Source organism: Chenopodium album, chromosome 16 (genome assembly GCF_948465745.1).
Source record: "Chenopodium album chromosome 16, dcCheAlbu1.1, whole genome shotgun sequence".
NCBI lineage: Eukaryota > Viridiplantae > Streptophyta > Magnoliopsida > Caryophyllales > Amaranthaceae > Chenopodium > Chenopodium album.
Window position 1 is genome coordinate 45,745,359 of NC_137849.1, and position 140,924 is coordinate 45,886,282.

Consider the following 140,924-nt stretch of genomic DNA (forward strand, 5'->3'; position numbering starts at 1 on the left):
CAACATGAGTACTTTGATAATGAAGCCTAGCATCTTTTTCAATATTAATAAAGCTCTCATTATTAGGATACTTATTTAACTTCTCTTGACATTTGAAAGCTCAAAACCAACTTATATGACCCTAGGGGGCACCCCAAACATTCATTTCAATTTTGAAAAATTTTCCGAAATTGGCCCAAAAACGTGGATTATAACCTTGAAATTTTGGCCAAGTTTGGACATTTTTGGGCCCAGAAAGGAAAGAGGTCGGGATATTTTCCATGGACCCAACGACACTTAGAAAGGTCATTTGGGTGGATAAAATTGTCCAACTTGCCTATAAACAGTCAATTTAGCCGATTCGATTACGTACAAGCATCCCTTTAAATACTTAAGGCCATCACGAGACTTTATGAGACTGACTAGTTGTCGTATATGGTTCAAAACAACATTATTTAATCCTGTGATGCATCCCCAACCATATTGTATGTTTACGACACGAAATCTCCGAAGATGGTACATTGCCATATAAGCACAATTTTTTTGTTCTCAGACCAGAAAATAACTCTCTAATTAACCCCTTTATACATTTTGAGCTTAGGAACAACAATAAACATGGCAGTTCGAGAGGACCTTTTGTCTACATAATATAAAAGTTAAATTGCCATCTCCCTACTATGCAAGTATTTAAGATGTTAGCCTAATCTTGAGCAAAAGAAATAACCAGCAACTACTGGGTTCTTGACAGTCTAGGACTCTAGGAGTTAGTAGAAGGCAAAGACATGATTCATAGCTCTTGAAGGACTTATGGTTAATTAGCGTTGATGAGGGTCGTGTAATTTGTTTGTGGTGGCTGAGGAACAAGAATGTTTTTTCAATGATAAAAAGTCTTTTAATGACTTGAACTTCAAATACTCAAGTATAAATATACAAAAAGCACACCCATTGACTAGATTTGATGCACCTTAATTTGGACCCTTCTTTCTCTCAAGCAAATTGTGAAATAAGCTATGCTTTCGAATTTAAGAAGATCACCTTAGCAACATGAGTACTTTGATAATGAAGCCTAGCATCTTTTTCAATATTAATAAAGCTCTAATTATTAGGATACTTATTCAACTTCTCTTGACATTTGAAAGCTCCAAACCAACTTATATGACCCTAGGGGGCACCCCAAACATTCATTTCAATTTTGGAAAATTTTCCGAAATTGGACTAAAAACGTGGATTATAACCTTCAAATTTTGGCCAAGTTTGGACATTTTTGGGCCCAGAAAGGAAAGAGGTCGGGATATTTTCCATGGACCCCACGACACCTAGAAAGGTCATTTGGGTGGATAGAATTGTCCAACTTGCCTATAAACAGTCAATTTAGCCGATTCGATTACTTACACGCATCCCTTTAAATACTTAAGGCCATCACGAGACTTTATGAGACTGACTAGTTGTCGTATATGGTTCCAAACAACATTATATAATCCTGTGATGCATCCCCAACCATATTGTGTGTTTACGACACGAAATTTCCGAAGATGGTACATTGCCATATAAGCTCAATTTTTTTGTTCTCAGACCAGAAAGTAACTCTCTAATTAACCCCTTTATACATTTTGAGCTTAGGAACCACAATAAACATGGCAGTTCGTGAGGACCTTTAGTCTACATAATATAAAAGCTAAATTGCCTTCTCCCTACTATGCAAGTATTTAAGATGTTAGCCTAATCTTGAGCCAAAGAAATAACCAATAGCTACTGGGTTCTTGACAGTCTAGGACTCTAGGAGTTAGTAGAAGGCAAAACCATGATTCATAGCTCTCGAAGGACTTATGGTTAATTAGCGTTGATGAGGGTTGTGTAATTTGTTTGTGGTGGCTGAGGAACAAGAAAGTTTTTTCGATGATAAAAAGTCTTTTAATGACTTGAACTTCAAATACTCAAGTATAAATATACAAAAAGCACACCCATTGACTAGATTTGATGCACCTTAATTTGGACCCTTCTTTCTCTCAAGCAAATTGTGAAATAAGCTATGCTTTCGAATTTAAGAAGCTCACCTTAGCAACATGAGTACTTTGTTAATGAAGCCTAGCATCTTTTCAATATTAATAAAGCTCTCATTATTAGGATACTTATTCAACTTCTCTTGACATTTGGTCCAAACCAACTTATATGACCCTAGGGGGCACCCCAAACATTCATTTCAATTTTGAAAAATTTTCCGAAATTGGCCCAAAAACATGGATACAACCTTCAAATTTTGGCCAAGTTTGGACAATTTTGGGCCCGGAAAGGAAAGAGGTCGGGATATTTTCCATGGACCCCACGACACCTAGAAAGGTCATTTGGGTGGATAGAATTGTCCAACTTGCCTATAAACAGTCAATTTAGCCGATTACGTACACGCATCCCTTTAAATACTTAAGGCCATCACGAGACTTTATGAGACTGACTAGTTGTCGTATATGGTTCCAAACAACATTATATAATCCTGTGATGCATCCCCAACCATATTGTGTGTTTACGACACGAAATCTCCGAAGATGGTACATTGCCATATAAGTACAATTTTTTTGTTCTCAGGCAGAAAATAACTCTCTAATTAACCCCTTTATACATTTTGAGCTTAAGAACCACAAAAAACATGGCAGTTCGTGAGGACCTTTTGTCTACATAATATAAAAGCTAAATTGCCTTCTCCCTACTATGCAAGTATTTAAGATGTTAGCCTAATCTTGAGCCAAAGAAATAACCAGTAGCTACTGGGTTCTTGACAGTCTAGGATTCTAGGAGTTAGTAGAAGGCAAAGCCATGATTCATAGCTCTCGAAGGACTTATGGTTAATTAGCGTTGATCAGGGTGAGGAACAAGAAAGTTTTTTTGATGATAAAAAGTCTTTTAATGACTTGAACTTCAAATACTCAAGTATAAATATACAAAAAGCACACCCATTGACTAGATTTGATGCACCTTAATTTGGACCCTTCTTTCTCTCAAGCAAATTGTGGAATAAGCTATGCTTTCGAATTTAAGATGCTAACCTTAGCAGCATGAGTACTTTGATAATGAAGCCTAGCATCTTTTTCAATATTAATAAAGCTCTCATTATTAGGATACTTATTCAACTTCTCTTGACATTTGACAGCTCCAAACCAACTTATATGACCCTAGGGGGCACCCCAAACATTCATTTCAATTTTGGAAAATTTTCCGAAATTGGCCTAAAAACGTGGATTATCAATCAATCAATCAAAGCCTTAATCCCAAAAGTGGGGTCGGCTAACATGAACCAAATTTGATTATTCCGTGTAGTCATCAACATAAATCTTTCTCCTCCATCCCTTACGATCCAAAACTTCATCCTCACGTAAATCCATGCACTTCATATCCTTCCTCACTCCTTCCAACCAAGTCATCTTTGGTCTCCCTCTTCCTCGTTTAATCCCTCCATGGTCCCACTCTTCCACTCTTCGCACCGGTGCACCCTCGGGTCTCCGTCTTACATGTCCAAACCAACGCAGACGATTTTCCCTTAATTTATCTACAATGCCCGCCACACCTACTTTCTTGCGAATAACCTCATTTCTGATTCTATCTCTTAAAGTGTTTCCACACATCCACCTTAACATGCGCATTTCCGTAACCTCCATCTTTTTAATATGCTCTTTCTTAGAAGCCCAACATTCTGTACCATAGAGCAACACTGGTCTTATGGCAGTCCTGTAGAATTTTCCCTTCAACTTTAAGGGAATGCTGCGGTCGCATAACACTCCCGTGGCAGCTCTCCATTTAAGCCACCCTGACTTAATCCTGTGGGTCACGTCTTGATCAATGTCACCATTCTTCTGGATGATCGACCCTAGGTACTTAAAACATTCACTCATGGTCAAATCCTTTCCATCCAAACTCACCACTTCATTGCTTGTCCCCCTCTGAGTGCCAAAACGACATACCAAATATTCAGTCTTACTCCGACTTAGCTTAAACCCTCTAGATTCCAACCTTTGCCTCCATTGCTCCAACTTGACATTAACCCCATCCTTAGTCTCATCCACCAAAACGATATCATCTGCGAACAACATACACCATGGAACCTCATCTTGAATTGGTCTAGTTACTTCATCTAGAACCGTTGCAAAAAGAAAAGGGCTTAATGCAGACCCTTGATGCAATCCGATTGTAATAGGGAAATCTTTTGTCAACCCTCCGCATGTCCTCACATTTGTTGACACATCCCGATACATATCCTTAACTAGGTCTACATACCTTCGTGGGATACCTTTCTTCAACATTGCCCACCAAAGTATCTCTCTTGGCACCTTGTCATATGCCTTCTCTAAATCAATAAAGACCATATGAAGATCTTTCTTCTTTACCCTATAAAACTCCATCATTTGTCTTATCAAATGGATTGCCTCCATAGTAGATCTCCCAGGCATAAAACCAAATTGGTTATCTGAAATGCTTGTGCATGCCCTCAACCTTTGTTCAATCACCCTTTCCCACAACTTCATAGTATGGCTCATAAGCTTAATTCCTCGATAGTTAGAACAATCTTGAGCGTCTCCTTTGTTTTTATAAACCGGGACCAAGGTGCTCTTCCTCCAATCTTGTGGGATCCTTGTAGCCGTCCATATCTTGTTGAAAAGGTTTGTTAACCAATCAATACCAATCTTACCCAAACACCTCCACACCTCTATCGGTACCCCATCAGGGCCAACCGCCTTCTTAGGTTTCATCTTCCTCAGTGCAATCTCCACCTCTACTCTCCTAATCCTTCGCACATACTCCATGTTGATTTCTTCATCACTCATAGAGGTATCTCCTATCACAACTCCATTACTTCCATTAAATAATTCATCGAAGTACCCCTTCCACCTGTCCTTGATGCCCTCCTCTTGCACTAGGACCATTTGGTTCTTATCTTTGACACACTTCACCATGCCAATATCCTTCCTTGCCTCTTGTCTTCTCTTTGCCATCTTATAAATGATCCTTTCTCCCTCCTTGGAATCAAGCTTTTCATAAACCTCCTGATATGCCTTTTCTTTTGCTTGGCGAACAACTGCCTTTGCCTTACTCTTAGCCTCCTTATACGCTGCAAAGGTTTCATCACTCCTACATTTTCCTAAAAACGTGGATTATAACCTTCAAATTTTGGCCAAGTTTGGACTTTTTTGGGCCCAGAAAGAAAAGAGGTCGGGATATTTTCCATGGACCCCACGACACCTAGAAAGGTCATTTGGGTGGATAGAACTGTCCAACTTGCCTATAAACAGTCAATTTAGCCGATTACGTACACGCATCCCTTCATAAACTTAAGGCCATCACGAGACTTTATGTGACTGACTAGTTGCAGTATATGGTTCCAAACAACATTATATAATCCCGTGATGCATCCCCAACCATCTTGTTTGTTTACGACAAGAAATCTCCGAAGATGGTACATTGCCATATAAGCACAAATTTTTGTTTTTCGACCAGAAAATAACTCTCTAATTAACCCCTTAAGCATTTTGAGCTTAGGAACCACAATAAACATGGCAGTTCATGAGGACCTTTTGTCCACATAAAATAACAGCTAAATTGCCTTCTTCCTACGATGCAAGTATTAAAGATGTTAGGCTAGTCTCCGAGCCAATGATCTAACTAGTAGCTACTGGGTTCTTGAGATTCTAAGACTCTAGGGGGTTAGCAGAAGGCAAAGCCATAATTCATGGCTCTTGAGGGCCTTATGGTTATTAAGGTTAATTTCTGAAACAAATAAATACTGTATTCTTGTGATTTGAAAATTTATAGATCTAAACTCTTGCACCTTCCAAGCTTCCAGCACACAAGCAAAAGTCTCTAACACAAGGGCTTCAGGGTGTCTAGGCTTGGTGGTAATTCGTTCTTTACCTTATATCGCATTATCTAAATATCAATCTGCAGGATCCTAGGCTTTATGAAGTCGAACTATTGAAGCCTGATCAAAGCTTGGACGAGGTTTAATTTCTTATCCCCCCGCTACTCAAAGACTTAATCCAACAGGACATATTCAAAACATTTTTTTTTATTTTTTTTATTTTGAGAGAGTGCTGCATCTCATATTCAATAATATAGATCAATACTCCAAAGGAATTTTACTTTTGTAGAACAGAAATTTTAACCACGACCCAGCTGGCTAGCTGTGCTTGAAGATGAATGATATTAGGATCCAAGACTAAAGGATTTAGAAAGTACCCGAGCAAATAACACAGAAAAAACAAGACTGACTCTAATATCTAAGGGTCCATTAATGTCAAAGCTTCCAAGCACATCTTTCATCCATTCTCACAGGTCACAACCTAATGGGCTAATGGGGCATCAAAATTAACATCAACAATTCAACAGACTTTCTCCTAGACGAGATTTTTTATAATCAGCACTTCTTAAGTACACATTCAGAACTAAAATCTCATCCAATTAGTCCTTGCTCAGGAATTTGGTCACACCCACAAGACAAAATTCCGTGCATTAGATAGTAACTAAGTCTCAAAATCTTCCAAATTTATGGTTATCTAACTGAATTTAGGCATTAAATAGTCCAAACATGGAAACAAAAACATTAAACAGATGATTATGTGTACCCAAAACTAGTCTATGTGAAACATCAAAAATTACAATCAGGAAAGAGATTCTGTGACATCATAACAATGCTAGTAATCCAACACCACCAATACAACAACAATAACAATGACAACAACAAAGCCTTATTCCCTAAATGGTTCGAGGTCGGCTAACATGAATCGTCAAGGAAAGTAAAGTATTAAGAGTCTTACCAGGAAACAAATTATGTTGAAAGCCATAAATAATGGCAATTGGAAATACCCACATCAAAATCGATGCAATAAAGAACTTATTCACTACTTGAGCTGATGTCGCCATACCCTGCAAATAATTAAAAGCGGAGGAACTTCAACAACTATAATCACACTTGAAATTTGAAAAAGTTAGGATCTTTACAAGAAATTGAGTGATTTACCTAAGAATAGAATTCAATTTTCTGGAAAATTTGATCTCTTAATCTTCAAAATCGATGGAATTGAAAAAGATGGAAGAGCGTTGATCTGGGTTGTGTAATTTGTTTGTGGTGGCTGAGGAACAAGAAAGTTTTTTCGATGATAAACTTAATTACCCAACTAAACTTGACTGAGCTAGTTTAATCTTTTCCTCTTCAACTTTTACTACTCTTGCTACCCCAAGCTAATTTTCACACTTTAGGATTTTATGTTTCATGTTTGTATATGAGAGCAAAACAAAAGTTAAATTGTGATCGATGTCCTAATGTACGATGAAACATTTGAGAGCAATTAAATTGAGACGGATGAAACATTTGTTATGGGTAATACAATAGTAGTGATTTTTAATTTTTAAAATATACATTTCCTCTGTCATTATTTGTTTGCCTCATATTTCATATTTTGGAGGTCTTTTAAACATTGTTCCATTTCCTTACTAGATAACATGTCTCCATCGTCAACCTAACTTGCACACACTCATAAAACTATAAAACACAAGAATATCCCCAACCCACTTGCAAACTTTGGTTCAATTCTTGATAAATCACATTTTACTAATTTACTTATGGAGCAAACAAATAGGGAGCGAGGGAGTATTTCGTTTAATTATTAATTTAAAGGTGAGATAAAAGGCTAGAGTAGTTGGCTAGATATTCGACTTTCACATGTGAGAGTCGAATCTTACCAAGCACATTTTAAGATAGATTTCCCATACATCCCTTCTAGGATGGGCCTTATTCTTTCCATTAAAAACATACTAGTATTAGTTTAAAGGCAAAATATTGTTTTCAAACTCTATTATAGTTGACAATTTGACATTGTAATGTCAAAAACTTTGAAACAATCTTTAACCATATATACATTGACCAGTTTTATTTCTCTGAGAAGCACCGTGATTCACAACTACTCTGTATAATGGCCATGTCCTCCCCTTGTAAATTTAGCATACTTCAATGATTTTTACTATAAAATAATTTTAACTAATAAAATCCCTTATTAAAGCGTATTTTGACACATCAATATACGCCGTATAAAAATGCAAGTGTACTAGAGTGCATTAGAGCTTGATTTCATGGAGTAAGGTGTGCGCACCCACCAGAACATTGCATAATAAACACTTATTTCACCATTTATTTTGCTCTTTTTACCTTAAAACTCATTCTGAAATTATTAGATTTATATGAACTGTGTCAAATTCACTAGAGCATGCCAACTCTTTAGATCCAAAAAATCAATTCATTTTAACTCAGATAACAAACTGACCTGAAACTGAGACAGCAATTAAAAAATCAAAAGAATCACAAAATTTCAGCCAAGGAACTTCATATCTTTGTGGTACATTTGGATTGCAATTGACAGTAAGTTCCCATTGCAGCTCCAAGATGTATCAGCTACTAAACACCAATACAGTCAACTACAAAAAAGAGGGGGAAAAAAAAGAAAAAACAAGAAGAAAAACAGAGCTCTACAAGTCTACAATTCTATAAATATGCACTTTGGAGGAAAATTTTGAGCATCTCCTTAAACCTAATTGGCTATGGACTAAACACTACAAGAAAAGTTTGGGAATATACAGATGGGTCTTGGACATGCCAATGCAACAGGAAAAAACCCATAAAAATGTCACTGTAGCTGCTTAATGGCTTATCAGATGTAAACTGGCTTCACATCATTTGGGCCAAAGCTTGCAGCACACACAGGGCACTTGCGATGGCGCGATTCAATTACTTTCTGAACACATGGACTGCATAATAGATGGTAGCACTTTGTGATTACAACCTGAAAAAGTTTACCAAAAACAGAGTATTAATAGCAGAAAGAAGTCATTTAATTATCAAAAGAGTCTTGACTCTCTGACAAAGTTTTAAGTTCCATAATTTTGAAAGATCAGGTAACAGGAGTAGATACCTCCTTTGGTCTATCGAGGCAAACACCACACTTGAGTATTTCCTTGTATTCTTGAAGCTCCTGCTGAAGCTTTTCCGCAACAGAACCCTCTTTTTGCAGTTTAAGATATTCAGCTTTCCTCTTTACTGCTTCCAATTCCTCCTCTACCCTTTTCTTCTCAAACCTGGCGAAAAAAAGTCAGCAACCCTCTTTTGCTTTATATTGCCAAATGAAAGGCGAAATTTTTGTTTAAGGTATGTGAGAAAATATATAATAATATACCTTTCTTTCTCTAACTCTATCTGCAAGTTAGAAAGATTTGCTCGACCATCTTTGACTCTACTTTGTAGTCCATCCAAAGTTTCTTTAGCCTGCTGAGAAGACTTTCTTGATTCTAACAGCTTCCTTTGGATATTTTCCAGTGAAATTGAGTTTTGACACCTATCTTCTGCGTGTCTATTGATCTGGTCGGAGCACAATTTCACCTGCTTATCATGTACAGCCTGTCATGTAATTATATTCATAGTAAGATGAGATGACACATATAAAAGTCTTAACCTACCTGATCCTCAATTCTTGCAGCTTTCATTTCAAAAAAGTCTTGTGAAACACTGCCCTGCTGTATTTTCTTCTGCAGATTTTGCTTCTCCGCAAGTAGAAGATCATGTGTCTGTTTACTGCGCTGGCCTTCCAGTACAAGCTAAATCACATGAGGCCCAACCAAAATTAAAATTTTGAATAAAATTGAACACATATTTCTAAGTAGGGCTGGCAAAAGCTGACCCAACCCGACAACCCGACTCGAACCCAACCCGAAATAAATGGGTTTTGAGTGAGATTTTCAACCCGTTTAAGTAATTGGGTCAACCCGAACCCGACCTGAAAATAAACGGGTTAGGTTCAGGTTGAAAATCCCAACCCGATAATAACCCGCCTTAACCCGTTTAACTAATTGGGTCAGTTTCAGGTCGGGTCAACCTGTACCCAACCCGTTTAACCCAATTAGTTTAAATGATATTTGGCCTTTTATTTGCAATTATGGGCCAAAGCCCAACCTATCCAAAGTCTAAAACAAAGTATGAAAGTAAAACCTAACTACTGCATTTTCTTTGTCACGCCGCTTCCACCCATTCTCTCTCCTCTCTTTGTTTTCAATATTTATCATCAAGATTTTCAGATTCAAGGAAATTCACTTTTTTTTTTTTTTTAAAAGGGAATTCACTTGTTAAAAGGTCAATTATCCTCGCATTATATGTCATTTTGTTCAATCTATGCTCGTTAATCTTCCATCGTTCTTTCGTCAAGGTAATATACCCATCAATTTTATTCCTTTTATAGTTATGCAATTTAATTTTGTTATGAAATGTTGAAAATGTTGATTGTTTATTTGAACTCGTGATTTCTCTACATTTTGCTTGCTGAAATTAGTACTTCCTTGCTTTTGAAAATCTGGTTGATTGTCATTCTTCGGGTATATTTTTGAATTCTTATTATGCATTTTTTTTCTATGCACAGGTGACTAGCCTGAGAAGTCAAATGATGAACGAATGAAGTTTATGAATATAGATCTGGTTGAGATAATTTAAAGAAGAAAGTCTACTTAGACTTGAGCCATACTTGTAATATCACCAAGTTTATACTATTATTTTGGTTGGAAATGTAATTGTCTAATTATTTGTGTTAATTATTGATTGAATAAATTATACAAAAGGTTTCTGGAATTACCAGGTTGAACATTCTAAGTTTTAAACAGGTCAAATCAGGTCGGGTTCAGGTCGACCCGTATAAAATCCGAACCCGAACCCGAACCCAACCCGACCTGTTTGCCAGCCCTATTTCTAAGACGCCAATGTACTACAATTTTCAAAAAGCCACCATTTTGTTCGCAGATCATAAAGCAAACTAAGAACACTACAATTATTGTATAGCACAGGTATATGATATAAGATAGTATTCCACGTCTAATTTCAAAAATTAAGTAGAGCATTTACCAAGGTCCCAGCCTCTCCTCCGGAAAAGAAATGGCCACACATAGATGATTGGAAACATAATATTTTTGAAGAAATTAATCCAGACCAACCTTTAACCAAAATGTTTCACCGACCTACCAACTCACTCCTAGAGATTAATAAATATCACGATTTTAAAGGAGCTTTAAAGTTAATGTGTACTGATATTCACAACTGTTTGCATGTAAATGACCAGACAAATGTGTAAAACCTGAAGAGCTGCAAAGGGTGTGTCAGCTTCTCCACAAAGAAGCATTAAACCTATGATGAAAAAAATATATTCAAGTGACAATATAGATTCGAGGGGAAAAAAAGTAATTTACCCTTCAAAATGACATTTCTTGACCATTAAACATATAGTCAATTTTTAAGGCTCCAAGTACCTCTCTGATATGCTCAAGAGCTTACCAAGTCAGGTCACCATCACAAACAGGTAGTACCGTAGTAGATATTGAGTGATGCATAAAATTCATCCAAAGAAATTTCCCACATAAATGTGTAGCCAAGAAGCATTAAAAGGATAGAGTAATGAGTGCAAAATTCCAATCACCTTGATGTTATAGTCGTCTCTCTCAGTAATTTGCTGCAACAAGTGCTGGTTTTGGTTTTGCATGTCATCATAGGCCTGTCCAATAGTCTGAAATGGCATACCAGACTGAGCAGATAAGTACTGAGCAGCTGAATAGATGTTAAAAACGAAATGAAACATGAATTAACCTCGATCTCAGATAAGTAGGCTTCATTCTCTTCATGCTTAGACTTCAATGCATTTGAAAGCTTTGACTTGTCCCTGAAATAAAAGAATATAGGGAAATAAATAAGAACTCCCAGATCACAAGATATAGAAGTGCTACAAAGCAATATAAAGTATTATACATGTAGCATTAACAACAATAATTTTAATGTGATTATTGTCATAGTTTCTAAACTAGATCCATTACAGGACAAATGTTTTTGATGCTTACACTTAACCCTCGCGCGGGTGAATCAAAACTTTTTTTTTTTTTTAATATTACAGGAACGGGCAGGGGGCCTCTTCCAAAAATGAAATTATACATGTCTATTTTAAAACAGCATGCTTAACTATCCTAATAAATTCACGAACGCACATTGAACCACTTAACTGTTCCAATTCTGAGTTTCTCACAATACTAACACACAAATGGTTAAATCACACTCATAATCGCAGTACACTCCAAAGGAAGATAAAATCTCATTTATAAATTCAATATCGGTAAAAAAAATCCCAGAGATCCCTCTTTTATTTGTCATCAGACTCATCACATTATTAAAAACATTACATAGTGTGTCGAAACACCTGCAATGACTACCTCACCATGCACGAATCCAAGACTGGCTTGATCCTAGTCCCTTAAAAGTAGATCAGCCAGGAGAAACCCTGTGAAAACCCTAGGTACCCATCGAAACTACTTTCAACCCAAAAAAAAAAAAAAAAAAAAAAAGAAAAAAAACTCAATTTTTCTCCACTATTTTAGGCCTCCCTATCCTTAACCAGTTAGAAACAAGAAAAACAGGAATAAAGGATAAAAGAAGCACTTGATTAAGATGAAAGCCTATACAGGAAAAGGCAGCTAAACTTCTACTTGAGAAAGTGAGGGGGCAGTTATAAACTATAGGTAGAGGATGATAGATGTTAAAGAAACCACCAAGCAGCAATAGCTCAGACTTGAATAAGATATGCAAACAAAACTAATTACTACCTTTGTTTCCTTTTGTTTGCCTCATTGGGGTTTTGTTACTTTTTATTTCTGGCCGGGTAGAGTTAATCAAAGACAAAATTGGTAGGACCAAATGTAATGAATGTGAGAGTAAGGTGGTAGGTCCTTCATGGTTGTTTATCGTATGAGGAAAACTCAAACGAACAACCCAAAGTAGAAAAAAAGGCATCACAGTCACAGAGGGAGTAAATCATAACCATTCACGATTCTTCCTTTCAGAAGATAAAAAACTAAAATACTTTTATTTGCATCAGCTCATACACATTGCAACAGCAAGTAATTCTGCACATTCACACAATACCTAACCTTTCAGAAGATTCACACTTCTCCCTTAAGTCTGCAATTTCAGCTTCTGCAGCAGCTAGGCGTTGTTGGGATTGGGCTTCTGCTTCAATAGCTGTTTTCACACGTGTTTCCATATTGTGTTCATCAAGAGACGACTTCAGGTTATGCACATGAGCCCATGCCTGGTACTCCCTATCCCTTGCCCCTAAAACATTTCTGCAGGCATGTAAACCAGTTGAATAAATTATCAAAAAATTATAGCAAATATATATGACATGTCTGAAGACAATTATACAAAGCTTGAAACAATTTTAAGACCTAACTGCTTCCCACTCCTCACTTTTAGGTTTACACCAAAATTTAATGAACAACAATGTCAAACTTTGAACTAAATTCTACACCACTAGCTCATTAGAGTCACTACCTCCCATGCAGCTCCTACAGAAGGTTGGCCCTACACGATCTATCCACAATTATAGCAGGTAACTTCTTTAAATTTCCTTGAATCAAGAACGCTAACAAAATGCTACCTCATAAAAACTAAGTACAAAAAATTAAGGTTTGACGTATCAATTACTTACGCCTAAGAAAACAGTTTTCCATAGATTATTTATATAAAGAACAAAGAAGTAATACAAGCAATCTCAAACAAGAAACATTATGTTTGGCATGCTGATAATTTTTACTTACACTCTTTAATGAACAGAGATCCATAAAATTGGATTTAGTTTCTTTCACAAAAAAAAAAAAAAAAAAAAAAAAAAAAAAAAAAAAAAAATTAGATTTAGTGATATCAGCAGACTGAAAGACAAATGAAACCATCAATTTCACAGGAATCACATTACAATATATTTATCAAGATGACTAAGAAAATATGACTCTTAATATTGTCCAACCTTGTTAAGGCCGATTCACGTCTGTACATCTCCACAATAAGTTGTAGTTCCGTATCACTCTCTTTTAGATCTTTCACCTGCAAGATTTTTCAATAAAGGCAGCTCAGAGTTTTATCTCAATGATAATCACCGAGGAAGCATAATAGGAGCATATTTGGAGCAGTAAAGGGTCAAAATATCATGCACATAGGATGAGGATCCTCTATGATACTGAAAGCTCCACAATCTCACAATTTCCAAGATTAACAAGATCTTGAACTGTTGGACATTTGGAAACCATCTTATGAGATTGCTGCCACATTACAGACTAGCAGGATTAGGGATATATTTGCAAACGAAAAGGAACCGATTTACACAAATATACAAAAAAGCAGCAATAAGAAACATGGAACCAATAGTATCCTTAAAATATGGACAGTTTTGCAATGGCTACAATAAAATCGTAGCCATTATAAAAACAAAATCTACACCGTTAATTTTATTTCAACTAAATTATGTAAAATAGGACCTTTGATTAAGTTGACCAAAAAACTACCTTTTATTTTTAATAACTTGTTTTCCAGAATTTATCCTTATTCCTCTACCAAATTAACTGCTGCGAAAGTTTCATTGATAATGTCTATGCAAAGTTTGAATAACTAAACAATCCACTTAACATAAAATCCATCAAATAGTGCAACAATGATCAGGATGAGTTACGGAGAATAATATGGAGTAATTAAGACTATGAACTGTATAACTTAAAGTTGGAACAATTTTATTTAGGTTATATTTTAATCTTATCCATGTATGAAAATATCTAATGTATAAAATCATACTTTTGTTTTCAGATATAGGATAGTATTTCATTGATTGTTTGGTTATATTATAATTCTATCAATGTTAATTGTTCCTCGTTACCTATTTAATGGAAATTTAAACTTAAGTTGAAAGATGGATACTTCTACAACAATGGCATTTATGGCAACGACAACCACTTTTATTTTATTTTCAAAATAGAGTAGTTTTTAAACTTTTTTTTTTAATGATTATAAGTCAAATGTAATGTATGAATGGACGTACAAGATTAATCTTTTATATATAAACGGTTGAGATTGAAAACAGTTATAATGGCTACATTTTTTTAGCCATTGAAAAGTCTTTCTTAAATAACGTAGATATTAACATTTTGTAAAGTCCAAGTGTCATCAAAACACAAAATGACAGCTAAAATACACACTTAAACACTCCCATGAAAAAGGGTGTACTGAAGTAAGAGAGAGGGGGAGGGGGGGGGGGGGGGGGGGGGGGGGGGGGGGTAAGAATAACTCTAAAAAGCTCTAATTACACAATGTCAGATTTATTGCCAGAAAAAGGAATACACTTAGTTCCTTTCCGCTCCTGATCTTCTCTACTCTGTTTTTTCTCACTTCATAAAATTAATTGGACTTCCATAATCTAACAATTCTATGAAATGCCCACATTATTACAATAACATCATATTAGCAGATCCAGACTCCCATAATCTGGTCAAGCATCTCTTTTAAGAAAATTAAAATTAAATTAAATTATATTAAAAAAAAAATTAAAAAAAAAAAAAAGGCAAAACTAAGGTGTCATCACGCTATGCATTTAGAAGAATACAGCATTGATGTCTTAAAATTCACAGCAAGACATACCACAGCCTGTAGTCTCTGTATTTCGGCATCTTGATCAGCTGATCTACTAGATAATGTCTCCAAATCTTTGGCCTGCCAATAAAATTCATGTCAGCCTACAGGAACTATCACATATATATAAGCAAGCAAGAAATAGTGATGGGAGATTCACCTTCCTGGCAAGAACATTGGAGAGGGATTGTACTTCCGCACGCAGAGCATGGACATCAGCAGCTGTTTCCTTGTACTTGTGTAGTTTACTTTGCATGGAACTCATATCCTCAGGGAATGAAGAAACAAATTCCTTAAAGTTTGAAATTATTTCTTTCCTTCCTGAACAAACAGAATGTTTCAAGACCATATGCAACTAATGCCAAATCTTTCCTACTAATTTAAAACCTCAACTACCTGGTTCTCTAGAAGCTTCTTCCAACTTGGCTTCTATTCGCTTTCTTTCGTCATTTTGTCTTTGAATCTCAGATTCAAGCTCATCAATTCTAGAGCTAGCAGTGGTCAAAGTCCTTCGAAAAACATCGCCCAGATCATTTCTCACCGCCACTTCTCTTTCTTTCCAAGCAACCTTATCTTTCTCGACCTGGAATGTCCGATATGAATCAAAAGTCAGCAACATAATAAATTTATTCCTAAAAGTAAGCAGACGCATGCACATGTAAAATTACCGACCAGTAACAACCTGAAGTTTTTCAAATAAGGCTTGATACTGGATAACATCAGCTTTAGACTTCTCAAGTTCTTCTTTCACTAGCTTAAAAGCACTAGCACAGGATATTAACTTCACATTTTTCAATGTACCCTGTCATAAAAACTATGGAATCAGTAATTTGCTATTTCTGGATTCTGGAACATAAGTCACTACAAAAAATTCAAGAAACAATTAAGGGAAAGCATTAATGACGGCATGACGCCACCTAACCTGCAAATTGGAAAGCTTCTTCAAAATTTCTATCCTTTCCTCATGCAAATTCTTGAGTTCTTGTAGTCGGGAAGATGACTGAGCCTGCCAAAATAGCTACAAGTTTATAAACTGAGCTCAGTCTAATCCAGCAAACACTAAAAATCCAGTACTCTACCAATGACTCCTTCAATGCTGATTCCAAATTTTGCAGATCTTCATTTTGTTTGTCTTCCGTCCTGTCATTTGAGGTATGCTTATTTCCCATGTTCAAAACTGGGAAAAATGCCCCCTTTGTTGCATCTTTCTCTGCTTTTATAGCTGCCAACTTATGGTTACTTTCTTCCAGCTCTTTGATGACACTCTCCAACTCCTCTGCACAAGGTCATATACATTACCAAACCAGCACATACTAAACATCCCCCCCCCCCCCCCACCCCCAACAAAAAAAAAAAAAAAAAAAAAAAAAAAAAAAAAAAAATTCAAGAAGAATTCACAACTGTAAAACTTGAAAACATTGACAGAGATTGGACTTAAGAGACAATTGCCCTGTAACTTGTTGCTATTAACAGAAGTGAAAGAACATAGAGGATATTTATCAAGATTCCATGTGGGTTAATTCACTCCCAAGAGCCAAACAAAACTATAACAACAGGATAGTAGTTGGTATTCGATTCTTAGAACCAACAATCCATGTTCCAATTCTTAAACAGGCCAAAAGCTGAGAGCAAACTCCCATCTAACTTGCTGTGCTTCTTTGGTGAGAATTGGTACACTCCACAGGTCTTTAATCATGAAAGAAAAATGCCGCAAACTGTCATGCAATAATACTGATATTTGGGTGCAGTGTGTGGTATTTTGGTTGAGATAGTAAGTGTTTAAGTTGGAGGGGAGTTAGAAGGAGGATGGTGTGAAGGCTTAAAATGGGTGGTACTGTGATTTAGAAGGTAGATAAATGGGGTTTATAATAATGGGTTGAAGTCTTGGGACTTAATGGTGGGGCAACCCAGTTTGAATCTACAGCTTTCATTACTATCATTAGGGTATATTCATTAGCTGTGTCACTCACTAGGAAATTTCACAACTACCCCTAACAAGATCTTCTAGAATTGCCTTATTCTACGAGGCAATAGAGAATATGTTAGAACTCTGGTTTTCCTTCTCTGCTCCATCTGATGGTCTCTGTAGGAAGCTGCCTTCCCAGACTTTCCACCAGGCTCCTCCGACATTCAAATCTCCCATAACATCACCCAGACCACCGCAGAACATCATTTTGCGAAGAGGCCTGAACAACATCCAAAACCGCCAGTCCACCCTCAACTTTACTACCAATAAAACAACCTCCGCCAGTGTGAAAAACACAAAACTTTCGAAATCTCTTCCCACATACTTATCTTCAGATCTATACTCTCTAACTCTTCATCTTCTTTTTCTGCAATCATCGGATTAGTTTGGTTGTCTTCCTCCTCAAGATCCTTTTAAATTTGCCTCAACTCCTGCTTGATTGTAGAGAGAGCTCCAACAATTATTTTCTCCAAGGTTTTATGAAGGTTCTTGTAATCCCTTCTTATTATTGCTACCATCGTTTCAAAGAGTTTCTTTGCTACCTCCTATCCAGCGAACTCCATCATTGCAATTTTATTTTATTTTTTTGGGGAAAAAACAGAAATCTATTGAAGCAATTAATTCTTCCAGAACATACTCCTTCCTATAATGAACTAGCATTACTAGACTAGAAATTAGCGGGAGAAGAAGGTGAATTAGATAAATGAAGCTGAAATTATAAAAAATTTGAGAGATTTGACACTCTCCCAAACTAAGTAAAACCAAAAAAAATAAACTTCTCAACTCTTCTCGTAATGCCTACTCTTCGTATCCTCCTCTGTTTATATAGATTTCTTGATTCCCTTTACTTAAAATTATATCCTGCCTTTATCAAGTTTCCTAACTCCCAAACTAAGTAAAACCAAAAAAATAAACTTCTCAACTCTTCTCGTAATGCCTACTCTTCGTATCCTCCTCTATTTATATAGATTTCTTGATTCCCTTTACTTGAAATTATATCCTGCCTTTATCAAGTTTCCTAACTAATTTATTGTGTAAATCCAATTATAAACCCTCCAATGGCTTGTTTTTACACAATTATGTATATATATATATATAAAAAAATAAAAAATATATATTCCACCCTATCACAGGAATTTGGGGGGGGGGGGGGGGGGGTGCAGAAGCAAACCCCCATCAATTGGAGGGGAAATGGAAGGACTAACCATCCCTCCATCTCCTCATTCCTCTATTACACAATTATATGGGAACTACATGATGGCTGATAACATTCTAGTGGCTCAAAGAAGCTGATATCTGATTAAAAGTAATGGAAACTTGAGTGAACTGAAATAGCTTACTGCTTGGACAACAAAAGGGTAAGATCATGTCTTAATGAGAACCAAAGATTGTCAAGACGCTGCTGAAAGTCAGTAATGCAGCATCAAATTAAAATCCAACCACACATTCTTCAAACCTACAGTACCCTAACTCATCAAAGTTGTTAAACTATTAAGAACTACAAAAACTTTGTTATTCGGAAGTTCAATTCAAATTTCACCTTAAGTACCCACTTCTCATCCTCCAGTCCAACTTGGTAAAAAAACACTAGACAGAATTTGACACTCCATTTTGGCCCCCAAATATCAATATAAATACATTTACTCTTTTGTTAGCCAAGGCTGACACTTGTCATATTCTCGTGACCTTGTTCAGCACAAATACACACCTCTGAATGACACATATTTAACGTACCCGACATAGATAGTTCACCTACCATCTTTCAAAGACCATAGCATCCATAACCATTTTAGGTGTAACTTATGTGGCAACATAGGTATGGCTAGTCAATTCCAAAAGTCAAAATAACTACACTCCAATGTGAGCATGGGACAACCACGATAAACAGTAAATGCATCGCGTAAAATCAAGTAAACATCACTAGGATGTCTGATAGAGATTACTTGGCTTATAGGAATACCTACTGCAGACAATATACTTTCTCCGTTTCTATTTAGATGACCAACATTCCTAAAAAGGAATAGTCATATTAGATGACCCATACTATAAATGGAAGGATTTTAACTACTAACTTACTTACCCCTACTTATCCTAAGGTTAATAAACCCCAAATCCTTAACTATAAACTCTCAACCCCACGTTCTTTACTTCTCCATTAAAGCAAGCCACCACCTTCTCCATTAAAGCCACCGTCTTCTCCAGTAAAGCCACCACCTCTCACCGGAAATCACAACCCACCAAAATCCAGCACCCTCAACGAAAATCACCAATTCACCACTGTTCACATCAATTCGCCACCCTAAACTCGGTTAAATTAAATCACCGCCCTTTACACCAATTTGCCACCCCTAACCCGTCGAAATCTTCCATCCTCACCAATAATAACACCCCTTTGCACAACTCTGCCGTCCTTAGGACCCTAACTCACCAAAATCCCATACCCACTAAAAAGCGCCGCCTTCTAATCTGAAAACCACCACCATAAATGAAAACCCTAACGGCCTAACTATAATTTCTCTCTCCTCCTATCTAACCACTAGATCTATGACCCAGAATTAATCCCACCACTCAACCACCACCTTTGTTGTCTTGAAGAGAGAAAGAAAGCTTGAGGGAGAAAAACATATGATTAAAGAGTTTCGATCTAGTCTACTTTCCAGAGTAGTAAGAGAGAAATTGAAAGATATATGGTGTTGAAGATGAAGATATCCGGCAACGGGCCAGCGACGGACGGAGAATTGAGGAGGTTGGTGTTGATGGGAGAATTGGTGTTTATGGTGGTGGTAATTAGTACCGGTTTGATATGGATGGTGGTGGTGGGATGAAGTCATTCAGGAGAGAGAAAGGGGGAATGGGTTGGTAGTTTAATTAATGAGTTGATTAATTTAAAAGGGAGCGTTAAAAAAACTCATTAGTCATTCTCTCTCCTTTATCTTAAAAACTGCACCAAGAGCTATGGGTCATCTATTTAGAAACGGAGGAAGTAAATGATATGGTAACATAATTGAGTACAATATTGTTAGAGACTAAAATTAAAGAGTAAACATGCATTAATTTATAATACAAATATTATACATTAATACATTTCCACTCTAACAAATACTACAATTGGAGAGGTCACCTATTCAAAAAAGATGATAAATATTAGCAGTGGTAAAAGTTACCTCGCAAATAAACCAGTTCGGCTTTATTCTTCCAATCACCATCCTGATGCTTACGCAATTCATTTGCAAGTGATTTGTGTTTCAAATGAAGATCACTAAGAGCGGATCGCAAATTCCTAACTTCTGCTAACATATCATTGGATGGTTTCTGCCTGCATGAACCTTAAACACCCAAAACAAATGGAGTGTGAATAGAAATTAAGAATGAAAATATACTCAGTAAGGGGAATACCCAACAACACACATACATTCAAGCAAAAAAAACCGCACTTACCATCCTCTGGAAGTGCTGTCAATATAGCAGCATATAATCCATCTTTCATATGACACAAGTCATCAACAGCAGTCCCTATATTACGCACAATATTTCTGGATTTTTCACAAGCTTTATCCCCATCTTCTATCATCTGATCAAGGGAATTAGTAGCTAAGCATGGTTCGGGTGAGCCTGTTTTAAGTCGCTTTAAAAATACATCATCAGCAGAGGAGGAAGAACCATCTGATCGACCAGTCAATGGAAATAAAATTAGCCACAACAATATTTACTTGACCTCAGTGCAAGACCACAAGGCACAAATACTCTGTTCCTCTACATTATAAAACCCCTATCTACATGGAACAATAAATGATAATCTTGATTGACTCTCCATATATAATTAAAATGCTTTGTAAGTTAATGAACAGTACAAAGTTCCCCAAACCAATCACATGGACCTTATTGAGTGGAAAAGCAAGGGTAACATCACATCCTCCAGAATGACAGAGCTAAAATGTTTTATGCCCCACATTCTTTTAAAATCAGGTCATATATATAGGCTTTCAAAGCAGCATAAAGTATACAATGAATAAGCACAACAAGCCACTAAAAGCATAGTAGCCTATATAAGCAATTAAACTTCTCACCATAATTACAAGGTGCCAGTGAGATTATAACCTTTGGTGTCTTCCTAGTTCCTAATCATTGATCTTAGTAAGTCAGGCTAGCAACAGAAGGTAGGGCTACCAGATAACAAGGAAAAACTAAGGCCTTATACAAGGTTAATTTTGCAGAAAATAACAGCAATACAGCTACCAGGGGGGGTGCACGGTTAAGGTACAATGACCAATCCAAGAGTATGGAAAGCATACTCATAGTTCCTACATGCCACCTATGATGCCCATTTAATGTATAAAAAGGCTCAAGGAGCAAAGAGGCGATGAAGGTCAAGGTCCTGCTGCGAGCCTCTTTGAAGTGAGGCGCACAATATAAAACAATTAAAGAAATTTGCCTCAAGTGCGCCTTAGATGCATAGGTGCGCTCTTTGAATGCACCTTGCCTAGAGCAACAAAGGCGCTCTATCGCCTAGTGCCTAAACACCTAGGCGTGCCTATTTATACACTGTGCACATTTAAAGCATAGGTCAGAAAAAACAAAAGTCCAATCCTACCTACAAAATTGAACATGACAGGTTACTAATTTAACAACAATCACAGGATGAGACCTCAATAAATTTTGAAGCATTCAAATGAACACCTTGCCAGTTTCTTTATTTTACCTGGTAAATTAGACAAGGCTGAAGGATTCCTGAAGTTAACAGAATCCCAAAATGAGAAACATAAAGTGTTGCTTACCTTCTGTAACTCCTGAAAGAAGAAAATTTCCCCCACTTTTGACCATGCCTTTGATGTGAACAGATCGGGCTTCCACATCATCAAGAAGCTACCCAAAAAAAAATTACATAAAATTAGAAATTCGAAATGAAGTCAGGGGCTAAATCTAAAGACATAATAACAGTGGGCATGATACCTAATAAGCATGAAGCCTAAGCATGATAGCTAGAAAGATGTCGATAAAATAAAAATAATGATGAAAGCATGACCTAAATTTACCTTATTCCAGCTATTATTAACTACTGCCAACAATTTTTCAAATGACTCTTGTTTCTCTTTCCGCTGAGCCAATTTTTTCTCAAGGGATGTTATTTCCATCTTCTGAACCTCGAGCTTCTGAGCCAGCTTCTGATTTTGAAACTGAAGTACAGCAGTGTCAATCTACAACACAGAAGGAGAATATATCAATCAACATGAGCAATATATTCATGACATATAAAAGAAAATATATAGCAAATAGACTATTCCTTCAGCCTCAACATTTTTGTGTAGCTTCTCTACAAGTAAAACCCAACCAACAGGCATATCCCCTCAGTAAAAGAGAGTAGAAGAATGATTAACAAAGGCTCAATCCAACAAACCACTTAAATCGACAACTCATGCCAAAGATGCAACCATGCAGTATTCAAATACGCTTTATCAGCCAAATCATGCACATTATTGCAATCCAGACAAAAACAAAACATGCAGTAAGGTTCATAATCTTGTAAGGAATGGAAAATTTATATTGATGGGAAAATAAGAGGGTAATCGATAATGAAGAAATGGTAGATCTTATATTTTTTATACATAAAAAAAGCCTCAAAAACCATTTTATCATTCATGCGTCTATTTAAAACTATGTCCAAGTATTATCCAAATCTAATTTGGTTTCATTTGTAAAAGAGAACAATCAATGATGGAACCATCACATGGAAATACATCTGAAAGTTCCCTCGTTGTTGTCCAAAACTATGCCCAACTTATCTAGTTTCGAGATAAAGAGGGGGAGGACCATAGGACCTATTACTGATAGTCTAATTTACTGTAAACAACAACAACAACAACAACAACAACAACAACAACAACAACAACAACATAGCCTTAATCCCAAAATGATTTGGGGTCAGCCAACATAAATTGTCATAAGGAACCGTCTGACAAAGAAAAAAAGGACATAACGAGATAAACAGTTGAAAAGTTTGCAAAAAAGGTGTGTAAAGTAAAAAAAAAAAAAAAAAAAAAAAAAAAGGTAGCATCCAAGTAAAATTTAAAAGATTTTTAGAAGAATATTTATTCTTTAAAAAAAAAACACATTCCAAACAAAATTGCTACAGTCAATTCCACCATTAGCAAGGTCTATGAGGTTTAAGCACACATGACAAGAATTAATTGAATCAAAATGATTATGTACAATTCAAAGGGACAACATAAACTAACTGAACAGCACCACAGACCACCAAGATTGACCCTGCGGCTTGCAAAGTTATATAAAGTACTATCAAGAAAATTGAAGAGAGGTAACAAAGCAGATAGAATTTTGAATACTTTTCCTGCAACCTAGATCCCAAAATGACAAAACAGATTGTCTTGTTAACCACTTATAATTAACTATACACCTACCAATCCAATCAAAATAAGCACATCGCAGAAAGATTACACATAAAATAAACAGGCACATGAGGGAAGCTAAATCAATTAAGTAGGTACTATTAACAGCCACATTCAAATCACATCACAATCTTGACCTACCTATGACCAGGGATCTGAAAAGGGAGATGTTAAAATGCTTGCATATAAAACCCTAATCGCCGCCAAGCCAATCTATCATCCAAGTTATGCACCAAAACACCTACCAATTGCCATGAGCCTTGTTGGGTGTTTAATGGAAATGTACAATTAATGCAAAATTTAATGACGGTTTATGTCTCATTTCCATATTAAAAAAAAAAAAAAAAAACAAAAACAAAAACAAAACAAAAAATCATTTTTAGGGTCATACATATTCATTACCAACAATAAGTCTTATTGTCAACCAGCTTGGTTAAATAAAGCCTTGGGGTGATAACCATGAGGCCATGAAATCCCATCTTATATCCGTGCTTATAAGGTTCCCTATGGTCCTAAAACAGATTAGCAAACATTTTTATACCTTCATATATTTTCACTATTTAACATATCTCAAAATTGAAATCAAACTAAGGGAACGGAATCCATTTCACTAAAATGACATTCTTGGTAGGTATTAATGGGTAAGTCTCCGAATTCAACTAGTAACGTTTCCCTACCAATTTCGCCAAAAACTATCCTTATACGAAAACGTGTCATAAGTGCAAACGAATAAGGTAAACTTCAAAGAAAACCCGCGAAAATCATAAACTCAATCAACATGTATAACCGCGAAGAATACCAAGATTGATAAGATTACATTAACATCAATTTAACCAAATCAAACACAAAAACTAGAATATATAGCACAAATAACATCAGGGCAGAAAAACCAATCCAAATTTCTATCAACAAAATGCAAGCAATCATGGAAAAAGGGAATTTGCAATAACAAAAACCTTCTTGTCCTCAGAAATAGGCGTGAAAGGCGGCTTCTTGGCCATGGCAGCAGTTGCAGTAGGAGAAATAGAGCTCAAATGACGTCGTTTACGGTCTGTCTCCCCTGTACTCGCCATTGATGAATACCTCAAATTGCAAAACCTCCCAATAACTATTGAGGGGCTAAGATTCTCATAAAAGGGCACCAAAAAACGAAATTTTCAATCCAAACACCCAGAAATCTATACAATCAGGACTCATAATTCATCAAAAACCAATTAAATGGAAAATCATGAAAAACCCTAATTTGAAACCCTATAAAAAGCTGCGAAACCCTAGTTTTTCAGCGAAAATAAAATTGGGGGAAAGGGGGGTAAAATTAAATGTTAATAAACGAAATTTCTCCCTCTACAATTCAATCAGAGTGCTTCAGAGTGAATTGTGAATGATCAATCACTCTTTCTCTCTCCTCAGCAGTGTGCTTGAATTGTGAATAATATCAAAGGAAAAAAATACAGGCTTTTTCAACAAACAAGAGAATTTTTTTTTTTTTTTTTTTTTTGCTGTCAAAAAATGAAAATATGAGCACGCAAAATTAATAATAAGACGTTTTTTTTATTGACAGGTGAGGATATTCCGTTTTCCAGAAACTATTTGGACTAATAGGACAGATTTGCCCCTGAGTTCTCTCCGGCTAAGAAATGTCTGTGTATGAATTTCTGCTCTGTATTTACGATAAACTATTGCGGTGATTGTTTTAGTTGAACAAACAAAATTTTTACTTCTTAACTTACATTGATACTTTTGTGTGGTGAGGATAGATACTATTTAGATGATCATGGAAAATACAAGTATGTTCTCAGTTCTCATCTGTTAAAAAAAGTTCTGAATTCATACTTTGTATTTATGATAAACTATTGTCGTGATTGTTTTTTTCTAAACAAGCATATACTATGTAGTAAAAATACAACTTTACCTTTCTTTATTTACCTTAATACTCAAGACAGGTATGCCCTTGGGTTCTTTCGGCTTAATTGTCTTCAGAATTCCTGCTCTGTATTTATGATAAACTATTATCATGATCATCTAGTTGAACAAACATAAAATCTAGTTGAAATGCAGTTGTAACTGTTAATTTTACCTTTAAATTAATGTGTGGCTGATAATGATCTTTCTTTTGTTAATCATTTTGAGTCTATCCTCCTACGTTCAGTCCATTTAACCTTTTATCTTTCAATAATTGTAACAACGAACACTGTTTTTTGGTAAAAATTACATACGATAAGAAATCATACCAATTTATGTTAGCACCTCCTCAAACTTTGTACCTATACATGTATTACTTCTAAGCGTATCTACCATGATGTCAGTGGTAACAGAAAGCAAAGACAAATAGACTATTTATGGTGTTAGTGAAATAAGAAGTAAGTAGGTGAAAAGAGGTTATGAGGAGGGTGGATGTACAAGGGAAGTTTATGAGTGACGTTAGATTAAAGTGATGAAAATTAGAAAGTTTAAATATGTTTTATAGTTAGATATTTAGTGGAACCTCAAAGTTATCTTGGTAGTTTATTGTATATTACACTTAATTGACGGAAATTACAGAGAGTATACGTTGATGAATGTTAGAAATTAGGAATCAAATTTGCCAAACATGGTTATTCAAATTAATGCGTGTATTTCTTTACACATAAAATCATATAGTACACCTTTTTTTTTTCTTTAAATGTAAATTAAGGAATCAAATTTGACATGCATGGTAACTTTAGATAGATTCTCAAAAATTGACATATAACTCTATACAATATAGTTATATAGTAATAGCTAATATGAGCTAGTTAACAAATTGTCAAGTTATATTTACACGTTATATTTAACCTAATTCGGGTCATTCAACCCATTCATTAATAATCAAATGCACATTAATATATAAAGCATCAATTTAACCTTGTAAATTTATCATCCCACTACCTTTGTACTTAAATAAAGAAAAAAATATATAAAAATATTCCATACCAGAATAATATTGTCGATGATAGCATAACAAATTAATGGGTTGTCATGATACAAGCTCATGTTTGATAGCTCAACCTTAATTCAACCCATCTAATAAGCAAAGTGTGTATATATGGTACAATGGTTACCTCTTATTAATATTTTGCCAAAATGTGAAATCAGGTCATATAGTCTAATCGTGTCTAAAATTTAGTCTGATATCAACTTTGTTTACAAAACAAGTATATAATGAAGAGTAAAAGAAAGCAAAATTAAATAAATATCAACTATGTTTTTAAAAATGACATTAAAACCTCATATATTGAAACTCGTTAGCATCAGTACTATTTGTAGCTCTTTCTGCATTAAATAAAAATAAATAAATCGAATCGGGCCAAAATTTTAAACCTTTTTTTTTTGGGCAACTGAACAATATTAATTTTAGTTAAAATTTCTTAATTTGATTCAAAAAGTACAACGTACATATAAATTGCCCATTGTCACGCGTTTCAATTGGTAGAAGAAAAAACAACAGCATACACAAAACAGTATCAAACACCTTAAACAGTTAAACACCTTGGGTTAAAGGTTCTTCTACTAATTCCTTTTCTAATTCAAGTGGTGTATATACATACAGGGGGTAGGATTACATAATGCACTCTCCTGGGACTAAAACGTGGGAGGTGAGAGGCAAGGGTCAATCTCAGGCCGATGCCAAAAACCGTGAGGGTGTCATCACTAGGCTATCTTCAGTGCCTCGTAAAGTATAATTCATTAGTAGAACGCGGTGTATCAAGCGTATCCTTTACATTTTTACAAAGGGCAGAAAGACCAATCCTATCATCATTCCTCTTTCAAACCAAGTTCCTGACTCCTCCGTTGCCCGACTTCACAGAGCAGCTGTATGAGAGCCTCGCACATTTGTGAAGCATTAGCTTCAGTTGGATCATCATTCGATGATGAATACACCATCCATGCATGGTCCAACTTTCTTTTTGGGTGAACTACCACCGAGCCAGGGACTTCAGCGTCACGACAAGTCACAAGGCCGTCACTCTTCTCCCCATACCTGACCTGAAGAAGCTGGGCACATGCAGCCATTGCAGCTCCAAGCGGCATCATCACAGGAAGTTTAGCAGCCTGACCTAGTTCTGCATGTGCCACATGAGATAATGTCGCCAGTACAGCAGGGGAGATTTTAGCTTCTGTATGAAATGATACAACAGGCAGTTCCTTGGGTAACGGATATTTCTTCAAAAATTCCCGTCTTTTTTCATATGTCAAGTCTTCTAAAGCTTGCAGATCACCCTTCAAAACAGACAGACAATATTCAGAAGACTTAAAATTTGCAAATCACCAACAATAGATTTGCATAACGATCAAGAATATAAAAGAAGTCAGCAGGAAGACAGAGCTCACTGACTCACTCTTGTATCATGTAGCCAATCCACAAAAAAATACTTAAATAGCTGGATTCCAGCTAAAATTTAAATAATACAGGGAAGAAATCTCATATTTTACACTCAAAGGAAAACTCAAAATTTCTTACCAAATCCCACATCCTCCTAAAACATGCTTTTAGTCCAGTCATTGCATGTCTACTTACGCTTTTCCATTTCCATTTGACATTAAGCAGCATTTTACTACTAAATGAATATTTCAGAAGGCATCTACTGGGATTATGTTAATGTTGAATTTGTTAATGTACTCATGCAGAAATAACAATAAAATTTCATCATATCATTGCAATGGAGAAAGGACGAAAGAAAATAAATCCACATAAGAAAGCACGAATTCACCAGCTCACTGTCAGAATTCTCAGAAAGGGATGAAAGAGAACATTATATGAAGAATACCTTAATTACTTTGCAGATCAGAATTTCCATGAGTTTACGTGCATTGACATAATCACCAAGTTGCCCTGGCCTTAGAATATCTGAAGCTATTGGGCTACCACCGTATGGACTCTGTGCTATTACCAAGCCAGCAACCTTATCCTTCAGATCTGGCCAATACATAGACAAAGCAGCAGCTGCATCTACTCCTCCTTTGCTATGACCCAGCAGCAAGACACGCTTCTTAGAACCCCAATATATCTCCTCAATGTATTCTTTAAGTACTCTAGCATTTTTTTCAATTGAAGCCTATCATACACTATATAATTAGCAAAGGTGATGTATAATTCAATGCAATAACTTCAATGGAGCAAAATCTACCTCACTATGAATCTTGGCAATATGACATGCTAAACCCATCTTTGAGAAGCAGGTTTTTGTGCTGGTAAAATAGAGTGGTCCATGGTTGCTGAAAAGGCCTGCAAACATTAATTGTACTGGTAAGGAGCAGAAAAAACCCAAAAATACTAGCCATAAATAACAGACCCCTACCCCGAAGCCACAAAAAAGAAACAAAAATAAAAAAGAACATTCACTGGTTACCAGTGAGAAGAAGTTAAGAACTGCAGTAAATATTCTCTCGGCCTTTTTGCTATACTGATATACTCAATCAGTAAAATGTGCAGCTTTACAGATCGCATATGAAATATACAGTGATTAGGGGAAGGAGTAGCTAAAGTTTAACCTAAAAGCTAACAAAAAACAAGTGAAAGGAGACTCTCATACGATAAATTAAGCTATATGGGTGATTAATTGTAAAGGGGTGTGTATGAGAATATTAGAATAATGCAAAAATTCAAGGGTGGTGGTTTCATATTCCAAAAGATTAATTAGTCTTGGAAAATGAATTTTTGGCATAATGAAGCAAAAAATTAGAATTTTCTCCTGATGCTCATGGGATAGAGTCATAGGGAGCATAAAGTTCAGTCATGGACTCAAATGTGATATGACCATCCTATATAGCCTTCATTAAGGACGATTAGACCAAATCCAAAGGAGACAGGACAGAGGTAAAGTATTTCCAACCACAGAATAACAAATGAAGTAACAAGCAACAACCCACCAATTTACACACATCAATGGTCCCATTCTAGTAGCCTCCACAAGTCTAAATAAATGGTACCAGGAGATAAAGTAACCTCAGCCACGAGTCCCACCCAAAACAAGCAAAGTATTCTTTAAAAATGAAAAAAAATGTTCAGTACCTGGAACTAACAAATAAATCATTGACTTTGGTAGCCTGTGCACACCATGACTGAGAATAAGGGAAAAAAATCAGAATATGAATTAGTTAAAAAGAACAAGGAACGTCAAAGGCAAATAGATTTAAGACCTGATGCTGTCAAGAATTTCCATAAATCTCTCAGTTCCATTTTCCACTGGTGGCAAAGTTGGATCACGTTGAAGCCAACCAATATCATCTGCTGATCCACGAACAGTCCTTCGTGCACGCTCAACTAGCCTATAACATCACATTGGCACAAAATTGAACATGAGAGAAGCATAACAGAAGCCAAAATAACACTACAGAGATGAATTGTGAATTAAAAAAAAAATAATTAAAAAAAACTAAAAAAAAATAATTAAAAAAAATCAAGATGAAAGTTTATCCATGAAGGCTCTCCGACTATAAAGTCAAATGTTCCATTGCTCACCTGGTTAGCATATTCATAAAAGTAACAACAAAATTATAACAATTATTAGGGAACACAAAGTAAGAGAAAACACTAGAAGGCCACAGAGGGCATTAAAGCTAAAATATGTTTTCAATAGCGGTATTTATGAAAGCCTTTTGGTTTGGCTACAAACATGCATAGGCTTAACATGGCCCATGAGAAGCAAACTAAAGAGATCTAATCTTAAGGAATCATATGCTGTAGATATGATATGAGAACAGTGTCACCACTATATGAAACTAATCTGCAGGAATCATATGCTGGTCCAACTTCGACGAATAACATTCTTTAAATTATTCTTTTTCTCCTGTGAGTACCAAACCAAACTAATAAAATGTCTAGATTTTATGATTGACGAGGGCCTTGGAGACCACAGGATTTAGAATATATCTTTCATATAAGATCAATAAATAGCAGCTAAATAATATGGTGAGCTACAGGAACTAAATATCTGCTAGTCACTCCAAGAGAATTCAGGATATTATAGGTCTTAATTTCTTCTATGTGCAATAAATCAAAAGTTATCTGCATTTCTGCCACGATCACTTTCTGTTCCCAGTAAAAAAAACTCACCCTTGAAAGAGGGAAATTCCAGATTGACTGGTACTCGTAGAAGCTGATTGCACTGAAGCACCAAAATTTTCTGATGATATATTTGCTGCATCTCTTTGAACATCTTCACTTGATTGCAGAGCCACAGATAAATTAGCTGAAGCAGAAAGTCCAGAGTTGCTTCCATTACTTTCATTCATATACAGGTGACCTGGAGAAAGTGATTCAGTTGTTTGCATAGAGATCAATGGTGCTGTTTCTCTCTCATCTCTAACACCATCTGCCCTTGTGCTTTGGTCTGCAACAGCATGGAGATACTGTGAGCTAAAATGAAACTGCTTATAAAATCATAATGGTTGAAGAATTATGTCAAGAAAGCCACAATCATATAGTTTACTATGTTTGGAAAATAAATTGAATAACAAAGCAAAAATCATGAAAAAATTGCTTCTTGCCACTTTTTGGCAGAGCATTGAGCCGTTTATTCCTGATATCTGTTTACAGTACAATGATGCACTTACTAATATAATATGTGTACTACCTCCATCCAGAATTGATCACCAATTTGTCCTTACCCCTCGTATTTGAGTTTTTACCATAATTTACAAAATACCCAATATAATAGCAGTTTCATTCTCATCCTTTACCCACCATACAAATTTATTTTCAAAAAATACTGGCACAGATTGGAAGTGGCAAATTGTAACTTGTATGCTTCTAATATTTCTGGAAAAAGGGAGTAGCAAATTGGCTAACAAAACTATAAAAGTACAATGGCCAACGATGCGGTTAAACTTTGGGAAGAATATTACTGCTTTACTGGTGCTTGTTAAAGTTTAGTTCAAAATTTGAGTATAAGTGAAAGCTAATTAAAAGAAGGTGGCCAAGAGAGTAGAGGATTAACACTGAATTTCCATTTTGGGAATCCTGTGAACTCAGAAAAAAATACAAAATGAAGCTCCAGCCAAGGCCTCTATCACTTAATTGACAAATGATTAGCCTACAATAGCAATCTAGGCTTCAAAGCTTTCCCATGAATCATCCTCATTCAACACCATTTGGCCCCAAGCTCTGAATGAGAAACATACCTACAGGCATAATATTATGCTAAATGCACCAACAACAATGACCATATAAAGAAGTATTGACCCTTGTGTCAAAAAAAAAAAAAAAGTATTGACCCTCCAGAATAGAAACTCACCTGAAAAATCTGGGAAACAACTAGTTATGTATGAAGTTGTTTCAGCGATATAAGAAGCAGCATCATTGAGAACTGGCACAGATGTAAAAAGCTGTGGGATGAGACTTCCATTCCCAACATTGTTATTTCGTGCCTATGAAACCAGTAACCAGTTCAGGAATTCAAGAAGTTTGTAAAAGAAAAAAAAATAAAATTTAAATTACGAAGTAAATAAAAAAAATAAAATAGTAAGACTTCTCTTCCACGGGGAAACGAAGGTTACAGAACATTGAGAACAATACTAAGAGACTTGAATACGATAATACTAAAATTCTTGACATAATATTTTGTTTCTTTAAAATGCTTGGACTAGAGTCACTAGACCCATCTTCTTACATTGTTAACACATTCTATCCAGATAAAAGGCCAAAACACTTGTGAGAGAAGCTATAACAAATGGAAGAAACAACAGTAGCCCCCAAAAAAGTAACGATAGAGTTAAGTCAGCTAACAATACTTCAATCATGAACACACCCATACAGCACCCTACTTAAAACTAAGGGGAAAATGCAATAATATAATCTTTCATATAAACGAATAAATGATCATATAGAATGAAATTTTCAAATTACCATTACAGCTGAGCTTGATTCACCAAATCTGGAAGTCCCGGTGTCCATAAATCAAGCAATAAATCCTAACAAGTATATACAAGAATACCGAGTGTCACAAAAACTGAACTAAAATAACTCAGCACAATTGGTGCATAAAAAAATTGCCAAAGTTGAACACAAAAATAAGAAATAAATGAAAACAGTACTTGTAAGTTTTAACTTGCTCAACCAACAGCAAGACCTATCATAAAATATACAATGGTGTTGTTTTCATGCTTTTGTTATCAACCAATAACTAATTCAATATTAAGAACCCTTAGATCTCACTTCCCAAATTGTATTTAAGAGCCATGATCAACGAAATCGGTCGGTCCATGACAAATTGCAGTGGATAGTTCAGTATAAGGCTGTAAATAAAGGAACCCTTAATGAGCTATTGAGTAATTTTTACTACAATCCATACCTATACCTCCAAATGGTAATAAGCAGTGACGAAAAGTCGAAAACATATGAAGAAATAACAATTTTGATAGCTCATATACATCACCATTGAAATTAACACACAACATTCAATGTAAAATAGCACAAAAACACCAATTAATATTTCCTTAATTCACATTTACTCAAAATTCCACAAATCAAACAAAAACTCGGAAACATTTGGTAATCTTCAACATCACAATTCTAAAGACAGCTAAAAATCATATTATTAGCTAAAATAATCACACAAATACAAATCATAGCAATTTTAATCACTAATTTCATCAACAATTACAAATATTCAATCCAATCAAATAATAACAAAACAGTTTCCAAATTGCAACACCAAAAAAGCAATTAATAGAAAAATCAAGATATAATGAACTTACGGAAACGTTGATCAAATTGGGGAAAAAAAAATCGCGGTTCAAATAATAAACCTAGATTTCAGGATAATATATTTTAATTAAAAAAAAATTGCACCGCTTACCTCAAAAATATCGGGAAATTGAATTATGAGAAATTGAAAAAATCGCAAGTCAAAATAAAAGAAAAGAATCTGGAAAAATCTGGAGGTATTTTGGTGGGAAAATTGCAACTGCCAGTGACACGCAACGTTACCAATGATACGGTACCGTTCGTTGAGCCAATCCCCGTTGCTTTTTCTTATGGTGGTCGGTCCATGATTTTAAAGGCTATTTACTACGTATGTTGTTTAATACTTTGTAGGAATTATCAATTCGGATCCACGGGTCGGATTCGGCTAAATCAGATCGAAAGTAATAAAATTAAAGAACATCATACCATATTGAAATGCTATTGTAGTATCACTTGTATAATTTTTGAAAATTAATGCACGTTATGTATGCTATTGTAGTATCACTTGTATAATTTTTGAAAATTAATTCACGTTATGTGTGCATATACATCTAATACTTTAAATAGCTAGTATTTCGAAATATGGAGAATTTTCGCATAAAATAAAAAGAACTTATACTACAACTAATAAACTAAATTAAAATCGAGCAACTTTAAAAGTTTAATAATATGGCTTAATTATAATTCATGAATAAGTATCTTTTAAAAAAAAAAAAAAATCATCAATAAGTATCATACAAACCCTAAAATAACATAAGATCATATACTTTAATGATACGAATATAATTACCCTAACCTAAATAATATTATTATTCTCGTAATTTCAATATGAAAACTATATCATATAACTATTTTTTCCGATATTGATTATTCTCCGTTAACGATGGATCCACCCAAGCCCTAATGATGACCTAATGATGATGATGGTGATGATGATGGTGATGATGATGTCCATGGTGGTGGTGATGATGATGATGTCCATGGTGATGGTGATGATGGGGATGGTGGCCGGTATCTTGTTGCTGATGATGATGGTGGTGATGGTGGTTGCTGTCGTCGTCGTAGACGACGTTCGGGATGCCCCACAGGAAAAAGTTACTCCGACGTGCAGGCCGTGCAGCTGAACCTTGGTTTGTCTCTGCATGGGAAGCTTCATTCTTCTTTTTGCTAGTGACTGATTTCTTTTGTTTAGGTGCAAACCCTAATGCTGCCATAATACCATGAATAACATCTTTACAACTAGCCATTGCTTGCTAATTTTGGAGCACCAAAGACAAAGCACAAAGGATTATTGTATGTAACGCAATTATAATGGTAAACTCTAGCCAAGGACCCCTATATATATATAAATCGAAGGACCCAATTATTTACCTAATTTGCGGTCAAAAAAAAATATTTACCTAATTAGACTTGAACTAGAACGTGTGAATATGATAAGAGTAATATTTTAACAATATTGATATTATCATATTTACCAGAGCTATTTTCAGAAATAAAAATAATTATTTGGTAAATATATTTTAATTTATTATGACGGATTTCCAAATACAGTTAGAACTATCCGTATACAATAGCCCTAGTTAGTACTAATTCCAAACGCAAGGAGAACAAATCTATTAATTTTGATTAATGGGAATAGTATTTATCTATGAAATTAAAGACCTTTCCTAAATTAAATTGAACCTAGTAGTTTCTGCTTGAACTACATTCCGAAGCAACAATCACCAAAAAAAAAAAAAAGGAAGTAAAGAAGATAATAATTCCCCCCAACATTTATTTTGTAGTAACACATAAAAATGTGTAGTTATTTCAAAGGCTACGAAGGAGAATGCCTTCAAAAGTAATCCCAGGTCCGAATGCTAAGGCAAGTCCCCATTCTTCTCCACCATTTTCTTTGTTCTTCAACTCATCCCTCATGTACTCCATCACGTAGAATATAGTGTTGCTACTAACATTTCCGTAATCCATTAATGCTCTTCTACTACAGTTCAGCTTATCTCCAGTTAGTTTGAGAGTATTTTCGACTCTATTAAGAATCGCCGGACCACCAGGATGGACTGCCCAAAACAACTCGTTATAATCTTTCAATCCTTCCTTGCTCATAAGCTTCTTGCAAAACTCTTCGATGTTGTCCTCGATTTTGTGGGGTAAGTCCCTACCTAGCTTGAAGTTGATGCCTTCTTCAGTAAGGCAGCCATCGATCACGTTATGGGTCCCAGGCAAGAACTGTTGGACCGCGTAGTTGAGCTCCATAAATGGGCTTTCCCGGCTCAAATCTGGGTTTGACCCGATTACTACAGCTGCTGCTCCGTCTCCAAAAAGGGCAGCCCCAACAAGGTCGTAGGGGCGGTCCTTGTTTGGGGGACGGAAGCCCAGAATGGTGGTTTCGGAGGTGGTCAAGAGTACTCTGCTACCTGGGTTGTTCTCTGCTATGTCCTTGGCCACTCGCAAACCCGTCACCCCACCATAACAGCCCAAGAAGTAAAGCATCACCCGGCCCACATCAGGCCTAAGCCCAAGCTCGGCAGAAAGGTACAAGTCACCCCCAGGTAATCTTATCTCACTGGAGGAGACATAAACAATATGGGTTATGTCTTGGGCTGGCCTGCCCCACTCCTTAATGCAAGCGATGCTGGCTTCAAGAGCCATTTCTACCACTGCCGGGTTTGCTATCTCTAACTTTTGCCTGATTGTTGGTGTTCCCTCAGTTGCAAGTTCTGGATGGCTGTCAAGAATTTCTTTGGACATCACCGTGTATCTTGTCTTCACTGTTGTTGTCTTGCCTAATCAAACCCAAAACAAATGGAAATTAATAAAACAAAATCAGCATACATTCAACTAGTGCAGAAAAACACTGGATAACAATTTACTCGTAAGAGTGATTATTTCTAGACATTTGCTTAATTTTACTTACATAATCGCTCTAATTTCTCCTTCACGACCAAATCGTGGCAATTGGTATCGCGGATGTAACCTTCAACCAGGTGTTCCTGGGGAATGAGTTGCTTGGGGAAAGCCTTACCGATCGCAAGCACAGTTGCCTTGCCTAGAGTGGCAGTACGATCGCTTGAAGCACCATTACCATTGGTTTTCAACATCATTACAATTTACAAGTCCTTTTCCAGATGGATCTTGTAAATTTGGTGCTTTGTGGGATATATTTTGAAGTTTTGACTAGGGCGCTTATAAATGGGGAGATCAGCTTTAGTCTTGGAAGAAAGTAGGTGAACAGGAAGTGCATGAAAAGAAAAATAATGCATTATTTAAGTCACCTTCTGTTTGGTTCACAACAATTAGCATCTTGGGACAAAATGGTGTGAAAAGATTTTCTATAAGAGAAACAATCTTTTTCATTTCCTTATCTCTGCTGGTAAGGGGCAAAGATGTAACCTGATTCTAACTTAAAATTTTCTTCTAATCCTGCCTTCTGTTTTAGCACAAAAGGTTGCTATTTTGAAACTATGTAAAATTCATAGTAGTCATATTTCCAACAAACCCCACACATCCGATACTTCATCTTTTCCCAACAAACACAGAATTTAGGAAAACGTTATAAAAGAAAATTATGTATATATACCACAAAATTGCTCACAGTAACTAAAATACAAATAAGTTCTTAATAATACCAGGCTTACTCAGGATAGAAAGGATGGAGATACTTTTAAACATAGTTCTGATACATACACTCCAACCTTTCCAAGACAGACAAAACAATTGACCATCTGATCATGGCACCCTGTTCGCAAGCAGCAAATTAAGAATACAAACTGTAATATTTACTGTAAATGAAAGGTCTTAAAGCACAATCATCACCTCTACTTCATTCTAAGAGGAAATGCAAAAGTTTTTTTTTTTTTTTTTTTTTTGGGGGGGGGGGGGGGGGGGGGGGGGGGGGGTTCATGGGTTATGGTAGCTGACTGTCTTGCACATAAAGTTAGTAAACAACAGATGGATAAGAATAAAGAACTAAGAAGTACCAAATGAAAGCTTGGACTACTTTTTACTCATTTCTTCTTCAGCACCAAAATGATTGACATGTAACAGTTCATTATCTTGAAGGCTTCCTGTAATAATACCTGTACAGAGAAGCCAGAGGGAAAAGGAATTCATAATTCAAGTTCAGGTAAAAGTACAACTCGCTACAGGGAATATATGTGTGTGTATATATATATATATACTACCTTCGATTTTTTTTAGTTGCAACTTTGGGGTATTATTTGAGAGATAAAATATTCCAAAGTTGCAATTAAAAAACAACGGAGGTAGTATATATATATATATATATATATGTATATATATATATATGTATATATATATATATATATATGTATATATATATATATGTATATATATATATATATGTATATATATATATATATATGTATGAGAATAAACGGAGACTTACACATAAATCTTGATGCCATATATGGAGGAATATTTTCGCAGAAGACGCTCAGTAGAGTACCAAATTGCTCGATCTGATCCATCTTGATACCCAACACGTGGCATGTGGATAGAGGCTGCTCACGTAATTTACGTAAGAAAATGTAGTCAGCCACAGATTATTGCAGAAAATAATCAGGACTTCAAGTGGACTCGGAACCAAAGGCTGGTCTTTGCCATTCCTCAAAAAAAAAAAAAAAAAAAAAGGGTCTTTGCCAGGGCTCATCATGAAAATAAATATAAATGAAAAAAAAGTTCCTGCAAGGAGAATGATCAGATTGAAATGACAAGCACTATGAATCTGAACAACGAAAGGCAATCAGTTACAAATGTGAGCAGAATCGATAAACCAGTGGCTTACTAGTCAAGAGCCAGTTAGTTCTAGGACTTAACGGAAATAAGAAGGTAACAACATATTCAACACAATCTTCAGCTAGTTTTAAGACAATGAAATCAGTAAATAATATTCGGCAGCAGCAACTGAAGCAGCAGGGTCATGATGTCATACAAGTGGTGGTGATATTAGGAAGACTGTAAAAAAGCAAGGTAGATTATGACTACAGTTTCTATAGGACAATGATCTACACTGTTGACAGTACACGTGATAATAATGCACTAAGAAAAGTATTCAACCATTCAAATTTTTAACTTCAAGATAAGATCATTGTCATCATATTATTACTGATAATAACATCAATGATAAATGCAGTTTCAAGTTTTGATCAACACAGCACCACTGATCCAAGAACCCCTAACAACTCCAACAAGTTAGAATATATATTACCAGATTTTTGGGCAGCAGCAAATGATGCTTTGGATAAGCAAAGTTCCAAATCACTTGTAGAGATACTGCTGCGTGGAATTTTACGCCTGGGATTGTACGACTGAACCACAGCTAAGGCAACCCACCAAGGCATCCCACCATCTTTGAGCCGCTCGCTTTCAGCGTCTGCATGCCACATTGCCACCAAGATGTTACATCACTAACATAGCAATACAGTAGTCATTGATCATTGTAAACCACCAAACGATGTGCCAAAAACCCACAAGGTCTTCGAAGCCATATACAGTGATGAAACACTCAGATTCCTATAGCTCACATAGAAGGCAAATCAACTAAAGTTGCTATATAACAAGCACTCAGATCTCAGATGAAAGTGCTGATTGTACCAGAAAGAGACCAAAAACAGATAAGTTCTCCAACCTATAGTGACCCAGCAGTCAGCAAAGATAAGTTTAGTAGGATTGAAATTATGAAACTTAATAGAATGTTCACAACAGTTCTATAACCACCCAAAAAAAAAAAAAAAAAAAAAAAGGGAAAGAAGAAGAAGAAAAGAAAATGGTGGCTGTCTGCAATACTTTGATTCATAAGCTAAAAATGACTACCATAAAAATAAACAAATAGTGTCAATAAATTTATCATTAACTAATAACTTTCACACATTAAAAAAAAAAAAAAAAAAAAATTCCAATTGAGAATTCAAGTACACTTTTGCAAGTCAATAAATTAAAAAAGACGAAGAAAGATAAGTGAATCGATGTTGGTCAATGCACCTTTTGTTCAAACTTTAATTCACAGTAAAACTATTTGTTTTCGAGTTTCTTGTGCATTACAACTTTGAGAAAGGAACTAAAAGCAAAAGGAGTGACTTTTTAGGATACCATCAGAAAGAATTTGAGTATTGGACCATTTAAGAGCCAACGATAAAAAAAAATTCAAAGTTAAACGCATACGAAACTGAACATGAAAACTTACCATCTACTTCTATTAGATGAAGATCTCCAAGATGAAGGTCTCCACATTCAGATGCATGCTCATATGCCTCTGGAATTTTACTGGAGAGTCTGGCCAATGCATTAAACATGCCACCACGGCCCCAAGTTCCAGAGTTATCAACACAGCTGATAGACAAACAAATTTATTTCCGATAGAAATCATCATACTGATACCAAAAATTGCAGTACAGAATTCAATAAACAGTCGAACAAAGCATACATAAATTTTGCAATATGCCCATTCTCAGTATCCCTTTTTTCTTTGTGTGTGTGTGTTTTTTTTTTCTTTTTTCTTTTTTTTTTTTTTTTTGGGGGGGGGGGGGGGGGGGGAGGGGGGGTCATGTCGCACCTAAACTAATATAAAGTATGAGACTACTGTGTGAAGTTGGCTACCATTATAGCAAATCATACTGACTCTAGGTAGGCATTCAAGAGCTTATATAACTTGAGGAAGGCACAGGAAAAAAAAGAGTATAACAAGAGGCCACAGAGGATATAGCCAGAGGACAAACGGGTGTGCTTATTTCTTATATGCATCCTCTGCTTAGCTTAGGATTTAAAGTGTCAATGTTATTGGTATTTAATGGCTAAACCCAAGCCACAGCCTGTTTTCCAATATATTGCCAGAGAATAGAGTTAAGGTCAGGATTGAACCCTTCAATTTCTCGCACATAAACCTTGATCTTTCAATAAGGGCATTCTTTGTCCAACATATTATGTCATACTCTCAACCTCAAAACTCAAAGCAACCCCAGGGAAAAAAAAAAATTAACAAAAAAGACAGAGAAATAAAAAGAGAATCTGAAAAAATGTAACAATACAGAAGAGATAAGAATAAATTCAGACTTTCAGCTTAAACATGGACAATTGTGCATATCAGACTTTTATCCTTAACACTTTGTTTAGCAAGATAGAAAGGAAATGAAGGGGAGGGATACAGTGAGAAGGGAAAAGAGGAGCTCCATATATCCTCCAAATCACTCCAATTCTGGAGGGATAGTGTTTATTATCGGCAAATACAAGTTAATCTGCCAGATTAACGAAATTTGTTAATCTGGTGGCATATTATGTAAATATGTGCAAAAGCTTGGCCAATAGTTTTGTACTTTTTACAGCTGTCCGATGACTTTATGCAACTTGCCTTTGATACTGTTAGTTGGCCATCCAAAAGACTATGTAGCAAATTACGCATGTGTCCTTCACTTGGTAGATGAAAAGACGATTATACCCCCAAGATAAACAAATTTCGTTGATCTGGCAGATCAACTGGGCACGGCTCGTTTATTATAGCCTCTCCCTCCCGTTCTTCTGCAAGCTAATATCCAAACAAGGGAACTTGTTCCCTTTCCTTTCTCTCCATTTTCTCATGTCCAAACAAAGGGTAAAAGACATAAACTAATCCCCCATATCATGTCAAAACATGACAGCAAACCCAGTAAAATCCCAGAGGATAAAAGTGTTTTGTGACCAGATACCCCCCCCCCCCAAACCCAGTTGCCAATGCATGGCACAAACTTCAGCTTGATCCCTACTGAAACTTCATACACGGTATCAGCAAATTAAAGGAAATAACTAAACAAATAAGAAAGAAAGGCCACTCATTACTCTTATGGTCTTGCCCAAATGTCTCGACTCTACAAAATACAACTGAACACATATCAAAAACAACAGCTTTACCTGAAGATAACAGCCGGCTCAGACGGACAAACATCAGCTGGATTTGTACAATCTCCAAAGACAAAATTAACAGAACCTTGGTCTGACATCAAATCAGAATCTACTGGCAGGATTGGATCAGGAGTAGAAAGTGATTGGTATCCAAGCGTTTGCCACTTGGCCAACTTCTTTTCCTCTGCTTTCTTTCTTGCAGCCTCGAGCCTTTGAAGTTTTTCCTCGGATGTCACTCTCCTACTCTCCAGTTCCACGGGAGTGCTATCAACCGATTCTGATACCTCCTTAAATTTTTCTACCCAAGAACGATATGAAGCTTCATCAAGACCAGGGTCAACATTTATAGTAACATCAGCCCTCTCCATCCCAAAATCATTTCCACTTAGACTAATTGGAGTCAATGCAAACTTCCCAGTTTCCTCGTCAAATTTCTTCTCATTGCGCTTGGCAAGCACTCCAGCAGCCAATGCATCTAATTCTGACAGCGTTGGCTCACTGAAATTTTCTTTACTACTCTCTTCAGGATCAAATAAACGCAACCCATATATCATAGATTTAAGGTCGCCAGGCCCTGCCCCAGAGAGTTCTTTCCCCATGTGCTCTGAAGCTTCATCATCAATGACATTATGACTAAGTTGTAATTTCTTTCTTGCTCGCTGCATAATGACCTAATCAGTGAAGAAAACACTTGTTAGTCACCTTTGTTAATGCAGTGACTCCCGCACCTTAACTAACCACTTAATCTCACCTCTTCAATAGAACGCCCTGTAACAAGGTTTATTGACAGCACATGGTTCATCTGACCAATCCGATGTGCGCGCTGCAATGCTTGTTTATCAACTTGAGGATTCCAATCTTGCTCATAAAATACAACCTGCAATTTTACTTGATAAAATCACTAAATTTATATCATATACCATGGGTACGAATAAAAAAAATTCTTAACTGCAACCCGCCAACCCTGCAATTGATGGCAAAGAAGACAGTAATCTTAAAGAATTGTACAACGCGGGCTACAGACAAAGTTATTACATGGCATGTGAATAAATGGAATCTAGAAACTTCCTCAATCAGAAAGTTTTTCATATCAGATTCAACTTAAAACCAAAAAAAAAACAAAAACAAAAAACAAAAAAAACAAAAACAATTACACTAATAACTACTGAAGTAGCACTTTATTAGACATTGAATACAAATTTGTTATGTAACACTGCAAGGTGTTCACAAAAAAGTACACTCCAACACCCTCTCTCCACCCCCACCCCATAGGAAGGAATAAAAAAAGGGAGAGACAAGAAAAATCATAATTCTTTAAAGTAAAACCAAACTATCGACTTTGGTTACAGATTCACAAAATACCTATTTTCTTAGGAATATTCCAAGCATACTAACATCTATGAAAAAAGAGCTTGCAAGAATGAAAAAGTTTCCAAACAAAAGTTCAACTTTCAACGAAGTGACACCATCTTTTACATCTTGGGCATGTGCATAGGACCTCTGGAGAGTCCAATAAAATATTGCGATGGACAGAAATATGCACAAACGGCACAATGTTATTGTGATGGACAGAAATATGCACAAACGGCACAATGTTAAATGCGATATTTAAACATCCCCAGAGAAAACTAGGAAATACTGAAAGAATTTCTATACACACTACCGAATGAAGTAGGACATACAGTGTCAGCAGCCATGAGATTCAAACCTACACCACCAGCTCTTGTAGATATCAAAAAGACAAAAGCACCAAGTTCACTGGATACTGAGTTTGCATTCCCAGAGGTTGATAGATGGCTAAAGTTTCTTATTGCAGCAAAACGCTCTTCGGCTCGAACTGACCCATCAAGGCGCTCATAAGAGTAACGACGTAACTCCAAATAATCCTAAACATCCAGGGAAAGTATTCTCAATTTATAAACCAATCTACATAAACATAATTATGCTTTCTCACAGTCCTCAAGTGAAAAATAAAGGAAGATACCTGTAAAATATCAAGGGTCTGGGTCATCTGAGCAAACAATAGAACACGGTGTCCAGATTCGTGCAGCTTTTGAAGAAGTTGATCCAAAATCATAAGTTTACCACTAGCCTGAAACAGAGTAAAACCAAATATGTTCTTATCAATATGTTTGTAACATACAATAATGGAAAAATAGCATTTACATACATTATCCTATGCAAACCAAAGAAAAGCCAATTAAAACCGAGGCAAAACAAAGATACCACCATGAACACCAAAAAAACTTGTCCAGTGTAGAATCCTCTGTTGCACCAAAATTCTTCTTCCCCAACCCACCCCCCCCCCCCCCCCCAAACCAAAAGAAAAAAAATCCATGCAAGCGCAGTGTCGTGCAAAAAAAATCACCTGAACAAGGTGTTCACCCTCTTCATACGGTTCAGGTTCAATACCAGGGAAGAGATAAGGGTGACTACATGCCTTTCGTAGCTGGACTACCTGAACAAACACAACATATACAAATATTAAATCTCAATAACAAAAGATAGTCGATATTAAAACAGTAGCTGCCCAAGTCCAAAAGTACTCCTAAACAATGTCAATTAACAGAAAAAGTTTAGTTATGTCAATCATGTTAAATTATAGAGAATTTTCTAGCAAAATCTATTTTCAATTTGAGGAAATTGAACCATAATAAAATTAAAAAGTGTCTCATTTTAGCGTGATCAGATAGATATCTGTTGGGATGGATAAGGATTCCAAGCAAGACTAATAACAAATCCCAATGCAAAAGGATACAAAGATCATGATACACAAACTCTTGGATTGAGGGTTATTGTTTTCTCTTTTCAGTTCTTATTATAAGCTGCAAGTATATTTCCTCAGAAAGGATAGCATAATGACTCGGAGATTGTCTTTGTTTTTATTAAAGACCGCATAAAGGACACCTATCCAGAATTCGGGACATAATGTAGCAACATATTTTACCACTAACAAGGCGATCAACTGTCAAAACTATATGATCAGTACTTCAGTCTCAAGAGTATAATCGCGGAGATGACTTACAACATTCTGCAATGATGGGACATTCGATGTTGCAGAAGACAAAGCAAGAAGTCTAGGGAGCTCTTTCCTTAAAATTGATGTATAAACACTCTTCTGCAAGGCTACTAGTGGTACCATCCTGTAGAATTGCAAAATAGAATATTCTTTTATGTCATACAATTTATTTTAGCTACCTAAGGTTAATTCTTACAAAATTTGCAGATGAATAACAAACATGAATTAATAAATAAATAACTAACGCAGTAAGTGGTAATAGAAGACCAACACTGTAATCTCAGTAAGAGGAGGCAACACAAGAGTTCCACATTCAACAAGCTTAGATTTTGTCCTGCGTAGCATAAACGCTCCCAGCAAGCACTTCAAAGTGCTAAGCTGCTCCTTAACTGCGGCACCATCATGGCCTGATGAGGAAATTTCAAGTAAAAAAAAAAAAACAAAGAAAGCGCTCAGTCAAATAAGCTGTTCACTGTAAAATTTTTAAACTGTTCTTAAATTATAAGCAAATAGACTTAACTCGTTTAAATGGTTCTTAAAAGGTATTCATAAATACTTATATAGACAAATGCAAGTCAGCAGATATGTGCTCAAAGCAATTAGCAATTCATTCAACCAAGAAAAGTAAAGGATGATAAAATTGTGTTTTCTTCCAATTTTATTCACCAGGAACCCCTTTCTCCTTTTTCGAGGTCAAGTACGCAATAAAAGAAAAAATGAAAGTGCTGTACAAAGTGCATCAGAGCTCAGAACTAGGAACAGGACATCATGTACACTAAATTTCTGCTCATAGTTTGACACAGCTAGACAATAACCAACTTTCATTCAAAACTGCTAACAAAAAATACAAAATCGAACAAAAGAGGAGACTCATTTTCTGGGAACATCTAGTAAATAGAAATTTTAAGCCATCATTTCCTTGCTTCATAGACTATTTTGGTACACTCCTTGCCAAGATGCACAAGCATAGACGTAACAAGAGTAAATGAGACGTAAGAACTGCAGCCTACATGCCAATAATATGCCATGTCCATTTGCAAACAGTAGGAAGCAAATTGAAAATAGAGGCTGAGTGAACAACCCCATTTATTAGTCAATGGCATGTAAATCAATCCCAGGGTCATTCAGCCATATGAGCACACTGATTAAAAGTTTGAAACCTCTACCTCTAAGATACACTCTTGACTTATGTTTTGAGACACACCACATTTCATAGACAAACATCCATTAGTAACTATCAATCTCTTGCCAATTCTAATAATAATAATAATAAATAAATAAATAACAAAAAAAATATATACATATATAACAAAGGCACTAAAGCCTAAGACCATGTTGTCGTCGCTTTTAAGGATAAGTTGATAAGTTGCTCAATCATTTGCTTTGCTAACAGCTAACTTGTATCTAGCTGCTCATACATTATAATGACGAAGATACAATACTCTCCAAGGTTTCCTTCAATACAAATTTCTGCCTACCTTCTTTTCTTTCTACCCTCCCTCTACTTATACTAAGGTTACAAACTACTAACCTAATAATACTAGATTTACCAAATTTCCCAAACTACAATTGATAATTACTAACATACTAAACTACCCATAATACCCTCCCTTAAGTCATTCATTACATAAGATGGTTAGAATAGCTAGAAAAGTTTACTGAAAAAACTTGAAAACAATTTTATAACCTCAAATAGAGGTAGCAGCCAACTGACTAAGCAATGTGAGATTGTGAAGAAAGAATACCAGCAGAAGCATCTCCTACAGCCTTAAATGTGTGAAGAAACTGCTCCAATGTTCCAAAAACAGATGGCATACAAAAATGCATCAATGCCCAAAGTTCAGTAAGGTTGTTTTGGATGGGTGTGCCTGTCATCAGCAAACGTCGTGGCATTACATAACACTCTTTGAGCACGCCATACAGAACCTGTGGGTGAGGCACTTTAAAATTTCATAAAATGCAAAATAGCTTAGTATTCGGTATTGAATATACTTTATTTACATTCCTATTGGAGGCATTTGCCAAGAAAGGGATAATCTTTTAGCTTGCATTGGGGATATTATAGAATCCACATTCATCACAAAAATAGGGAGGAGGTTTGAGAGTTTTAGTTTTACTTTTTACAGCATTCCAAGTACTTCCTCGGTTTTTATTCTATTTCTACCTAATTCATTTTAGGATGTTTTGAATTAATTCCATCATTTCCTTTTTTAGAATGCTGAAATTCTTCAAATGACAACACTTCTTATCCCAAATTTCACATAAATTGTTTCTTTTAAAAGTAAGATTCAGTCTCTCTCCTACAATATGGCACCCAAAGAAGGAATTGGAAGACAACATGTTCCACAAAGTGAGGACAAACCATTATATATTTGAAAGTTCCAAGTTCCAACATACACAGCATAAGTTATTTATTTTCAACAATTAGGAAAGAGCATGAGGTGTCCAACTTACACTTGAAGAATTTTTAAGCCTTTGAGCTTCGTCAATCACAGTGTAATGCCATTGAAATTGTGAAAGGAAGTCTTGATCAATCAGCGCAATGTCATATGTCGTCAAAAGGACATCGAAATGTAATGAAGGCGTCTGCAATCCATTCAGAATCCAAATTCAACTACCATAGCATATATAAGTGTATGTTGCATTTTTATTTTTATTTAAAAAAAAAATGGAGCAGCAATTCACATGTAATCAAAAGCCATATCATAATCAAAACATACATCAGTAGATGAAGATTGTGCTTGAACATATTCATACATTGTCCTCCTCAGCATACGCCTGTGCTCTTTATCACCAACATAACTGAGAACCCTCAACTTAGGAGCAAATTTCTCTATTTCTGACACCCAACCATCTATCACACTTAAGGGGCACAAGACCACTGCATAAATTAGAAAGACATTTGAATCAGCTAAGGAATCAACAAAGATGAGTAATGATGTATGATCCAAAAGATCAAAAGATGTTGACTCACAGAATGGCCCGGGCAATCCTTTACAGAACTTCAGGTAGCCCAGAAAAGTGATGGCTTGCAAAGTTTTACCCAATCCCATCTGCCAATATTTCAGACCAGAAAATAAAAACAGAACCAAGGACAAAATCAAATATATTAATATTCTTCAAGATGCTTTACATCATGATGACGCCTATGTTCTACTTTCATCATCATTACACTTATAAAATAAACATGTTGCAATATGAAATTTGAGTATTTGACACATAGCTGCAGGGTTCCTGAAGGTATCATACCTCATCTCCTGCAAATACACGAGCATATAAATGTAAGTAAAGAGAAAAAAGTAATGATCCAAACCCCTTTGTTGTCAGGCATTGTAACACAAAGCAACAGTTACTATAAACTGCTATCAATCTGGAAGAACAAATAATTCAAACTTAGGAATATTTAGTACATAAATAATGATCATATACTTCAAATTTTTCAAAAGTTATAAACATCATATAATTTCAAAATCTATAAAGTTCAAATATAACAGACATATTAATCCTTTTATGAAATCAGCAATGAAACTCATTAACATATGCTTCGAAAACAATGAACATATCCGATATTTGTTCATTATAGTAGAACAATTTGTTCATTCAAAACCGGGATACACCATCCAGACTCCGAGTGCAGGTAATATCTGGTACGAAGTATGCATTAAGGCATTAGAGTACCTATTACTCTATTAGTTTGAATATACTAGTCCAAAAAAAAGGTTATTAGAAAACCCGATAAATATCACTTATTCGAAACCTCTTATATCAAAAGTATGTCGAACAACTACCTATTAGTACAAATTTTGCTAGCAATAACACCTCCATCAATCTAAGCAATAATCTAATTCAACATTCAATTAATCATCATAGAGCTCTAAACTAACTACTAAGCATAATGATCATCCTCATTTCACCACAAAATGCAATAAAATTAGGGTTCTATACTCAAATTAATCTCATTTTAGCTTAAACAAAGTACACAACTTATAATCAAACAAAAAAACCAACCTAGGTTTTCAAAAAAAAAATTCCTCATAAATAATTTAACATCAATTAATACGCATAAAAATCATAAAAATTCAATGAAAAAAAAGGAGAGAGAATTGTCGAACGAACCGAGAATAACGTTGACGCCGGTAAGATAACGGCGAATAAGCCATGAAACGCCGTCAATTTGGTGAGGTTTAAGGGTGGCCGTAACTCCGATTTCATCACAGTTGAACGGCGCCGGAGAATCATCGGCGGCCGTTATAGTCTTCGCCGCCGCTTTCAGGCGTTGTTCGTACGACATAGCCATTTTCTCTCTCCTCTGAAGTTAACCGTCAATGGTAGTGAAGATTGAAGGAGGAGGGTTTGGCGGGAGAGTTGTATTTTTTCAGAATAAAGGAAGACTTGTTGAAACTTGAAAGATGGTCATAAAAGCTAGTGTTTGTGTTTGCCACGTTGTTTGCTGTTGTGGCAGGTTTTTAAGTTGCTGATTCACTGATTTTAGTTGTTACTCCCACATGCCGGAACCACCATAGGCTTGTTTGTTATCGTTTTTGGTTATGGTGGTTGAGAATTTTTTTCCGATCACTAATCAAACATTCATTTATTAGGTTATCCGTTCTCAACTACTTTTGCTTGAACGGTAACCTATAAGCATCCTAGATGGCTTGTCTTTTTTTATTTATTTAATTTTTTTGAGGAAAAAGCTTTAAGTACCATTAATCAAGATTTGGACAAATTCTCCATTAGTACATAAGGAGCAACATTGGGAGGACAATGATTTTTCCATATTTGCTCAAAACCAAAAGGTTCTATCCTAGCTAGGTAATGGGCTACAGAATTCTCATCCCTATAAAGTTCCCTCAAAACCAAATTGTCCATTAATCAAGATGGCTTGTCAAACACTTATATTCGAAAAAAATAGTTCAAAACATCAAACCAAGAATTATAATTGAATTATTGATCATGCCATACAAAAGCATATCTTTTTTTCATCTAGATCATATAGTAATAATATCGTCAATTTTATTTGAGTGCCTAGACAAATAATAGACAACCATCATTACAATTGGGTACAAAAAATACTAATATTCCAAATATGGAGTAAACCAATGCATCCATTAGGAAGCACAACAACAAAGTCAAACCATACAAAGAGGTTGTGCACTAGCACTAATACTTGATTGAACCAAATTTGCTATTTAGCTTCAATTAAATCTATGATGATGATGCCAAATGAACGATTAGTAATATAAGTTTTATTTTATAAATATGATCCTTTTCTTGTCATTGCTAGGGACCAAGCCAACATCAACAAGCATTAATACTAATATGATCAAGCATATAATCATTGAGAATCATATTACTTCCATTGTGTTATTATTGTTAAATACAGTTGTTTAATGATGATCAATTCTTGTCGTGGTGACATTTGAGTTACTTGGAGAAGTAATTAAATTAACTTAGGATGTTGCTAGATTTGCAGGGCATCAAATTTTCTTCGGGATTGAATATTCATCCTGACATAAAAATAAAATTAAAAAAAAAAATCAAATTTATAATAAGAAATACGATTATCATTTATGAAACTCTTTCTAACATTTTATTAATCCATTTGCATTTTTACGTGTTTTTAAATATATTTGTATAAGGTTTATATTAAGATAAACGCCAAATTTTTTGTTTGATGAAATTTCTAAAATAATATATGTGACTGTTATTTTCAGACGGATAGAATATAAGTGATGATTCTGTTAAAGAGCCAATTTCATTTTCTACAAAATAATTACCCAAACAACTCATAATGTGATGGATTTTATAATAATATGATAGGTGATGGACCAAAGTAGGTGATTTAGAGTTGTACAATTTACTAAATCAATAATTCAATACAAAAATGAAATTCCATTAAGGGCAACAAACATGTAAAAGCAACTAACAAACATACTTATGGCAAAGTGAAACAACTAGTATGTCTGCCATTTGTCCATGAAAAATTTAACAACATTGTGTGCATTTTCATTGTAGTGGTTGGACCCACCAAGAAAAAATTGCAAAAATAATGTCCAACACTATTGGAGAGTCTTCAATCGGGCTAAAACACTTATTTGGAATGCAATTATATATAGCATAATAGCAATACCAATACCAACACCAATCTCTCGGAGTAGCCCCATCCACCACTTACTAGCCTAAGTCTAAATTCCTCTTCAAAATCTCTCTCAAGATGCTAGCTAAGCCTTGCCACATAATTACTCCGAATATCTTTCGGACACCAGAAAACTCTGTACCCCGTGCAATACAATTCCGTCGTAAAGCCACCACTATCCAACCTACACCCATTGTCGTACCTGAAAGACGGGTTTCAACCCAAGAAATTATCGACGAGAAAATCGTGGCATTTTGGGACTACCAATTTTTGTTCATGTCACAAAGGTTGGAAGTACCAAATCCTATTAAACTTAAACTCATTGAAGGTGCATTACCAAAAGACTTCCCATTAGGTACATACTATCTTACTGGGCCGGGCCTCTTCATTGATGATTATGGATCAAATATCCACCCGCTCGATGGTCACGGGTATTTAAGGGCCTTTGAAATTAATGGGCCGAAGGGAGAAGTGAGATTCTCAGCTAAGTATGTTAAAACTAAGGCCCAAATGGAAGAATGTGACCCAATAAGTGGGTCTTGGAGGTTTACTCATAGAGGCCCATTTTCTGTGTTGAAAGGTAGTAAAATGATTGCAAATACTAAGGTGATGAAAAATGTGGCAAATACTAGCATCTTAAAATGGGGTGGACGTTTGTTTTGTTTGTGGGAAGGTGGGACTCCATATGAAATTGATCCCCAAACTTTGGATACAATTGGAAGTTTCAATTTTTTCAATGATGATAATAACATCATTGAAGGTAGTGTCGATCTATCTCATGCTTGGGATGTTGTTGCCCGTATATTGAAGCCTATACTCCATGGTGCGTATTATAAAATATGTGTAATCAAATTGAAGTTACTTCTCTTTCTAATACCTTTTGAGCATCATTTGTTCAATTTGTAGGAATTTTCAAGATGCCGCCGAAACGATTATTATCACACTACAAGGTTGACGCTCAAAGAAAACGACTTATCGTTATGGCATGTAACGCAGAGGATATGGTACTTCCTAGAATTCACTACACTTTCTATGGTATACAGAGTTATTATATTTTCCCACTTACTTGCATATTCTAAACTTTGTCATTTTTCTAGTATATATGAACTCCAAGCAATTAAGTCTCCAATAAATATAGTTGGTGATAACACATTTTAATTTATGATGTATTAAATATATATGGAGTAAATTCTTAATGTACATCTAACATATTTTTAATGGATTATGGATAAACATTTATTATAATTCCTTGATTATACAAGTATGATGTTAGAGATACAAAACAAAATCAAATACAGAGGACAACAATTCGATTTATTTGTCTTTGATCGTTATCAGATCGTATAAAGGTTTTGTATTTTGTTAAATGATCATTAATTAATTTTATTATTAATTTGCTACTAACATTCTTGTAACAAGTTAGTGACCTTTTTATTTATTTATTTATTTTGACAGAATTTGATCCAAACTTCAAATTATTGCAGAAGAAAGAATTCAACATTTCCGGTCATTCAATGATTCATGATTGGGCTTTTACCGATACACATTACATATTGTTCACTAATCACGTAAAGTTGGACGTATTAGGTAATAAAACACATAAATATACATACAATTATTATAACTATATGCAAAAACGTACACCAGAGTATCAAAATCAATTCATTAGAGAAAATTTGGTTAAACCATTGAAACAAGGTTTAATTTTTTATTACCTAGCTAAAATCACTTACATTATGTTTGATACAATATCACAGGAACAATGGCAGCTATATCTGGAAAAGCACCTATGATATCAGCTCTTTCAGTGAACCATAGCAAGCCAACATCTTCCATTTACATCCTTCCTAGATTTTCAAGCAATACAACCAACTGTAATTCTGATGAATACTGGAGAAAACCTATAGAAGCCCCACAATTGTGGCTATTACATGTTGCTAATGCATTCGAGAAAGTCGATGATGATGGAAACCTTAGGATTCAAATCCATGCTACTGCTTGTGCTTATAAGTGGTTCAACTTTCAAAAGATGTTTGGTAAGCAATTTATATTTTTATTACAAATGAAAAAAGAAATCGATGCACAAAATAGGTTTTCGTTTAAGCATTATTCATGAAAATTACTCCATTTTTTTTATACCATATAAAAAAAGAATTAGCCAAAAATTCTCGTGACATTTAACAATATTTTTCCTTAACCCTAACCCCTAAAATCGTCAAATTTCATTCTGTATATGATTAGTAGTAGATTGCAATATATATATATATATATATATAGAGAGAGAGAGAGAGAGAGAGAGAGAGTTTTTAATTTCACCAACTAATGGATTACTCTTCAATATATAAATATTCATTGTCATTTCATTAAATTTTGATAGGATACAATTGGCAAAATGACAAATTAGACCCTTCAATGATGAACTGTAAAGAAGGGAAGGAGCAACAACGTTTGCCTCAACTCATTGAGGTTAGTATCTTACTTTTTAAGTTTTAATTTTACATCCCTACCTAATAATTAATTATGTAAGCAGATTTCATAATCTTTAGTTAGTTGTTCCTAATTATTTTTTCTCGTAAATTATTACAGGTGACAATCAAATTAGATAAGAACAGAAAACATCGAGAATGTTCAATAACACGTTTAAACAACCGCGCAAAATCTTCGGATTTTCCAATGATTAATCCAAAATATTGTGGTTACAAACATAGATTTGTGTATGCAGCAGCTTCTTGTGGTTCACATCAAACATTATCACATTTTCCTTTTGAAACAATACTCAAACTTGATAATTTAACTAAAAAAGTATGTACATGGTCTCCTGGTATTCGTCGATTTGTTGGGGAGCCAATGTTTGTTAACGAAGGATCGTTTGATGATGAAGACAATGGATATCTTTTGGTAGTAGAGGTGAGATTTGAATACTCTTTTCAACGAATAATATGTTAGATTTTTTATGTTACATGAAAAATTGTGTATCCATTATAATTCAAATCAGTACATATGTATTCGATAGTATATCATAAACCACTCAGTATAAACTAAATTATGATTTGTATGTTGCAGTATGTGGTATCGCGACGAATGTGTAATTTAGTGATCTTGGATTCAAAACAGATTGGTGAGGCAAGAGCAGTTATTGCAAAATTTGAAGTTCCAAAATCGTTGACTTTTCCTTTAGGCTTTCATGGTGCTTGGACTCTTAAACAATGATGTAGATTGGAATCAAGATATGGGGGATAAGAATTTTGAACAACAACCTTATTTTTGTTTTCAATTTTTTTGGTAGGTTTGTATGGGCTTTGGGTGTGATTTGCCTATTTTATGTATATTGCTCATGTAAGTATGATACACTTGTATGTTGTAAGGAGTATTCATAAATAGATTATTTACAATCTTATTAATTTGCCTCCAATGGTCCCAACAAATAATAGACAAATGAACCCTAAACCCTAAACCCAAACTGGTTTAAATCCTATATCCCACTTTTCATGTCCCATTTGTATTCCACTTAATTTGACTGGTTATCGTAATAACAAGAATTCACTTTTCAAAATTTAATAGGAAAAAAATATTATGACAAACAATCAAAATGAGTGGAACACAAATGGGATACGAAAAGTGGGACAAATGATATTTTTCCCCTAAACCCAAACCCTAACCTTCACCCTTGATGTTTCAATCTCAAAATTAAATACAGAATTATATATTACTAAATTAAGGGTTACGTAATTAGAGAATTGCTACCATTTTATTACCTACTCCCCCTATGTAATAAAATGGTGGGAATAGAGGGTAAATAATTCCAAATCTATTCCTAGTTTCCTACTCCCTAATCTAATTTCCATCCAACAAATATGGGTTTATAGAGACTTGGGATTAAAAATCCTTAATCCCATTCCCACATCTCATAATACCACATACCAAACACCATTACGGTAAAAGAAGAAAAAAAAAAAAAAAACCGTCGGAGCAGCGCTGTCCAAAGCTCTAAAATCAAAACCCTGAAATTCCCTCCCCCGCAAAACTCAACTCTCATTCTCCAATCTCCATTGAAACAGAAAAAGCTCGAGCAACCATCAATGGCGGGATTCACTGGTTTCTCCTTCACCAACACTTCTTCAACCTCCTCCTCTTCTTCTTCCTCTCCTTCCCCATTTTCTCTCTCCCCCTCCCCCTCTCCCTTCGCCGCTAACCCTACCTCCTCCGCCGCCCCCTCCCCTTCCCCCTTCAGCGCCTCCTCCACCCCCTCCTTCGCCCCATCACTCGCTTTCGGCGCCGCTTCTTCCTCCTCCGCTACCCCTTCATTCGGGTTCGGATCCTCCACTCCCGCATTTGGGGTTGCATCCTCTGCTACACCTTCCTCCTCCTCCGCCCCATCACTCGCTTTCGGCGCCGCATCCGGGTTCGGGTCTTCCTCCACTCCTTCATTCGGGTTTGGATCCTCCGCTGCCTTCTCTTTCTCTCCTGCCGCCGCTTCAACCACCTCCTCCGCTTCAACACCATCTTCCTTCTTTGCTTCTGCTGCTTCTTCTTCTGCTGCACCGTCGTCTTTCTTTGCGTCCGCTTCTTCTTCCTCTTCTGCTGCACCATCTTTTCTATTTGGGTCTGCTTCTTCCTCCTCTTCTGCTGCACCATCTTCTCTATTTGGGTCTGCTTCTTCCTCCTCTTCTGCTGCACCATCTTCTCTATTTGGGTCAGCTTCTTCTTCCTCTTCTGCTGCACCATCTTCTCTATTTGGGTCTGCTTCTTCTTCCTCTGCTGCTGCACCATCCTCTCTATTTGGGTCGGTTTCTTCTTCATCTGCTGCTGCGCCATCTTCTCTATTTGGGTCGGTTTCTTCTTCATCTGCTGCTGCGCCATCTTCTCTATTTGGGTCTGCTTCTTCTTCTTCTTCAGCTGCTACTTCTACAGGTGCATTTTCATTCTTGAAATCGCCTACTCAAACAGCAACAGCAACACCAACCGCAACCACAACTGCTGCATCGCCTTCTCCGGCGTTTTCCTTTACGCCACCGGCTTCGTCTGCTGCTGCTAGTACCAATACATCATCGTCATTGTTCAATTTCAACAATGCCGCCGCCTCGGCTTCAAAGCCGCTCTTTGGTGCTACTGCCACCCCTACTACACCTCCATCTGCTGCCACTGCTGCTACTACAACACCTGCTTCTCCCTTTGCTGCTGCAACTACAACCCCTGCTGCATCAACTCAACCTGCTGCTGCTGCTACGTCAACTGCCCCATCTGCATTCACTGGGTTTTCACTGAATTCATCAGCTCAACCTGCTGCTGCTGCATCAACTGCTTCATCTGCAGTCACCGGGTTTTCACTGAATTCATCAACTGTGGCGACACCAGCAGCTTCTGCTTCAGTTCCGGCTGCGGCTTCTCCAGCAGCTTCTGCGTTTACTGGTTTTGGGGTCTCATCTGGGTCTTCTTCCTTGAGCAATGCTACTGCTTCATTTCCGAGTTTTACTATTCCTACAACTAAAGCTACTACCCCTGCTTTGGCTTCTCAATCTCAGCCTCAGCAAACTGCTTCTACTATTACTACCAGTACTGCTGCTGCTACTACTGCCCCTGCTACTGGTGAGCTTTGCTAAATTTTGTGCCATTTAATTGATTGATTTCTGAATTGATGCTGATATGCAGAGAAGTAAGAATTACTGGGATTTCATGATGTTTGGTTTTGCTATTGCTAATGTTGGGGAGTAAAAGAGACTTGTTCCTGTTGCATTTCCATGATATTTCTAATATATAGTACAATATTGAAAAATGGTATAGTTTCCTTGTGTATCCAACCCGCCACATGAGATTTTATTCAATATTATACTGTTATGTTATTTGTTGGTAGTACAATTAGGAGGTTTGTTGGAATTGTAAGAAGGAAGAAGTAGAGCAAAAAAAAAAAAAAAAAAAAAAAAAAAAAAAACCAATCAGTTTCTGTTCTGACCAATCTAGGTTGAGCTCGAATCTGAATGAGTCTCTGGAGTCTGGAGTTCATGGAAGAAGTGGCTATTACAATTGGTTATAGCTAGATAATCATTGAAATTCTAATGCCTTGAGAAAGTTTCAAAATCTTGAGAAGAAAGCATCCAAATTTTACAATCCTTTAAAACGATCTAAATCTCTCTGAGGAACATATGTCGGTAAAAGAAAAATGAAGTAAAGTTGAATTAGAGAGTAGTCTAGTGTGATATGCTTTGTGTAATGATCTTGCAAGAATATACTAGCTCCGTAGTGTAAAGCAGTGGCTCTTTACTTCAAAGCACACATGATATTTTATGCTATTGCGATTGCATCCAAAGTGTTAAGAGCCTTTTTCTGTTGAGGGATCTTGACACTGCTACCTTTGATAATTGTTTTTTTTAAAAGTATTTGTGATTTGGTTTATGAACCAACTATATCGTGAAGCTTGCCTCATTCGATGAGAGATTTGTTTTCTATTTTGTTTCCATATTCCTATGATCCTTGAGAAATTGTTAAGTGGTCTAACGAGTCTTATTTTAGGCTTCCTGGCTACAACTTCTGTCTCAGCGGCCATCTCCAGCTCTACAACTGCTGTACAAACATCTTCTGTTGTTGCTGTAGCCTCAAGTAGTGGGTTAGTGCCTTTTATTTGTGTAGATCAAAATCAATGATACAGAATTTCCTTTAATTGAAGTTTTTATCTCTCTGTCAATTTTGCAATCTTACTCTCTTTGAGTGCCAACAATGATATTTTAAAGGTCTTTCTAGATTGTGGTTAGATTAGTGGCTTAATTGTTGCAATGAAGCAATATTGGCTACCTTTGTCAATGTGATTAGCATTGTTTAGCACCATCCTGATTTGCAAGTGAAGTTTATTCATTAGAAAATTTATGCTTCTATCTCTTTTGCTGGTATAGCAATAAATTGTTGTATATTGTGGATTCTGAACACTTCTATCTTCCCTTCTCTTTCATTCCACCATGAGAAAATTATTTTTTTCTATGTGCCAATAGACTGATTGTACTGACATCAAAATTTACTTTTGAGGGGCAGTATATGGACCCTTTATTTGACATGTGCTCATGTTCTCTCTTTTATGTAGAACTACCTCTGCCGTGAGTACCCCTGTAACATCTGCTCCCATCCCCAAGTTGCCCTCTGAGATCACTGGAAAAACTGTTGAAGAGGTACTTTAATTTTTCTATAACATGGAAAACATGCTGACAGCATTTTTTTAGTCACATTTTTTTTTCTATAATGTTATCTTGTACGAGCTGGACTCTTCCCCTTGTTATCTGAAAAAATAATATCCATGTGGTTTTTCTATGGACTTTCTGGCTGGAAGATCATCAAGGAGTGGAACTCTGAATTACAAGACCGTACTAGAAAATTCCAGAAGCAGGCTAATGCAATTGCTGATTGGGACAAAAGAATCTTGCAAAACAGAGATGTACTTCTACAACTTGAGGTATTTTGTTTGAATTTTCTCCTGCCTTTCTAATTTAGTAATCCCTATGCATTGGTCTGCTTGTCTAATGTTATTTTGGGAGCTTAAATGAGTTAAGTCATTGTCTTTTATTTTATGTGTGAACATTGGGAATTTTGTTTCTTTTGATGATCTAATTGAGCGTGCGCGCGAGCGCATGTGTGTATCTGTTAATGTGATGTGATAATTAATGGGAATGTGGATGGACTTGTTTTGTTTTAAAGAGATCTTAGTAAATAAGAGAAGGATGTATTGAGAAGGATGTAAACAAGGCATCCTCTTAAGAAAGACATGATAGATCTTAATTGGTAAAATCGAGCTTTCTAATCCTTTTTCGAGTGGCGAAAGAGGCTAGCACCTGGAAATCTGGAATATGTCTGGAGCAGAACTCTGTTTCATTGGGCACTGTAGATTGGCTCTAGAACCATGGAGGTAAGGCATGTTGGAAGGCAGGAGTGAGCGTGTGACTAGGAGTCCTTTTTAATAAAAAAACATTCAAGATGATCTTATTTCTAGCTATAATGGTTTCTCAGAGATATGTATGATGAAGTGCATATAAATTTTAGTTTTTTTATTGAGTTGCTCGGTTGCTTATCTGTACTCTAATCCTGTCTTTTTTTTTTTTTTTTTTTTTTCCCCAATTTTGATGCACTTTCATCACGGATCAGACCGAAGTAGCAAAAGTGGTTGAGACCCAATCCAATTTGGAAAGACAGCTGGAGTTAATCGAGACTCATCAACAAGAGGTAGTTATTTTCAACTTTGTGCTATTCATAATTTTGTGACAATGCTCTGGCTCTGCACAGAGTATAATGCAGTATTAGTAGTTTAAATTGCGGATTTTCTTCATTTTGGCTTGAATCTCTTGCTTTTCTATCTATTACATTGAATTTCTGTGATGGTGTCTTGGATGTGATAAAGAGCAATGAGTCTGTCTTGTGCTGTCACTCTGTAAGGCAGCATGGTGATTGAAGCATTGGTCTTTGGCGCTACTCAGTGTCCATTTTTTTTAACGCCAATGTATGTACTAGATACAGTTACTGTCGGAGAAGGTTTAACTCATAGATATTGATGTCCTTGGAGCTTGCTTTGGTTTGAATTCTCAAGGTTGGCTTCATTGTTTACTGCTGCATATGATAAGTTCTTAGGTAGGAACTAATTTTGGTCCAAATGTTTTCCTATAATTTTTCCTCATACTAGCCAATTTAATAAGTGTGCCTGAGAATCTGTGATATGTGATTTTCTTAAATAGAATAACTGTCAACTCTGAGTTACAGCATTTTACATATGCTTTTCTGCTCACAAGACCTTGATTAAATTACAGTTTAGCCTGTGGCTCGCCACGAGCTGAGCCAAACCGCATGCGACATCTCTGTGCTTGGTTTGATTAAACTTTATAATCAATCTTGAACTTGTTACAAACTTTAAAATCATGTTCGAGTTTTGCTTTAAAGAATAATCTAAATCCGAGCCAAAACATGGCACATCAGCGAAAGAACCAAGCTTGAATTTAACTTAAGCTGCAGAGTTCTGTTTGTCTCAATCTCCAGTGCAACCCTTCAAACTGCTAAAACAAACCTTTTATTTATTTATTTATTTTTTGGTATCCAATGGTGGTATTCTCTTTATAAAGGGGTGTGGTGGGATTTGTGCAATTGGGGGGGGGGGGGGATGTCTTAAATTTCACCTGTTAAAGATTCACAGTGAGACGGCTGAGACAGACAGAAAGTTGAGCTTTGGCTCTTTAAATTCTGTGTGCCTGTTTACAAGTCTGTGGGGAGCCGGGGATGTTATATTATGTACGGTTTATAACTATCTGCGAATTGCATACAAAGCTGTACGTATGCATTTTTTCACCTTTAGCTACAGATTTCTCTTATATTTCTTTGAAGTGCAAATTTTGTGTCGGGGTAAATTTTATTCTCTTTTTAATTTTTTGAAACTCCACTACTGTGTTGCTTATGGAACTGTATCATATCATTGCCCTAAACTCTAATGACTAAACACACCTTTGTTTGCTCATATGTTACTTTGTGTTTTGGACTCTTTCAAGGTTGATAAAGCTTTGGAAAGTATTGAAGAAAAAGCCGAGCGTATCTACAAGGATGAACGAAATTTGCTTCTAGATGATGAAGCTGCATCCACCAGAGATGCAATGTAAGTACTTGGTGTTATTGGTCCTTTTTGTGTGTCTATTTCATCCTTTCCTTGGTGAAAAATGCCAAAAGGTAGAAGTTATCTCAGCTCCTGGGCAATTATCCAGGATTGGCTGGGGTCAACATTTTCCATCTGATCCCTTTTCAAATCCTACTTACACCTTGCAAGTTGTAATTCAATTGGGGCCTGGCTTGATAGGGAGTGCTGACAAAATTCGATAATATTGTCGGGGTTACTTAATGGCCATAAGGGTTGTGGTTGCTGGCAGTTACGGATTTCTCCAATAAGTTACAGAGGAGAGTTTGTTGGTTGTCTGCAATTTTGTGTTTGGTACACAAGTGTGGGCATTATTGTGGGCTTTGTCTGTCGATACAAGTAACACACAATCGTCAGATGGCATCTTTGAAATATACTGAACTTGCCTTTAATACTTGTTGGTGGCGCAGGTATGATCAGGCAGAATCTGTTGAAAGGGAGCTAGAACACATGACAGAGCAGATTAAATCAATTATTCAGTCCCTGAATGCTAGTCAGGTATGGATATGTTCCATGCCATGTTAGTTTTATTAGTATCTTACTTTTTTTCTCGGAACTTGTATACATTAATTTTTGCTATGTAGGGTGGAGAACTTGATACAACTGAAGGAATGAGTCCATTAGACGTGGTGGTGAGGATCTTGAATAATCAATTGAGTTCTCTGATGTGGATTGATGAAAAGGTTAGTAAATTGTAGCCTCCTTTCTCAGTTTCAATTTTGCTGGCAAGGTTGTTTGGCAGAGGTCATGCTTTAAAATATATACTGTGACATAATTGTTTACTGTCTTTGCAGTGACACTGCTGTTTACTAAACCTCAAAATATCTTATATTTCACGTGTAATAAGATTTTTATTTTCCTTTTCTGTCGCCCCCCCCCCCCCCCCCCCAAAAAAAAAAAAAAAAAAAAAAGAAAGTTTCTAGCATCAAGTTTTTATGGAAAGTTGGTTTTAGGAATGTTAGTGTTTTAGCTGCACTTCTACTAGTGCTATTGATTTACATGATCAGGGCAGAAATGTGAACCTCTACTCCGAGGATTATATTTAGGATTTAAGATGATTTGGCTGCTTAGCTTCACAACACTATATACGTACTTTTGCTAGAGATGTACTACATGCTAGATACACAGCGCTCTCCACCCATTCCAAAATTTATGATTGCGCTCAAGAATAAAAATAGAATAGGAATAATAAGTGGTGGCTATTAGTCAAAGAGACTGTTCTTATTGTGCTTAATTTTGTGCATGCATATTAGCTGTTCATTACATGCAAGTGTGATTATTATTGATTGCTTATATCTTCTCATCATTTTAGGCAGAAGAGTTTTCATTTCGCATCCAGAATCTTGCCAGTGAAGGTTCAGCTGCTGATCGTGAGCTAGAGGCCCCAAGATTGTGGGGTTAAATTTTGGAGTCTTCCTAGATAGGAGCAGTTAACTTCTCAAGTTTGGTGTTCTCTTTTACTTACTAATTGCCAGGGGTTTCCCTAGAGAAGCTTGTAAAGTGTTTGCCGTTCAGATCACTGAGACCTGTTCAAGTCATGCATGACAGAGGATTCAATCCAGCCAATTTGTTCTGTTAATTATATAGTCTAATCCGATATGGAATGAGGTAAATATCGGTTACAATTGCAAACTTTTCAACCTTGTGCTTAATATTTTGTAATCTCATGTTCTGGAAAAAAATTGGTACTCAATCAAATGGAGAGTGGTTACCTCATCTTCTAGTTTTGACAATTCTATATTTCTATATGGTAGGTTGACATTTTTTTATGATTACTCCGTATGTACTTGTATTATGTATGATATCCCTTTTGCTAAGTTCCAGTTAAGTGCTAATGTAACAGTGAAGTTTAAAATGAAAAATAAATTCTCCTCTTTTTTTCCTCATGACTATCACCATCTTTGATGAGTTTATAAGCACTTGAGTGGCTAGAAGCCTATATTCGCAGACAGTTTTTACCCCTTCTGAAACCTCTTTTATATTTCCTTGCACTTGTAACTTGTAATGTATAGCTCTCCATTAATCATCCTTGTAGTAGTAATGCACTGTAGTACGTTGTGATAACCGGGAACACACCAGTTAGTTCGACAGAACGAATAGAGATGGGGAGATTGGGGGTGGGGAGGAGGACAACTGTAGAAGAAAAAGGATGAAGGGCTGGACTTGGCTAGAGAGAAGGAAGACAATAGGACTATAGGAGGGAGAGTGAAGACTAAGTGATGGTTGTCATCGACACTGCTGATTGGTGGCAACTAATTTACATCTCTTGGAATTCATGTCAACATTCATGGCAGCCAGTGAAACACCACCATTGCAGAAATTCTCAAGCTTTTTAGGTTGGAGCTAGTAGGTAGAGGTTGCAATATGACATGTAAAGTGTATCAAACATTGAAGGATATTTTATAATTAAACGACTACTGGTAGAATTGTTATACTGCGTAATATAAAAAGAAATCAAACTAAAACGTTGAGAAAGACAGTAAGCTTCTCTATTACAGTGTAAGAAACTTACCGGTTTATGCAACAAACCATTAAAAAAACAGTGATACTACTATGGAGGGTACATTATTGTGGTAATACTGCTATAGTTCTTGAGGATACAAACCAGTAATCAAAGGAAAATTTTGAATCATCAAATGGACACAACACTGTTGTACACTTGTACATCTGAAAAACGTTAAACCATAACCCTTTGTTTTAAGGCGCGCCTTACAAACACAACCAAGAGATTGATGACAGAGAGAAACAGAGTCAAGTGAATGACTTTCCCCGGATTGGAACCAGAGCCTATGTTCTCAGTTTGAGGGGACTCTATAGTATTATCAACTAGTGACCTTAGAGTACCAAAAATTCCTTGAAGTCCACTCCCAATGTTCTCCAACAGCCAGCTCAAAACCATTGAAACCAACTTGTGTTCGCTCTGAGAATTGTCTGCTGCTAGGGCTGCAGCTGTGTTAGTGGTGCCGTTTGTTAGCCTTATTGCTGAATTACCTAGCATTAGAGAACTTAAGAACCCCTGAACCGCGCTGTTATTCAACATAGCAGTAATGATGCCTTTGTCACACATTACTGATTTTACCATTTCCTGCATGCAGAAAGAATTTTGAGATCATCTTTTTGGTTGATCACTAGTTTGTAAGTTTTCATAAAATAGAGTTACCTGAACCACTGGTGTTTTCATGAATTGGAAAGCAGCATTTACTGGTTGAAATTCAGGATTCTCCACCAACATTCTTGGGCATCCAAGGTTCGTAAAACTGAAATTTGAAGGGAAATCAGTAGATCAGGTCAGTGAGAGCACCCGTGTATATGTTTCTTAGGATCTTATGATTCGATTTTAATTTCCCCCAACAATGCAAAGTAGGCTTTGAAGTAGAGGAAAGAAATAGTAGGAAACCAAGTAAGAAGAGACTAGGTCCTAATGCTATGCTGCTCATACCTTTGGATGGCTGTCATGGAGTAATCAGCCTCAGCTCGAGTGGGAACGGACCCAAAAACAGAACTAATACGTAACTTATCAGTTGATATTTGACCCTCTATCTCATTTCTGTTAGCTAAAGTTGATGTTAAAGACGAATTAGAATTTGTTTTACCAGTTTCTTCTTCCATTTTATCTTTTGGGATAACAGAAAATGTGAAAATTTTGGAGAAGATTGACATAATTGTAACAGGCGATTTGTGTGTTCAGGAAAGTATAGAGAGGAGAAATTTCTTATTTCGTAGTTTTTTGTATCCTTGTTCCTTACTCTATACACCATAATGGCTGGTATATAAATCGAAAATATCGAATTGTTTAATGGATTCATTCAGAAAATATGAAAGTATAAATTTTCCAAAAGCAAAAGTTAAAGCTGCTGATTATTATAATGAAGCTGGGTTTAGCAGCTTTAGGCTTAAAGCATCCTTTTGCATCACGACGAAAAGAAAGAAATTTGATTTGCCATCACAAGTACTCCGTACCAATTTTTTATACGACGATGAGGAAGCTTGTGAGGAAGTAGGCTGTGGAAATCAGTCTAACCACGTCTGATTCCACAACTGTTCGTAGAAAGAGAGAAAAGGCAGAAATACTAAGTAAAGGAGGCTGAATTTGTGCTTAATTTAGTACAGAGTGTGTATTATGAGACAGGTAGGGAGAGATGTTTTCTTGATTCTATCTTTTTCGGGGTAAATTTTAAACGTCTTACATTAAAATGAGTGTAAGATCGGTCATACACCGTTACACAGGTCTACTCAGCTGCTTTCATTTCTGCCAAAAATAGAATATAAGCAAACTAGTTTGTGAGAATTGTGATGGATTGATGGAATATAGTTATTTGCCATATTTTTCTCATAAAACAACTTATTCCTAACTTAATCAAACAACTAGTACTAATTTGAGACGAAGAGAGTTCTTTTATGTTTTCATTCTTCAGTCATCCCATCTGTATATTGTACTGTTGTCCCAAACAGCCAAATACTAGCTCTGCCTTTCCCCTGATGCTGTTGCTCCATGAGACCTGATTACTGACTAAGAGGCCAGAAATCAGAACTCTTGGAGGCGGTGTTTTGGATTGGCAAGTTGCAATTGTGTCGACTTACATACAGTCATGTACTCATGTCAAGTCGTTGATTGGATTTACCCTCCTTCGTGACAAATTATGGTCTATTGAGCCATTTGATTAAACAATAAGTGAACATTAAACTTTTTTGATTTGTGATTCTAGACCATTGCAAAAGGCATTATAATTCAGACAATAGACTGCAACTGCAAGACATTGATTTACAACTTTTTTTTTTTACTTCTTGACGCACTTTACTTGTTAATTGTATGCAATTTTACAAGGTTTTATACAGACTACAGACAAAGGGAAAAATTATATGCCTAAGTAGTTAGGAAACTATTTGGTTATTGAATTACCTAATGTAACATAATGAGCAAAAGCTTGGGTTCAGGGTACTATCCAACCTTCGCCCTTGTTAGGTGCCTAATGGTTAAGCAATCAACCGGAGTTATTTTTAGGAAGCCGGGGAGCCAAGATCTATGCAGAATCTTTCAATAGGATTAAATAGGTTGAAGATTTATCCTTAATGTAGCTACGCAAGTTGGAAATCAACTGACTAATTTCCAAACCAAAATGTGCACATGTTAATAAGCCCAAACTAACCAGGGTTAATAACGATTATGCTCCATAGGCACGAGTTACAAGCACAATCATGAGAGTAATGGTAGAGAGAAGTACAGTCGAGACAATCATCTCCTCGAACCCATGTTTCAATTCAGGGTTTGTTGTGTTCTTGTTTTGGGAGGACTCGAAGCTCTTGCTGACTACTGACTTCAACGACTCAATCAGTTGCAAAACTTTAAGCTTCATGTTGTCCAAAATCCACTTTAAAATCATTGAAACCAAGGCAGGTTCCTCATCAGACCTCTGATGTCTGCTTGATTTTGCTGCATCAGCATTTCGTACATCAGCAGTTCGTCAGTTAATCAGTAAAGAAAAACTCTTAATAAGTGCAGTGTTAATCAATATCATGAAGTACTTCGTACAAAGTATCTGAAATGTACCTTGATTGACTGACTGACGGAACTCCTGAACTTCGTTATTGTTCATTACAGCATCCCACACAGCTTTATCAGATGATATCGAAACCACCATTCTCTGCATACAACAAAGATGTTTTACTCATCCTGTTTTTTCTTCTCATCCTTTGTTTACAAGTTACGAGTTGTAAATTACTCCGTGTTCTACACATCAGGGGATGATGCTAATTGCTAAAGGCAGAACAATTAATTAGATATCTTACTTGAACATATGGAACTGTCTGTAGTAAGAGAAAGGCATCATAAACCCTCTGAAATCCAGTAGACTGCAGTTGATCATGGTTCAAGATAGGCTGAAGACGATCTAATATCGACATTGATGAAGAAAGCCCTTGGATCATGAAACTGAAATTTTGAAGGGAACTTGATCAGACTATATGTATGTCCTATTTTAGCTTGTAAAACTCATCATAATATCTTACATTAGAGGGGTTCTTTGAAATTTTAGTATTCCGTTTTTGTAATTATTACTTTTATCTCATGCATGTTTCTGTAATTGGATGATTAATTTCACTTAAAATTCACAGCAAGCAACAAACCTTGAGAACAAGATGAAGACAACTAAACATTATGTACAAAAAAAGTTCGGTCCAAAATCCAAATATATTCCATACCTTTGAAAGGCTGTAATTGCATATTCAGCTTCGAGTCGAGTAGGAACCGAACCAAAAACAGAATCAACAGGAGAAGAAGAAGAAGAAGAAGAAGTCGTTGGTGTAGCGAAGTTTAAAGTGTTAGAATTTGAGGCTAAACTTGTTGGCCTACCACCCATTATCTTCTTAGTTTGAGTTGTGTGTGTTTTTTTCTGTCATGTAATTTTAAGTAGAGTAATTGCAAGTATTTTGTGACTTATGAGTTACGACAAAGATAGATAGACGACTTTGTTAACTCATGGTTCTCAATTGATTTAGCACTTGTTTAGAGTTTTTTTTTTTCTTTTTTTTGGAATTAAATTATCAATGGTAATTTTCTTTAAAAATTTACAAAATGACCCTATTTTACAATCCTTTCCTTTTCCTTCTTTTAGCTCTTCGCCCACTTGGGATTCAATACATGGACAACTGGACGAGAATAATGGTGGAAAGTGGAAACCCTGAATATCTTATATTTACGTCCGAAATCAACATTTTTACGTGAAACATAATTTTGTAGATCTTTTTATTGGTTCGGACAAGACCCTTTCTTTGAAAGCCAATTAATAAAAAGTGAAGCATTAATAAGTGTTTTATTTCCTTCTTTTCCAAATTAATGCCTCATATTGACTGTTTGCACTATTTACATACTCTAACAATATGAGGATTTATACATAAAAAATTTATAGTCATGTGCGTATTTGTCAAAATTGTCACAATGTATTATTTCTAAATAATTTATTATTATTATTATTATTATTTATTTATTTATCTTTATTGATAATTATAGATATTATTGGTCAAAGTTTTAAATTGACATATATACCTAGTCAAATAAGAACATTTATTTAAAAACAAGAGTATCTTAAGTTTAGGTCACACACTCACACCAAACCAACTTGTTTTATAATCACTCTTTTCCTCTCCTTTTCCTATTAAAGTATAAAGATAATGATGTAAGGAGGTTCAAATGCTTAATCATATAATATGTAACAATGGCGATAATTTTATTAATAGTGAAATAGCTCTTTACTTTGATAATAAGGAGAGTAAGACTACTTTTATTTTCAAAGGAGGTTTCATCCTAAATTCAATCAATAAATATGCATACATACCGGTTAACAATAGGCAAAACCGCGGAATATGAAAGAAACATTTAAACTCGCGCAAGGTGGATAATAACTTTGTTGATTACCTAGAGCACTTATTCTGAAGGCAAAAAAATTTCAAATTTAACTATCGTGACACTAGAGATAATCTTGTGCAACCCATCTTTGAAACATGAACAAACTTTCTCGAGGTTTATACTCTGAAGGGCAATGTCCTGCTCCCTACAACCACAAATCGATATTCAATTATTATAATTTTTTCCTGACCAAAAACAGAAGAATTGATTAAGAGAAGTATAACTGAATAATGTGTCTGATATATACCTTAACTGTGGTAAATGTCAAATTGTAGTGCCCATTTGAATAATCTGTAACATATCTGCATAACACAATACTACATAGTCAATAAATTTCAGTGGAAAAATGTTATTTTTTCTAAAGAATAATAGAAGTACAAGCAAATTACCCAGCAACTTGGCCATTTACAATCCATGGCCTCCAATCATTTTCAATTGGTACGTCGAGTTTCTTGATCCATCTCTGTGTGCCCACATATGTAGCACTCAGCTCTTGATCACCACTGTTATGAGCAAAATAGAACTTTGATTAATGAGGTTTATAAACTATAACCAAAGTAAATGAGGTTTATAAAGTTTTGGTTTTGATGATTTGTAAGATCACTTGTATGTTACCTGTATATAAGTGCTCTAATAGGCTTGTTTGCAAGATATTGATGATCACCAATGCTGTTGCGCATCATTGTTGAGTTGTATGTTTGAGTCTTCATGGTTAAGTTACATCGAGTCCAATGACCCACAGTTCCCTAAAAACAATTCAAGGTTAGTGATGATATTATAATTGTTCATGACAACCGTAATATGAACCAGCTTCTGAGCTTTATTAACAGTTAAATAATCAGCTTACCTCCCGAACATGAAGTGCTTGTCGAACTTGAACATTATTTGCCCAATTGTCGATGATCAAATTAAAGTTTTTCTATACCGCGGAAAAAGAAGACAAGAAATGGTTATTGATTGGCAGTACTACAACTTGATCAAGGATCAAGGATGAAGAGCAATGGAATTACATACCCGACACCAATTGCTTGGGTACAAATCATTGCATTTTGACTCCAAAATATTATCATCATCTAATGGAGCAATAAACTGCATAAGAGGTAATTGTTAGTCCAATACTTTGATTGAATACTTCTCTTTCGAAAAGACAGATCACATATACTAGAAGAGCTCACAAGATAGATGTAAAATAGCATGATAATAGGCATCTCTACTCAACATATCACAAACAAAAGAGCTCGAGCTATTAAACTAGAAGAGACACGTTGCTTACATCAGCCACATATATGTATGCAAGGATGAAGGTATAGCAATTACTCAATCACTCACATCAATTACAGTCTGAGCATTATCTTCGCACTCTGCGTTGCTAACATTCCAGTTCGGAGCACTACAACTTACTTTGGTTGACTGTAAAATGAAATGTAACAAACGATGAATAATTCTTTTCAACAAATTCAGCATAAAGCACCACAACTTACTTTGCTAACATTCGTTGAATTATACTCGTATCTGTTACTGTACTAACACTTCTACCTCTGCTTACCTTGAGCAAGATGAAAAACCTTGTTACTCTTTGTTCAGTTAAGTTCACTCGAAAACACCAAGTGTTGACCACTCATCGAAATATAGCTATAAGTTTACAACCATGAAAGATGCTGAGTTTCAAATGTGTACCTCATAAAGATCATCTGATAATAGGGATACACGATGAACAAAATCGATTCTCCCAATTAAATCACTCTCGTCTGGATCACTCACAGGACTTCCGAGAACATATCCCTGGATCAATATAATGGTGAATACAAGTGCATCAATTCGTTAACCTTTTCTCCTCATCTATGTATGAAACAAACTATACTAGTTGCATGGCAACCAAAATAATTGATTTTTCTATTGGTCTCACTAAAATTTCTAAGTGGCCTACTAATTATGAAGAAGAAAAAGGATGAATGCAATGTGCAATGTAAAAAGTTCTAAACAGTTCGATAAATACATAATCATCTCTGATGGAAAGCGTATCATACCTTAATATTGATTGATGAACCAGTTTCATCTTCATTCCCTAGATAACAAATACTTTAACAATAAGGGATAGAAATTGAAATGGACTACACACAAGTTTTTCTATTACTTTCTTTCAATATAATATAATACATTTGAATTACCAAAAGTTCAGTACCTTTTACAATCTCTTGCATGATGAATGGGACAACAAGTCCACAATACGAGCTACCACCAATATAGAGAGGATTTTTTACCAATTGAGGATGTTTCACATAAAACTGCATCCATTACATAAAAGAACTGGTGAAAATAACGAGTTTAACAAGACTGGACAATGATATTACAGTAATTCTATAAGCTAAAAGCCATCAACCACCAGCGTGCACCAACTGGTATAGCCACAAAATTCTCTGTATCTTTTCCATTATTATTATCAGCCATCAGTTGGATTCTAGGCAGTACGTGAGCAGATCATACTTCAGTTCTACAGTAAGGGGTTCACTGACCTTTCGTAGAAACTCGTAGATCTGTTTTGATGATTTTATATCAGTAGTATAGTAAGATTCAGCAGTTGTGGAATAAGAGAATCCGGTGCCCACAGGTGACTCTAGAAATAGTATGTTGACTACCTGTTATTAAGAAAAAGAACAGAAGGGCACCACATTTCTTTAGTTATATGGTCTAATATCACATGATAATTAAGAATCAACCAATTGTATCATACATATTTACACCTTGTTCCAAGAGTAGGGATTTAATTGAAGAGCCGGTAGATCAGTCTCCCAGGTAGATGTAGTACGGTTGAAATATATACCTGTATAGTTGAAAGATAATGGACCTGTGTGGTTGAAGTACCATATATTAAACATAGAAACCTTCATCATAAAAAACTATCATACAAAGTATAAATTTGATCAATTCAGAAACTATATGTCCACTGTCCAGTTGTAAGCAGAGAAGAATGTTTCAAAAAGTATACAACCATTCTGAAAACATAATACTAAGGGCTTGTTCTCTTCAACTTAATTTCAGTTCAGTTCAGTTCCTAATTTCCTTCTCTCATAAACAATTCATTTCAGTTCAATTTAGTTCAGTTTAGTTCAATTCCTAATTTCCTTCTACTTTGGTTACTAGGGAATTGAGCTTTTACTGATAGAAATAAGGACTATTTGGTACTATTAAATAGAGAAATCATCAAGTTACCAATATGTTCAAAAAAAATTGCAGACAGGGAAGTGCAACCAGGTCCTCCAGTGAGCCATAGCATAAGTGGATCGGTTTCCGGGTCTCGATTGGACTCAATAAGGTAGTAAAATAGCTGCACCTCCTCCCCCTTCCCCACTCCAATATATCTACAATTACAACATTCATGGTCCATCATAAAACCCAAGCTTAAGAATATTAACATTAATACATTAGATAATATTATCCTATAGTAAAATGTGCTCAAATCCAAAGCTATCTGACCCAATTAATTCAAATTTAAGTAGACCTAGCAAAAATTGTGAAAAGTTACTAAACAAATATGCACTTCAAACCAAAATTGGGTCAAAACTACCTTAAAAACAAACATAACCCAAACACAAAAGATCAAAACTTGAGACATTATTGCATAAATAAATGTGTTTTTGCCTAGTATAAATATCAATAGTTCCTTTATGTTCCAGGCTTTTGTATGGTCTCTAATGTTAGCATTAGTAACAAAAATAGTAAATGAAAATAATAAAGAGTTTGAAAATTTGTAAATTTTTATTGAAACGAATCTAACAAAATCCCACATATTTAAACCTTATATACATCATAAGATACAGTCTAATTAAAATATATATCAAGCCAAATCATATATTACAATCAGTATCAAACATAACTACCAAGACAAAATGAAATCCCCAATTCGAAAAATTCACTATAAAATGATAATCTTGTAAAAATAGAATCTTCAAGAAGCAGCTTTAGAATATACAGAATAATTAGCAGAAATAAAATATAGATTATAAAATAAAATAAAAATGGAGTAAAATAGTGAACTGCATACCCAGTACGAAGCTTGAAAGGTAGATTTCCAGGAAAACCAGGTAGAGATTTGACGAGTTTTGAATGTGAATCTGGTAAATTAATCGAATTTAATGGTAATAATTTGAACAATAAAATCAGAAGAAAAACAGAGTAACTCTGTTTACTGAAATTGCTCTGCTTCATAATTGGTAAAATTAATGGTAATTTGTTAGTGTTTTGACTCACTAACCATAATCTTTGACTGTTTATGAGTGAGTTTTGTGGGTTTTAAGGAAGGAAGGCCTTGATTGTTGTTTCCCTGACCTGACCAATCATTGGTTTTCTCTTATCAACTCTTTCCTGTCTTTTGCCCTAAAGTTGACAAGTCTCAATGGAAAACCAACACGTGTGTTATAGTACTTTACTTGTTTAGAACCCATGCTATGCACGGTTGTACAGTATAATAGTACTTTCATTATTCGTTTATTTAAAAACGTGTAAAATAAAATCATTGTTAGTAAAAAAAACATAAAATGTATGATAAACATTGTATTGTGATATTTTATTGTACAAGTAATATGAGAAGGAAGGAGTAATATTTTTAGTATTCGTAATATTAAATCTAACTCTTATTCTCAATTAAGTAGTATTATATAGTATTACGTAAAAAAATTTATTCTTTACCACTACACTTTTTAATTTTATTTAAATTATTATGGTTGTGCACTTGTGCATCATTCCCTTCCCTAAATATAAGGTGAAAACTTAGGCCCTGTTCTTTTGAGCTTCTGGGCAAAGCAGAGCAGATTTCAGCAGAGCAGAGCAAAGCAGAGCAGAGCAGAACAGATTTCAGCAGAGCAGAGCAGATTGAAGCAGAGCAGAGCAAAGCAGAGCCGAGCAGAGCAGAGCAGAGCAGATTTCATTAATATTAATATTATTATTATTACTAATATTATTATAATTACTAATATTATTATTACTATTATTATTATTATTATTATTACTATTATTATTATTATTTTTACTATTATTATTATTATTATTACTATTATTATTATTATTATTATTATTACTACAATTATTATTATTACTACTGCTACTACTACTACTACTACTACTACTATTATAATCATTAAATTTTATTATTATATATTAATTATAATTAATAATATTTATATTATTAAATATTAATTATATTATTATTATTAATATTATTATTATCAAATATTAATTATGTTATTATTAATATTATTATTATTAAATATTAATTATATTATTATTAATATTATTATTATTAAATATTAATTATTATTATTACTAAATATTAATATTTAATAATATTATTATTATTAAATATTATATATTATTATTATTAAATATTAATTATATATTATTATTAAATATTAATTATATATTATTATTATTATTAAATATTAATTGTATATTATTATTATTAAATATTTATTATTATTATTAAATATTATTTATATATTATTATTATTAAATATTAATTATATATTATTATTATTAAATATTTATTATTATTATTAAATATTATTTATATATTATTATTATTAAATATTAATTATATATTATTATTATTAAATATTTATTATTATTATTAAATATTATTTATATATTATTATTATTAAATATTTATTATTATTATTAAATATTTATTATTATTATTAAATATTATTTATATATTATTATTATTAAATATACATTATTATTATAATAATTCAATATTAAGTATTAATTTTAAGCAGAGCAGAGCAGGGCAGAGCAGAGCAGAGCAGAGCAGATTGAAGCAGAGCAGAGCAGATTTCAGCAGAGCAGAGCAAAGCAGAGCAGATTTCAGCAGAGCAAAGCAGAGCAGAGCAGCTCTAAAGAACGGGGCCTTAATAAACTTCTTTCACAAAAAAAAAAAAAAAAAAAAAAAAGTAACAAACTTTTAGGCGGGAAATTTTTTTATGAGGTAACGACACGTGTACTTTGGGGATAATTATGGGGATTGCTTTAGTATATTACTAGGATAGCACCCGTGCGATGCACGAGTTTCACAGTAATTTATCTTTGGATTTTTGTAAATTTTATTTTCATATTTTTTTGAGCTCATATTTTTTTGAGCTCAAAATGTTCATAAGTTCGCTTTATTTGACCTCAACTATACTAACAACTCTTATAAAGACTCCAACAACCTAATATCAGCATAAATTACCAATATAATAGGTATTGATCTATTTTAAATTCATTACCTAAATAATAGCTATTACCTATTTAAAATTAATTAGCATTTTATTTAAAAAAAGAATAGCATTTGAGCGGAAAATTGATAACTTGTTATTCGATATGATTTAGGATGACTTTGAACCCTGTTTAACTAATATATTGGCATTTTGGTTCACTTTTACTCTATTTTCGTGCAATTTTTGTGTATCCCTTGCTTCACGAGTTGTTAGTTTTTTTGTTGAGTTTTTAGGTCCAAAGACGACCACTTGAAGCATATGGATGATAAATAGAGGTTAGAAGCCGAGACAAAGGAGCAAAACCGATGAAAAGGTGAAGAAAAGGGCCTAAGAGACCTTGCACGGCCGTGCCATATCCTGCACGTCCGTGCAGGAGTGTTCTAGTAAGCTGTAGGTTCTGCCAGAGCTTGCATGGTCGTGCAAGACTTCAGCACGTCCGTGCAAGTCACCTAGCACGTCCGTGCAGAAGGCTGCACGTCCGTGCAGTCTACCCAGCCCAAAACAGAATCAAAACTGATCTGCTTTGAGCTGCGTGTCCGTGCATATGGTGGCACGTCCATGCAGAGCAGGCTGCACGTCCGTGCCAAGCTTGGCACGTCCGTGCAGACCTGTAGCCGTGCCCGACTCTTGTTTTCTCCGTCTTTATTATTTGGGGTCTTATAAATAACCCCTTGAGCTCATTTGTACGGCACCCAAGTTTTTAGAGCTTTCTCTTAGTTTGTAATCTTAGAAACACAGATATTCTCAAATCATTAGTTAGAATTGAATTATTAACTTGGAAATTTCAACCTCAATCATTGTAGAAGACAAGTTCCACCATTGTTATTCAAAGTTGAAGCTTCCAGTAACATTTCTTACTCTTCTCTTCCATTTTAATTGCTTTGATTGTTAATTATTTTGCTTAATTCTTGTATGCTTAGATTGTTAATTAGCTTAATCCTTAGTTTGAATCTTGTTCATGAGTAGCTTGTAAACCTTAATTGCTTTAATCTCCATGGATTGTGAGTAGTCTAATTTTCTAGGGTTTGGGTAAAACCCTCAATGTAGTCACCAATTTCTTGTTGCATGTGTTAATTTGGTAATTGTTGGGTGTTAATTAGTTGAGCTTAAGTGGTTTAATTGCTTAGTTCTTGTATATGGCCATTGCTAGAACTATTATCCAAGCTTTCTCAACGAAGGATCGAGAGATGAACTTGAGTTAGCTCCCTTATGCTTAATTGAATTGAAATGCCATGAGAATAGGAATTTCCAGTCAAGGGAATGTTTTTGTCATCGTGATTATGCTTTAATACTTGTTTTATGCTTTGTAACCACGAGAGTAGGTTGTATTCATGATTCAAGTAATCCCTCTAGCTTGAAAGAGTAGTTGGGTGCTTTAGATGACTTCCCCTATATTATCCCCTTAATTTACCATTGTTTGCTACATGCTATTTGTGATTTGTGATGAAATTGAGTGGTATATCCCGAGCCCTAGAATCCTCTAAATATTGTTAATTTTCCCTTAGTCTTAGTTAAATTGAACTAGTACATGTTACATAAAACCAAACCAATATCGACTTCATTTAGCTTATTTAAACGGTAGTATCTCGGTGGTTGATTCAACGCCTCTCTTGGGTTCGACCCTTTCTTACCCTTGCTATTAGCTAGTGAGACCAAGATAGGACTTTAAAATTTGGTAGGCTCGACGATGGCCTATCAGAAATATTTACATGAGAAAGCGCCACGTGTATAACTTTGAAAAAAAGATGACATCAGCGGTTTCTACTTTAGTATTAGTTATAGATAATATAGATACTTCTTCTATTTTATAATACGTAGTAATACGGAGTATTCCTATTTGAAATCTTTTTGTGTAAATTACGATAAGCGAAGATGTAATACCCCGTATTTTTATATGTATTTTCCTAATTAATTAATTAATTAATTAATTATTTTCTAAAAAAGGTATTTTAGTAATTTAACTTACTATTTAAATCTTGGAGCCAAAACGATATTTGAATTTTGGTGCCAAAAGTATTTTAAAAACAAATTATTATTTTGGATAAGATTTATTATCCATTTATCCTATTTTAAAAACCGGATTATTTATATATTTTGGATATTTTAATTAAGGCAAAAGCTATATTTTATTATTATTTTAATAAGTCCGAAAATCCCATTTATTTGGCTAATAAATTTCGGATTTTCCTAAGAGAAAATCTGATTTTATTGGTTAAATTATTTGGTGAATATTTGGTATTTTATTATTTAATTATTTATTACAATAAATATTATTTACACAATTATTTTAATTCCTTAAAACTAGCAAAATAATTTCCTAAAGTACTAAATAGGAGGGCCGAAAATATGAGCTTAGGAAAGCTCAAAAATTTCGGCCATCCCATGTAGATTTTGGGAAAAATATTTTGGTAATTAGTATTTTTAATTATCTCCTTAAAACCTCCTATTTTCCTTAATTCTAATTCTCCATCTTTTTAATATCCAATCATTATATTTCCTTTCCATTCATTCTTCTTAATTATTCCCCAAGTAATTCCAATTTCCTTAATATTTTTCATGACAAACATACCTTCCATATTCAATTATACACAATCTCTTCAATATCAAAACTTTCCTTAAATCTTTACTCACTTCTCCAAGTAATCCCTTAAACCCTACTTACCATAATTCTTCCCAAATTCTCTTACCATAATTCTTGCATGAGCTAGCCTATAAATACCCCTCCATACCTCTCACATTCTTCACACCAATTCTCTTCTTTTCTTCTCCTCTTTTTACACAAATCATCCCGTTTATCTTTGAAGCCAATTTTCGGGCACTTTTGATCAGTTTTTGGGGTATTGCTGTTTCACAGAAGATTGTTCCTCTCGAAAAATCCTTGAGGTTAGGCTCAAGAATCACCCAAATCAGAGTTATATCGAAGGAGTTATAGCCTCTGCAAGTTCTGCCTATTCTTTCCAACGAAAATCCAATTCTTCTCTTTTCCTTGGTTTCTTATTTTTTCTTCTTCTCTTCTCTTATTCAATTATTATTATTATTATTATTATTATTATTATTATTATTATTATTATTATTATTATTATTATTATTATTATTATTATTATTATTATTATTATTATTATTATTATTATTATTATTATTATTATTATTATTATTATTATTATTATTATTATTATTATTATTATTATTATGGGGGATTTATAAAAATTATTATGAATAGTTTTAATTATATAAAATTAGATTTTTAATGATATTTATGAAAATTAATTTAAAAGGTTCATGTACATATAGTTGGGGGGTTTTTAATTTCATTATTTGTGAATATTTGTTAACCTTATATTAATTAAGGTTATATTTATTTGTAGGGTGTGTTCGATCAAGCTACTTGAGAGTTCTTTTGAAGTGTTTTTGGCTAAGTGAGGATTAAGGTACGTTAGGTGGTTAGATACCTTGAAAAAAAAAGATTGATTTGAATGAGCATGTTTGAATGATTTTATGGTTATTGAATTAAATTGACTTGAATTATGGTTTATGAAATAAAAGTATGTTTAAAAGATTGGTTTTAATAATTAAATTGGAGTATTGATTTTTTTATAACATGTTTTGATTAATTAATTTATTATTCATGTTTAAAAAGGATTGGTTTTGAAAGCTTGTTGGATTTATAAAAAAAAAGGGAGTTTGAATTATTATTATTAAAGGTTGGAATTATTGGATTTAAAGAGGATTTATTTAATCATTGAATTAAATTTATTATTTATGTTTTATAAGCATGTTAGTAATCCTACTATGCAGATTTGGTATTTTGATAAGGCCTTGGACTTTGTATGACCGGGTCTTTCCTCAAGAATAGCCTTGTAACATAAGGAGACTAGCTTGGGGGGTGTGCACACTTGGGAGAGTAATTGGTTTAATTGGTTTTAAAATAATTGGAATTGGTTTTATTGATTATTGGGATTTGAATATTGAGAATTGGTTTTGAATCATGAGTTTAGAATTACTGGATTAATTATTGGAATTGATTTCAAAAGCATGTTTGCAAATAAATTGAGTTTAATTATCTAGCACTTACCGTACTTAGCATATTTTGCTAACCCGTATTTCTTATTTGTTTTGGTTCACCCTGTTTACCGTAATGGTAAGCAGTGTTATTTCAGGTGGAGTGAGTAAATTGATGCATTGGAGTCCCGAGATTTGGTTTCACTAAGTTAGGAATCGTGGTCTTTGTATCTATTTTTTAGTACTCATAACATTGGTTTCTATTCATAGTTATTATTAATAAAGGAGAGTTTTGAAGTTTCCGCTGCAAAGTATTGTTTTGTTAGTAAGTTGAGTAGCCTTGCGTAATCACGCAGCGGTAATACGCCTAAGTCTATCTCTACGGTATAATTATACGTATTATACTAGTATTTCCGTAGAGGGAGATTTGGGGGTGTTACAGAAGAATATTGAGATAAATGCATTTGGACCATTTAAATATTATGGAAATATTGAGATGCTTATTACTCCTTCTGTTTTTATGTACTTGCTCCATTTCTTAATGCGCGAATTCTTAGGAGAAATTGAACAAGTACTCCGTGATAAAATATGAAGGTAGTGGGATAGGTGGAAGAATAAAAAAGTGTAAAAAGCAAAAGTAGTTAAGAGAATTGAAGGAAAGAGAATATGAAATTAGTAAACACAAACATTAGAAAAAATCCGACGTACAATAGCATTATTGTAAATCGGCTCAAATGAGGTAAGTTATGATCTGTCTGTTTGGACTTGCATGTGTGACAATGCGAGCACCTTCTTCCCTTTTTTTTTTTTTTTTTTTTTTAATTTACTGAATCCTTCTTTAAGTTATTTCATCTTTCAGTTTCTCTCTCTACTCTTACTTTCCTTTTCTCTTCTTTTTCGCTGCAGTTTTATTTTCTCTCCTTCTTCCATGATTTATCTTTATTTATTTTGAGATTCAAAAGTTTTTTTTCCTTTTTTATCTATTGATTTCGTTATTTAATTACTCGTATTAGTGTTTCACTAGATTTGATTTTGTTTTTGCAGAATTAAGCTAAGATGCTTGCCGTGAAAGTTCACGATGGATGTATTTTGATAATTTTCGAAATTTTTTTTTAAGTTTTATGATTTTGTAACCTAATTTTCTACTTGTATATATTTTTTTCTTCTTATTTTAATTATGTTTGGTTATATTGAATTATGGATCAATATATAGACGCTTTACATTATAATTTTGAGCGAATTATTGTGGTTTTGGTGTAAATCCTTTTCTAATTTTTGAAAATTTGATGAAATTAATGCATGCTTCTCGAAATTTAAGTGAATTATAGTGGTTATTGATGAAATTCCACTATTACTTCTCTGTTTTGTTGAATTTTTGTCATAATTTCACTGTATGTGCATTAAGTTTAGGTTTTCACGTTATGCATATAATAACGATCATTTGTGATGGAATGCTTATCTTTTTCTAAGATAAGAAAAAGAATTTTTTTTCATATATGTATTGATTTATTGTTACAATTTTTCCGTTTAAACAAACTTTGATTGTGTGTTCTTATTGATCAATGTTTGGTGAATGTGACAAAATGATTAGATTACAACAAGAACAATGCCCAACTTTAACTTGCAAAAATTATCTTCAGGTTGGTGTGTTTAATTTGAGGCTGAGCCAATTATTTGTTTTTATGTAGGTGCTTATGTTATATTAATGTCTAATTTTAGAAGAGTAACTATGCATTTTTTTTATCACTAGAAGTCATCTAGAAACAGAAGCATTTATCAATGGGAAACCTGTATACTCTTGGTAGATTGTGAAAATTTAGTGAACCTTTGTGGCATGCTGGTGGAGCAAAAAGTCATATGGTCTCTGATATGTGCTATAGTGAAAAGTTAGTCATAAAAAGAGACATTTCTTCCATATTTCAAAATGATTAAATCGGGTTTTAGTAGCAATGCATTTGTTCTGTTTTATTTCAACATTGGTGGGTGGAATGTGGTGAACATCTATAATATATGCTAGTGTGGGTGGATTGTGGTGAACATCTATGAGATATGCAATTTTTTTTTTTATTTTTTTTTCAAGGCTATTAGCTCAATGGGTAGAGCAATGTACAATAGTGTACATGGTGTGGGTTCAAGCCCCGCATAGCCTACATAACACTTGTTTATTGGTGTATATTGTTTATCACCATTGTTGATGAATTATTGGTCGTTGTTATAACTTCTAATCGACATAGCGCTCACTTTAATTGGAGTCACTTTTGTACTTAGTTATGGGTCACTTCTGTCCTTCATTAGGGTCACTTTTGCCCGTGCTTAGGGTTACTTTTGTCCTTGAGTAGAGTCACTTTATCCTTAATTAGGGTCTCTTTTTCTCTTATTAAGGTTACTTTGGTTCTTTAGTAAGGTCACTTAATCCTTAGTTAGGGTCACTTTTGCCCTTTAGTAGGGTCACTTTATCCTTATCTAGGATCACTTTTGTCCTTGATTAGGGTCACTTTGGTTCTTAATTAGGGTCACTTTGGTCCTTGATTAGGGTCACTTTTACCCTTGAATAGGGTCAACTTTTGCCCTTGATTAGGGTCACTTTGGTTCTTAATTAGGGTCACTTTTGTCTTTGATTAGGGTCACTTTGATCCTTAATTAGGATTTCTTTTACCCTTGAATAGGTCACTTAATCCTTAATTAGGGTCACTTTTACCCTTAATTAGGGTTATTTTTGTCTTGAGTACGGTCACTTTTGCCCTTGATTAGAGTTACTTTTGTCCTTGACTAGGGTCACTTCCTTAGTTAAAATATTAATTAGGGTCACTAAGCCATCTATTGCCCTTTAGTGGCGAGCAACATTCTTTTATTATTCAAGGTCACCTAGCTCTATCCTTAGTTATGGACTTATTACCACTTTAGTGCTTTTGGTAAGGGTCAACCTGTCCTTGATATTGGTCACTTTAATCTTAGGTTAGGATCACTTATTTTTATGACACAACTACACAAGAACAGTTAGACATCTTACAAGCTATGACATTAAGCAAAATACAACATACCATTAGCTATAAGCAAGCATTATCTACCATTTACATGGGTTATGTAGGAGTTAAACCCACATCATATACAACTATTGCACATTGCTCTATCATTTGAGCTAATAGCCTTGAAATCATACACTTACACAAGCATTCAAAGACCATGTACACCCAAATAATCACATATAACCATTTTTATTTCGTATCCATAGATCCCAAGACCAACACAAATTTAAACTCACATGTTCACATTAAAATATAACACCTTTAATTCCATCAAATGGCACAACATGAATTTTGCTGGTAAAGTTTAACACAAAGCATTAAAAACTTTGCCATAGGAAAATTTAGTTGAAACTGTAACTTGTGAGAAAATCAATCAAAATCAAATAAACCAAAATACATACAAATCAACAAGATTTCACTCTTATAACACAGTTCATAAATTTGTTCAATTCAATGAGAGAAAAAACATAAACAATTGACAGGTAATTTCGTATAAAATACAATTCAAAGGTTTAATAACAATCAAATCAATATAACGATAAACAATTTCTGAAATTGAACAATCAATTTATAGATAGATTACCTCAATTTTGATCGAAAGTTAGGTCATTAATTAGAATAAAATTCTACACAATTTCCAGATGTTGAATCAATTGTTGGTTGAAGATCGCAGATTCGAGCATACGAATTTGTTGCTGAAATTTTTCTCCTCTCGCACAAAGTTTCTCTCTCTTCACACTAGTTTGCAATTGGTTTTTTTTGGGAGGTTAGTTGTTTTCGTGGCACGTGTGAAGGTTCGCCGTACAATATTTTATTGTAAACCGGATTTATACAAAAGGAATTGATTAATAAAATGTGATTTATGATGGGTCCACTACTTGAGAGAAATGAATTAAATATTATAAAAGGTTTCCAAATAAGGAAATGAAGCAAGCAATTAAAAACGGCCGGAATAGGAATATGGAGCAAGTATTTAAAAACGGAGGGAGAATTTTGGAATAAAGCACATTGGGACTTTTTTTTTTTTGGACTGAGGCCATTAAAATGAGGGTGTTATGGGAAAATAATGAGAATATGCGGGGAATTAAAATAGAAAGGGAGAACATCATTTTGAAAACCCGAAATGAAAAACAAGAACATCATTTTATTTTAGAACAAAGGGAGTATGTTTTTATAAAAAGATTACTCCTTATATTTCGTAATAATCGTAATACTTTTTTTCGCATATGTATTTCATATGATTAATAATTATTGCAACTTCTCCGTATAATCATTACATTATTTTATTACTCGTATTTCTTTCTCCCACTAATTCAATACACACACTATCTTAATACTGGAGTCCAATTTACAAAATTATTACGCTCTTTTCGTATGAATAGATCATACTCCTGCTATCACTAAATGATGTCATTGTTTTGACTTTTAAGGTCAAATTTTAACAAATATGATAAGAAAATTTCATTAATATTTATTTTGAATAAAATATAGAGTTGTGCCCAATTAATTCCCCAGATAAACAAATTATCTGAGGGTATAATCGTCTTTTCAAATACCAGTAGAGGGGTACATGCGTTTTTTCATGTACTAGTTGAGGGGTACATGTGTAATTTCTTAAATACAAGTTACAAATAGTAATTGGACAGCTGACTAAAAGTACTGAATAAATAACCACGCTTTTTCAATATATTTACAGAAATGTCACCAGATTAAAAAAGATTCGTTTATCTGGTAGACAAACTTGTATTTGCCGTAAAATATAGCAAAGTGATATTCATTACAAATATGCCACCAGTTTAACAAAAATTCGTTTATCTGGCAGATAAACTTGTATTTGCCGTAAAATATAGCAATGTGATATTCATTACAGAAATGCCACCAGATTAACAAAAATTCGATTATCTGGCAGTTAAACTTGTATTTGCCGTAAAATATAGCAATGTGATCTTCATCTCAATGATATGAATTGGAATAGTTTTAAGGTCAAATTTAAGTTTTAACGCTCCCTTTAACACTCGTTGGCGAGATTTTTTTAGTGATATATATAAAGTAAAATATATTGATGGTCGAAAGTGTATCTTGATTGTTGAAGACCTTAGAATAATTGATACTCCGTATTAGTGAATTTTGAACGGACATGCTTTAAATTTTAAATAAAGTTTGTCTAACATAAGCCAATATACTTCATGAAATGCAAGGTACAAATTCTACAAATGATAATGTTGACCATATTCATGAAATTATGAGAGAGGACTAAATGCGATCCATCTTTGAAACATTGTAAAACATTCTTGCGGCTTATACTCGGCGGCAACATGCCCTGCTCCCTACAAAATTAAATAGCAATTTGATTATCCAATGCTACAAATTTAATGAAGTCTTAATATATGTAGTTTATGATTTCTCAATTGCAAAAATGAAAAATCAATTTAAGCTTTATTTGAATTGGAATACATACTAAATTGGCCGTGTATTTATTAAAAAAAAGGGAAAAAAAAAAAATGTAATCAGAGTGTAAGAAAAAAATAAAAATAAATAAACAAATTATCTGGAGTAGCGTTTTATACCTTGATTGTAGTGAATGTCAAATTGAAGCTGCCATTTGAATGCTCACTTACATGTCTATACTACTATATAAAGAGAAAGATCCTTTTGGGTAATAAATTTATCTTTTCCCAAATTGCCCTTCTCAATTTACAAAATTACTTATTCACTAATTATTATTTTTTTCCAATAAAATAAAAAAAAAAGTTCATAACTACTCATAAAAAATAATCTATTCAAAAAAAAAAAAAAAAAAAAAGCCTAACTACCCCCAAACCAAAATTATTATCACTAAAAAACAAACAAAAATAAGAAAAATAATAACTACCTACGACCACATTTTACCTTTTTTTATTGAAAAAATCCACGTCAAACTTCGTTAAAAGCTATCGTAACATATAATTATTAAAATAAGGAAAACTAATACCAATATACGGAGTAGTTCCCTAAAATAAATCTAATATAGCTAGCCTACATATACCACATCCATATCTGTTACAAAGAAAAAAAAAATCTTAACATTTATTAAAAAGGAATAAAAGGAAAAAATATACATCTATCTAATCTATATACGTACTCCCTCAAAAAAAAAAAAAAAAATAATCCATATATGTACTATTATCGTAGATGTTTACTCTATAGTGTTCAATCTTTTAAGTGGAATAGATGTGTTATTGACAAATTTTTTTTTCTCTTCAATTTAAAGTTTATGCAAGTATTGATTTACGAAAATATCTACAATAACAATATTATGAGTAAAATAATAAGTTTCATATATTGTACACGCGTAGCGTGTGTCTCGTAGCTTGTCTGCGTAATTGCATAAAGCAATAGATTAATAATGACCTTCATGCAATAATAAATACCATCAATAATAAATACTTAAAACAAATGAGAAATTTTAATATCAAACCAAATTAGATTTTTGTAGGAAGTCCATTCACTATTCTTAGACAAATTTTTATATGTGGCCAACCACTTTTTTTTTTTTTAATTTAATTTTATTTATTTTTTTTAATTCAACATCACGTACTCTCTCTCCTATTTTCTTCTGTTCTTCAATTCATCTTCTTCAATTAATCCCCAATTTTCAGATTTTCTCATTCTTAGGTTCCATCTTCTTCAATCTCTTGCTCTCCACTTGCAACAATTGGATTTTCAGTCGCCGCCATTTCCGTAGAAATTGAAGCTTTTTTCTAGGGTTCGAAAATCAAGAAATTTAGGAGAGAGAAAAAGAAATTATCGGAAAATAAAGGTCGATGATTAAGATCTGTTTGTGTGATGAGCGAAGGAAAACTTTAATCTGCGGGAAAAAAAATATAGTCAGAAATGTCATCAAATAAATCCTAATTAGGTGCTCCTTGTCATTCAAAAAAAGTCTGTATTGTGCAATGTAGTTAGGTGCTCCTCATCACCAAATTTTTGACTCTCTCCAGTTGAGTACCAATTGGCAGGTCCTGCATTGCCTCGTGGATCTGTAGTCATAAATTGAAATTGAATGAATGCGATGAAACAGAGCGTATTCTATAAATTAGCAACTGGATAGATCCTTGGAAAAAATTGTTGTTGGTTATTTTATGGCTTACTTTGGTGAACTCATATATCGCAAATCACATATTCTTGGTAGTTTACTAGGTCGGTCAGGGGTTAATGGGTCGGTCAGGGGTTACTTGATCAGGGTGTTACTGGTTTGATCAGGGGTTACTTGTAGGGTGTTACTGGTTTGGTATGGGATTTTCGTTTGGGGTTACTTTTAGGGGTTACTCAGAATACAAGTAACACCTACAAGGTAACCCATATAAGTAACCCCATAATACAAGTAACCCATATAAGTAACCCCAGAATACAAGTAATACCCTACAAGTAACACCTACAAGCAACTCATACAAATAACCCTAGAATACAAGTAACCTCTACAAGTAACCCCAAAATACAAGTAACCCCAGAATACAAGTAACCCCCTACAAGTAACCCTTGTTGCACCATGTGGCCTGTCGTACTGAAAAACCTCTGTTATTCTTAAATTTTAGTTATTGGTTATTAATTTCAACATAAACAAAAATATAACTATAAATTAATGAATTACCCTGAAACTTGGCCATTATTAAGAAACCAAGGTCTCCAATAATCATCATTTGGGACGATATTAAGCTCTTTGATCCATTTCAGTGTGGACCAATATGGAACACTCATATCTTGGTCACCACTGTTACACAAATTAAAGTCAATGTTACAATAAGATTAATTAAGGGTCTGTTCACATTTATTGAAGTGAATTGAACTGAACTAAACTGATTGGAGCTGAACTGAACTGAGCTGAAATGAATATTTTATGAGAGAGGGAAATTAGGAGCTGAACTGAACTGATTGGAGCTGAAGTGAACTAAACTGAACTGTTGGAGTTGAACTGAACTGAATTGAAATTAAGCTGAAGTGAACAGGCGCTAAACTTAAATAACTAACTAATAATATTTTTTTTTTGAAACAACTAACTAATAATCTAATGCATTTTTTTACTTGATCTTAGGGCTTGTTCTCTTCAGATTATTTTCAGTTCAGTTCAGTTCAGTTCAGCTCCAATAAGTTCAGTTCAGTTCCGCTCAGTTCTTAATTTCCTTCTCTCATAAAATATTCAGTTCAGCTTCAATAATTTCAGTTCAGTTTAGTTCAATTCAGTCAATCAGAACAGGCCCTTATAAGAAGTATATTGCTATTTAAAAAAAAAAAACATTTTAAAACAATCTTTAATTTTTTGACTAGAAAAACATTGTTAATGTGAAGCTTCTAGAACATACAAGGAAATATATTAAGGTTTGTTGCAAATCAAGTTAGTTTCATGGATAACGCACAATTTAAGGTTATTGAACTCAAAAAATTACAACATTTTTAATTTCACTTTAGTTAGTAACCTTTTTTTTTTTTTTTTTTACCAAAAATACTTACTAATATAGCACGCAATAAAAAAAGTGCAACGTAAACTATTGTTGAGTCGGTGTAAATATGCATGCATATATTTCAATATATCAATTTTTATAATTTTTTTACAAATAGAAAATTGAGATAATATTGGCGTAACTGTTGAAAACGAACCAATTAAGAAAAGGAAAATATAAACGAAGTACTAGTATATGGAATACCTGAAGATTAGTGCCCTAAGAGGTTGGGTGGTAAGTTTCCTCATTTATGCTCATTAATACGTAGTAATTTAATGCATAGTTTATTTTACTTATTTACTTCAGGAAAAAAAAGTGGAGAACGGCTCATATATCACTATAAACAGCAAAATAATAATGGATGGTTATTTCTGTAATTTTATTTATGGGAAGAAACCAGATGTTGCAAGTGAGAGACAAGGGGGTCGTTAAAGGAAGATATCTTAGCTTTCTCATTCTCATAAAAATAAAGTTTGATCATTGAGTGGACCAATAATCTAAAAATTGAGTGGATCAAATTTAAAGATTATTGACCCCATTCCTAAAAAAAAAAGCCTCTAAAAATTGAGTGTACGTAGGCGGTCGGTGGATGAATTTTTTAAAGGTAAAATGAATCGGCACTTCTCATCTCACAAGTTTAGCCAGCTTAGTTCCGTAGGTCACTGAACCAGCACCTCTCACACTCTCACCTCTTATATGTTGATTACACGTACACTACAGTAAATGTGCTCTCCAATTTGTGTATATTAAGGTATTGGTCTAGGTTGGCATAATTGGTTACAACTTGTGCAAGCAGGAATTCCATCTTTTCTGTAAAAATCAGTAACTTTAAAAAGAAAAAAATATACTTTATGATAGAGAATCAATTAGGAATTATTTCAGTTTGGTAAAGATAATTGGGAAATTCCCATTGGCCTAATATGGAAAATCTGTAGATTTGAATTTTTTTTTTCATTGGTACTCTGTTAACCTTTTGTCTTCCTACCGGTATATCTTAACTTTATGTTTCTTTCTACTGGTACACTTCTACGTTATTTTTTTTTGTTAAGCTCGAGCTTAATTAAGGGAAAAGACTAAACTACCCCTTTTCAAACATTCAAAGTCTTGATTTAAGTGCCAAGAACTGTTTGTTTAAGGTTTTGGGGGGATTAACTCTTTAGGGTCTAAATCGAACACAAGCACCACTTTAAAAAAGTATTGTGAAAACCTCATTTTTTGTGTCAGAAATGTCTTAGTTTGCCACATGTAGTTATTTTTTGCGTGCTAAGAATGTTCGATTTCAGTTTTTGGGGTCATTTGGCGCTTAAAAGGTCTAAATTAAATTCGAAATTACCAAAAAAGGGAGTAGTTTTATTCATATCACCAAAATATGTATATATGTGAAAATTAAAATTCATCCATCATAGTATCACACCATCATTTTGTGTTAATTTAACTTGTAAACTTGTAACATTATGCTACTGAAAATTTGGGATATTGTTGTTCAATATTCCATATGTATTTCAACATTTTGCAAATAAGTTTGTCTAATGTAAGCCCATATATTTCATAAAGTGCAAGGCACAAATTTTACAATGCAATTAATAAATGTTGATCATATTTATGAAATTATGATAGAGGACTAAATGTGATCCATCTTTGAAACATTGTAAAACATTCTTGCGGCTTATACTCGGGTGCGACATGCCCTGCTCCCTACAAAAATATCAATTTGATTATACAATGCTACAAATTTAATAATGTCTTAATAGTATGATTTCTCAATTGCAAAAAACATCCATTTAAGCTCTATTTGAATTGGAATAAGGAAAATTTGTCAAAAATAAGCAAATCATTGCTCGGTCTTCCCAAAATAAACAAACCTTTTGATTAACCTAGAGTAAGTTGATCTTTATTGGGTATTTTCTTTAAATAAGTCAGATGACCTACTACCTACCAAATAGGTCACTTTTTTTTCCTAATTCTAATTAATTTTTTTCTTATTTTATATTTTGATGATTAATTAAATTATATTAAAAAAAAACCACCGCATACAAGCGCTCCACCCCCATCCCTGCCAGCCACCGCACAAACCACATTCCCGGAGGTATCTAAAAAATTAAAGGGTTTTTTTTCTTTAAATCTTGAAAAAGTGTTTTTTTAAAAAAATAAAAAATAAAATTTACAAAATTAATTAAAATAATACATTTTAATTAAATTTTTAAAAATTGGCCAACTACACAATGACATGTGGCATAAGCAACCCAAACAACCGGTTACACTTAAAAGAAACCGGTCATGACTTATTTTGAGAAAATACCCCATAAAGGTCAACTTAGGGCCTGTTCACATTTACTGAATTGAGCTGAACTGAACTGATTAGAGCTGAACTGAACTGAGCTGAAATGAATATTTTATGAGAGAGGGAAATTAGAAGTTGAACTGAACTGAACTAAACTGAACTGATTGGAGCTGAACTGAACTGAACTGATTGGAACTGAGCTGAACTGAATTGAAATTAAGTACATGTGAACAGGCACTTACTCTGGGTTAATCAAAAGATTTGCTTATTTTGGGAAGATCGAGCAAAGGTTTGCTTATTTTTATAAATTTTCCTTGGAATAATACATAATCCTAATTCCTAAAATTGGCCATATGTATTAAAAACAAATATATAATATATACCAAGTATAAGAAAATAAATAAATAAAGAAATTATATATATATTTTTTTGAACAAATAAGCAAATTTTGTGGAAGGGCCGTTTTATACCTTAATTGTAGTGAATGTCAAATTGAAGTAGCCATTTGAATACTCACTTACATATCTGCATAATTTCATAAAGCAATAGATTAGTAATGATCTTCATGCAAGTGTGTTTATAATTATTTAACACTGCCAATAATAATAAATACCATCAATAATAATAAATCCTTAAAGCAAATAAGAAATTTTAATATCAAACCAAATTATATTTATGTAGGAAGTTCATTCACTATTCTTAAATTTAAGTTATAGGTGATTAATTTTCAACATAAACAAAAATATACTTCTCTCAATGAATTACCCAGAAACTTGGCCATTATTAAGAAACCAAGGCCTCCAATAATCATCATTTGGTACAATATTAAGCTCCTTGATCCATTTCAGTGTGGACACGTATGGAACACTCATATCTTGGTCACCACTGTTACAAAAATTAAAGTCAAAGTAATTATTGTCAATGTTACAAAAAGATTGTTGAAAATAAAAAGTGTGGCGTAAAGTATTGTTGAGTCAGCGTAAATATGAATGTATTTTAACATGTAATGGCGTTTGAAATATGATTACCAAAATATTTTAATGATAAAATAATATGAGTGGTTCATTTTTTCAATTTTTTTTTTTTTTTTGAGGAATATTTTTTCACATTATAATATGGACACGCTTTTAAAATCTACAATGCAAACATGATTATTGAAAATTTTAATCCAATTTTTTATTTTGAGAAATTAAAATTAAAATTACATGAATGAAACTCAAAATCGATAAATAAAAAGATGTTGATGATATTGTTTCATCCCAAAAAAAATAAAAAACTTTACTACTTGAAGAAAAACAAGTTAATTATGAACTGCATAATCAATTGAACATTATGATAGTCTTATTTCAATGGAATACTATAAAAATTTTAGTTATTGTCGAGGTTTTTTTTTTTTTTTTTTTTTTTTAAACATATTGTCGAGGTTGTTGAAAACAGCCCAATTAAGAAAAGGAAAATGTATACAAAGTACTAGTATATGGAATACCTGAAGATTAGTGCCCTAAGAGATTGGGTGGTAAGATTCTGATGATAGATGATGCTACTGTCGATATCTTTATTGTACTTGAACACATCAGATTTTGCATGACCACGACAACGAATCCATTGGCTAATAGTTCCCTAAACATACATAATCTCAAGTTTAGACGAGTGCTTCAGTCAAAATAGTGCTACTAGTTTAATACGTACGTGTATAGTATAGTACTCCCTCTGTCTCCAATTATTTGCCCCAAATCATAAATTCACTTGATTAAGGCTTTGGGCAAAAAATAGTGCACATGGGTTGACACAAATATCAATGAGGAGAGAGATAAAGAGAGTGCAATTGGGAAAACATGCCAAAAGTAGTATGGAGCAATTTTTTGAAAACACCTTAAAAAGAAAAGTGGAGCAAACAATTAGGGACAGAGGGAGTACCTATTAGTTGCTATACTTTGACATATATATCAAAGTTTAAGCCGAAATTTGAAATGTCATGCAAAGAATATAAAGCTAGAGCAAGATTATGAAATCTTAATAACTTATTGAAGAGTAAAGGATGTATTAAATTATATTACCTCTCGAACATGAAGAGCTGCTTGGACATTAATGTTATTTGCCCACTGGCTAGCAATCATACGATCATTTTCCTACATAAAAAAGCCCATTTAATCGATAGTTTTGTTCTCAACATAATTAATCTTCCCTAATATAATTTGAATCATTGTAAATTAATAAGGTATAATAAGTTCAGATAAATTCATGTAAGTTCAGATGAGCTTAGATAAATGAAAATCAGATAAATAGACCATCACACCATAAAATTATAATCTCCCAATTTGAAAGAAATATTGACATGAAAAGTTGACAATAATTATATAGATAAATAAAAGTTCACAATGCAAAGTACTTCCTCCGCCCACAATTATGTGCAACAAAGGGGTATTATTTGTGAGATATAAAATATTCTTTTGTTGCTCATGATTGTGGGCAGAGGAAGTATATAGTATTGGAACAGGAAGAAGAGAAAAAGATTAAAGCAATGCTACGTACCCGGCACCAATGATTTGGCGATGAATGGGTGCATTTAGGATCCAGTACATACTGGTCTTCAAGTGGATCGATGCACTGCATTGCCCATATTATCTAATTATATACAAATTATATGATATAAATCTTGTACATGCCCAACAACTTGGTGCATTTTAGATTCTCATAAATTTTCTTTCAAAAAAAGATTCTCAAAAATTTAATAGTACTCCCTCTGTTTTTTTTTTTAAAAAAACTATTCACATACTATGGTTGATTTAATTTTTTCACTCCTTTAAAATAAATAAATAAATATTATTATATAATATATCAATAGATAAGTCATAATGTCTAAGCTAGTTTCATAATATAATTATGTTATAATATTTACTAATAGACAATTAAAGATATTAATGGTCAAAGTTGCGTCTCGACAAATGTGTCGATCAAACTGATGCAAATAAAAAACAAACAGAGGGAATACTATTTTGTGGCCTGGTTAAAATAGTACTTGAATTTTATTAATTGTGTTTTTAAAAAAAAATTTACATCAAATGTTGATAAATTCAGATAAGATAAGTTTATGAAAATAAGTTTGAATAACGATTTATTAAAGCTATTAGGTTAGCATCAATTTACTAGAGTAAATAAAATAAGGTAAAAATGAGAATGCTTTATAAATAATGCAGTATGAAACTATGAATTGGTGAAAGTATGTATTAAGGGGAAAAGAATATGAAATCACTCACATTTGATACATCTTCAAGAAACTTGTTGCATTGTGTATTACTCTTATTAGCATAATTTGTCCGATAATCTCCATTGCAGCTTAATTTGGCAGACTAGCAATTGAAGAATACATGATGCATTATTAGTGAAATAATAGTATTTTTTTGAGGAAATTAGTGAAATAATAAATATTTGAAGAACTAACATTTTTACAAATTAAATATTTTAGAGAATTACGTACATAAATATGTCGTTATATAGAAAATTAAGTAATAACGTCTAACCTTATATAGCTCATCGGATATAAGAGACACGCGATGAGCATATTCAACTTTCTTTTGATCATCAAGGTACCAAGCAGTGATTGGATTTACCACTACAAGAAAAAAGATCAAAGAGGGCGATATACATTGATCAAGGAGGGCGAGTTTGATTTTGCCTTGTTAGTTTCTATCAAGGAGGGCGAGTTTGATTTTGCCTTGTTAGTTTCTATCAAGGAGGGCGAAATAATAATTGCCCTTTTATTACAGAGCAAAGAGGGCGAATGTTACTTTCGTCTTTGTACTTCAAAGCAAACAGGGCGAATTAATTTTTCGTCCTCTATAATAGAGCTAAGAGGGCGAATTCACAAAATCGTTCTCTATAATAGAGCAAAGAGGGTGAATTCCATTTTCGCCCTCGTTGTTCAATAAAATAAATCAACAAAGTAAACGTTTTTGCTATTTTACAAAATAAAAAAGAAACAAACAGGACAAATGTTACTTTCGTCTTTGTATTTCAAACAAACAGGGCGAATTTCATTTTCGCCCTCGTTGGTCAAAAGCAAAAAGGGCGAATTCCTTTTTTGCCTCTCGTTGGTCAATAAACATTTTAACAAAATAAAACAAAGGTTTTTCTCTATCAAAACAAAAGGACATAAAAAATTAAACGTTTCTCTCTGAACGTTTTCCCCCAAAATATGTATGAACCCTAAATCGCAAATCGCTAATCTATGATTCTTCGCTTTATTTTTTCTACCTAATTCTTCGCTCTAATTCTTCACTCCTAATCCTTGCTCTTAAGGTTCAGATTCATTGCTCGAAGTCGGTCAGATTGCAAGTCAGATTTCGCTCCAAATCATTGCTCGAAGTCGCTCTAATTGTGTCGCAAAATTTTGGTAAATTTTGGCTCAAAACTATGTGATTAAGCTTTTGATTTGTACGAATTTGTTGTTCTCGAAATCCTTGCTCTTAATTTGTTGATTTTTTTTGTCAATTTGTTCCTGCATGTTAGTATTGCTCTACATTTGTCAATTTTTTTTGTCAATTTGTTGATTCTGCAAGTTTTTGGGAGTTGTTATTTATACTAGTAATGTCAAATAGATTATGGAGAAGCAAATCAGAATTATTCGTATTTTATCAGCGGTTTATCGATTTAATTTCTTAATTGATCGTATGAGCTATTGATTACTGTGAATTGGGATAATTGTAATTTGTTTTGATTACTATGAATTGTGATAATTGATAACTCTATCTGAAAATATGCGCAACCATTAGATTGGGAGCAAGCTCAATTATATGTTCTTATGAATTGTCCAGAAGTACAACCATTTATGGAGTAAGGCATCTATATCTTGTTATTCTTTTAATCATCAATTCATCATTATGTGAAATACCACTAACACGTATATGATGAACAGAGAGTATGCCTCTATTGGTGGGCCAAAACCAAGTGTAGTTGATTGGTTTCAATCACGAGTAAGTGTTATGTCTTTATGTTAAGGTTAAATTATGGTTATGATTTGTATGTGTTAATACTAATTCGATCTCTCCATAATGACTTATTTTCATAGATATGGAATCTTCATATGGAAGGAGATCCAAGAGTAACAACTGAGTTACTATCATTGTCACTAGGACCGAGTAAAAGTGTTAGAAGCTATCAAGGATATTTGTAAATGGGCATCGTTTCCACACAAAAAAACGTCAAAGAAGGCGAAAGACACAAAATAGTGGAGTAGTTGTTAAAGGAGATGAAGAGAGTGGAGAAAGAGACTTTTTTGGGGTTTTAAAAGAAGTCATAGAATTGGAGTATGATGTTCTAAATGGTGGGGATAAGGAACCAATTGTGGTGTTGTTTAGATGTGTTTGGTGAGTATAAGTTATTGTTAATGTCTGTCTCTGTCTCTGTCTTAGCTTAATCTGTTCACTGTCTTAGCTGAAACTGTTCTCTGTCTTGGCTGAATCTGTTCTCTGTCTTGGCTGAATTTGTCTCTGTCTTAGCTGTGACTCTGAAACTTTGCTGACTATATTCTCCTTGATCTTCTAACAACAAAATCAGAAAACAGAAATACTTTCCTAAATGGATTGATCTTGCTGAAATTAATAAGCTAGTGTATGTATATGATTTGATAGGAACTTGAAACACAAGCTTGTGAAAATGAGAATGAGGTCACCGAAATCAATGGTTCTAGTTCAAATGTAACCACTGCATCCCAAGCTAATGATGATCCCATGTATTTAAAGTTATGGGAGAAGTCAAAGAGGTATATTTAATATTTGTCTAATGCACGAACACTTTGTTTTTCTTTATTTTAAAATTCTGACTTTGTTTTATCTTGTAAGGCATAAAAATGGGAAGTTTGACGATGAGGCCGAGGAGAAGTTCAAGGAATTAAAGGAGTTGCATGAGAAAGAAATTGGTGAAAAGGGGGTTGATAATCTTACTGTTGAAGAAGCTTATGTGAAGGTTCTTGGACATTGTTCAGGTTATGCCCGTGGTTTAGGCAAAGGGCACCCGGTGTCTTCTAAAGATGGAAAGATAGGAAGAGCTGAGCTGGAACATAATGTTGAAAAACTCCAAGATGAAAATAATATGATGCGAGCTGAATTGGAAGCGTCTAAGAAGAAACAAGAAGACCTAGAACAAAAGCTTCGGTTAGTCATGGAGAAGATTGGCCTTGATGCATAATAGAGGTAATATTTTCTAGCTCACTCTTTGCATGAACAATAAAATCCTATTTGTCAGATCAGGCAAAGGTTAGTTTCGTGCTTCTAAGTATTTTGTGCAATAACTTCCTAAGGACTACCTTCTAGTCTTGAAAATTGATGGATTATCAAGCTTTATAGTATAATAACTTAGTAACTTGCAAAACCCCTTGTTTGCATTCCTATGTTTGAAGTTTTGAACTTCTGAATTTCTTATTACTTCTGAATTTTGCAACGAACTAGCGTGGTGTTGATAAATAAAATGGACGGAAGGTTGATTTGGATAAATAAAGCTCGAAGCTTTTCGTACAATCGTCAATGGCTTTAGGCCATCACTCTCCAAGACTCTCTAAACTTAATACTTTCTGCCTACCTTCCTCTAACTTAGGCTATTCTATTTATACTACTTGATTGCTACAAGCTTTGGCCTACTGCCTTGATTGTTAAGCATTTACTACTATTTGTCATCTAGCTAAATTACCACAGTGAAAGATAAAAGGTTGCCTGCAATTTCAGAACTGTTGCTGCTCATGGTAGTGGGTGTGTGTTGCCTTGTGTTGCTTGCTGTTTCTGTCTTCTTCTTCTGCTGTAGGTCAGAATGTGTGGAGGGGGTGGTTGGTGCATTGCAAATTTCTGATTAGTGTTTCAAATGACTGTTTGGAATAAGGCAAAGTGGTATACTACACTAGTCATATTATTGGTTTGTAATGGAATCACTGTCAGAGAATGAATAATGTTTGGAAGCCCAGATCAGTGTCCTTGTTCTGCAACTCTTTTTTGTGAGTTTTTTTATTTATATTTTTTTTGGTTTTTTAAAATTAAATTATAAAATAAAATAGGCACTACTTGATGTTATACTAGTTTTACATTACATCCCCTGCTTTCCTCTTTTTATTTCCAAACTAATTGTTTGGGCCTTCTCTATCCTTCCAACCTTCTTGGATTATTTCTGCCCCAATGTTGACAGTGGTGAATGGTGATTAAAGAACAAGAATTCTAGTGTCGTTGACAAGTCCATACACATGTACACTTATATTTATACCTCCATGATTTGACAAAATAGGATTTTATTGTGTAGTTGTTGTTCATGTACACTTATATTTATACCTTTCAATCTCTTGATTACTGGCAGGATAGATAGAACTGGAGAAGCATACAAGAAATTGCAAATTTTGCTAGAACGTACATTATTAAATTTTAGTACTCTTTGGCTTAGTTATATTTGCTATGTAAGAAATCTTGGTTAATATTTTTGTATATGTAATGACAAAACTAAAATTTGTGTCCTATTAGCACCTTTTATTTTCTAAATGTAATCCCTGATTTTTTTTAAAAAAAACAAAAAATTGAACAAATAGGTCGACTTTGATTTTGCCCTTTAAAATTTGAGCAAACAGGGCGAATTTTGAGCAAGGAGGGCAATATAAATTGACTTGTTTGAGTTGTTTATAGAGGGCAAAAACAAATTTCGTCTTGCTTGATTCAATCAAAGAGGGCGAAAATTTTGCCCTATTTGATTTTGATCAAAGAGGGCGAAAATTTTTGCCTTCTTTGATATTTAACAAAGAGGGCAAAAATATTGTATGCCGTTCGAAGCTAATAGGACGAAGCTAATAGGGCGACCTGGGGGCGATTTTAAAATCGCCCTCTTTGCCTAATAGGGCGAAATTTGAACCTAAGAGGGCGATTTAAATTGCCCTCTTTGATATAATATCTTGTAGTGTACGAGAATATATCCCTTAATAATGCAAATATTACCAAGAGAAAATAGTAGTAATTTAATTTTTTTAAAAGTGGCAGATCGAATAAAAATGAACAAATGGAGTATATACCAAGTATATACTTGTATAATTCATTATTATACCATACCTGAAGATTAAATTTTGGCCCAATACCCGCTTCATTTCCTAAAGAATGCAAAACTCGGGAAAAAGTTACAAGAATATCTTAGCTAGAAAAGCAAAGACCTTATATCTTGCAAACTTTTGATTTATAAAATTTAAAATCGAAAGTTTGCATTATTTTAGAAACCATATAGTAATTGGTTTGAGTAATGTCATTGTATTTTATGAATATAAAATCAAATGTACAATACTAACAAGATTGTTGAATACTAATGAGTAAATTTAATTTATATGGGAATGAATGATGCAAAAGGAGGATTATTGGAAGTACGTAGTACTATACCTTTTACAATCTCCCATGTAAGAGATGGAACAACTTTTCCCCCATATGAAACACCAGCTATGTAAATAGGGTTTCTTGCAAATTTAGGATGCTCAATAAGCCACTGTATGCATCACACTTCAGAAATAAAAATAACCAATAATTTGAAACTTCATATTTTAGGCTATTTTTTTTCCCTACACATGTAACAAACTAACCTTCTTCAAAAACTCGTGTGCTTGCTTTGATGTCTTCGTATCACTTGGGTAATATGATTTGTTAGTTGTATAGGAGAATCCAGCACCAATAGGTGAATCTAGAAATATTACGTTTGCAACCTAAAACGTTGATTGAATCAGAATGAAATTTTTTATACTTTTTACGTCATTTACTACCATGCTACACGATACAAATTAGATATTTACTCTTAATATAGGTATACTGAAATTAAAGCTAAAACAATTAGAGGGTAATTAGGGGAATAGGTTTTCTCTCGCAAAAAAAATAAAATGAACGTGGTGGTTTTTTTTAACCAAAAAGCTTTTAAAAGGTTTTCTTTCGTAAAATGGTGCTTTTAAAAGGTTTTTTTGGACAAATTTTCCTTATTTAAATTCTATATTTTGCTCATTTATAAGTAAATACCAATGTACAAACTGTTAATTACAAATAGATGAATAAAAAAACTAGGGTAATTAGATAATTGGATTAGAAATATATACCTTGGTCCAAGAATAACGATTTAATTCAAGTCTTGGTAGATCAACCTCCCAACTTGATGTTGTATAGTTGAAATCAATTCCCGTAAAATTGAAGGATAAAGGCCCTTTATTTGTTGCATTATCATTAAAACAAAAGGCTATTAGAAAATTAATTGCCAAGTTTCTTAATGAATCAATATAAAACAAAGTTACTGATTGTGAATTTACCAATATGCCCAAAAACAAGATCAGTAAAGGAAGAACAACCAGGACCTCCAGCGAACCAAACCAAAATTGGATCTGTTTCTGGGTTTTTCTCAGATTGTATGAAGTAGTAAAATAGTTGCATTTCTCCCCAAACTTCAATATATCTGTATTGATCAAATTAAATCAACTTATGAATAAACTTGCAATTATTTATATTTTAGTTTGTCGCATTTACATTTTTGTTCCCACTATTTCTAATGCACATAAAAAAAATAATAAAAAAAACACATAAATATGGTCTTAAGGTACATATTAAATACAGTATTAATTACTTTGTACTAATTTTATAAAAAGTTACTTCGTATTATATTGAATTGATCTACATATGGAAACAAACTTAATAAGTTATCGCATCACCTTTTTTTCCTTACATAAATCGATTTTTGTCTTCCAATTGAACATAAACTCTATATTGTTGACTAGTTTTCTACCTAAGCTAGGAAATATAAGTATGCATTGGATTAATAAAGTTAATAATAAGTTCAAATAAAAGTTGATAGATGAGGGGTGAAACTGAAAGATATTATCATTTAAACACAGTACAATTTAATACCAACAAGTATTATTAGAATTGCTGAAGACTCAAACTATTAAAGGTTAAGAAATCCGTGTATAAACATATGAATGTATAAAAGTATATGGTATACCTACCCAGTTTCGAGAGTGAAAGGGAGTTTTCCGGGAAATCCAGGCAGAAATTCAACAATTGTAGATTTCGATTCCAATGTTTTTGTTGTGGCATGATGAGGACTATTGGACAATGCCAATGATACCAAACTCATCAATATTACTATCACTTCAACATAGTAAGCTACAACCCTTGATGCTAGCTTACTCATTTATGCATGATACGCTTGTCGCCTTTCTGCCTACAAAGTATATTAATGCATATAGTTTAATTATACATACTCAACATGAAACAAACAAGATAACACTCCAATATATTATAAAAATAACAAAGTTATTCTAAAATTATAAATCAAGACACATCAATAATAATACACACGAAGTTACTTATTTGAGGTTGCTCGGTTGGTCATGGATTACTCAATTAGTAAGAGGTTACTCAATCGGTTAGGGGTTATCCGTTAAGTGTTTTAGTGTAGCGTGTTACTGTACAAGTCGGCCACACAGTGTGCTCAGCCACAAAGAAAACACACTAATAATAATAATATAGAGTAGAGAGCTCACCAGGTTTATATTAGCACTTCCGGAAAAAAAAAAATTTGTGGAAAGCGCCTCTTATTTCACTAGAAACAGCAAAATGAGTTTAATAAATGAGTGGACCAATAATCAAAAAATTGATTGGGATCAAAATCTAAGATTATTCATCTTAAAAATTAAGAGGGCGTGGACATATAGGATACGGCAAGTCGAAATAAATACTGTATAACTTACGTTTAAAAAGCATATGAATCAAATTATTATGAATCGTATGCACTTTTTTCTAGCAAAACGGATAAACGATTACAAATACTTCCTTCGTTACATATTAATTTCAACTTTGAAATATTTTATACTATTATAGTACAAATAATGTCCTAAATTTACAACTAACGGAGGAAATAATTTGAAAACTGACCAACAGTGTAACGATAAGGGACTACAGTACAATAAATAGGGAATGGGCAGCAAATGTGTGAGGTTGCTAAATGGCCACAACGGCCCACAAAGACACATTAAAGGATACGAGTCATACGAGATAGGTTTGATAATGTGTTTTCCTGTAACAAATACACATTTGATCACATGTCATGCGACTCATGCGCAAGGGCAGCGTATTTGCAGGAATTCTCGAAGATATTGATAGTTAAAGGTACGCAGAGCTATTTGTTGGTCTAAGACTTGACCAGCCACGATTGAATTGGAGTGTGCAGAAGATCGGTTTTGCTTGGACCATAACAGGATTATTTATATTCGCTCTGTTTCTTATTTTTACCCAATTGCTAATATATGAATTAACTTTTCAACACTTTGACTATAAATTCTCATTAATTTATAAAAGATACTCCACATAATATAATCATGTGAGATCTTGGATTCTTCTTATTGAAAAATTTTTATTATAAAATTTTTATAAATTAATGGACGACATATTTTAGAGACCGTTAAAAATTGTGTGAGGTAAAAAAATTAGTAGCAGAGGCCAGAGGGAGTAAATTTAATCAAATATCTCGAAAGAAGATCTTAAATTTAATTAATTTGGTAAATTCTACGAAGTAGTAAAAATGGCGGTCTACTACGTACACTCTACATTGCCATTTATAGAATTACAAGAACCGAATTTTACTGAGAAAACTTTAAAATCTGTTACATGTATAACTAACATTTTCTCTAAATCAAATAATGTAACTCTTGATCATAGTTGATTTCCAGATTCAAGGCATTGTTAAATTATTGCAGAATGTATAAATTAGATATCGCATTTTCTTTAATTTTAAACTTTATATACATGTATGAATCTATGATAAATAATATATGAGTTAAATTAAATTAATGTATGAAAACATTAATTTATTTGCAGAGTAAGATGGGGGAGAATAATGCATCACAGTACGTGAAGTTAACAAAGGAACAAGAAGCTGTTGAAATTACCCCTGGAGAGCTCAATCAGCCTGTTCATGTTCCTCAGGTTTATTTTCATCAATTTTTTTTTTCAAAGTAATTTAATTGGGACGTTTAGACATAATGATCTTTTGGGTGATTCTGTTTTCACGATTAGTATTATTAATGTTGCGAACCATTATTTTTATGAACATGAGACTTAACTAAGATTTTTGAATTTCGTATACATCATTCTCATTTATGACTCCATATACGAATATAAAATAGGCGTGTTTTTTTCCTCATTATACAATTGTACATATTATTTGGAAGATTTGGTAGTGTGATTTCAAATATAAAAATGCGTGCCAACTAGATAGAAGATCAGATTAGGATATTAGAGTTTTAGTAAGGATTGCAGCCTGTAGGTATCAAATTGACAAATTGTCTACCATAAATGTTTGGGAGGATTTATTTTTATACAGTAATACTATTTGTTTAAAATACTCCATTATGAAAATTTTCAAGCATGATTTCACTAGATAAGGTGGTGTTGAGAGAAGATAGGAAAGTGACAAATGCATATGTTTTCGACTTTTTTTTTCTAGTGAATCATAATAAATCCTTAATTATGAGGGGTTGGGACAATGCGACAATTATAGTTGAAAGACAAAAAGTATGAATTACTCCGTATTACCTTAGATGACATTATTGTTTTTTTAAAGGAATTCCTTGGATGACGTTATGCTTCTTGAAATACAAAATAATGGTAGTAAAGAAATTCATAGTTTAGAACAAGATATATTAGTTAAAGAAAATTACAACTCTAGAAGGCAATAATGCATATTTAGTTCATAGCCTTAGCTTCATACTTCATTTAACTAAATTACTTTGATTAACTTTATTATAATAACATATACAAATATATTGTTCATATCCTTTAGAAGATGAATCATAATACTAATAATCATTATTAGGAAACAAACTACTTTCCTTGGCCTCTACACAATATAGTAAAATTAACATACATGTGGTGCATCACTTAACAGTTACATGTCAAGACATGCCCGGAGTGTGGGCAACAGCTACCAGCTGGGTTCGAGATTCCTGCTGATGAGCCGTGGATGACTGGAATTTGTGGATGTGCTCAAGATCCTGAGAGCTGTAAGTCTCTATCGACTGACCATCATTGATCATATAGACACCCTCAGTTTATAACATTTCATCGAAAGTGAACTGCTTCAGCTGTTGTTCCAGGGATTTGACTTAAAACATCTGCATTTATCAACATTTGTATACCAATCAAAATTCCTACATGTTTTTTTTTACTGTAACTTGCAGGCATGACTGGATTATTCTGCCCTTGTGTGCTGTTTGGCCGTAATGTTGAAAGATTTATGGAGGAAATCCCTTGGACAAACGCGTGCATTTGTCATGCTATTTGTGTCGAAGGAGGCATCACTATTGCAGCATTGATATCAATCTTCAATGGTTTCATTGATCCAAACACCTTACGTCTTGTTGGTGAGGGCTTGCTGTTTGCTTGGTGGATATGTGGAATATACAATGGCTTATTTCGAGAAGAATTGCAAAAGAAGTATCATCTTCAGGTAATTAGCGCAGTTCAAGAGCTGATCTTTAGTTCTCAGTTAAAAAAAATTAATCAGAAGAGCACACAGTATTCATGTCAGGCTGTCAGCTCTGAAGATTTACTGACGAACTATGTAGTCAGACTCGGGAACTTGTGTTAGACACATGTCCAAGAGTAGGACTACTATTTAGTGTGTTCATGACTTCAAGGTAGTAGGGAGATCAAATTACTGATATAACGTAAAATACAGGATTCGCCCTGTGATTCGTGTGTCGTGCACTGCTGCATGCACTGGTGTGCACTATGCCAAGAACACAGAGAAATGAAGGGACGGCTACCAGAAAATACTATGACGGCTACGACTGTTATGAACCCTCCGCCAGTCCAGGAAATGACTTCAGACCACAAGTGCGATTCCTCATCGTCTTCTGAAAATGGAAGTGACCATCACAGCCATACTGGTCTAGAGATTCAACCAGTATAATCTGTTAAGCTAAAAGTGGATACAGGATTTTCATGATATTTTTACATTTGCATCAAGGAGAGAAGAAATGCTTTCTTGTCATAGAATAGCCAATTTTGTTTGCGTCAGTTAAAACTACTTAGTAATGAGATATATGATTGAGAACTGCTGCATGATTTCTCATCGTAAACGACTTATTTGGTGCATTTGAAATTATGTATTTCCAATTGATGTGCAATAAGCCAATAATTCGATAAAAAATAGACAACCATTTTTACCTTTGAATGGTTGTGAGTCTTGTGACGAAACAATTTAGGGTACACCTTTTCATTGATTTTTGCAAATAGCTAGGAACATGTCTACAAACTCTTACTGTAAGCCATTTGGAGCACATCTATAGAGTGTAGACTCTTAATCTGGAGAAAAATTCCAATATGAATCTATGATTGAATCGGATATAGCTGCAACACAACTTTTCATTGCTCAATTTCAGTGACTAATTCTCATTTAGAGCAAATCAATAGGATTATTTACAGTAAAGGTCACCCAAAAGTTTAATGTGTTGGACAGTAATGGTCTTTCAAAGTCACTATAAAAATGCTTCTCGCTGCTTTGTTGGTAGCTCTAATTCTGGTTCAGATATACTGAGAGGGGAAAAGTATTCATCCACCATATCCTTGGAGACTCTATCTAAACTCGGTGGATCCCACTGCAAGATAAACAAATTTTATTAGATAAACTTCCAAGCATATCATCTTGGTAATGAGCAAGTGCAGGGGCGCACAAACATGTAACGTGGTGGCCGATCCTCGTCTTGGCGCACAATTACCCAGGGGGGGATATGTTAGGTTGGGAAAGGCCATAAAGAAAATGTTTAAATTAAAATACCTTAGGTGAGAAGTCCCTGTCCACCATTCGTGCCCGTACACCCTGAAAGCATGCCAGAACATACTAAGAGAAGCATAGCGGTGATAGAAATAATAAACAAGCATATGTAACACATTAATACCTCAATGAAGTCATTTGAGACCTTTCCAGTGATTCCCTGAAGCGACATTCGGTACTCACGAGCCAGACACTGGTCAAGAGTCTGATATCTACCTTCCCGTATCTGATGGGTTATACATAAGTTGGCATAAAGTGGGCATCAGATGCACACTTTTTTTTTTTTTTTTTTTAGAGGGGATAGAAAGATGGGTGGAAGAAACTCACTGATCTCAAGGAAACCTTCAGGCTCAGGGGGGACACTTCCCGCAACCTCTTCAAAGTGGAAGCACACCAAGCATGATCTGTTTTAGTTGCCTCATCTTCCTGAGAATATTGCACACATAGACCTCTTTCAATGCAAATTTACAGATGTAATTACCATCACAGGCATCAAACAACATGAGGTAAGTCAAATATTGAGCACCAAACCAACAAACATGATCCTGCAATATGTGTAATCCAGCTTTGCCACATATTGCTAGAGAGAGGCAGCAGCAATTGCAACACCAATTAAGCAGATAAAAAAGAAGACTGAAAGTGATTTTTTACAGGAAACCAGAGCATGATTATTGAACAAGCACTGCCACTGACCTCAGCTATCCAACATATAGAGCAGGCAAAAGCAAAAACTTTGTGAAGCATCATATAATAGCACATAATTTCCAATAAATGAAAAACAACGTATTCCCACTGGCTGTAATAATTTAATATATTATGTTTGATTTTACTAAAAAGTGTTGCTCTCTATGCAGGAGTTTCATTTACTGGCACTTTCTCTCAACTATTCGCCTACCCCAAATGGCATTCATCAGGAGAACCATGTCCTTAAATTCTAGTATGTGATTAACTATATACTACTTTATGATACTTTCCTGAAGATAGCAATTGCATATAAACCATTTCTTTTTTGAGCATTATTGATGACAATCATGTCATATAAGGGGTAATAGCAGATATATAATTTTACAAAATCATAACAGGACATGTGACAATTTTTCCAGGCATTTCAAAGGTAGTATACATGACTAAAGGAAAATGAGTTTAGAGCTGTAAAAACTGGTTGAAAAACTAGGAGAATAAGCGTACCAGCGAATCCATTATCTCCTCAACGGTTTCATGGCCAAAACATTTGTTGAGGGTCTCCATCCTGAACAAGTAGATTAAATGAGATGTACATAGACATAAGAGGAACAAACAATAAAGGCAACATCAATAGCCATCTGTCAATACAGTAAAAAAAAACCTGACAGACACTGAGAACAGAAAAGATAAAGTCATAGTCCTAGCCAAGATAAAGTCACTTTGGAAGATCATGCAAAATTTTCATAAAATGGCCATGTTTGACACTTGAATATATGCCAGGTGTCAGACACTTCTAGCCAAGTCCAAGTAACAAAGCCTGCGACTAAATGGATGTCGATAACATAGAAGAAAAATATTTCTGCAGCTACATCAGCTAGTGAGAAGAAATTGACCTTTTTTTATGGGGATGGGAAAATGTTTATTCATTGAGCTCATAGTTCCCATAATTCCAGTAGAAATCCAGGAAGTAACTAAAAACATCTAAACTTTCACCTAGTTTTGTTCCTTGGAAATAATTCATTCATAGAGCACAAGATACTGAGACAGTACCCTTAAACAATGTAATACTCAAAGTTCTAGCAAGAATATTGTGAGCCATAAAGAATACTTAAAGCCAAAGATCAGAATTCACAAAGTAAAGCAAACCTGTGAAGTATGCTCATATTGTCAGGAGAGACAATGTCAGCAAACTCCTGCAGGGAAGTCTCAACAACAGAAAAATCATCACTGACCAGATTGACTAAATGTTCTTCTATTTGAGGAAGCTTCTGTCAAATTCAGGAGAGTATAGTAAGTATTTGCATCACTACAAAAGAACACAGTATCGGGAACAAAATGCAATAGAACAGACAGCACTAAGTGAATAATGTGTAGCAAGCCCACACGCAAGCATTTCAGCACCACTGAGAGATTTGCTGGTCAGAGCCAAATATTCTCCTACAAGGGAAAAAAGTAATTATCAAATTAAGTTAACAAGGCAGTGACATATCATTCAGCAAAAAATACTGAAAGTAATTGAGTAACTTGAGTTAAATACAAGGATGCTATATCAAAGATTCACCTGTCCAATACAAGTAATACTAATGCTCCAAGAGGAAAAGCAGGGTAATAAACAATGGTTTCTGTCTTCTTGTGGAGGTAAATTATACTAGGATGCAAGATGCATAAAATTTAAAATGCCCAGCCAACAGATCTAGCTCTTTTACTAAACAGGTCAATGCCAGCTGAAAAACTAAACCTTTTGTTTTTTTAGATGTAATTACCCAAGAGGTGATCCATCCCGTACCACCACAAAACCATCGGGTCATAGTCACCAATACATCCATCTGGTTTCCCTCCTTCCTTTCTCGGTTTTGACGATTCCACGTTTGTTACAATATGAGGAGGGAGAAACTTTAACAATGAAGAATCATTGATCAAGCTAAAGAACCCCTCCACCCCCCCACCCCACCCCAAAAAATGAAGGGAAGAAGAAGAATTTACAGATAATTTCTTAGCATTTCTCACTACTCAGGACTTTCCCATGTGTTAAGTGCATTCCTTGGGGAAAGAAAAGGCAATAGTAATAGTAACACAAGCACAATCAAGAGAAGACAAAAGGTTAATCTTACCTATGTGACCAGGTAAATGAGAAAGATAAAAAGAGGCCCCAGCATCAGGATGGAAACCGATTAGAGTTTCTGGGGTAGCAAAAACCTGAACTCACAAAGAGGGAACAACATAATTAGAAGTAAACCTAAAGAGAGTCCCAAACTCAATGCAGACATCATTTTGATGGAAAGTGCAGCAGATGTATTCTCCAATTCTATGCTTAGATAAATTCAAATTAACATGCAATTTAAAACTATAAACAGCCTGCAGGGTAGATCGTAATTTATATGTAACTTTGAAAGCAAAGTCCTCATGCCAACGTCAATGACTCGATGGTAACACTTGTCCATTCCCAAAAATGTGAATTTCTTCATAAATTTCAACTACCACTTTAGAGATGGTATTAAGTGGTGTTGAAGATTTTTGAAGAAAGAACTTTGAGGATGGAGATTCATTACCGTGGACTAGGCATGAGTTCTACCTTGCAAAATGACAAATAAAAGCATTACTTATCACAAACCAACAAACAGGCTGCAAAGGGTAATCCATGCTTTTTTAGAGTTCAGATACCTCATCAAAGTCATCATTCAACCAATCCAAGGATGAAGCTAATAACAGGTAGGGAGGTAATCACAAAAGATCTTTCTGTTTCTTCTTTATTTATTGATATTAACTATTAAGATATAGTCGAGTATATATATCTTGCTTCAAAAGGTGGCAAAAAGAATCAGTACGACTCAGGAAGCATACAACAAAGGCAAACACTCACAGTTTGGTCGGTAGCAACACGAAATGTCCCTGGAATTGAAACACCTCCTCCACCACCCATTGTAATACCATTCAGAAGGGCAACCTACACAGATTACAGAAACATCTAGTAAATAAAAAAATAAAAACCCACGGTACATAACTGAAGCTTCATTTTTCTTCATCCTCACTTTGAATTACAACAGTACATAGAAGAACAGACCCCGGGAATGACTTGGTTGGAAGGAGCTAGGAAGGATATAAAGTATATGGATTTGCATGAGCATGAGGCATTTGATTGTAAGGGATGGAGGAGGAAGATTTTTGTGGATGACTTTACAGAATAATCATTTTTGGTTCATGTAGCTGACCCTACTTATAGGATTAAGGCTTTGATTGATTGATTAATAGAAGAACAAAGCCCAATGCTACAAGTCACAAATCAAACATTGCAAGAATGATACCACCATATTAGGAGTGTTCATTTCGCACAATTGCAGACTAGTATATTAGTATTCTACGGAAAAATTAACAATAAGCAATGCTCTATTAATATCAGAATTCAGAAGTAACAACTATTTAAGTCCACAAACTAATTCCTAACATTTAATCCAATTTAGTTTGTTTTATTTACTTTCACTAATGAATCGAGAGTACAAATTATGGACTGAAGATAAAAGTTCAAAAGTTTGTAGCATTAGCATGTCAATCCATAGAATAGGCTCTCAAATCACATTCAACATCAAAGGTGACAACGGTTCAGATTATAACAAACATGAAGCCACTTTCAGGTAGCTCCTTGCCAAGAGCTGGTGAAAAATAGATCAACTGAGGTCCCTTGACTTGAAAGGCTAATAGTCATGAAACTATATGTGTACCCTTTTAACACAATATCCTCCATTGCATAGTCACTTTCAATTCTATCACACATATACTGTTTGAGATGTCTGGTGGTTGGTTGAAAACATTTTTCCTTGAAGAATACAGAAAATTTTCAGTTGTTAACACTAGTTTTACATCATGATGTAAGCATTTAGAATCAATCCATAAAACCCATAGCACACAGAAATAGATGGGTATAGAGAGAAATCTCTCCACCAACTAAAAGAGCTAGTTGCTCAAAATGTACTCACATGAGGCTTCAAGTACGTGCCAAGCATGTATATAAATGTGTATAAGGTTCCAAAAAATTCTTTACAGTCATCTATCTTTCCTGCATTGAAAAACAGATATTGAATCCATCAAACAGGATGACAAAGTACATTAAACCAAAAAAATAAAAACTGCAAGGTACGGACATTATATCCACATAAATCTATTAAATAAGTATTCGAATACTTTTTAAACCCCACTCCTCTTTATGATCTAGTAGATGTAAGCATGCACAATTAAATTTACCATATGAGAACTGCTTATCCAAGTATGCAAAGACTTTAATACTACCTGATTCTTATCTAAAAGCTAGTACATGTAATGCTACAAACATCTTATTGAAATAAACAGAACAAAAGTCACGAAACACAATTAAGAATAATAAAAGTGTAACAGAACCTAAAAGTTGCAAAATTATAAGTAGAAGTCATGGCATTGGCAAGGTTACATCTTAAATTAAACAATGTGAAGATCAAACCTTTGTTGATATAGTGATAAAGTGAAACAATATCTCCACCAGCACAAAATGCCTTGCCACTGCCCTTCCAATATGGGAAACAAAAGAGATTTAACGCCACACAATCGTTTCTCAAATAGATTGAAAAGACATAAAAACAAAATCAGATTGAGCTACCTTCATCATCACAAATCCAATATCAGGATCATCTTCCCAACATTTGTAATACTTTTGAAGCAAAGCACCCTAAGTTTAGACAAAAGCAAGCATTGTAAGCACAATGTCAGAACAAGACTAGATTATGCAACGTTCAATGGTGAATCATGTAACTATGGAAGTAAGTTCATTCTGAATGGAAGTATTTTGAACCCACTCCTAGAAGTTTCTAATACATATTTTTGTTTTCTTATATTAAACACAATTACTACCTCTGTTTCGTATTATTTGCAACGATTAGACATTTTCCCCGTCTATTTTACGTGAAATTGTTGCAAATAATATGAAATGGAGATAGTATATTGAGAATAAACGAACAAAAAGTGAAAACTACTTTTTCAAGTTTGTTACAACATATAATGATATCGATTAAACCTAAAATCATCAAACACGCAACAATTTAAAGCATAAAATGAACCTCAAATACAAAAATAAAAAATTAAAAATAGAGCTGAAATTTAATTTCTGAGAAAACAAAGAATTTACCATGTTAGTGTTGAGAGCATTAAGAACAGAAGGACGATGAAGAACAGCAGTTCGGCAATGAGATTTTCCTTCAACCAACACCTGCTACCATCATCAATCAAAACAACAATCAGAAAATGTAATTAATTAATTACTGTAATTAATAAATTAATCATCAATTAAGAAGAAATTAGAGAAAAAAAAAACCTCGTCATTAAGATGAGAAGAGAGAGTTCTCCGCCATTGACATTGAAATGATGCTTTTCCACCTAAAACGCGGCGTATTGCTGATAATGAGGACGATGATGCCTTGATCAACCTCACCATTTTTCTCTCTCTTCTTTCTCTTTCTAATTTTTCTGCAAGTTTTTTTCAGTTGCGTCTTTCTACAGCTTTCTTCACTAGTTCGTCAAATCAAAATGGAAGTTTATCTATTCGTACGATAAGATTTTATAATATTAGTAGAAATGAAGTAAACATCAACATGGGGTTCTATGGTGTAGTGGTTAGCACTCTGGACTTTGAATCCAGCGACCTGGGTTCGACTCCCGGTAGGACCTTTTTGCTACTCTATCAATATTTTCGGTATTGGGTGTACAGTGTACCATGTAGTTGTGTGCGTACCAAGCCATGTGATCAGTCTAAGTTTAAGTCATGCACCTGCTAGAATAGATATTTCTCGTACCTTTTTCAAATAACAATTATGTTGTCCTCTTTTTAAGATATATTTTAAATGCTTAATGTCTTGATATTCCATATATTCCTTTCTTGACATTGAAGTGAGTGCAATGTCGGTTTTTAATACCTTGTACTCGTTGGTTTTTGATATTTCATGCCTTGCATGAAACTACAGTTTATGATTCTTGGAATTGGTATCTAATCTACTAACTGCTATAAAAGGATCAACTTTGTTTGCTAGACGTAACAATTAATTAACCTATTTTATTATGGGGATTTCATTAGTAGAGGAAATGGAAAATTTTCAATTACTTGAAAAAATTGGAATGAATTTGAATTTAGAATTTGTTGAGAAATTTTGGGTTGTTTCTATTTGTTGTATATTGTCATATTTGTTGGTCAAACATATTTGGAGCTCTGTAAAGATGGAAAAAGAGCCCACTAGGGTGCTTGTTACTGGTGCTGCAGGCATGCAATTTGACACTTGATAATCTTTCATAATTTGCTATGCTTTCAAATTTCAATTTTTTAGATTTATTCGTAATTTTGTCATGCATTTCGTAAAAGTCTCTATATTCCTAGTTTTATTGTACACTTGTCTTATACAAGACTTGCCATTTTGGCTTCGAGTCACAATATGCTTGAAGATTTTGTCTGAGAATATACTCATAACAGAGAAAAATCATATTCTTTTACTTATTCTTGCTGTTAAGATACAAGTTGACAGCAATATGCACCCTTGAAAATATGATTATGCTGTTATGCAGAAGGCTGAATTTGATATGAATGTTTTTGTTAATATAGCTTAGCATACATGTAAGGATTTTGGTCTAATAAAATGAATTTTGCAGGACAAATTGGGTACGCGTTAGTCCCTATGATCGCGAGAGGACTGATGCTCGGACCAGACCAACCTGTAATTCTCCATCTGCTCGATATTGAGCCAGCTGCAGAGGCCTTGAATGGTGTCAAAATGGAACTAATCGATGCTGCCTTTCCTCTCCTCAAAGGTATATTGTTAAACACTATCAAAAGTAACCCTCATTTCATTGAGGCATGTGTTAAGGATGATGTTGGCCTTGTTTTAAGCAGATATTGTAGCCACTACCGATGTCATGGAGGCTTGTGAAGGTGTTGACATAGCAATAATGCTAGCCGGGTTTCCTAGGAAGGAAGGAATGGAAAGGAAGGATGTCACGTCAAAGAATGTATCCATTTATAAAGCTCAGGCTTCTGCACTTGAACAACAGGCTGCTGAAAATTGCAAGGTGGTCGAGTTTATTAGTCCTTGCTTTTAAGCTTACTCGTTGAGATTTATGATCTTTTTCCTATAACATGTTATCAATTTTCTTACAGGTGTTGGTGGTTGCAAATCCTGCTAATACAAATGCACTCATTTTGAAGAAATTCGCACCTTCGATTCCTGAAAAAAACATTACATGTCTTACAATGCTTGATCATAACAGAGCAATTGGTCAAATTGCTGAGAAGCTTAATGTTCATGCTAGTGATGTAAAGAATGTCATAATATGGGGAAATCATTCTTCGACATTATATCCAGATGTAAATCATGCAACTGTAACTACAACCGATGGAGTAAAGCATGTTCGAGAACTTGTAGCAGATGATCATTGGTACACCTTAAATACTCGTCCTTTTCACCTGAATTTCACTTATCTGAACTTATTGGCCTTTATATGAACTTGTAGCAATGTAGGAACTTGGAATTTATAATCAATTTCATATCCTTTTCATAAGTAGGTTAAACAAGGAATTGATCACTACAGTACAGCAGAGGGGTGTAGCTATAATCAAGGCACGGAAACTGTCAAGCGCGTTGTCAGCTGCAAGTTCAGCTTGTGACCACATTCACAATTGGGTGAATGGAACAAACAAGGTTTAACATCTTTTATGAAATGAATTCCTTTTATGTCACAGCAGAATGTTTGCTATTTTTCTTGCTGAACATTTTCATCACTTCATGTATGATACAACTTTAATTCATTCTAGGGAACGTGGATTTCGATGGGAGTATACTCTGATGGCTCTTATGGTATCAAACACGGTCTTATCTACTCCTTTCCTGTAACTTGCAAGAATGGAGAATGGTCTATAGTACAGGGTAAGCTCCTAGTTCACCTTGATTGCTACTCGTATATTTTTCTAATTAAATTAAACGTCTGAAATTTGTTTTACGTTCATACGTATGTACCCCTCTAGGCTAGGCCTCCGTCCCAAAATAACAATCTTAAAACTAGTGTATATGTACCTCACCAATATTATCATTAACTACGCAATATCAGCGAAATATTTTTACTTTCAATCCATGTCTTATAGCGCGGTATTGCTTGTGTAACATGGGAGGTTACCTTGAATCTATGTATGTTGTAGGGCTAAAGATCGACGAGTTTTCAAGAGCAAAGATGGATGCAACAGAGAAGGAGCTCATTGAGGAGAAAGAACTAGCAAATTCTTGCCTCGGCCAATCAATCTAATAAGCTCATTCAAGCTGTCATTTTCAGCAATGATAATTCAAGCTGTCAAGTTTAGTGGTGTACATAAATTCCATGTTAATTAGCTTGTCTGCTTGTTACATATTTACATACTTGTAACGTTGAAATTGGGTTAAAAAAAAAATGGTATACAGCTCAATGCATTTACAAATTGAACTTGTTCTTAGTTCATCATGACCTGCCTCCATTTATATCTTAGCAGAATATTTAAGCTCTTACTGGTAAAATTCATCTAGAAATTAATGTCAGAACTACCTAATATATATTATGTTCTTGGTAGTTGATAGCTTGTATTAATTGTATAATTTTTACTCTAATAAGTTTCTTTTAAACTTTTACTGTGTCAGTAAATTTTTTTTAACTAAACTTATTTTTCTTGGAATAAGTGAAAATAATGTAAATACTAAACAGAACTGACCTTAAAATAATGAAAACTACATATTTGAAAATTGAGACAAATAACGTAATAACATTTGATATTTCATACTAGTATTTTTTTCTTATACATTATTGTAAAGTTACGATAAAGGTTTAAATAAAGTAGTACATACATCGGTCCATATCTTAATAATATCCTAACAACATACCGTACTCAAGTGAAGCGAACATGTCTTAATTAACCGTCATCTAAAGTTGTAATAATGTAACATGGAAAGCAATAGACCATGGGCCGTCCATGGGCCAAGTAGAAGTAGCAAATTATAATATAGGAAGTAATTGGAAAGGAGAATTAAATAGAGAAATATTGGGAGAGTGCCACATAATATGTAATCCAAATAATTGTGGGTGGTCCATAAAAGTGGCCGGTTGGTCTAAGTTGGTTAACCCACTGACGTTGTATGAATTAAGGGGGTGGTGGAGCAGGTTGTTCTTTAATTTGTGTGCTTTTCTTGATGAGTTTTCATGGGCATTCATTTTCTGACTCATCATTTTCAGCTACCAGAGACTGATATTTAATTGACTTTTATTTATTTCAATTTCAAATATTAATTATTGATTGTAAGGCTATTTATTCTTGCTTGTTTTTTCCTTAGGCCAACTTTTTTTAATTTAATTGCTACTACTAGTTTATTCAGTATAATTCTATTGCGTGTATGTCCTTCCATTTCTAAGTACAATGTTTTTGGTATGTGGACATCCACTCTCAATATCAACATAAGTTCAAATGTTTTTTGATGCAAATTTTTTTTTTTTTTTTTCTTTTTAAAATGACTTTGGATTAAGTGCATCATTCTCGCAATACTCTTCTTCCATTCTTACTTGATCAATTTTTGAAAAAACATTTTCAGTAGCTAATAATTATAAAACATTATGTTTTAGTAAATACGATAATTTTTTTCTGAACATATTAGAGTATATGTGATTTTTCTTTCTAGCTTAGACACATAGTATGAAATTAAAAATAAAAAAACTCTTACTCTGTATTTTGTTATTATAAAATAGGTATTGGCTCATAATTAAATAAAAATATCTACTCTATGATGACCAAAGAACGGAGTAATTAGTTATATGACTTATATCTAACAGAGAGGGTTTATCAAATAGAGTTGTGGACCACGATTGATTAAAAAAATTAATAAAAAAAAAATTATATAATATTTAAGTCCAATTTATCTAATCACATTTTTTTTTAGTTACTGGAATACTTTAATATATGTATGTATACCAACATAACAGCTACTCGTAATATAATAATTTTAGACGGACGGATTATGTACTTTGTATGTAGTACTCCGTAATAAATATCGGGATATGACACGGAAAATGGTGTCCCTTGTCCTTGTGAACATCTCATTATAAATAATGGGCAATGAACACATATGTTCAGTGTTATGCTTCATATATTCCAAGCATGCATGCATTCAGGCTGCTCTTCAAATATCTAGGGATTTTGAATTGGTGTTGACATACCCTTGCATGACACCTAAGCTTAAATGAGTCGTGGTCCATTCAAATAATCTCCATCCACTTCAACAATAGGCAGCCTTCATACGATCAGTTTCAACTTTAACTCGCATAATGGAATTTTTTATATTTCTTCTGTGTATTTGGACCACAAATAAACTTCATCAAAATTAGAATTTCACCTTGGTAAATTTAGCACTTTTAATTAGTGTAATTCATTATATATCTTTTACTTGTAATAAAAAAATAAATAATAAAAAAAACATTACTAGAGATAAATGTAAACTATACAGTACATAATAGTAATGACATAAGACCGATTTTAATTTGATGTTATAAATTGGGCGCTATAAGGGATAGGTGATATTATATATTATAAATACAGTATTGTTACTTCATTGTTGCTTTGATCATGAGAGCACAAACAATATATTCACGCGTGTTTCTTTTATGTTGCAGTATATGTAAAACAGAGAAAGTATTAACGTTATATCATGTATATGATCAAATTATATGGTTGTATAGGGACATGTGAGTAGCATAATTAAGTGTGTGAGAAACCAGCAACAAAAAGTACTTAACAACAGCTTCCAAATGAAGGTTGTTAGTTAGGAACCCAGCTAAGTGGTGAAGATCGATCAGATAGATGCTGACTCTTTAGTCCTTAAGGATTCATCCATTTTTGTCTTTTGTCTTTTGTCTTTTTTTCAACCAAAATTAAATTGGTCCCCTTAATTTTTATCTATGTCACTAAATGCTCCACATGGGTGGGAACTGTTGTGAACTAATCAAAATCAATTCAATTATTAGTTTTCCTTCTTGCTTCTTTGCTAGCTAGCTTCATGGTATAAGGGTTTCCATTTTTTGATATGTTTGTACCATGTTTGCTTTTGGGAGGTAGAGAACACTCTATATTGGACAAGTTGATCTGATTATGATGAACAAACGCGATATAACACTGAGTCTGTGTGTAGCGTTACATGTTGTACTGGATCAGGTTGTTTACACAAACTTATCATTACCTCGCTTTATGATGGGACGCCAAATTTGCCACAAAAACTTACTTTAAATGTTAATTCGCATTTAAAAACTAATTAGATATGTAATCACTGATAGTTAACAGAATCAAGTCAACATGTCCAAGTTAATTTTTTTTTTCAAAAGAAAAAAAACATAAAATAAACCGGCAACTGTAATTTATTAGCAATATTTTTCTTAAAACGACACAGCATATAATCATGACCTAGCCTATTATTTGAAGACAATGAGAATAACAATTGCGTACGATCTTCATAATTAACAAGACTATATATCCGAATTGATGGCTAACGTAGACAAGCCCCAAAAGAAAAAGGATCCACACTTTCATTACCTAGTACGTACTAGCTAAAATCTTTGTGAAGATTAAGAATGAATGAGTGAGTATTTGAATGAGTCGTAAGCGTGTCAATTCTTGGTTATCCTTAGGGCATAAATTTGCAAGTTGCTTTCAGAATTTTCAGATGTTAAAATTCTAGCTAGCCTAGTTTTGGATCCCTATGTTTTCCAAAACAAACTGCCTTTATTTTCCAATTTTGGGCCCCAATAATAATCAAAATGCATCCCTTGGGACAAGTTCAATATAATGTTCCATGGCCCCTCCCTCCCTCTCCTCTCAACTTCCCCCATTAATGGGGCAAATTATTTAGTTAAATACTTTTGAAAATGAGATGTATTCATAACTTTTAGCATATACTTGCATTAATACAACTATATAAAAGTTATGAATATAGGAAAATGATGTATATAGTCCTATAAATTACGTACGAAAAGGTATACGGGATATTATAAGAGATCGATATAAATCATGTTTATGTTTATACAATTGATTTGGAAAAGATATTAATATTTATCTGTAGAAGAATATCACAATGTATAAATGATAATCAAGGCATTTGTTTGCTTGTTTTAAATTATGTATACAATCTTATAAGTTGCGTACAAAAAAAGTATAAGCGGCAATATAATAAGATAAATAAAACACTAATTATTACATTAATTCATGCATGATTTTGTCCTACATTCTTAATACGTGTATTCTGATTTGAAAGTTGTGATATTTATTTGTAGACGGATATCAACATATATCAATGATAATCGAGGCACTTGTTTGCTTGTTTGAATTATATTCCGTACCTTCCTTGCTAGAAGGATAGTTTATATGCTGCTATTGGTTCATGTGGGAAAGGGCGGAAGGCATAATAAAGTATTTTTACATGTGTTTATTCATCAATGTGTGTATCATAAAAGTATACTTATAATTTAATTTATTGCATCAACTAGGTTAAGAAGGGCACTTAATTAATAATGTTAATTAAAGCAAAAAATTGACTAATGACTATAAACAAATATGAAAGAAAAGAAATTCCATTATTTAAGTAAAATAAACAGATTGACTAAACAATTGATTCAAACGACCAATAAAATAGTAATTAACGACCAACAATTAATTATCTAATTTAACTTTCTTATCATGTACCTAACAAGGTTCGTCAAAATCGCATGAATTCACCAGCAGCGGTCGATAATGTATAAGTTATCACAAGTTCATTACCAACCAATAAGATAGTCCAATAAACATGTCCCAGCTAGAAGATGTTAACCCATGATGATGACTTCTTGATTCCCAATCAAATTAAATACTTCAAACTAAGTCATAAATTGGACTTACATGGTGTGTGATTTGCATTGTTAAAAATTCTACACACAAAAAGAAAAGTGATGATTAATTAGGATGGAAATAAGAGATGGGGTTGGGGGGAAGTTGATGATGAAGGAGGTGGTGGGACACATAAATAAAAGAGGCGTAGCCGACAAGAGCGTAAGATGGGTCGTGTGTGGTTCCGCTTTAGCAGTAGAAAAAGAAAGCCTGCAACGACGTTGACTCCATTGTACGGATTTTTGTCAAACATTATTAGTCAGACTCATTCATCGGCTACTCCAAAAAGCGCTTATTTAGTACTCCCTCCGTCCCTTAATTACATGCCTGTATTCCTTTTTGGGGTGATCAAAATTAAGTGCCTATTTCTATTTATAGGTTGTACTTTTTGCCAATATTATTTTTATTTTGATGATTTATCATCATTTTTCTTTTTCTTTTTTGTACTTTACATCAATTCCCAATACTTTTTCTCTCCTAATTCTCAACAACTTTTTTCTTTCTCTATATCTCTCTCTAACCCCACATGCATATTTGTACTCCCAATTTTTAGTTTTAAGGAATGTTTAGCTTTCTTAATTCCCGTGTAAAAGGAGAAATAGACATGTAATAAAGGGACGGAGGAAGTAGCAATTTTGTAAATAAATCAATTTAAATTTTAATCAGTGTGTAAATAAATTAATATTAATAGACTCTTATATTCAACAAAAGTTTTTTACTCAATATTTATTTACAGAATTATCACTAAATAAATATTTTTTTTATTTATCATGAAGATAAACTTGTATTATTTCCTTCATATATCATTATTATTTATTAAAAATATAAGTGTAATTATATTGTTTGTTTCTTTTTGCTGATTCACTCATAAAGTCTTTGTACCAAAATATATGTGGGACCCATTTTTTAAGACTTTTCCAGTTCCAAATCTCTGCAACCAAAGATTATGGCGCATCACCTTTGCGATTCTCTCTTACTTTTACTTCCATTACATGACAAATGCTCTACATCTTCATCTCTCCTCGTTTATTCTCACTTGTTATTATCAATCAAAATATCAAAAAAAAATAAAAATAATAATAATAATAATAATAAATAAAACCAATATTATTAATTTTAGGCAACTCATCTTGTGATTTTCATATAACAAGAAGTTTGAGTATTACTATCTACAATACTTTTGACGACTTACCCTCAAACGTTGATCTGTATAATTAGGCAGGCTGATCGGTATGAGGTCAAGACTACTTTAAAAGTGTGAATTTGAAGCTAAGGTAGTCAATCAATTAGAATATTCTCATTATACAGACTACTAATAAATTGTGAATCTTTGTATTACACGATATTATAATTTGCATATAATTGCATATAAATGGTACAACTATATATAATCAATAATTCAGAATATAGAATTTAGAGAAAAGCACCTCTTAAATTTGATTTGTGAAAGTAGGAGATAAGATAAAGGAGATTTAAAAAAAGAAAAGGAAAAAAAAAAAAAAAAAAGGAAGCATGAAAATCATATCAATAAGGACGTGTTTATCTAAAAGACTAAAATTTCCACAAATTGTTGTAAAATTGCGACACTTTATCCTATGATAAGGTTGTTGTTTTTGTAGAGATTGGACTTAATTAAGTCACTAGCTTAAAATTCACTCCATTTCAAATCATACATTCATGCAAAATAGGATTATTAATTAACTTTCCTTTTTAATTAAAAGAAAAGCTATCAGTTAACTATATATAGTTAGATGAACATCCCATCACTTATTCACTTGGACTTATTGGAGGTAAAGAAAAGTTTAATTTGACATGATAGCAATAGTGATATATGATTGATAAAGCTGGTTCGTGGATTAATCTCATACAATAATTTTAATGACATTATGAACATACGCATTAATGAAGTGATGTTAATACGCTAGATTATTCTCATACGATAATATTAATTTGTACACAATTCACCAAAATATATATGATGATCAATTTTTGTTCTTATTTTAATCTTAACACATGAATAGTGAGTGAATGGAACAAAATAAATAAATAAATAAATAAAGAGATATTATGAAGCATTCTGTACCATATAAAGCATTGACTTTATTTATACTAGTCTTGTGATCCGTGCGATACCCGGGTTGTTTACTAAATTTTAAGATAAATTTTTAATCTATATATCAAATTTTAAAATATATATCATTGATACTGGTACAAAATTAGTTAGGAATTGATATGTTTTTGTAACGATTTGCTATTTAGTAGGCATGTAATGACTAATAATAAATTTTGGTGGAAATGTTCAATTTAATACATTAAAAAAATTAAAAATTAGCAAACAATAAATTAAATAAAATAAATGTTCAAAGCCCGTTGGGTTGATCCGAACCCAAAACTTTGGGCAAGAGTTGAACACTTCTTGACTTGTAACCTAAAGTGACCCAATCCGAGATGACTCGTGACTCGACCCTAATTGACAAGTCTACATAATAATAAAATTCTATTAGATTGTGAAATATATTATTTTAACCGATTAATATATATTATAAATGGATGTTTTACGCATTGAACTACTTCAAAGCTCCAAAAAATATTATGATATAAAAAATAAATTTATATGATAATTTTTTAGAATTATAACCTAATAATTTTTTTGAATAAAATATTGGTATTTTATCGAAAATAAAACTCTAAACTAACAACTTTATCCAGAAATTCTATCCAAATTTGATTGAAAATAGAATTATAAACTTTTTTTTTTTTTTACTCTATGAAGTCTATTTAAATCTACCCAACGTGGCGCGACACTTGGTGAAAAGTTGGAACGTCAAGTATCACTGCCTCGTGACCTGGCTAAAAGTTTAACTTTATATATTAGTTATATGATTGAGACATCAATTATGTTCTATTATACATAAACAGATTGAGGATGTATAATACTTCAATTCATTTATGCATGTCATTATATACATCTCATGGATTAGTAATATAATGCATTTTAATTTAACGAATTCAAAATATAGACCCTAAATTCACTGATTTAAAAATTAAACATGCTCAATAGGGAAAAACATAAGGAGTACAACTATATGAAGGCACAATTTGAGGTAATAAGTTCATCTATCAATCATTTGAAAGTTAATGTTGGCTTAATGATATTCTTTTTGGAAATGGCCACAACCCTATCATTCCAATTCTTTGATAAAATTTGGAAAGAATTTGTAATTACATGAACTTATACTTATAATTAAGAAAAAACGGTACGTAAAAAAACACATTACACCTCTAATTAATTACGTATATATCTGTAAGGCTGTAATTCATTGTAATTAAAACTTAAAATTAATAAGCCGAATAATTTTCTCTGTTAATAAAACTTACAAACTCTCCTCAATTTTTCCTTTAACAAAATTTGATTTGTAGTCTAGATAGCAATATTGTACGATTACATTTATTTATCATTATTTATTTATGTACTCCGATCCGTAATAAAACACAGCAATAAGTAAGAATTTGGAAGTATGCTTATATTCATGTAACAGTACAAATGTACAATGTATAATCATGCAATTTGTCTGTAAATAGTTAAAGGTTTATTAACAAACGGAGAGAAGTTTCCTTGCACTTGCATCTTCATGATAACAATTAAATTGTTAAATTTAAGAACTTTTGGGATCATCCCATTCAATTCAATAGTGATTATCCTCTAATCATTGATATGATATGGTCCCAAAAGCATATCAATTCAACTCTAGGTTTTAGCTTCTTTTGATGAGATCGGGAAATAGTAATCAACACTAACCACAATCGTATATTACTACAAAGTATACTATTATGATCCGTTTGATATGCTTCTTTTGGTCGGAATATATAAATATTGTTACATTGCTCTAAAAGGTTCGATCTTACTCTTTATAAATAAGGATACTTGTGCAACGTTTATATTTATTTAATAAGTAAATTCTCTCTATACAACATTGAAATTTTTTATATAATGACCAAATAAAATACGACTCTATGAAAGTGGATGAGTACTTTTTTGTACGTATCTAATAATTTAATGTTATGTATTTTTTAATGATACATCTCATCAATACACTTTGACTTCATAAATGTATAGCAGTATAGCTTATTATGCCTTATGCCTTTTATTATCGAAGGGTACATTGTATAATTGTATATGCTTATATAATTACTATACTCCCTCTGCTTCTAAAGGTTATTCTTATTTAGACGGTGATTTTTTCAAATATATAAAAAACAATCGAAATGAGGAATTTGATGTAATTATAAAGACGGAAAGAGTAAAAGCTTTTTTTGGGCTAATTTGAATTCGGGGCTCAGTTCTAGATGAAGAAAGTATAAGTTTAATTAGATAAAATCTTACTCAAAGACGTATATTATATAGAGATCAAAGCAACTCATATACTATATTGAATCTATCTACTCAATTGCAAGTGCAGACCATACGGTTCATTGTTGTATTTATATCCAACATTGTCCTGACCTATCCAATTGCCTCAAATCTGATTATTATTTTTTATCGAGAAAGTCAAATTAGGTAAACCCTTATAGCATGATATGTAAAATAAAAATAAAGACAAATTAAATGAGTAATGAGTAGAGTCAATAATTGATTAAAAGATACCTTCCCCTCTCTCAACCCCAAAATTACCTCTCATAAAGTACCATACATGAAAGAGAGAGAAAGAGAGAGATGCTTATAACTTGCCAATTGCCATTACTCAAGTGAGAAAGCAAAGTGTGTGCAACTCCATAAAGTATTTTTTTTCCATTTCTCTCATCTTTCTTACTACTTGTATTACTCTTATTCATTCTCTCTATCTTTCTTCATTATTCCATGTTCATTCCCAACAACAAACTCCCCATGTTTCCAAACAATAATCCCATCTATTTCATCCCATATTTCTCTTTCATCATCATCCTTATGCTCACTCTCTTCTGTTCAAACTACGTTACACTACTAATCAACTAATTATTATTTTAAAATATCAATTCACCCCGCTCTTGTAGTATTCGTGTTCCTAACAAAAAAATGTTACGCTACGAATGGAACAATCATTCCCCCCCTCCCCCTAATCTAATCCTCTCCGACATCGACCTCCACCATCATCATCATAATCATAATAATAATAACAACAATCATGACTTCACCACCCCATCAAACCATCACAACCACCACCACCACCACCGTCCAATCTTCGACGACTCATTCTCGATACCCTACGACAACACTCCCCCACAAATCCCACTCTTCTCCGACCCACGAGGGTTCCCAACAGCCGGTTCATCCTCCTTACTAACTCTCGAGTCACTCTCCTCCGTCATGCAAGTCCCCAAAACCGAACCGGATCTTTTTACGAACCGCCCCATTGGTTTGAACTTAGGTCGGCGTACTTACTTCTCCGCCGATGATGACCTCGTCAGTCGGCTCTACCGCCGGTCCAGGGCGGTCGAACCGGCGTTGCACTCACCTAAATGTCAAGCTGAAGGTTGTAATGCTGATCTTAGCCATGCTAAACATTACCACCGCCGTCATAAGGTTTGCGAGTTTCACTCTAAAGCTTCTACCGTAATCGCTGCCGGGTTAACCCAGCGTTTCTGCCAGCAGTGCAGCCGGTAAATCCCTTTTTACCCTTTACATCTCCGGCAGTGATTAGGTTACAATCTTGAGAGAATACGAGATGATTTTTAAAACAAAAATGGTCTCCAATCATTTGGGCTTGTTATCCCGAGGGGTACTTTTGTCCTTTTGTTGTTGCTTATTAAGGGTTTTAGATTAGGTTAGTTAAGAATGACCGTTAATGAATAATGATAATATGAAATGACGATATTAACCTTTTAATTTGCGTGTGTGTGTTTTTTTAAAATGATTTAATGGTGATTTTATGCTTTGTATTAGGTTTCATCAGCTATCGGAATTTGATAATGGGAAGAGAAGTTGCCGGAAAAGATTGGCTGATCACAATCGCCGACGTCGAAAATCGAACAATCAACGGATTACTTCTACTGCACCATCTATGTCTTCAGGAGAAAATGCTCAATCTTCTCCCTCCCAAACTATTCTAAGTAATTTTCTATTAATTGATTTTTAAAAATATTACTTGTATTATGCTAATGTATTAAATACTCTAATATAAAAATGTGGGTAATTATTTTGTCGCTCCTTTAATATAAATATCGGTGGCAATTCTGTCTCATTGACAAGAAAGTAAAACGAGTAAATAGCCGTGTTAATAAAATAAGTCCAAGAAAAGTGTGTCCCTACCTAATGGGACATTTAATGATATACGCGTAATTCATTATATACTTATACTTCATATTAGTTTTGATGAAGTAGGTTTTGTTATTGATTACGAGGTAATTAATCACGATAAACATGTTGATTAATTTGAAAATTTTAATCTGCAGGGTCTCCATCGGATTCGGGGATGAACTCATCATCATCGGTGACAATTGCAGTATCACCACCAAGGGTATCATTTGATTCAAGTTTCATGCAAATAAGGTCATTTGAGTAGCTTTAGCTATCATGTATGTAGAGGAAATTAATCAATGGGAATTCAATCAAATGGTCAATCAAGAGGATGGAATTAGTGGTATTTCAATTAATAAGCTAACGTAGTTAGCTTTAATTTGATAGTTAATTTATTAATTAACCATGTGGAGTAGTGATCATTGTATGTGTAATATAGTCCAATTATCTAGTTAACTTATGGTAGAAGATCCATGCTCCCTTTGTGCCGCCTTCATTCGTCTCAATGAATGAGATTTCTCGTTGTTCAAGGTACGATAATCTACGGGCAATTCTAAATAGCATATGTATGTATGTTATTGGAAACACCAATATTAGTAAAATTGTCTCATTCTATGTCATTATATTATAAACTTCTTTTTTGTTAGCATCATTAAATTTTAGTATACAATAGAGTATCTTTCTAAATTTCAACATCAAGGTACGTATGTAGCATGTAGTACATCCTATTGTGTTTTTCTTTATTATGTTGGCATTTTTCCTACAACTATAACCCTTTCGTAGTTTCATTCTTGACATACATTGATACATGTGTATAACTCAGACCAATACAAAGTATTAATCATCCTTTTTCATCTTTTATAGCTTAATTTATTTGAGATATCCGAAATTATGTACTATTATATCTTACACATATAGAATCTTTCTAGCTAGGTTGAAAAAAGGCAGTTTAGAAAATATAGTGACCATATTTAAAGTAATGCTTGTAGATAGAGCTTGAAAAAATCTCCACCAAAATTAGCATAGTAATACACCAAATTACATGGTTTATTTATAGATAAGGATTATATTTCACGTCTTTAAGATTTTAGGATCAATTTACACTAATAGTATGTATGTAGACATGTGAAATCCTTTACGAAGCCTCCTCTCCCCCCCTCCCCTCCTCTTCTCCAAAATGACTTTGATTACTTAGGTTAAATTGACTTATACGAGATTTCAATTCGACAAGGCGTAAGAAAATATAGTGAAATTTCCAAGAAAATGGTAGGATTTGAGTAAGAGATAGGAGGAATAATTCCCACAATACAAACGCGGTAAAAAAAACCGAAGGGGGGTGAAAGTGGGACCCAAAAAGAAGGGTGTAACAAGTGGTGGAAGGGGAGAGAGAGTAAAAGACCAATCAGCTTTTCTTTCTGTCTCCTGCGAGGAAGCCTGATTTGATCATCATATTCATACAGCTAAGCTACTACCCTAGTTTACTAGTGTAGCACTTCAATATAAAACATAATTAATCTTTTTTTTTTTTTTTTGGAAGGGGTTAATCATGAAAGTGAGAGATGTATTTTATCCTAGCTTTCACTCGCTTGCTCTATTTCTTGGTCCCCTCTTCTCTTTTTCCCCTTTTATAGAAGTTTGGCTTGTGTTTATCATCTTTGCATTGATTTTTCTCTCTTGCTTTGATTTCTTTTGTTAAGGAGGATGTGAACATTCCATTATTTCATCTCTTTCTATCGATATATATCCTTTTTAAGTAAATTACTTATTGTGTGTATAATTTTTTTGTGCGGAGATTAAAGAGAGTTTACAGGTTTAGAGAAAAAAATGTGAATATACATCAGTCATATAAGAGATTGTAGTCTTATAACTTTAACTTTAGAGAAAGCGAAAAGAGATAAAAGTTAGCATATGGAGAAATATCAAAAGATGCTAACTTAAACATTGGGACATTCGAGATTAAAAGTTTTAATTTTATATGAGTGGAGAGAGTGTAGTGTATTAATAGTAACATTCTAAAGTATGATGTTTATATTATGCATTACTCCCCTCCCTTTTATAGAATTTAAGGAATTTAACTATTTAAATAGTCTCATCTTGTTAATACTATTTGTTGCTTACAATATCCATTTTTTTCCCACCAATTTCAAACTATAATGCAAATTGAACTATTTAAAAAAATAAAAATAAAATTTGTGACATAGTACATCATTACTTTAGATGCGTTAGTCAATTAACTAGATAATAATGTAAGAAAACTTCACCCTCAAAGTGTCTCTAATAGAAATCAAACTCATGACCCCAAATCTCTAGCTCAAGTGCTCAACCCCTCATTGCCTACTACTAGGCCAAGACTACAAGGTTGTCCCTTGCTATACATGCATGATTATATTGCAAATTGGCAATGAAGAAATTAAGCTAATTAATTATCTCCATTCTTAAGATACATACTTGTTGGTAAAATTTGAGAGATTTGATGAGATCATATATATGTTCATGAATTATCCGTTGAAATACTCGTAATATTTATCTCCATATCCGTTGACAGTAGTACTAGTAATTATTTATGACTCATTTCTCCATTAAAAGTTGTAACCATACATAACCTTGGCATCTATCTCATCTCCTAAAAGTTTAGCACTTGACGGTAAAGTAAACCATAAGCACATAGAATATTGTTAGGTATATGTTTTTCAGTGAATATATGATGCCTAGGCCTATCCAATTTTCAGTGATCCAAATTAATTGTGTATCAATCTAATGATACAGTACCTGATTCATGAACAACTTATCTCGGTCCTATCGAGGAATAATAGATGTTAACAATATGCAATCCCATGAATAATCTACATAAGATCGATCGAGTTATCCTTGAAAAGAAAAAAGGGAAAAAAATAAATCACTTTACAGATTTTAGGTGTTACATTTAAACTTTAATCTCGTACATCATTTTTAATAGATTTAAATTTTTAATACAGGGTTATTGAAAAAATTACATTTAGTTTCTTCTCATACTATCTTACTAAATAACTAGAAGAATACAACTTGATTAATTAATAACCCTAGCAATTTAAAGGGTCATTTTATTAAAGGGTCGTCAATTTTATTATTATTATTAGGAAATTTTAGAAAATAACACCACAAAAAAACACAAATTTTGATTATAACACCAAAAAAAAAAAAAAAAAAATTTATTATAACACCACCACCGACATCACCTTGCCTTAGCCGCCGACACCGTAATCCAGGTCGCCGGCACCCATCTCCCCCACCAAATCCGGCGAAACCACCCCACGCTGCCCAATTTTGCCTTCCCCCTCCCCGAAAACCACCCATGTCGCCGAAATCCTCTCCCACACCAACCAAAAAACCACCCACGTCGCCGCCGAAATCCTCTCCCACACAACCCAAAAACCACCCACGTCGCCGAAATCCTCTCCCACACCATCATCGTCGCCGAAATTCTCTCCCCTACCCAGAACCGTCGTCGAAACCCCAACCCACACCAACCCAAAAACCACCCTCACCCGTTTCCAGAAATTGAATTAAATCGGGGCTGAGGCTGGGCTGGGTGCGGCGTTTAAGGGTTAGGGTGGTGCGTCGTCGGTAGTGTAGAGTCGTTCACGTGGTCGGTCGGCTGGGGGAATCAGCAGCGGCGGTGGGCGGGAGGAACCGACGCCGGTGGTGAGTACGGTGGCTGGGTTAGGATTTTAGGGTTTTTCTTTTTTTTTTTGTTTTTTTAATCCAATATATAACTGACACATATACTATGTGGGACCCAATAACGGATTTTTGGATGGCGTTAGTATATGGTGGTGAAATCAAATTTTTTGTTTTTTTGTGGTTTTATAATAAAAGTTTTAAAATTTGTGGTGTTATAATCAAAATTTGTGTTTTTTTCGGATGTTATTTTTTAAAATTTCCTTATTTATTATATAGAAATCATATAATGCAATGGAATTTAATCCTCGGCTAAATGTCAACATCAAATTAACCGGGAAATAGACAAGTGGAAAAAAGAAAAAGGATCCCAAAATTAATGCAACTTTTCTGGAGTGATTAGCATTGACTTAGGGTGTATGATTTGTAGGCCGCTATGGCAACATGTTTTAGGCCATGAATTCTATGTAAAACATGTTACATGTCTTAGATTTTCATATACTCTCTTTATGCCTTTTATTGTAGCTTTTCCAAAAGTGCAATAATAGTTTGAAATAAAGGATATAAAATTTATTAAGTGGTGAACAAATATTACTAATTTTGATTGTCAATACTCAATATATGAACAATTTAATGATATATGTATCTTAACACGTGTTTATGGGTACATTTAGACATATACTATGATGAGAAAGAGTGTTGGACTATAGCCTTTAGTAGTTAAGAAATGAAGAATTAAAAAATATGGTCCTTGCCAATTTAAAGCTATGCAAATCAAACTAATTTGATAGCAAAGAAAAAATGTGAACAAAATTAATTGGCAAGATATGATTTAGGCCCTGTTCAATTCACCTTAAAAAGAATAATATTTAGTAATAATATCAATTTAGTAAAAATAATTATTGTTCGATAAAAACAACAACAACAAAAGTTCAATTGAGAAAATAGTTTCATTTTAGTTAAAATAATTTATGTTCAGTGAAAATCAGTAATTTCAAAGTTGATAATCAGTAAAAAAAATAATTCCAATTCAGTAAATTAATTTCAGTTCAGTAAAAATAATTTAACTTTAGCAAAATTAATTTCAATTCAGCAAAATAAGGCGAAGTGAACGGAACCTTAATAAATATCAAAGTCTTATTTTGACAAGCTTATTACTCCGTACTACCTAAAATTTGAGATCAATTTCTGTTACTTCTTATAAGAAAAGAAAAAGTACATATAAATTAGGATTTATTTTCCCAATACTAAAATCCTATTTCAACACCTAAAATATAGATAAGGATGTGCAATGTTTATTGAATTATTGTGCACCAAAAGAATGCAAGGTAATACGTAAATTAATTTTTTTTTTTTTTTTTTTTTTTTTTTAATGTAGAGTGTTAATTGTGTTCTTGTGTCTAATCTATACTAATCTATTAAAAGGTGTTACTGAGAATGTCTTTATGCCACGTAGACCACGCCATGTCACCTACTCCATATCTCATTATGTCACATCATCACTACTCAATCAACTTGAATCATTATACCACGTCACCCAATATTACTTCATATAAAAAGATGATGATAAGGGAACTTCGAACACCCAACCTCTTATAAGAAGGATGGTTATTTAACCATCTAAGCCAATTATCAACTATGTTATAAACATGAAAATAAATGTACTTATATATAATTGATTATTACAGGGTCTAATTGATAATATATAAACATTATAAATATCAAATATATTTATTCACAAAGAATAATTAAAGAAGCAACCCGGTGCAACGCCCGGGCTACACATTAGTTTTAAATCTAAAATCGTGTAATTATGTAACGAATAAGAATCGAACTCGCTTTACTAGCAGTCTCTTAGATGGGGAAAGATAAACGTAGGACGCAAATTTTAAAATGCACCATGGTCTAGGTGCACCACGCCTATACTTTTGAACTTTTAGTAAAAAAATCTGAACAATTGCAAATTTTGAACATGTAGTAAAAACATCTAAACATTGCAAATTTGAACATTTAGTTTAAAATTTTAAATAATCGCAATGCATCACGCCTATACTTTTGAACATTTAGTAAAAAAATCTGAACAATCGCGAATTTTGAACATTTAGTAAAAAAAAATCTGAACATCGTAAATTTTGAACATTTAGTAAAAAAAAATTTGAACAATCGCAATGCACCACGCATATAATTTTGAACATTTAGTAAAAAAAATGAATAATAACAAATTTTGAACATTTAGTAAAAAAAATCTGAACCAATCGCAAATTTTGAATTATTACAAGTCAGACAAATTTTGAAAGAAGTTTGTATGACTCGTAATAAATCAATAGTTTTGTAATAAAAATTGAACATTTAGTGTATACAAAATGAACATTTATTTATAAAATATGAACATAAAAATTGCATGTTTATGTTCAATTTTTGTGACGTGTTCATATTTTTTTACTAAATTTTCATTTTTTGTAAAATGTTCAAATTTTTTTTTTTTAATAAATGTTCAAAAGTATAGACGTGGTGCACCTATGTCATGGTGCACATAATACTAATTAAACGTAAGACGGTAGGAGCATTTAGATTTACAGGGGCCCAAAATTGAAATTACCTATCTTATTCTCATGGATGGCCCATACAACTATACAAGGTTAGAATGTTTATTTATATGTGAAACAATTGGGTATCTAATGAATCCAATTTTAGGAATTTGATAGGGCCCTTTTTTGTGATGCCCCTATGTCCCACGTGAATTAAAAATATACCAATATATAAATGGAGTAATATACCAAGATTTAGACTCTTTTCTTTCACAATAAACTCTAAAGTACATATGAGGTTTATCTAATGGTGAGGGTTGTTATCTTGCAATTACGAGGTTGTAGGATTAACCTTTATTATAGACAATTTTGGGGGTGGGGGTTTTCTTACCTTTTCCCCAACTCCCAAGAGGTCTTGCGCACATATTCAGGCCGGGTTGGCTTGCGAGAGACTCTAGTCCAATCTTCGATCTTTCTGTGTCCAATTATATGTCACTCTAAAAAAGTGTAGTATATTGAAATGTTACGTTCCTTACAAATATTCTCTCCCCTAGACACATACTATCTTAATACTAGAGTCCGATTTACAAAATTAGTTAATTGGTCAGATACTTAGATACGGATTAGAAATCGGTTGTCTATTCTGGTTGTTAGTGTAAGGACAAAAATTGAGGGATAAAAATGTGAGCTTGCTAGAACAATTCATATATACAAGGTCAATTCATGTGATATACGGGTCAACGAATGAGTTGAATTTCATATATGTGCCAAAATAATCCAAATTGTAATAATGTCATGCAACAGCCAGTGGTTGCTTGAGAAGACTTTTACCGTCGTTTCTTCAACTTGCATAAACTACCCTAAAACCGCAACACAAGCATTCCCTTTACCTTCCGTTAGGAACTTCAACTGCCAAATAAAATAGTTGGTCGAATCTTTTGGACCGTTTTCAAGAAATGTCTACTTCATTTTTAACTAAATTAAATGGACTAACTCATAACAAATTTGATCAAATCTATCACTTCATTTGTATAACCTATAGTTTTAAAACTAAAGAGTTAGTTATATTTAGCTTATTATAATTAAGTGATGACTAATGAGGAGTTAGTAATGAAATTTTAATTACATATAATATATATATAATCAGTGTATAAAAGTAGATCACCCACTCACAATAAACTAAATCCACAATACATGTAAACATGCAATATATATTCTTCTTTCATATATATTTGTTTGCTCAAACTTGTGCACTTTACTCATTACCTTCTTACAAAAATTGCTACAATGCTTTCATTTCTTATCAATTCTTTGCCTCTCTTGCTCTTTTTATCTCTTTTCATAGTTCCATCTTCATGTCATAATACCGAAAACTCCATGATTCAATCACCTCCTAATCAACTCTACCACAAACAACATCAGCCTCATGCATGGCATAAATTTCGAAAACTTGCTAATGCTAGGAAAGGTAGTCGATTTGAAGACATTGCGGAGCTCAAGAGTTACTTTCAACGTTTCGGTTACTACGACCATCCTCTAGTTCCCAAGGGTGAAGAGAAGGTTGACTTCTCCAACGAATTTGACGATCACTTGGAACATGTTTTAATTCGTTACCAACAAAATTATGGTCTGCCTGTTACGGGTACACTTAATCATGGTACGCTTTCTATGATCATGTCTCCTAGGTGTGGCATTTCGGACCACCCTAATGATATCAAGAGGTCATCATATTCGTTACATGAGACTCGACACTACCTATATTTTCCCGGGAGACCAAGGTGGAATCGCGATATACCAATGACACTTACGTATGCATATTCCCTAGATGACTTGATCACTTACTTGAGTTTAAATGATATAAAAGGTGCATTTGAACGCGCTTTTTCAAGATGGGCGTTAGTTATTCCTGTTAAATTTGTTGAGACTAAAGATCTTGGCGTAGCAGACATAAAAATAGGGTTTTACAAAGGTGATCATGGCGATGGAGAGCCATTCGACGGGGTCCTAGGGGTGTTAGCCCATGCCTTCTCACCCGAAAATGGTAGGTTTCATCTTGACGCGGCTGAAAAATGGACAGTCGATTTTGATAGGGAAGATTCAGATGTGGCGGTAGATTTAGAGTCCGTGGCATTGCACGAAATCGGACATTTGCTAGGGTTGGCACATAGTAACGTTAAGGAATCAGTCATGTATCCAAGTCTTAAGCCTAGAGAAAAGAAACTTAAATTAAGGTTTGATGATATTGAGGGAGTGCAATATCTTTATGGTTCCAACCCCAACTTTACTATTGGATCTTTGTTAGAATCTGAGACCTCTTCATCTCAATCCTTAAATTGGAGGGAAGGATTGCAAATACTAGCCACCTTTTTGGTAATTTCAATTATAATTATTTTGCAATGAACCTTTTTTTTTTTTAATTTGCTGAATGAAGTTTTTTTTGGCAAATTGATTGTCATATGTGTATATGTAATGTAGATTGAATTGAGTGATTTTTTTCATTCTAGCTATACCTTGTATATGTATTTAGTATGGTGTAACATTTTGTTTTAGGCAAAATTTTGTATGACAACAACCTTACAACTAGTATTAGCCCAAGGTATGTAATGTTTAATTAGGAATTCAAATCATATCTCTTATAATTATATATATTTTTAAATAGTTAATATTTACTTCAGAATGTAGGATAACTAAATATTTTCCGTCAGTCTAAAAAAGCTAAAGATTTTAAAAATATAACTTGAGTGCCATTATTATTTAAAAATGTTATACCTTCTGGTAATTCAATAAATTCCTAAAATGTTGACATAAATATTCTTGACTTGTTGTAGTTTATGTTTGACAAAAATTAGGTGTAACAGAATTGGTTGAATAGGATTAGCTTCAAAATTACTCAAAATACACCAAACAGTGCCCAAACCATAAAGTTAATGTGTTACACGGCCCATCAACCAACTGCAATTCTGCAAGATTGTGCTTTAGTCATATACTCTTATGAAAATATACTGGAAAATTCAATGATTTTTATTCTAGAAAATGTCTTTAACACATTTTTTGTCAACAATAATAATCTCTTGTTCATATTATATTTTTTTTCTTTCTAAAATTAAGCTTAAGTGTTACTCAATTAACTTATCTGTAGGTTACCTTTATCATTCATGTTGTTCATTTGATTTACAATTTCAATCATGAATCTTTTATAAATACGGAGTACATAGATAAAGATTTTTCCTCCATTTCTATTAAAAATAAGTGATTATATCCCAATTTTTAATTTATCTTTTTGTGTGTCTATATAATTTTCTTCAAAAGAAAGTAGTTCCTTTAGTGAGTTTAGTCTAATCGTCCATTAATAATGCGTAATCCTACAGTTTTACCTTTTTTTTTTTTTATCAATTTTATTTAACCAAATACCTCGTATTTAAAATGTGTAAAACATAATTGGAACACACATTTATAAACAAATGAAACTCTAATTACTAGTAATACACTAACAATTTTACTAGTTACCTTACTATCCTCTATTACATTAGCCAAAATATACTTAATGTTCCCAAAGATAATTTTGTATTCATAAAACAATCAAGCCAACTACTATGTACGGAGATTTGTATGTACTCTTATTAATTAAAAGCCAATAGTCAAACAAACGACACAAAATACTAACACAAACAACTAGTCAAACTAGCTAAAGGAAGCATTCAACATTTCAACGAACAATATAATCACTCGTCAATTACCAAATACGAAGTATTAAAAATAATAATATTAAAAATTACTATACTTCAAGTGGCAATGAAATAGAAAAGCGCTTTCTCAATCCCCCAAATAATCTCTTATTCGATCTCTAAATTGCAATAAAAATAATAAATAAAAAAAAGGGAGGCATCACGCAATTCCTAGGTAATCTCGCACACCGGCCTCCAAGCACTACATCGATTGGTGAATTTTGCCGACCGTTAACCGACTCCATTCCCTTCACTCCCATACTCCTACTTCATTTCAACTTTTTTTTTTTTTTTTAAATAAGGTAAGGAAACCCTCACGATTTTTTTGGTCCGGTATTTACAGGTCAGACACTTTGAGAGCGAGAGGAAGGGTAAGGGATTCCCACCCTCAAAGTGTCTCTAGTGGGGATTGAATCTCGAAATTAGAAGGTGACAATTTTACCACTAGACCAAGCTTAGCTTGGTAATTCATTTCAACTTACACCAACCACATATATATTTCTATTATTTAATTACTAGTACTTTTTTGTAGAATCAATACGTACTTAAAACTTTAGGAAATTGAAATATTCATGCATGCATATGTTACTTATTACAACAAATTATGACTACGTACAACTTATGTAGGTACAAAAATGTTAGGAATATTTCGTGATATATCTTGGTCAATTATTTCCTTGTTTATAGGATTAGATTGGTACATAAGAATATATTTTGTGTATCTTTTGATTTTATCCCATATTTTTTGGGTGAAAGCTTTGTATAATTGTATGCTATATATTGATGAATGGGAAGTGAGGAAGGGTAAGCTTTGAGCCCAAACTGATTTCTAAACGAGGGACGATCAATGTGTATGTACATTATCATATCTAGCTTTGTACAAAAAAAATTATTTTTTTTTTTATAATAAAAATTATCATATCTAGCTCTTATTCACAATGAACTTTTTAAATTTAATTGAGGATTATGGATACTCTCATCATAAAGCTAAGCTTAATTGATTAGTTATTGACTAACATAATCACGATTGTAGACTGGAAAAGGCATGATTGACGCGTAAAAATGACCAAATTAGGGGAGCTAAAGTCATTAATTAGTCACAGTTAAGCCTGTGCGTGGAAACCTTTGATGCATGCAAACGCAATGCTTGCTTAATTGGAGACAAGAGGATAAGTAGTAGGAAAAACTATACTCTCTCCATTTCTGAAAGACGGTCATGTTTGCTACTGTAGTAATTTTGTGTTATATATATTTTCCTTCCTACACACATCTTTCCAAATGCAACTTTTCTCGTTTAACAAATTTTTTCCAACTCCCAAAGTAATTATTCCTAATAATTTACAAAATACTTACCTACTTCAATTCCAACATAATTAAACATTTTTATATCTTAATACTTGATATATGTGACATCTAACCATTCTTTTAATTTCCACAATCTCATTTTACATAATTACCCCGTAAAATCACCAAATACAACATTATTTAGAGTAGTAAAATGTAATGGTTTAATCAGATCCACAATAATCTAAGGTATATATATACATTAGTAAACTATTAATCAAGGCTAGCTTGATGTGTAGTTGGTCGGTGATCCACCACTTAATCTTTAAATTAGGTTACAAGGTTAAATTTCTTATAAGTGTCTGACTCGATAATACTAGGCTAAAAAACTTACGAGGATTAATGTCTGATCAAGATCAATTTCTCAAGCAAATGCAATGCTTAGTTAATCGGAGACAAGAGGAACGATGTGAAGAGCTATCTAGTAATGGAATAATGTGACCCCCTTCCCCAATTCAATAATCTAAAGAGAAGAGCATACAAATACAAGTGAGTTTGCTTGAAGTTGAAACTTATAAGTACAATCATGTGAAATAACAAATTGATAAGGTGAGACATAGACAATGACACGAGATAGGAACGGAAGAAACAATACGAGGTTGATAATCCTATTGAGATCGAGATGCACATGAACCAACTTTAATTATTTTTCAAAGTGGGGCCATGCATTTAGTTTGTGGAAATACTATTTGGGAATGAATTCAATGGCAATGGTTTGGTTTTCCTATATTCACGTCATAATTTTAGCTTAGAGGTCCTTCTCCATTATATTGCTTATCACACAAAAAGAAAGAATTGGCACAAAGTTTTGTGGTCTATATATGATCAGCTTGGGATTTCTGTTGGTAATTTTTGAGAACATTATTATTTTATATACTTCTTCCATTCTATTAATATTGCAATAATGGACTTTTTACACTGTTCATCACTCTTGTTTGACCATATAATATGATTTATACGTTACGCAAAATATAGTCATGTGAGATCTTGTTGTATTCGTCTCATAAAATACTTTCACAATATCAACTTTTTACAATTTTTACTTTTACACAATTATATATATTGAGCATATAAAATGTGTTTTGAGGTGTGTAATTTCATCCTTGTTGCAATATTAATAGAATGGAGGAAGTATATGTTTTGCGTTGTTCAATGTTGATTTTAGCTATTTTAGTGATTAATTGTTTGGTATATATGGATGTATTAGGTGCGTGTGTATGGATGTTGAAGTTTCTAAGAAAGTAATTTGAAATCTATCATATGTTGTTACGAACATGTAGAAATAGAAGATGTACCTATTATACATTGGTTATAATTTCATTTCCAATGGATGAAGAATTGAATTTACATTTTTTTAAAAAAACAAAAAACAACAAGAAACCTTCGTTCTTTCTCGTGAATAATTATTGGTGCATTGGTTAGGCACTTTCATACTCTTTATCTTTTTTTAAGGGACTTTTATACTCTTATTATTTTCCTATAGTGAGCTCAAACTCCCTATACTCAGAAAACGTTCTTGACTTCTATTTAACCAAAAAATTTTGGCACCTCCAAGGATGTAATATGTTATACTACTTACATAGATACATGGCAGTTATCGCTATGTAATACGAGTATTTGTTTTAATTTAATTTACGACTCCGCATTAAGGAGTATGTACAAGTACCTTATTTATTATTAATAAAAATTGAAGGGTTTTTTTTTTTCTCGAAAAACTATGTACAAGATGTACAACTGTACAAGTACGTTACATTTGGAGTTGATGGGAGTATCTATCATACCTTTTCATGAATAAAACAATTTCAATCTTAAATTAAATAATAAAATGTTAAAATTAAAGGTCGTCTAGAAGGAAGAAAAACGAGGAAGTACTTTGATGGTGAAACAAAGGTGAAATATGTGGGTTTGAATATGACATTGTCCTTTCAAAGACCATGTCAAGATGTAAAGAATCGATGAGGGTAACATGTTGATTTTTATTTGTTTATAAGAATTCATTTATCTTACGTTATAAAAGTGTATTATCTCATTCTATAACCATTATAAATTCATAATAATATAATTTATGAATTTTTTTAATTGAAATGTTTTGAGGACTATTCACATAATAGTTATATTTCAATTATACTCGTAATTTATACGAACGAAAAGTAGTTATGTATGTAAACTTCTTGAAACTTATTAGACAACCTTGTTGTAACTTAATTCAGTTGTAAATTTATTTTCTTCAGTTGTAAATTTATTTTTCTTAAACATATACTTGTACTATCTAAACTTATTTTTCATGAATTTAATAAAAACAAGATTTATTTTTTAATCAGAGAATTCCACGTCACCAAAAATTTATTTTTAAGGTACGGGTAAATTTGATGGTAGAAGTAAAAAAAAAAAAAAAAAAAAAACTAGTTTGAGAAGAGAGTTTGTGGACTTGTACAATCTAAAAGATACGTTACTCCAACACCCTATACTATGTCCAATACAAAAGGTCAAATTAGTACAAATTCAACACTAAAATTTTGTAGAATATATTAGGAGCCTAGTGTATAAAAGAAAACTAATCTATTTAGAAGAAAAAAAAAATGAATGGACAAGAAACCTTCTCTCTCTTAAATTTCTATCTTTCTCTCTCTACGCACCACACCATGCTCCATACACTTAGCAATTGCTTGTACTCTATTAATTCCCACCTTTAATTTTACAAGAGCCCACACTCCAACGACAATTATATATCTTGGCCTCAACTTACACATTTAATCAAAATACATTTTTCAAATGTTCAATCATATGTATAGCTAACTAATACCTGTATTCATAATTTAATTAGTTGATTATGTAAATAGATTCAGTAGGTATTGGGTGTTGGTTTATTGGTGATCAGATAATTTAGCTTAGCACAGTCACAGTAGTGAAGGAATAATTTCTTTAAATAATTAATTTTGTATAGTACATTATTAATACTGTTTTACATGAGAATATATACATGAGTTAATAATTTAGTACTCGTAATGACTTTCACACCAAAAAAAAAGAAAAAAAAATAATTAAGCCATGAACATTTAGATTTGTCCATGCATCCTTAAAAGTTTGCTAATGAAGGCCTTTTAATGGTTTAAAATGATTTTCAAAGTTTTTGATATACAAATCGAAGGAAAACTTTGAATAACAAACTATTAAATCTATTGCGTAGCAATGAGTTATCTTATTAAATTCTTCTAATAATTAAGTAAGACAGATGTATTGTATAAGATAGAGTCTAATAAATGACATGAACAATTATATCTTAATTCCAAAACAAATAGTGTCAAAATTGTAAAACCTCTTAAGTATATCAATTTCTTCAAAAAGGAAATAGAGTAACAAGTAAGCCTAGCTTTAAAGTTTAAACTAATAATTGAGGGTGTCAATAAATAACCTTCAATGTATTTGAGAAAGCTAGCAGCTTTAGGTACTATGAACCCTTTGACAAAAGGACAAGGATGAAAAAAAGTGCATTGAATTGGACTCCCAAAAAAAAAAAAAAAAAAAAAAAAAAAAATAAATAAATAAAAAAAAGGTGCAACTTCATTTTCTCTAAAGCACCATACTACATACATTCAACATACATACCCCCCTACCCCTTAACCAATTATTGACAAAGACAAAATATTGCTCTATCATATGAGTGACTAATATAACAATACAAGCTAAATTCCTATTGCAAAATCATTATTAACCATTCCTCCAACATTTAGCACTAACCAAAGAACGAACTAGCATAGAGCCATAGAGTGTGTGCATGTGTGTGTAACATGTATGGTTCGTTATCGTCTTCCAAGTTCATTTTGTCGTTGTACTTAACACATAAATCAATGAGCTTGAAAAAGGAGATGCTACTTTTAACGAGTTAGTTGTAAGGACTTTATTAATCGATCTTATACAGTTATATAACATATACTACTAGCATACTGTAGTAAATAACGTACAACACGACGTATAAATAGCACTTAATAAGAGTTATCAATAGCACTTAATAAGAGTTATCAACTCTTATGCCGTTCACGTAGTTAGTGTATATTAATTAAAAATAGTTAAATAGTTCATTACCTCCCCTCCTTCCTATCACAATATTCACAAGGATGACCGAGTAGGCACTTGGTTGTACCCTAAGCATTGTCCGACATCTTTAAATTAATTAAAGTAATTAAATCAAATCAATAATAATATCAATTATAATATACTCGTAAATTTTCTACTTTAGAGACAAATTAGGATTTTTTTTTCCCTAGGGGACCAAACTAGATTATTTTTTAGTAAACCTTTTGTCAAGAAATCAAATACAATACAATAATATAATGTACAAGTATATAAAATTACGATGAATAAAGTCGGCTTAAACATACCAAAATTCTTAAACAAACACTCATCCCAAAATAAAAAAGAGATAAGAAAAACATAATTATTTTTATACATAACAAGTTCTTCGTAATGATTTAATAAAGTACACTATTAATTAAAAAAAAAAAAAAGTTTTAAGATCAAGCTTCTCTAATTAAACATAATATATACACAAGACAAAACTCATCATCATTAAAAACTAAAAAAAGCTAATTAACTAGCACACACTAAACCCAAAAAAAGAAAAGCGAAAAGAAAAACTAAACTTATCTTACAACTTTTAGGAAGAACTATCACAAACTCACTTGATGACGATGATTTGATCATTAGCACATGACATCCTTAAGAAGTTTGTAGCGACGATGAGCGCTCGGCCGAGGCGACGGTATACCAGAGTTGTTGTTGTTGTTCTTGGGAGTTCCTCTTTCTCCAGGGTGATCTTGGTGTTGTTTGATTCTTTCACCCGACGTATACTCGGAACGAATATGGAGATTACGATGATGATCCATGGATGATGACGACGACGACGATGATAATGATCTCTTGTAAGATCCACTGTGGTGTTTGTTGGTTGTTGAGGAGTTTCTACCTTCACTTTGACACCAGTCACATATGTCCAATGATTTTGTGATGGGTGAGGATGATGACGAGGATGATGATGGTGATAATAATTCCTGGCTTCCATGAAAATAGTTGCTACAATACCTATAAAATGAAAATTATCATTTAACATGGTATTAGAGCATGGACGGCCAAACACAATACAAACACAAATTATATACAAAGGATGAGAAAATGTATAGTTTTTGTTTTAAAATTTTAACATGGTATCAGAGCCAATAAACACAACGAATAAATAAGAAGATAAATAAGTACAAGTGTTGGAAGCGAAAGCGACAACGGGAACACTGGAATAGCTTATCAGCGAAGCCGATATCACCACACATGCAGCATACTCTATCTTGATCCGCCATATTTTTTGGGAGAGAGAAAGAGGTGACTGGTTAAGGAAAGAATGAATAAGAGAGAGAAAGTGAAGAGAAAAAAATGGGATATGAGTCGGCGTATCGATCTGAGTCAAACCTTCTAATGTGTATACCAATGATATTTATATTAGAAAAAAAAAGGTACTCGTAGTGTATCTTTTTATTAAATTAAATAATATTTTTATTAAAACATTACTTTATACTGTAGTACTATAATAATAATAATATTTATAAATTTATTTTAGTAGTAATAAGTTGCAGAGGTAGACCACAGGTTGCTTGCAGTCGTTTTCAGTTGGGAGGGTGGGCCCAATTTACAGAGACAGGCAGAGAGTGAAAGAGAATTTAAGATGTGAACCGGAAATTTTGGTTTCATTTTTTTTTTTTTTCCTTTTTCTTCGAAATATTGTACTCACTCCGAAAGGATGACCTCGACTGTATCTCAACTTTTGTGGTTTTTTAATTTTAGTAAATGTAATATACTTCGTATGAAGATAGTATTAGGATATGTTCTGTTCAGCTTAATTTTAATTCATTTTAGTTCAGTTTCAATCAGTTTAGTTTGGATTAGTTTAACTTTTATTAGTTCAGTTCAATTCAGTTTAGTTTCTAATTTTCTTCTCTTATAAGCAATTCATTTTAGCTCTATTCAGTTCAATTCAGTTTAGTTCAATCCTAATCAGTTCAATTCAGTTCAACCCCAATCAGTTTAGTTTTTTTCAATAAATCGAAACAAGCCCTTAATATCTATTTAAACAAAACCTATTTTAAAAGTGAAAAATAAAATACTACATATGAAGTATGTAATATGATCATCCTTTGTTAGGATAAATAAAGAAAATTACTCATAATGCTGATCGATTATGTAACAAATGAAATCAATAGAGTATCACTAGAATCATTCAAAGTATCAACAAAATCATGTATTC

General features: G+C 33.6%; 16 protein-coding genes, 1 long non-coding RNA gene, 1 other non-coding gene and 1 pseudogene across 26 annotated transcripts; 9 read left to right on the forward strand and 10 right to left on the reverse strand.

Moving 5' to 3' along the window:
- Positions 1–8,297: 8,297 nt before the first annotated feature.
- Positions 8,298–25,365, reverse strand: LOC145586697 (E3 ubiquitin-protein ligase BRE1-like 1). 2 transcript variants are annotated; one of them, XM_081643593.1, is made up of 19 exons: positions 24,808–25,362; positions 22,481–22,642; positions 22,223–22,310; positions 20,886–21,110; positions 20,612–20,773; positions 16,561–16,757; positions 16,404–16,487; positions 16,164–16,283; positions 15,878–16,064; positions 15,642–15,802; positions 15,491–15,562; positions 13,833–13,909; positions 12,958–13,152; positions 11,630–11,702; positions 11,463–11,549; positions 9,466–9,603; positions 9,186–9,388; positions 8,925–9,087; positions 8,298–8,795 (listed from the first exon to the last, which is right to left on the reverse strand). In XM_081643593.1, exons 1-19 carry the CDS (start codon positions 24,922–24,924, stop codon positions 8,664–8,666), a joined length of 2,643 nt encoding a protein of 880 aa, XP_081499719.1. In that variant the 5' UTR covers positions 24,925–25,362; the 3' UTR covers positions 8,298–8,663. The 2 variants fall into 2 exon arrangements, with proteins under 2 accessions (XP_081499719.1, XP_081499718.1); XM_081643592.1 differs by lacking the exons at positions 8,298–8,795; positions 8,925–9,087; positions 9,186–9,388; positions 9,466–9,603 and adding an exon at positions 10,614–11,173 and having other exon boundaries at positions 24,808–25,365.
- Positions 9,778–10,561, forward strand: LOC145586698 (uncharacterized). Its single transcript, XR_014101005.1, has 2 exons — positions 9,778–10,208; positions 10,419–10,561. It is a non-coding gene; the product is annotated as an uncharacterized LOC145586698 (long non-coding RNA).
- A 1,890-nt stretch (positions 25,366–27,255) lies between the features above and the next one.
- Positions 27,256–33,851, reverse strand: LOC145586699 (uncharacterized). 2 transcript variants are annotated; one of them, XM_081643594.1, is made up of 9 exons: positions 33,670–33,851; positions 32,718–32,782; positions 32,107–32,239; positions 30,927–31,203; positions 30,011–30,139; positions 29,883–29,932; positions 28,999–29,096; positions 28,639–28,926; positions 27,256–28,090 (listed from the first exon to the last, which is right to left on the reverse strand). In XM_081643594.1, exons 2-9 carry the CDS (start codon positions 32,763–32,765, stop codon positions 27,626–27,628), a joined length of 1,488 nt encoding a protein of 495 aa, XP_081499720.1. In that variant the 5' UTR covers positions 32,766–32,782; positions 33,670–33,851; the 3' UTR covers positions 27,256–27,625. The 2 variants fall into 2 exon arrangements, with proteins under 2 accessions (XP_081499720.1, XP_081499721.1); XM_081643595.1 differs by lacking the exon at positions 33,670–33,851 and adding an exon at positions 33,569–33,586.
- A 333-nt stretch (positions 33,852–34,184) lies between these two features.
- LOC145586701 (type III polyketide synthase A-like) lies at positions 34,185–37,411 on the reverse strand. The gene is made up of 2 exons (XM_081643596.1): positions 36,472–37,411; positions 34,185–36,340 (listed from the first exon to the last, which is right to left on the reverse strand). The coding sequence occupies exons 1-2, from the start codon at positions 36,656–36,658 to the stop codon at positions 35,367–35,369; spliced, it is 1,161 nt and encodes a 386-aa protein (XP_081499722.1). The 5' UTR covers positions 36,659–37,411; the 3' UTR covers positions 34,185–35,366.
- A 42-nt stretch (positions 37,412–37,453) lies between these two features.
- On the reverse strand, positions 37,454–48,897 carry LOC145586702 (putative helicase CHR10). The gene is made up of 17 exons (XM_081643597.1): positions 48,583–48,897; positions 47,716–47,723; positions 47,441–47,519; positions 47,187–47,347; positions 46,921–47,052; positions 46,212–46,392; positions 44,738–44,873; positions 44,473–44,590; positions 43,816–43,905; positions 43,432–43,539; positions 43,130–43,333; positions 42,199–42,324; positions 41,457–42,118; positions 39,760–39,905; positions 38,785–38,949; positions 37,963–38,077; positions 37,454–37,633 (listed from the first exon to the last, which is right to left on the reverse strand). Exons 1-17 carry the CDS (start codon positions 48,761–48,763, stop codon positions 37,606–37,608), a joined length of 2,640 nt encoding a protein of 879 aa, XP_081499723.1. The 5' UTR covers positions 48,764–48,897; the 3' UTR covers positions 37,454–37,605.
- Positions 48,898–50,513: 1,616 nt separating this feature from the next.
- LOC145586704 (carotenoid cleavage dioxygenase 7, chloroplastic-like) lies at positions 50,514–54,084 on the forward strand. The gene is made up of 7 exons (XM_081643599.1): positions 50,514–51,425; positions 51,509–51,637; positions 52,058–52,189; positions 52,360–52,638; positions 52,980–53,068; positions 53,189–53,509; positions 53,666–54,084. The coding sequence occupies exons 1-7, from the start codon at positions 50,681–50,683 to the stop codon at positions 53,810–53,812; spliced, it is 1,842 nt and encodes a 613-aa protein (XP_081499725.1). The 5' UTR covers positions 50,514–50,680; the 3' UTR covers positions 53,813–54,084.
- A 442-nt stretch (positions 54,085–54,526) lies between these two features.
- On the forward strand, positions 54,527–62,128 carry LOC145586703 (uncharacterized). Its single transcript, XM_081643598.1, has 9 exons — positions 54,527–56,188; positions 57,110–57,203; positions 57,672–57,756; positions 57,915–58,037; positions 58,724–58,801; positions 60,109–60,212; positions 60,659–60,746; positions 60,833–60,931; positions 61,561–62,128. The coding sequence occupies exons 1-9, from the start codon at positions 54,682–54,684 to the stop codon at positions 61,648–61,650; spliced, it is 2,268 nt and encodes a 755-aa protein (XP_081499724.1). The 5' UTR covers positions 54,527–54,681; the 3' UTR covers positions 61,651–62,128.
- A 530-nt stretch (positions 62,129–62,658) lies between these two features.
- On the reverse strand, positions 62,659–63,488 carry LOC145585581 (uncharacterized). The gene is made up of 2 exons (XM_081642282.1): positions 63,409–63,488; positions 62,659–63,333 (listed from the first exon to the last, which is right to left on the reverse strand). The coding sequence occupies exons 1-2, from the start codon at positions 63,478–63,480 to the stop codon at positions 62,926–62,928; spliced, it is 480 nt and encodes a 159-aa protein (XP_081498408.1). The 5' UTR covers positions 63,481–63,488; the 3' UTR covers positions 62,659–62,925.
- A 1,837-nt stretch (positions 63,489–65,325) lies between these two features.
- Positions 65,326–66,777, reverse strand: LOC145586706 (uncharacterized). Its single transcript, XM_081643601.1, has 4 exons — positions 66,447–66,777; positions 66,036–66,177; positions 65,797–65,890; positions 65,326–65,679 (listed from the first exon to the last, which is right to left on the reverse strand). Exons 1-4 carry the CDS (start codon positions 66,602–66,604, stop codon positions 65,411–65,413), a joined length of 663 nt encoding a protein of 220 aa, XP_081499727.1. The 5' UTR covers positions 66,605–66,777; the 3' UTR covers positions 65,326–65,410.
- A 715-nt stretch (positions 66,778–67,492) lies between these two features.
- Positions 67,493–71,984, reverse strand: LOC145586705 (serine carboxypeptidase-like 16). Its single transcript, XM_081643600.1, has 14 exons — positions 71,693–71,984; positions 70,861–71,009; positions 70,392–70,495; positions 70,164–70,286; positions 69,833–69,935; positions 69,678–69,715; positions 69,328–69,432; positions 68,980–69,060; positions 68,665–68,739; positions 68,498–68,569; positions 68,266–68,396; positions 68,040–68,153; positions 67,898–67,952; positions 67,493–67,795 (listed from the first exon to the last, which is right to left on the reverse strand). Exons 1-14 carry the CDS (start codon positions 71,854–71,856, stop codon positions 67,712–67,714), a joined length of 1,398 nt encoding a protein of 465 aa, XP_081499726.1. The 5' UTR covers positions 71,857–71,984; the 3' UTR covers positions 67,493–67,711.
- A 16,027-nt stretch (positions 71,985–88,011) lies between these two features.
- On the reverse strand, positions 88,012–98,882 carry LOC145584419 (serine carboxypeptidase-like 13). Its single transcript, XM_081641262.1, has 13 exons — positions 98,670–98,882; positions 97,980–98,122; positions 97,773–97,876; positions 97,272–97,391; positions 97,075–97,177; positions 92,206–92,297; positions 91,942–92,034; positions 91,217–91,291; positions 90,742–90,813; positions 90,171–90,304; positions 89,450–89,569; positions 89,155–89,209; positions 88,012–88,098 (listed from the first exon to the last, which is right to left on the reverse strand). The coding sequence occupies exons 1-13, from the start codon at positions 98,855–98,857 to the stop codon at positions 88,012–88,014; spliced, it is 1,386 nt and encodes a 461-aa protein (XP_081497388.1). The 5' UTR covers positions 98,858–98,882.
- Positions 92,819–96,174, forward strand: LOC145586708 (uncharacterized). Of its 6 annotated transcripts, XM_081643607.1 has the most exons (8): positions 92,821–92,881; positions 92,984–93,077; positions 93,457–93,517; positions 93,600–93,657; positions 93,753–94,050; positions 94,315–94,445; positions 94,525–94,875; positions 96,020–96,174. In XM_081643607.1, exons 5-7 carry the CDS (start codon positions 94,042–94,044, stop codon positions 94,868–94,870), a joined length of 486 nt encoding a protein of 161 aa, XP_081499733.1. In that variant the 5' UTR covers positions 92,821–92,881; positions 92,984–93,077; positions 93,457–93,517; positions 93,600–93,657; positions 93,753–94,041; the 3' UTR covers positions 94,871–94,875; positions 96,020–96,174. The 6 variants fall into 6 exon arrangements, with proteins under 6 accessions (XP_081499728.1, XP_081499733.1, XP_081499734.1 ...); XM_081643602.1 differs by lacking the exon at positions 93,753–94,050 and having other exon boundaries at positions 92,819–92,881; XM_081643608.1 differs by lacking the exon at positions 93,457–93,517 and having other exon boundaries at positions 92,823–92,881.
- Positions 98,883–100,548: 1,666 nt separating the features above from the next.
- On the forward strand, positions 100,549–102,637 carry LOC145585582 (cell number regulator 6-like). Its single transcript, XM_081642283.1, has 4 exons — positions 100,549–100,650; positions 101,612–101,726; positions 101,904–102,172; positions 102,404–102,637. The coding sequence occupies exons 1-4, from the start codon at positions 100,549–100,551 to the stop codon at positions 102,635–102,637; spliced, it is 720 nt and encodes a 239-aa protein (XP_081498409.1).
- Positions 102,638–102,922: 285 nt separating this feature from the next.
- Positions 102,923–109,694, reverse strand: LOC145585584 (3-hydroxyisobutyryl-CoA hydrolase-like protein 1, mitochondrial). 2 transcript variants are annotated; one of them, XM_081642284.1, is made up of 14 exons: positions 109,521–109,694; positions 109,335–109,418; positions 108,810–108,878; positions 108,654–108,717; positions 108,157–108,236; positions 107,046–107,129; positions 106,297–106,381; positions 105,537–105,622; positions 105,332–105,453; positions 104,690–104,750; positions 103,829–103,927; positions 103,626–103,727; positions 103,505–103,546; positions 102,923–103,325 (listed from the first exon to the last, which is right to left on the reverse strand). In XM_081642284.1, exons 1-14 carry the CDS (start codon positions 109,638–109,640, stop codon positions 103,206–103,208), a joined length of 1,218 nt encoding a protein of 405 aa, XP_081498410.1. In that variant the 5' UTR covers positions 109,641–109,694; the 3' UTR covers positions 102,923–103,205. The 2 variants fall into 2 exon arrangements, with proteins under 2 accessions (XP_081498410.1, XP_081498411.1); XM_081642285.1 differs by having other exon boundaries at positions 102,924–103,325; positions 109,335–109,415.
- Positions 109,695–109,801: 107 nt separating this feature from the next.
- TRNAQ-UUG (transfer RNA glutamine (anticodon UUG)) lies at positions 109,802–109,873 on the forward strand. The gene has a single exon. It is a non-coding gene; the product is annotated as a tRNA-Gln (tRNA).
- Positions 109,874–110,260: 387 nt separating this feature from the next.
- On the forward strand, positions 110,261–112,662 carry LOC145585585 (malate dehydrogenase, cytoplasmic-like). Its single transcript, XM_081642286.1, has 7 exons — positions 110,261–110,459; positions 110,843–111,001; positions 111,084–111,259; positions 111,348–111,625; positions 111,753–111,888; positions 112,002–112,113; positions 112,383–112,662. The coding sequence occupies exons 1-7, from the start codon at positions 110,261–110,263 to the stop codon at positions 112,484–112,486; spliced, it is 1,164 nt and encodes a 387-aa protein (XP_081498412.1). The 3' UTR covers positions 112,487–112,662.
- Positions 112,663–121,877: 9,215 nt separating this feature from the next.
- LOC145585586 (squamosa promoter-binding-like protein 8) lies at positions 121,878–123,906 on the forward strand. Its single transcript, XM_081642288.1, has 3 exons — positions 121,878–122,744; positions 123,028–123,194; positions 123,537–123,906. The coding sequence occupies exons 1-3, from the start codon at positions 122,161–122,163 to the stop codon at positions 123,644–123,646; spliced, it is 861 nt and encodes a 286-aa protein (XP_081498414.1). The 5' UTR covers positions 121,878–122,160; the 3' UTR covers positions 123,647–123,906.
- A 6,924-nt stretch (positions 123,907–130,830) lies between these two features.
- Positions 130,831–133,694, forward strand: LOC145584420 (metalloendoproteinase 4-MMP pseudogene; annotated as a pseudogene).
- Positions 133,695–138,883: 5,189 nt separating this feature from the next.
- LOC145585587 (uncharacterized) lies at positions 138,884–140,087 on the reverse strand. Its single transcript, XM_081642289.1, has 2 exons — positions 139,886–140,087; positions 138,884–139,714 (listed from the first exon to the last, which is right to left on the reverse strand). Exons 1-2 carry the CDS (start codon positions 139,981–139,983, stop codon positions 139,336–139,338), a joined length of 477 nt encoding a protein of 158 aa, XP_081498415.1. The 5' UTR covers positions 139,984–140,087; the 3' UTR covers positions 138,884–139,335.
- Between the last annotated feature and the right edge of the window lie 837 nt (positions 140,088–140,924).

Excerpts from the sequence above, each read along its gene's own strand:
- LOC145586697 (XM_081643593.1), bottom strand. The coding sequence starts at position 24,924 with ATGGCGAGTACAGGGGAGACAGACCGTAAACGACGTCATTTGAGCTCT. Across the intron at positions 22,643-24,807 it reads CTATTTCTGAGGACAAGAAG|ATTGACACTGCTGTACTTCA; the intron begins GTTTTTGTTATT and ends TCTGTGTTGTAG. Across the intron at positions 16,065-16,163 it reads CCTTATTTGAAAAACTTCAG|GTCGAGAAAGATAAGGTTGC; the intron begins GTTGTTACTGGT and ends CGGACATTCCAG.
- LOC145586699 (XM_081643594.1), bottom strand. The coding sequence starts at position 32,765 with ATGGACACCGGGACTTCCAGATTTGGTGAATCAAGCTCAGCTGTAATG. Across the intron at positions 31,204-32,106 it reads TTGTTTCCCAGATTTTTCAG|ACCAAAGCACAAGGGCAGAT; the intron begins GTGAGTTTCTAT and ends ATGCTGTTGCAG. Across the intron at positions 29,097-29,882 it reads GATTTATTTGTTAGTTCCAG|GCCTTTTCAGCAACCATGGA; the intron begins GTACTGAACATT and ends TAATGTTTGCAG.
- LOC145586701 (XM_081643596.1), bottom strand. The coding sequence starts at position 36,658 with ATGATGTTGAAAACCAATGGTAATGGTGCTTCAAGCGATCGTACTGCC. Across the intron at positions 36,341-36,471 it reads GGAGAAATTAGAGCGATTAT|GCAAGACAACAACAGTGAAG; the intron begins GTAAGTAAAATT and ends GGGTTTGATTAG.
- LOC145586702 (XM_081643597.1), bottom strand. The coding sequence starts at position 48,763 with ATGGCTATGTCGTACGAACAACGCCTGAAAGCGGCGGCGAAGACTATA. Across the intron at positions 46,393-46,920 it reads GGCTTAAAAATTCTTCAAGT|GTTCTGTATGGCGTGCTCAA; the intron begins GTAAGTTGGACA and ends CCTCACCCACAG. Across the intron at positions 44,591-44,737 it reads CCTCTTACTGAGATTACAGT|GATGGTACCACTAGTAGCCT; the intron begins GTTGGTCTTCTA and ends GCAATTCTACAG.
- LOC145586704 (XM_081643599.1), top strand. The coding sequence starts at position 50,681 with ATGCTAGCTAAGCCTTGCCACATAATTACTCCGAATATCTTTCGGACA. Across the intron at positions 52,190-52,359 it reads CGTAAAGTTGGACGTATTAG|GAACAATGGCAGCTATATCT; the intron begins GTAATAAAACAC and ends ACAATATCACAG. Across the intron at positions 53,069-53,188 it reads GTTTGCCTCAACTCATTGAG|GTGACAATCAAATTAGATAA; the intron begins GTTAGTATCTTA and ends AAATTATTACAG.
- LOC145586703 (XM_081643598.1), top strand. The coding sequence starts at position 54,682 with ATGGCGGGATTCACTGGTTTCTCCTTCACCAACACTTCTTCAACCTCC. Across the intron at positions 57,204-57,671 it reads GCTGTAGCCTCAAGTAGTGG|AACTACCTCTGCCGTGAGTA; the intron begins GTTAGTGCCTTT and ends TCTTTTATGTAG. Across the intron at positions 60,932-61,560 it reads TGATGTGGATTGATGAAAAG|GCAGAAGAGTTTTCATTTCG; the intron begins GTTAGTAAATTG and ends TCATCATTTTAG.
- LOC145585581 (XM_081642282.1), bottom strand. The coding sequence starts at position 63,480 with ATGTTGGTGGAGAATCCTGAATTTCAACCAGTAAATGCTGCTTTCCAA. Across the intron at positions 63,334-63,408 it reads TGAAAACACCAGTGGTTCAG|GAAATGGTAAAATCAGTAAT; the intron begins GTAACTCTATTT and ends TTCTGCATGCAG.
- LOC145586706 (XM_081643601.1), bottom strand. The coding sequence starts at position 66,604 with ATGGGTGGTAGGCCAACAAGTTTAGCCTCAAATTCTAACACTTTAAAC. Across the intron at positions 66,178-66,446 it reads GCAATTACAGCCTTTCAAAG|TTTCATGATCCAAGGGCTTT; the intron begins GTATGGAATATA and ends TCAAAATTTCAG. Across the intron at positions 65,891-66,035 it reads AGACAGTTCCATATGTTCAA|AGAATGGTGGTTTCGATATC; the intron begins GTAAGATATCTA and ends TGTTGTATGCAG.
- LOC145586705 (XM_081643600.1), bottom strand. The coding sequence starts at position 71,856 with ATGAAGCAGAGCAATTTCAGTAAACAGAGTTACTCTGTTTTTCTTCTG. Across the intron at positions 69,716-69,832 it reads CATGCAAGAGATTGTAAAAG|GGAATGAAGATGAAACTGGT; the intron begins GTACTGAACTTT and ends TTTGTTATCTAG. Across the intron at positions 69,061-69,327 it reads TATCAGATGATCTTTATGAG|TCAACCAAAGTAAGTTGTAG; the intron begins GTACACATTTGA and ends TTCATTTTACAG.
- LOC145586708 (XM_081643602.1), top strand. The coding sequence starts at position 93,486 with ATGAATTGTCCAGAAGTACAACCATTTATGGA. Across the intron at positions 93,518-93,599 it reads GAAGTACAACCATTTATGGA|AGAGTATGCCTCTATTGGTG; the intron begins GTAAGGCATCTA and ends TATGATGAACAG. Across the intron at positions 93,658-94,314 it reads TTGATTGGTTTCAATCACGA|GAACTTGAAACACAAGCTTG; the intron begins GTAAGTGTTATG and ends ATGATTTGATAG.
- LOC145584419 (XM_081641262.1), bottom strand. The coding sequence starts at position 98,857 with ATGAGTAAGCTAGCATCAAGGGTTGTAGCTTACTATGTTGAAGTGATA. Across the intron at positions 97,877-97,979 it reads TCTTGTTTTTGGGCATATTG|GGCCTTTATCCTTCAATTTT; the intron begins GTAAATTCACAA and ends CAACAAATAAAG. Across the intron at positions 97,392-97,772 it reads ATCGTTATTCTTGGACCAAG|GTTGCAAACGTAATATTTCT; the intron begins GTATATATTTCT and ends TCAACGTTTTAG.
- LOC145585582 (XM_081642283.1), top strand. The coding sequence starts at position 100,549 with ATGGGGGAGAATAATGCATCACAGTACGTGAAGTTAACAAAGGAACAA. Across the intron at positions 100,651-101,611 it reads AGCCTGTTCATGTTCCTCAG|TTACATGTCAAGACATGCCC; the intron begins GTTTATTTTCAT and ends ATCACTTAACAG. Across the intron at positions 102,173-102,403 it reads AAAAGAAGTATCATCTTCAG|GATTCGCCCTGTGATTCGTG; the intron begins GTAATTAGCGCA and ends CGTAAAATACAG.
- LOC145585584 (XM_081642284.1), bottom strand. The coding sequence starts at position 109,640 with ATGGTGAGGTTGATCAAGGCATCATCGTCCTCATTATCAGCAATACGC. Across the intron at positions 107,130-108,156 it reads GCACGTACTTGAAGCCTCAT|GTTGCCCTTCTGAATGGTAT; the intron begins GTGAGTACATTT and ends TAATCTGTGTAG. Across the intron at positions 105,623-106,296 it reads TCATTTACCTGGTCACATAG|GAGAATATTTGGCTCTGACC; the intron begins GTAAGATTAACC and ends TTTCCCTTGTAG.
- LOC145585585 (XM_081642286.1), top strand. The coding sequence starts at position 110,261 with ATGGGGATTTCATTAGTAGAGGAAATGGAAAATTTTCAATTACTTGAA. Across the intron at positions 111,002-111,083 it reads TGCCTTTCCTCTCCTCAAAG|ATATTGTAGCCACTACCGAT; the intron begins GTATATTGTTAA and ends TGTTTTAAGCAG. Across the intron at positions 112,114-112,382 it reads AGAATGGTCTATAGTACAGG|GGCTAAAGATCGACGAGTTT; the intron begins GTAAGCTCCTAG and ends TGTATGTTGTAG.
- LOC145585586 (XM_081642288.1), top strand. The coding sequence starts at position 122,161 with ATGTTACGCTACGAATGGAACAATCATTCCCCCCCTCCCCCTAATCTA. Across the intron at positions 122,745-123,027 it reads TTCTGCCAGCAGTGCAGCCG|GTTTCATCAGCTATCGGAAT; the intron begins GTAAATCCCTTT and ends GCTTTGTATTAG. Across the intron at positions 123,195-123,536 it reads TCCCTCCCAAACTATTCTAA|GGTCTCCATCGGATTCGGGG; the intron begins GTAATTTTCTAT and ends TTTAATCTGCAG.
- LOC145585587 (XM_081642289.1), bottom strand. The coding sequence starts at position 139,983 with ATGGCGGATCAAGATAGAGTATGCTGCATGTGTGGTGATATCGGCTTC. Across the intron at positions 139,715-139,885 it reads CGCTTTCGCTTCCAACACTT|GTATTGTAGCAACTATTTTC; the intron begins GTACTTATTTAT and ends TTCATTTTATAG.